The sequence below is a fragment of the Manis pentadactyla genome, chromosome 10 (assembly GCF_030020395.1).
Source record: "Manis pentadactyla isolate mManPen7 chromosome 10, mManPen7.hap1, whole genome shotgun sequence".
In the NCBI taxonomy this organism is placed as follows: Eukaryota; Metazoa; Chordata; class Mammalia; order Pholidota; family Manidae; genus Manis; species Manis pentadactyla.
Genome location: NC_080028.1, coordinates 4,348,745 through 4,492,923, shown reverse-complemented (window position 1 = coordinate 4,492,923; position 144,179 = coordinate 4,348,745). Strand labels below are relative to the sequence as shown.

At 47.7% G+C, this 144,179-nt stretch overlaps 2 protein-coding genes across 4 annotated transcripts; one reads left to right on the top strand and one right to left on the bottom strand.

Annotated features, from left to right (window-relative positions):
* The first annotated feature begins 73,811 nt into the window (after positions 1-73,811).
* Positions 73,812-91,807, top strand: NUP50 (nucleoporin 50). 3 transcript variants are annotated; one of them, XM_036931365.2, is made up of 9 exons: positions 73,812-74,180; positions 75,804-75,889; positions 77,288-77,366; positions 79,268-79,351; positions 82,032-82,215; positions 83,224-83,892; positions 85,769-85,847; positions 87,267-87,385; positions 88,337-91,807. In XM_036931365.2, exons 2-9 carry the CDS (start codon positions 75,879-75,881, stop codon positions 88,537-88,539), a joined length of 1,428 nt encoding a protein of 475 aa, XP_036787260.1. In that variant the 5' UTR covers positions 73,812-74,180; positions 75,804-75,878; the 3' UTR covers positions 88,540-91,807. The 3 variants fall into 3 exon arrangements, with proteins under 3 accessions (XP_036787260.1, XP_036787261.1, XP_057342275.1); XM_036931366.2 differs by lacking the exon at positions 75,804-75,889; XM_057486292.1 differs by lacking the exon at positions 75,804-75,889 and having other exon boundaries at positions 73,812-74,208.
* Positions 91,808-95,109: 3,302 nt separating this feature from the next.
* KIAA0930 (KIAA0930 ortholog) lies at positions 95,110-138,759 on the bottom strand. Its single transcript, XM_036931307.2, has 10 exons — positions 138,484-138,759; positions 111,114-111,265; positions 107,022-107,147; positions 106,846-106,923; positions 106,432-106,533; positions 105,502-105,642; positions 104,784-104,978; positions 101,727-101,889; positions 100,201-100,359; positions 95,110-99,650 (listed from the first exon to the last, which is right to left on the bottom strand). The coding sequence occupies exons 1-10, from the start codon at positions 138,695-138,697 to the stop codon at positions 99,610-99,612; spliced, it is 1,371 nt and encodes a 456-aa protein (XP_036787202.2). The 5' UTR covers positions 138,698-138,759; the 3' UTR covers positions 95,110-99,609.
* Positions 138,760-144,179: the final 5,420 nt, after the last annotated feature.

The window sequence follows — 144,179 nt, the reverse complement described above, 5'->3', positions numbered from 1 at the left end:
CCTAGGGAAGACTCTTTCTCCTTGCACGGTCCCTTCCTGTTCCTAGAGCCAGTGAGATAGGATCCCCCATCTTCCAATCTCCCATTCTCTCTCCCTCTCGCCCTCTCTCGTTTATCACGTTTCCTTCTAGGACTCCTGATGTCTGCATCCCTCCTTCCCTAATGAGGACCCCTGGGTTGCCACTAGGCCCACCTGGATCACCCAGGACCATCTCCCCATCTCAAGATATTTAATACATCAACAAAGTCCCTTTTGCCATGTAAGGCAACAAGTCACAGGTTCCAAGGATTGGGGTGTGGATATCCTTGGGAGGGGGCATTATTCTGCTCCCATAGTGGCCTTGGCAAGAAACTGGCCATTCTCTGCCTCAGTGCCACAGCTGGAAAGTGTGCGGGGCATGACAATTATGAAAGTACTATAATAGTAATAGAATTAGTAATACCAATAATACCTCCATTAAAGAGGTGCGAGGATTGAATTGCTATACAAACATATCTCAACATCTGACTGACAAATGTTTGTAAAATGTTGACTATTAAAGATATTTAGTAGTAGTATTAATCCATGCTAAAAGACTTAGGAGCTTTAATAGTCTCTGAAATGTTTTTGAGACTGAAAACAACTCACAGATGCCAAAATACAGAAAGAAAATGACAAAATCAAAATAGTCCATTGAAAAACTGTATAGCTCAACAAGAAAAGAGCAACCCTATAAAAAAGAGCATGAATTTGCAGAAAAGAAAACCCAAAACGTCAACAGGCAGAAGATGCTCAAAAGCGTCGGCCATCTGAAACCAAACCAAACTGACCAAGAGGGCTCACCTTTGACCGCGGGAATCGGATAAGGCCAGCGGTTGGAGGGAATGAACAAAGAGGCCTCGAGCTCTGCTTGGGGCGAGGGCGCTGGGCAGCCTCTGGGACAGGAAGGTCTCCACTTCTGCCTCAAGGCCAGCCCACCTGGCAGCAAGTCCCTTAAGGATTCTGTCCCTGGGGATTCTCACGCAGGCCCCGGAGGGCTTACTGAGGCTGTAAGCGGCTGCTCGAGGGGAGGCTGGTGGACGCACACCTTGGGGGATGACTTGGCATCTAGAAAAAAGTCAGATGAGAGGTATTCATAGGAATGCGGATGGATGTAAAGAAACATCAGAGCTGGTGAAAAAGAGAAAGAGAATGAGATATATAACACGTCATGAGTGTGAATCAAAAACTCGAGCTCCCTGATGGCAAGACCTACCTCCCAGGTTCTAGTCTAAGGCAAGCACTGAGCACGGCTGGTTACTGGGGGGAAGGCACTAGAGGAGGGGGCGAAAGGGCATGACTGAACGAGCAAGCAAATGAAAGAGAAGAACTGCCATCCACTGTGGCATGTGGGCACACTGTCACGGGTTTCACACGACGTGGGAAGGGGCCTCCAGAAGACAGAGTGCCCGGGGAGGGGGGTCTCTCCCCCTGAGCCTGGTGGGGCCCGGTGTGCTGTGGGGAGGAGGCTGTAGGACTGTCAGGATTGTGGGACAGGGGCTCAGGAAGCAGAGGGTTTGGAAGGATTAGAGTTGAGAGGACAGGGTGCAGCAATTTCTGTCTTCGGAGCAAGGTTAGCAAAGGCACAAAGCAAGCCCAGGTTGGGCCCATACCTAAGACGATGCGTCAGGAGCACCCATAGATCCCTGTAGGATCATTGTGAGCGACACAAGATTCGGACTCAGCATGTGTTGCTCACAATAACCCTACCAGGGAACAATGACTAATTTCCCCCTTCACACTGGAGCCAAGGGAGAGAAGAGACACTCCAGGGGGCCCAGCTGGCAGGGGAAGAGCCAGGGTCTAGCTGGCCTGCCTCAGCCTAAAGCCCACACAGGGCTGCTCCTCTCTGTGCCCGGCAGGTAAGCCGGGTGACTGGAGGTGATGGACACCCAGGAAATGAAAATGACTCACGTGGTCTTTGAAGGCTGTCTCTGTATATAAAACAAGCAGCTGATGTGGAATTCTCTGTGGCAACCCCATAATGCGAGAAAATAAACCAGAGTAGGCTCTGCTCTGTGAGCTGGGACCCAGCCAGGCCAGGGTCTTGCCAATGGGTTTCAGCCCCGGGCAGGTTCACTATGGATTCAATGAGACCGAGGAATGACAACGGAACGTTCCTGGGGTGAAAGGGTTTATACCCAACTTTATTCCCACGGTGGCAGGTCAGTCACTAGAATTCCATCCACTCAGAGCGAGTCTGCATGCAGCAGGCCGGTCTCTGCCTCTGGGCCCCTCTGCTCCCACAGCCGTCTCAGTCTGTCCTCGGTGCTGCCATCACTCCAGCCTCTGCTCTCCTGCAGCTTTGTAGCTGTGCCACCGTGTCGCCCAGAGCACTGGGCGGAGCTCTTTATACATAGTCAATAACAATGTATTGCCCACACGTGTGTAGTGAGCGAGCCAACCAGGGCCAGGTGAGAATCCTGGCCACAGGAACCTTCACTTTATCCACACCAGTCACCCCCAGGCTCACAGCTGGAGTGACTGGTCTGCTAGCCAAGTCTTGTGCCAGCACCGCTTTCCCCCTAAAAGGGTGCTCATGTCCCCAACACAGATCTTCCTAACACGACTGCCTGCGTGACGTGCTTTTTCTCTGCACGGCACATAATGTGGGATGGGAGGATGGACACTGATGGGGGAGCATGAGCTCGCCATTGGGAATGGGTCCCAGCAGGTCATCAAAGAGCGTCCTTCCCACTTCTCGTTTCTATGATGTCACAGAAAGTCACCTGGGCTTGGAGCCCAACCATCTGGGTGGACAGACAGAGGTGCCAGAGCTCCCAGACCTGGGGAGCGTCTCAGTCCAGTTGGGTCGAGTCCAGCCGGGAATCCTTGGGGACAGCCCTCCTTACTTCGGCCTCAGCATCCCTCTAGCATTGTCCCTGTTCCTGGACGGGAGGCAGGGAATGGCCCGGGTGCGCCGTCTGCCTCTCCCCCACAGCCAGCTTCAGACCGGCTCGGCTGCTGCTCACCATGCTGCTGTTCACTTGGCTCCAGCCTGCACGCGAGCCCAGGGGCGGCGTTTAATTTGTTTCCCCGCACATGAGTGGGTATTAACAATCACTGCGATGCAATTTCCTGCTGAGGAAAGAGTGTGCTGGGGCTGCCGGGAGCAGCTGCTCTCCTGGCCTCCGTAGCAGGCCCCGCCGGAAGCTGGGGGCAGCCCTGCCTGGCTCTAGGGAGGCGCCCTCTCCTCTCCTCCCACCCCAAGACAACATGCCCACCCTTAGCTCCTGGGGGCCCCTGTCCAGCCCCCGGGGTCTTGCTCATGTCGGTTTGAGGCCACACGGATCAGCTGCTCCAGGTGAATCTGAGATGCAGGAGCTTAAGGGGCAGAGAAAAAGGGACAAATCCTGAGACGCAGCTCAGTGCAAAGGGCTCTGGCTTGGAGGCTCTGGTCCCAGCTCCGCCATGGACAATGGGGAAATTTGGGCAAGTTAAGCTATGCTTCTGAGCCTCAGTTTCCTCTTGTGAAAAGCAGGAACAGCAATCCAAAATGGGACTGGAGGCAGGGGCAGGGCTGGGAGGCGAGACAGATGGTGCAGATAGAAGCTGGGCAGCGTGCAGACGAGGGGGAAGACTGAGGCGGGTGGCCGAGGACCTGGCCAGAGTCCGGCCCACGAACGGTCATCATGCAGGCTACAGACCCCACCGCACACCTGAATCTGGGGACCCCTGGGGGCTTTCACCCAGTCTCCACCTCCCAGCTTCGCATGAGCCCAGAGAGGCAATGCCTGGGGCTGGCGATCCAGTCTAACGGAGTCTGAGTCCTGGGGCTGTGAAGCACGACAGCCTGGGGTGCTGCAGCAAACTCTTCTTCTAGGGCCCCTCCCCAGAGCTACAGAAGCAGAATGCCCCTGGATGACACTGGACATCTGTCATGTCAGGAAGTGGGGTCCTAATGGTAGTGGGAGAAGCATGCACAGGTCGCAGGCATTCTGCAAACATAGACCCCAGTGAGGTGGTGAAGACATCCCCAAGACTGTCCCCACGTGCCTGTCGCTGACCCAGGCCACAATTGCCTCTCTCTACCTCTAAACGGTCCAGAGCTGGTATGCCCCCCGATGAGTTCCCAGGGCCCCAGTTGTCACCCCTGGAACTCACACACATTGCTGGTATGAGTGTAAAGTGGTTCAGCCACTGGGAAGAACCAATAGGAAGGTATGCTAAAGCCAAACATACGCCCCGCCATGACCTACAATGCCACTCTTAGGTTTATACTCAAGAGAAGTGAGCACATGTCCACAGGACGCATCTGCAGGTTTGTTCGTAGCACTTTACACACAGCAGCCACAAAAGGGAACCACGTGAACGCCCCCTAACAGGACAGCGGATTAAGTGTAGTATCTTTGTAGACGGGAACACTACGCGGAAATACAAAAGGACCATATGGATGAATCTGACATTCTTTTGCATGAAGGAAGCCAGTGTGGAAGAGCAGGCACAGACCTCATGATTCATTTATAGAAGGTGCAGAACAGGTCAAACTACCGAACACGTCAGAACAGTAGCTCCTTCGGCGGGCAGGGTGGTGACCAGGAGGGTGGAGAGCCCTCTGGGTGCTGGAAACGCTCTGTATCTTGAGCTGATGGTGATTGGAAGGGTCTGTGCCTATGTAAAATTCATCAGCCTGTAGATTAGGATCGGCGAACTCTGTGCGGTTCCCAGTACGTCTGTTCACCTCAATTAAGGAAACTTGGGTGGTTCCTGCTGCCAACAGGATCAAGTCCAACTCTGCACCTGGCCCTTCACGTCCAGCCTCGTCTTTCCCTCTCAACTCACATTATGCCCCAGCCACACTGGCTCCACGTACACCCGCCACTTGTCACCCAGCCTGCTGCCACCATTGCACATGTTCCCCACTTGGAGCCCTTCCCCTATTTCCACCTGGGATCTCTCTCTCTCTCTCTCTCTCTCTCATCCACACGGACCAGGCGCTACACTAGTCATCTTTGTAGTCACTATCTGACTTTATTCTCACAGCTGCTCTGGGAGCTAAACACCACTATGACCATTTCAGAGATGAAGGAACAGGGCTTCAGAAATCGTAGTGACCTGCGCAGGACCACAAAGCTAAGAAGGGGTCCGGATAGGATTCACGCCCAGGTCAGCCCAACAGGGAGGTATATAGACCACATGTCCAGGCTAGTTGTGCGAATAACGGCATGTGCCCGTCCTTGTCCTTCCACGTGCTTCTGGTGTGGAGGGGAGACAAGCCACCAAATGGAAAATGTTCACACATGCAAAGGCCATGGGCTCTGGCCGGATGCCCATCCTACCACTGGATTAGTTACTTAAACACCCCAAGTCTCTGTTTATCATAAAGTGGTAATGAAGACCTCTCTGCTGCTCACTGCCAGGTGGTGGGTGGGTGACAAGTGATAACAGCATCACTGCCCATCCGTCTGATAATCAATATCCTCTGGATCCATCAAATCATCCCAGGGTCAAGGTCACGTACCACCTCTCTATGAAGACGTCCTCAGCTTTGCTCTCTTTCTAGATCCCAATCCTCCTCCTCATTGTAACAGTGATGATGAAATGATAGCCGCCCTCTCCTACCTCACTAGGGATCAAGGACAATCCAAACTCTTTACACACATCTGCACATTTAACCCCCATGACAGCCCCATAAGGTAACTGCTGTTCCGACTTTGTAGCTGAGGAAACTGAGACATGGAGCAGTGAAGAGGCTGCCCAAGGTCACACCGCCCACGGGGAGCCACGGGGCCACTACCACATCTGGCAGGTTATTTAATCATATCAACTAATGTCTGGATGGCATTTTGCTGCTTACAATACACCCTCCTCATCCTACAGGGGAGAAGACTGAGGCTCATTACTTTCTCTTTTAACGAATAATCGTTGAGGGCCCATAAATGCCAGAAACGTGGCAGAGAGCAGCACCAGCTGGAGCCCCGCTCTCCTGCAGCTGAGTTTACTGGGCAGCCGGGGGCACTGGCGACAGACCAGCAAACATCGGCTGGTGAGGTGCTGGAAGAGAGGCAGTCAGGCAGGCATGTGCACAGCACCCGGGGAGAGCTGCAGCCCTGCAGCAGTGTTCAAGGCAGTTAAGACAAGAGCTGCCTGGGCAGGGGGCGCCTGGAGCTGGGGCCTGCCTTGGGGCCAGCACGGCAAGTGCAAAGGCCCAGGGGTGGGGACTGCACAGCCGTGGGAGGCACAGAAAGAAGACAGAGACTCAAGGAGAACAGTGCATGGGGAGTGCTCCGCGGAGTAGCCGGGGAGCCAGGCCTGAGGCTTCGTGGGCATGGCTAGGAGTTTGGACTGCATTCTAAATTAGGAGATAGGATCGTGTTTATGCTTCAAAGAGGCCCTCAGGAGGGCAGGGCCTGAGCCTGGGATGCCGAGATAGTGGTCATTCGAACAAAGACAGGGACAGAGAGTTGGAAGTAGTGGATGGGGTCAGCAATCAGGGTGAACACCGAACCTATGGGACACAGTAAAGAAAGGGAAAAAGAGGAATCTGGGGTAATCCCCTGGTTTTGGCCTGTGCTCCTGGATGGACGGTGGCCCCACGTACAGTGAGGGGAAAGCAGGAAAGGAGAGCCAGAGGGACCAGAGGGAGAGTGCCCGGCCCTGCTGCGCACACTTTCTTACTGGAACCACCCTTCCTCCACGGACCTGCTACCTCAAGGTCACCACTCCGACCTCTGCTGACGCACCACTCCTCAGGGAGGCCTTCCCAGCCTCGAAGCCACCCTGTCCACCCTGTCCCAAGACCTAGTTTCCTTGCTTTACAGCCTAGGTAAACAGCTGAGTTTCTCTTGTTTGCCCATGTACGTGTTTTCTTTCCCACAAGAAGAACATCAGCTTCTTGAGGGCATGTCCTGTGCTAAGTGCTTGTTCTGTCCCATGCCTAAAATCTGACTGCCACCTGGTAGGTGCCCCACCCTATTAGCTGACTCACTGATTTGATCTATTCTAGTGAAGAGACAAATTTATTCCAGCTCCTGGTGTACAAGAAAAGTGCATTCAGTTAAGGAATCATATGGAAGTCAAAGGATCCAGCTTTAGGGCTGGACATGAGTTCCAATCCAGGCTCACCATGTTCTAGCTGTGTGACTTTGGACAAATCCCATAACCTCTCTGAGCCTCAGAGTGAATAATAAATAATGCCCATCGCACAAGGTTGTGTAAGAGTAAATGAAATAATGTTTATAAAGAGCCTGACTCTGCCTGGCATATAGTTAGAGCTCATAAAGTGAGCTAAGAAAATAGAGATACCCAGAGCAAAGCTTTTAAGAAGTTCTGAAATCATGTCTTGCTCTTTATTCCCTATAATTGTGGCACAGAGAATTTAGAAGTTGTTAGTCATGCCAGTACCCATCTCCCTTTCCAGCCCACTGGCACATCACAGGGCGTGGTGGCACGCAGGGTTGAGGAGGGTTTAGGGGCGAGAGGCAGAAACACATGCCCTGCTCACGGGTAACGTATGCCGTTCACTCCTGCCCCCCATGAAGGCACCAGTGACTCAGCCAGGAATAAGCAGCGGCTGCACTGTTCTTCCCAGAAAGGGCGACCATCTTTTGTTCTGAGTTGACTCACAGGCCGCATGGTATTTGCCTCTTAGTTCTTCATGGTAGCTTTGCAAAGAAGCAGCCAATGGAGAGAAAGTGCAGACCCTTCCCAGCTCTCTCCGTGGGAGCTGGTGGAAACACCTGCTTCCCCGGCCTTCCTGCCCCCACGCCCTCTGCACAGGATGCAGCTGCTCCTCCCCTGAGAGGTGAATCCGGTCAGCACCCCCCCCACCGGGAACCTGGACGGGACAGGGCACGGCTTTGGCCGACTGATGCCCAGGGTGGGAGGGAGCACAGGGCAGTGGGCCCAGCTGTCCAGTCCAGGCCCAGAGGAGGAAGGGAGACCACACAACGTCAGCAAAGCTGCCTGCCCACCCAGGGGCTCCCCACTGCCCTGTGAGAGGACCCCACCAAGAATGGAAGAGCCCCCACGGAGCCCTAGAATCCCCCGGAAAAAGAATGGTTGTTTTGGGCCAGTTTTGGGTCGTTTGTTAGCAATAGCTGATTGACACACAGCTGCCCTGAGAACGGCCTCCTGCCCTGGTCTTCCCTCCCTACGTGTAGGCAGCTGTGGCCATGGCCATGGCAGGTCAGGTAGAGGGACCACGCAGGAGGGCTGAGGCTTGCGTGTGCCTGTGGATGAGCAGGGGTTGTGGTTTTTCCTGCGACAAGAATTTGCAGTTAGAAAGTTCCCTCTAGGACATGGATTGGTTTAGAGGTTGGGGTGGTCAAGAGACCATCCAGAAAGCTGTTGAACTAGTCTAGGCGAGACTTGACAGACCTCAAAGATGGTGAGGCCTCACAGATGATAGGCCCCCACAGAAGTGGGACCTCGGAGATGGTGGGGACTTGACACTTCACTGACGGTGGGAGGGAAGGATGGGAAAGGTGAAGGATGTCACAAGATCTCGGGGACATACTGACCAGGGGGCATTTAAGGGATGGGTGTCAGGCACCAGGGTGGCTGGTGGAGCGGCTCACTGAGACCAGGACCCAGAAGGAGCCCACCCTGGGGAGCAGCGGCTCGTTGCAATGCGGACACGGGAGGGCGGAGACCAGGCCGCGGGGCGCCCGGCTCATAAGGAAAGGAGGCAAGTGGGGCGGAGGGCTGATAACGGGGTGGGGTGCATGTTATGTTTTGCTTCGACAGTGCTCCCTGAAGATTGAGTAAATGAGACAAGAATCTGGGGATATGAGTTCACGGAGGCCTGAGAGGGGCCTGTAGCCCCGCCACTTCCCAGGTGAATGGCCTGGTGAAGAGAAGGAAGGTACCGTTCAACAGGGCCTCCTCTTCACATGCCCCCTTTCCACCTAGTAGCAGCTTGTTACTGGATGTCATCACTTTCTGTCCCTGTCATACTGCAGGACTCAGCAAGTATGACAAGAATGCAAAATACTAATTTCCATGTAGATTACATGTTGAGAGGGTAGTATTTTGGATGTAATAGGTTAAATAAGATAAAGATTAAAATGAACTTCAGCAGATTTTCTCCCTTTGATGTGGCCACTAGACAATTTTAGATGACCTTCAGGGCTCGCGTGACCTTCCCGAGGGACAGTGCAGCTGTAGAGGGTTGATCCCATCCAAACACCTTTCTTACCTGCTTTTGCCTGAAATTTACTTATAGAAGACAAAACCTTTCCACCCACAATTGAGGTTAAAGGCCAAGCTTAGAAGCAGAGAGGACTAATTTGCAAGTCTGATGGTTGGAATTTTGCTTATATTCCTCCTGTGAGCGCCAGTCATTTGTCTGCACTCTCCTCTCCGGGGTCCTAGGAAGCCGTGGCTGCCAGTTCGCTCTGGGAGCTTCTGCAGCTCCCACCGTGGTGCTCCCCGGGCCGAGGGGCTTCTCCGTTGGTGTTTCCACAGGCCTGTCCAGGCAAACGAGGCAGGCAGTCTACTAAGTTAACAGAAGTTTAACGCTCCTAATGAACATGGCAACAAAAGAACAAACACAACAAAAGCGGAACAAGCCCTCTAGTATGTAAGTGACCTCCCGCCTGCTTCCCTCTCCGGACAAAGTCATCTCTTTGGTTCTAATAATGGTCAGCCACACGCACACACACAACCCTCCTGCCTAGAAGAAATATGTGAAATTCATGCTTTCAGTAATGACTGACATACTGATGTTTTTTCAATTTGCATCAGAATGCATTCCCCTGCAAAACTTGGGTCCCAATCAATAAAAACAAAGTCCAGTTCCAGAGAAATCTATGGCTGCTAACTAAAATCTCATAATCAAAACAAAACATAAAGGGTTTACCTCTTGATTCTGCCGGTCATTGCTGATGGGTTATCTCCTTTCAATTTATTCAAAAACCTTAACTTACTGGCTGCCAATGGTTTGGTGGGACCCTTGAGCAATCTGATATCCTCAAGCATGGATACACACACACAGAGGGTTGACTCCCAGAGCTCAGGAAGAGAGGTTTCCCCGTGGATTTGTTTCTGAGTATATCACTTGACACCTTCTGGTGGCACTGGTGCCCTGGGTATGGAGGCTGTGAGGCACCATGGGCCAGGCTAAAGTCCGAGCCAGCAAAAAACAAGCCCATGGCAAGAAAAGCCACACTGACAGTCACACATACAATACTGTGTAGATGGGGCAGCGCTGGCTTCTGTCCTGCCTCTGGCTTTGCCTCTAACTCACGGGGGCCCTTGGACGCGGTTCCTTTCCCAGGCAGCAGGGGAGCGGGCCCAGAGGACCCACTGGATCCCTGCAAGCACTGACACTGCATCTCACCTCCCTCTTATTCAGCCAGCAAGGAGTGCCTTCTGCACACCAGGCACTGTGAAGGCAGTGAGGATTCTCAGACACTGATGCACTAGGAGACATGGGTCCGTAACGGCCAGCACATGGACCTTGGACCGAGGAAAGAGGCAGGAGCTGGGTGAAGAAGGGTGGAAAAGCACCCGGGCAAGGGGAACAGCAGCTTCTTCCAGGATGGCCACCGGGGATCCTGAAAGCCTAGCACAAAGTACGTCCCCATAAATGTGTTAAATCAGTGAACATGAAGCCCCAGAGGCAAGAAACAGCTTGGCAACTTCAGGGAGATGCAAATCGTTTTGCTAGGCTGGGGGAAATGGCGGATACAGGAGGGATGCGGGTGAGATAGAGAAGCAGACAGGAGTCAAACCACAGCTCTGCGTGCCAAGCTAAGGAAGGCGAACTCTATTCTCGTCACCACTGAATGAGTAACACGGGGGTGAGATGCACTCGGAAAGCCATGAGTGAAATGCTGGCATTATTTCTTCTTTTGTGTTTGGTAGATTTCACCAATAATGCTCTGTGGGTATATTTTCTTTATCAAAAGGACTTTAAAGTATCTATAGGATTATTCAGATTTTCTACTTCTTCTGTCAATTTTAGTAAGTTGTAGATTTGTAGGAATTTCAAAATTTCTCCTAAATATTAGTGCCATAATATTCTTTTAGTAATGAATATCATTTTCATTCCTGACATTAGACTTTGGAGCCTTTTCCTTTTCAATCTTAGTCATCAACTTTTTTAGTCTTTTCCAAGACTCACTTGTGGCTTTGTTGATCATTACTAACATATATTCATTCTCTATTTTATTACTTTCTACTCTTACCTTTGTTTTTCCCTCCCTTCAATTTAGGGAGAGCAGATTAATTTGTTCTTTCTTTCTAGTTTCTTGAGATCATAGTTTTGCTCATGCTATCCAGCCTTTCTTCTTTTCTAAGATAAGTGTTTGAGGTTATAAATTTCCCTGTACTTACTGCTTTAGCTGCACCCCACAAGTCTGGATAATACTGCCTTCAGTACCATTCAATCCAAAATATTCAGTTCAAAGTTAGTCAATTCCAGTCCTCTTATATGCTAAGATTTGTGCATTTTTTCATATGCAAAAATTTTTTAAAATCTTCCCTCTCTATGACCCTAATCACATACTTCTAACATACCTCTACTGGGAAGGAACTTGGTTTGGAGTCTCAGGGAAGTCAGATGGAGTAAGACATGAAACTTAAGTCAAGAAAACAAAGTACGTTTTATTGCACTCTGTAACAGAGTAACTGAGTGGCCTGCCTAAGGTTAGACAGGCAGGCTGCTTACTCTGAGGCTCCTTTTGTGGGGTTTTTGGCAGGGCAGAGAAATCTTTGATTGACAATCTTTGGTGTTGGAGGCCTGATCTAATTGGTAAAATGAAGACATGGGCTGTGCTCTGATGCTTGCTGTGCCTGTGCTCTGATGTTTTATCTGGGGAGTGTCCTTGTTGGAAGCTTCTCATCTGGGGAGTTGTTTTTCATCTGGGGAATGTCTGGACATCCCAAGTCACTCCTGGCCCTTGAAACTTCAACTAAAAAATTCTGTGACTCTTTTCTGGCTCTCTGGTTTTATCTGGTTAACTCTTTCTGAGTCCCTTCCATTGGGCTTTACTGTCTTTATTCTCTCTCCACCCCGCTCATGTCTGTCTTTCTGCCTAACATCTGTTAGACTTTCTCACTGTGTCTCTGTATGTATACTCCACTTTTTTGACTCTCCATCTTTTATTCTGAATATTTTATTATGACCTGTTTTTCAGTTTACCAATTCTCTTTATCAACGTACATTGTGTTATGAAACCCTTCCATTTGAGTTATTGTGTTTCTCAGACACAGAATTTCCATTTCATTCTTTTTTATAGTTTCTAGTAATTTGCCATAACATTCTTTTTTTCTTTTAAGTCTCCAAACAGATTAAAAACATGGTTATTTTAAAAGTTCACACCTGTTCATTCCATTAGCTGGAACCCTTGTGAGTCTATCTTGGGCTTTGATCACACAGTCGTATTTCCTTGCATACTTTGTTATTTTTGATGAGTGTCAGGTTCAATCATCTTGCATGAAAAATTACGGAAATAATTTGAGGGCAAAAAAATGATATACATGTAAAATGATACATTTGCTTCTGCCTCTAGCAGATACATAGGAGCTCTAGATATCCCAGTTTGTCTTAGTCCAATATAGGAATTTATCTTAGTTGAAGCTGAGTAATGAGTATGGGAGCAGGAGAAGGACTTGAAAACCCATCTGCTCTCTCTGCTAAATACTGGAGATCAGAGCAAAACCAGCAGTCCAAGGTCCAATGGACCAACCTGCACACCCGCAGTGAAGCAGCATTCTAGAGAAAGTCGGTGCTGTTTACTTGGCTTACCCTCTCAGCCCCATAATCCTGTCCAACCATAATATGTCGGAGGAGTCTTTATCTCCAGGCTTTGTGGGATGACAAAGGATTTTTTCAGAACCACTGAACCCAAACTCCAAAAAGAAAAACACAAGCATTTCTTCACAATGAACCATGAATAACAGTCTCACTGGAGAACCATCTATGACCCTTCATTACTAGATCCAAACCAAATGTTCATCTGCTCTGTCCCAAGTTTGAGGCTCTTTAATGCCTCCCCCACCCCCCCCACACACTCCTGTTGCATATGTTCTCATACTAGAACATTCACTTGTTGTTTTGAAACTAAGATTAGTCAGTTTGGAAAATTGTCTTTGTTTATTCCTTGAAGCAAAGCAGAGTCCTTAAGAATATGAGCTTGGCTTACCTCCCCCGTGGTTCTGGCTTAATGCTGGCTGCTGGCTGCTCCATGCTGAGGGGCAGTGTTCTGTTCTTACCCTGTGGGACCCATTCAAATGCTTAGGATTCAGCTCTGCCTGTCTGGGTCAGTATTCTGTAGGCCACTATGTCCTTTTCACAGCTGTGATTTCCCTCGCACCCAGCGCACTCCAAGAGCTGGGGCCGTGGTGGAAGGGCAGTCATTTGAATGCTGTCAGCAGCAGTAATCTCTTCCTGCTTGTGGGCAAGCTGAAACATGCCCTGAGTTGACTAAATATCATGATTCACCCTCAGTGACCCAGCTAACATCTCTGCAGAATCTTAGATGCCAGTGACCAGCCACCCTGTCCTCTGTACCATGGTGCCTATGGGCAGAGTCAGGAAAGTCAGGAGCCAGGTATTTCATCATTCTCATGGGTTTTGAGGAATGGAGGAAGACAGGCCATAGAAAGGCTGTGACAACAGGGACTCCTGGCCAGGCCCCACATGTCCCTCAAGTCCACTTTAGGCATCTCTTTTCTGTCAAGAGTTTTCTAATCTACCTCCCCGGTGCTCCATCTCCGGCCCCAACTATAACTGTTTAAATCTGTCTCCCCAGCTTGGCTACACCTCTGGGGTAGGGAACGGTCTGATTCAGTTTTGTGTCCCCCAAACCAGAACTGGGCTGGCAGAGCAGATGCACATGAGCTCTGTTGATGGGCAAGAGGGGATGTGCGCACACCCCACGCAGGGACATGCTAATGGAAACAGCTGTGTCTCCCTTCCCTGGGTGGTGGGTGGGGGACCTGGCCTAGGGATTGGCCCCTGTAGGCTCTTCCAAAGTGCCCCAGCAGGTGAGAAGCTCGTAGATGAGCCTTTCAAGAGTGGGCAGCCCTCCAGGGCTCCCCCAGGGAATGGGTGCCCACCCTCCACGTGCGCTTTCATCTGGGATACAGAGCCATGTTGGCACAGATTCCCAGGAGTGTGGCTTCAGGGTCTGAGCTTGGTGGAAGGGCAGGAGAAACAGTGTGCAACCACCCGAGCCCACTCGAGCCTGGCAGCCCATCCCGTTCCCTCTGCTCTTTGACTTTGAAATAAGACATGTGCTTCATTATACTGCAGAATAGTGGCTGAGAGCTGTGGGAGTACGGGTCTGTGGGTGGGGAGTCCCATACTCCCCAACTTCAAGCACCCATGGTGGGGGGCACTCAGGTTATGGAGAAGCAGAGGGGTCTGCCCCAAACTTTGCCTGGCACTCAGCGGGTCAAGGAACCCACCCTCCCCATGTGTGATGAATCATTCACCATTAAGTGGTCACCCAGTCCTTGCTGAGCGCCTCCTGATACAGCCCAGGAGGTGGCTGGTGCTTGACCAGGTGTGTCAGATGCCAAAGCTTTCCATTCCGCCAGCAGGCCCTGGCACACCAACCCGAGACTCAGGAGCAAAGAAGATGGTGTTTCCTGACTAGGTTTTGTTAACAGGGGGTAGGAGAGAAGACAGAAGTGCCTAGAGGGAGGGAACAGGGAGGGAAGAGAAAGGACATCTCAGTGGCGCCTGCCGCGGAACAGACTCTGCCAAATCCCTCTTCTTCTGGGGCTCAGAGCCACCTGGACCTCTGGATGTCCACTGTCTTCTGGAAGGGGGTAACTGCTCTTCTCCAAGGTCAGGAAGAGGGGGCGATGTTTGTGGTGGACAATGGGCCAGAAATATCTTCATGCTCCGTAATAGTTGTTCTTGATTTAATAATCTTATAAAGTATTTTCACATGAATCATCCCACTTGACCCTCACAGAACAGGGAGGAACTTCATAGCCACCGTCCCACCCCCCCACACACATCATTTTAGTGATGAAACTGAGGCTAGAAGTAACTGACTTGTCCGAGGTCGGAGGGCAAATAGGAACTGAGCCCCTGGCTCCTGCAACCCCACAGTGTGGCACTTTTTCTAGCAGGAACGCGTTGTGAGCACCTATACTGACAGCCCCCGACTTAGAATGGTTTGACTTATGATTTTTCGACTTTACGATGGTGTGAAAGCCATGTGCATTCAGTAGGAGCCGTACTTCTAATTTTGAATCCGGGTCTTTTCCTGGGGTAGGGCCACGCGCGGTCCGATCTTCATTTTGGTGCAGAGCAGCGGCAGCCCCCGGTCAGCCGCACGATCACGAGGGTCAGCGATGGAGCCACCGACGGCCCCTGTACCCTGCAGCCACTTGTCCTTCACTTCCAGAACCGTATTCCATACATCTCATGAGACTCAGCACTGCGCCGTCCCTAGGCTTTGGGTGAGGGGGTCCTGCCGGCTGCAGGCCAACGTGCGTGTCTGGGGACGGGTGAGGCGGGTGAGGCTCAGCTCTGATGCGGGTGGGCTTGGACGTGTTACATGCGAGGTCCACTTCCGAGATTTTCAACCTAGGATGGTTTATCGGGAGGTAACCCCATCGTAAGTCGAGGATGATCTGTACCTGCTTCCCGTGGCTGCTGTGATGCTTTGCCACAAACTGTGTGGCCTAAAACAACAGGCCCTTTATTCTCTCTGTATGGAGGCCAGAATCCCACGATCCAGGTGTCGGCAGGGCCGCGCTCCCTGCCTCCTCCAGCTCCGGGCGCACCTTGGGCTGCGTGGGGCGTGGCCACCTCATCCGTTCTCTGCCTTCACACCACCTGCCACTCTGTGGGTGTCAAACCTCCCTCCGCCTCCCCCTCGTAAGGACGCTGCTCTGGGATACGGGGCTGGACCTCCGCGCGTCTCTGCGGTCACGGTGCCAGCTCCCCTTCCGGGAGGAACTCTGCAGGCGGATCCCTGCAACGGACAGGCTCCAGACCAATCACACGACGGAGGGGAGGGGAGAATGGCTTCTCTCCACCCCTTGTCCCAGAGGCTTGGGGAAGAAACATCTACTGATATATAAATGGACCAAAGGCCAGGAGAGAGGTTTTGGAACTATTGCAATTTTACCCGACAAGGGCTCACCCAGAAAATCCAGGGAAGTCGCATCTGCACAGCCCCTTTTTCCAGAAGTCCTGTTCAGGGGTCTAGGACGCAGAGCCTTCCTCAGCCAACCACAGTCCTGCTCTGTTCATACCTCTCTTGGCTGAAAGTCGGAATTCTGACGGCAGTGGGTCCTCCATCTCTTTCATTTGGGCCACACATTTTTATTGAGCACCTACTATGTGCTGGTGGTCTAGGTGCAGAAATACATCCATGAACAGCAACCACACAACCCCTGCCCTCCTGGGCCTTTTGTTCCGGAAGCTGGGCTGCCTCCCCATGGCTGCAGCTCCCACCAGCCGCTGGCCCTGCCGTGAAGCATTGAGACTCAGGGCCAGACTTCACAGCTTGAGTCCTGGCATCACCTGGAGCAAGTCACTTGCCCCCCCATGCCTCAGTTTCCTCTTCCCTAAAGCTGGGGAGGAGCCTTCCAGATGGGCTGTTAGCGCATTCAGTGAGTCAGGATACATGAAGCTCCTAGGCATGTGCAGAGCTCCCCACATGGTACAGACCATTCTTGTCACTGCTGCATGGCCTCAAGAAGCTGCCTGACTGTCCTTCCAGGGGATGGTGCAGTGCCCACGGGCTTGTGTGAGGATGCCGTGAGCTAATGGCAGCAATGCACAGTAAAGCATCCATTCGTCTAGGTTCTTTTATGGTCTAAGTCACTCCTGAGCTACTCTGGTATCCAGCCCCACAGGTATGCTCACCCTTTCTAAACCGCCAGACCTTGCCTACTGTTTCTGCATCTCTCCTTCTACTCGGGCTTCTCTCCCGAGTCCCCCATCCACTTCCCAATACTCCTCCTCCCCCCAGTATGCTTCCTCTTCATGCTCCTCCTCCATGAAGCCCGCTGGCTTCTCCAACTGGAGGGACCTCTCCAGGCTCAGAACCCAGATGGCCAGGGACTGTGCCCTGTTGGGTTGGTGGTGCCTTTAAGTCAACTTCCAGCTCTTTACTGTGTGTCCCCCACCTTTCCCCCTTAGAGCAGGACTGGCTGCACTCCGAGTCCAGAGCATGGCCCAAGGCTGGGCACAGGACTGCCTGAGGGGCAGGGATGAGTTCTCAGGGTGACAGGCATGTGGATGCTGTTCCCAGGTGGCTCAGGGGGCTCTGGCTGTGGGCTGGACACAAGGGTCAAGACGATCCTCCTCTGTGGCATCAACCACACGGTTAGCTATGCTCCCCTGGAGAGTGTGAAATCAGTGTGTAGGTCACAACCAGCAAAGAGGAAGAGGAGACGGGGACAGCGGGAGGTTGAGCTGGAGCAGAAAGGGAGTAGGCCAGACAGAGCAGGCTGGCAAGTCTCAGGGTATCATTCATAATGACAGGACTTACTGCACCACGAAGCGCGTGTGTGTGTGTGTGTGTGTGTGTGTGTGTGTGTGTGTGTGTGTGAATGATGCTCTGTCACCTTGGGAACTGAGTTCATTACCACATGGGGCCGGGCTCCTGGAGCACAGGGAGCAGTCTCTTTTGTCGGAAGGTAAGATGCCATCTGCGGGTCTCTGCCCTGTGGCCACAGCTCCAGGCAGGAGCCGGCCTCATGCCACCCTCCCGACTGGGGACCCTGGGGCCGTGCTGGCCCATCTCCACAGCTGGCCCTCGTCCTGTGGTCACCTTACAGGGATGTCTGTGCCTCTCTTCCAGCCAGAGGAAGGAGCCAGGGCCCCACAGGCACAAACAGCTGCCTCACAGGGGCAGGAGGAAGTGGGGTCATTTTAGGAACCAAGAGAGGCCCCTTCTCAAATCTGCTCCAGGAGCCAGCAGGACTGAGGCAAAGATCCGATTTTTCAGGTACCCCTTAAGGCTGCAGGTTCCTTGTAGCTCACTGCAAAGGGCTTAGGCACCACCCCACGTGCCCTTCCACCCGATGCTACTGAAGAGGGCAGAGTGCCCAAATCATCCGATCCATAGGGAGCCTCGGCCTGCCAACAAGGCTGCCAGTTTCCAAGCAACGTCACAGCCAGGATGCCAACTGGCAAGGGCCGCAAGGGGAGGCCAGCCTACACGCGGGACCCCAGCCCACATGAGAACCCCAGCCCATATGTGGGACCGATGACCGACAACTGGAAGGTCTCAGCTGGGATTTCCTTTTCCCCTCCTTTTCCTCCCTCCCCACCTCTAGTCTTTTTTAAAGTTCAGTCACTATTTACTGAGCCTGCCATATGCTGGACCCAGGCACTGAGATGGACAGTTCTAGTCACAGGAGGCCTTCCGAACAGGGTAGGGCCCCTTGGGGTAGGTTGGAAGGTGTGAACCCACCAGCCCAGGTGAAGTGCTGCCAACCAGGTGCGGGTGGGTGAGGCCCGCAGGCACACGTGATGGGGTCTGGTCAGGTTGAAGCAGGCCGGGGCTCCGGCATCACAGCCAGGAACAAGCCTGGTGTCTACAGTGCCAGCCATGAAGAGCGCTCAGCCCTCCATCCAGGGGTCAGGCAGTGTGGAGTGCGAGAAGCCACTGAAGGCCCTCTGGCCTGGCCCCCTGCCGCCTCCAGCTCTCCTCGTCGGGATGGGAGGCTTGCTCGTGCAGCTGAATGGGACAGTCCGCAGCTCTGACTGCAGCTCCCGGGCTGTGCTGAGGACACGAGGTCAGCGCTCCTCTGTTCTCTCCAGGGCACATCAGCACCCTTCGGCAGCAGAGCGGCGCTCTCCCGGGGAGGGTGGGGGGCAGGGGGCCGACCTGGGGTCCATACCTCAGGCCCTGCGAGACCTGTGGTGGCACATGGCCAGCCCTTCAGCCACCCGCCTCCAGCAGTTACCAGACTGGACCACACCTCGGCTGTCCCTTCCATGGAGGCAGCGGGGACTGGAGGCAGAGAGCTGGATGCAAGAGGTGGATGGAGTTGGACAGAGCTGGGCGCAAACCACCCAGTGGTCTGGGGCTGGTGGCTTCATTCCTAGGGCCTCAGCCTCCACATCTGTGACCATGAGGCTGACAGCATCTGTCCCATGTACCTCACAGGCACCTCATCTAAGCAAGCAGTAAAGGGTTAAAAATCACAGGTAAGTCATTGCCCTGGATTGGAAGGCAAAATACAGGACACCCAGTTAAATTTTTATTTCAAAACTTTATTTTAAAATTTCAAATTTTTTTCAATCTATGTACAAAATAATGTATTGGACATACTTATACTAAAAAGTACTCATTTGAAATTCAAATTTAACTGAGCATCCTGTAGTATGATTTGCTAAATGTGGCAGCCCCACTGCCCCCTGCCAGCCCACTGAAGATTCACGTGCAGAGCCTTGCACACCCATGCCATTCACTCTCTGCAGCAGGACCAGATGGGTGAGCAAATGAATGGCACCACCAAAGGCCTGAGGGTGCCAAGTAGCCACCAAATTGACTACTAGGGCATCTGCAACATTTACTCATTCATCTATGCCTGAATTAAATGGACATGGCATCAGTGAGGCAAGAGGCCTGAAGGGTCCCTGCCCCGCAGAGCTGGCAGGTGCCAGGGCAAGTGAAGAGCCCATGGATTACAGTTATGCAGGAAGACTGGGATGTGGTCTACCGGCTGGCTCCTGAGATGGCGAGATTGCTGATGCCTCGGCCCTCTGGGCCACAGCTGCAACCTCAGAACAGGGAGCAGGCTTCCCGGGGCGCCCGCAGCTGCAAGGCAGACCAGCGCGCCCTCCGCTCCGCCCCCCATGTTCATAGGGCTATATATACATGCAATGGCTATGAGTCAGCCTTAAAAAGTAAGGACATTCTGACAGGCTACAGCAGGGATGCACCTTAAGGACACTATGCTCGGTGAAATTAGCCAGTCACAAAAAGACAAATACTGTGTGATTCCACTTACATGAGGTCCCCAGAGTCATCAAATTCATAGAGACAGAAAGTAGAACGTGGTGGCCAGGGGCTGGGGCAGGAGGGATGGGGAGTGAGCATTGCATGGGGACAGGGTTTCAGTGTGGGAAGATGAATGAGTTCTGGAGACGGATGGTGGTGATGGTTGCACAACACTGTGAAGAGACCAAACTGTACGCCTAAAAATGGTTAAAGTGGTAAATCTGATGTTAGGTATATTTTACCACGACTTAAAAAAAAAATGAAAGAAAGCATGTCTTCAAAGAACAGTTTCCATCTATAAAGTTAAAATGGGAAATGGGTTTTAGTTCATGAAGGAGTATTCTTCAGTTATCTGGAAAATTTATTTGTAGCAAAAGCTGCATTTTCTCATGAGGTTGGATAACAGCATTTACTGTAGCTAGATTAGTTTAATTAAAAATGTTTTTAAAAATTAATCATACAAATCAATTTGCAGCCAGGGCACTGCAGCACCATCATCACAGGACTCGCCTGTGTTAACATGATCAGTGCTCGTTAGAGTCTGGGACACTAAGAACATATCGTTGTATCTCCTCTCACGTCTTTACACCTCATTTGTCTTCCAGCTACTTATTCTCCCCTTCTCATGTTTTTCCAGAGAAGTGGGAGTTCAGGATGATTTTCCTTAATTTACATGCTCATCTCTGTGAAAAGAAAGCTATCTCCTCAATCCGCCCACTCATCCCGGAGGATGAAGTCCGTCCTTCCCAGAGGATGTGTCAGGCCCTCCTCCCGAGACGGGGCCTCGCCGCCGTGTGGATCAGCTCCACGGAGCTCCCTCCGCGGTGCTCATAGGTTAAAGAACCAGGTCCACTGCTAACTGGGGATGGATAAAGCTCACGAGTACACACCAATCAGCCATTCTATTGTGTATGTAGAAGTATCTCATTGTGGTTTCAATTTTCATTTCCCTAATAAAGAATGATATTGAGCATCTTTTCAAGTGTTTATTCACATGTGTTCTCCTGGTGCGTTGTGAGTGCTTCCTTGATCATATTAGCAGGATACACCCTTCTTTAAATCCCCATGACAGGGATACAAACAAAACAGGCTAAAATTTCTACTTAAGTGTAAAGCCCAGCGCCAAGAGTTGGGGAGAATACAGCAGGGCTGAATGACTCACTCACACATTGGAAGTGTGAGTTCCACACTGCTGGGGAGGAGTGTAAAATGGCGCAACCACACAGGAAAACTGGTTGGCAGCTTCTTAGAAAGTTAAACACACACCTACCATGCAACCCAGTAATCTCAAGTCTAGGCACTAACTCAAGAGAAATGAAAGCACATGTCCACGCAGAGACTTGCACACGAGTGTTTACAGCAGCTTTATTCGTGACAGCCCCAAACTAAAAACCCAGATGTCCTCCAACAGGCACGCGGATAATAAAAAGATGGCATGTCACACATTGGAATAATACTCAGAAATTCAAACAAATTAATTCCTGATATACACAGAAACATGAATCCCAAAATCATTATGCTGAGTGAAAAAAAGACTTTATGCTCCCTGAGTACATTTCTGTGGAACTCTGCAAAATGCAAAGGAATGTCCAGGGACAGAGAAGTCTGGGGAAGTGGGGGCAGCAAAGAGAGGAAGGGAGGGACCAGGACACTTGGGGTGATGAAATAGTCTGTACGCTTGCTGCTGTGGCGGCTTCACAAGTGTAAACATGTCAAACTCATCCAATTGTATCATTTAAAGGGGTGCACTTCTTACGTGCACATAAATTATACCTCAGTAAGGTAATTACAAAAACATTCATAAAGCCACAAGGGCAAAAGGGGAGGAAGAAAAGCAAACAGAAGCTGTTGACATGTTTTTTTTTCACAGCTTGACTGAGCTTGGCTTGGGCATAATTGATATCCCCAAAACTGCACGTATTTATACAATATGATGAGTTTGGTGTCAATATAGTTTTTCAAAAGAAAGAGTTCACAGAGGGTGAGTGTCTGGTAAGTGGGCAGGCAAAGTGGGGAAGAGCTCATTCTAGAAGGGGAGAGACAGGAGGGTCTGTGGGTACTCTGTGCTCTGCGAGTGGGGTTCACGTCCTTTAGACTGGAAGGCAGGCGGGGCCTCCAAGGCTGGGGACGTGGGCCGTGTTTAGGTCACAGTTGGAGGCAGCCCCGCCCCTGCCGTGTGAGGTGCTGTTACAAAATGCTTGCGTCTCCCTAAATCCGTATGTTGCAGCCCTAACTCCCAGTGTGGCTGCATTTGGAGATGGGAATCTCTAAGGAAGTCACTCAGGTTGAATGAGGTCTAAGGACGGGACCCTGACCAGCAGGATTAGTGTCTTTATAGGAAGAGACCCCAGAGGACCTGCTCTTCCCCACTCCCCCCACCTGCCTGCCGAGTGAGGACACAGCTGGAAGGCGGCTGGCTGCGAGCCAGGATGAGGGCTGTCACCAGGACCCGACCTGCCGACACCCTGCCCCCTGGCCTCCAGCCTCCAGAGCTGGGAGATAAATGTCTGTTTTTAAGCTTCCTGCTCTGTGGCACTTTGTTACTTCAGCCAAGCTGATATGATGGCCAGCTGACTTTTACCCCCTCTATTCCCTCCTCTTCACCCACTGCCCCCCAGCTCCCACCCAGACCACCCCGCTAAGGCTGCAGGGGTAGGTCGCTGATGCCTCCCACTGCCACAGCCTGAGTGTGTTGATGTCCAGTGACTTTAAATCACACTGCTGACTCTCAGACCTCCCCCGTGCCCCACACCCCAGGTCTGCCTCCTCCTGCCTGTCAGAAAGCTCCTCTTTGATGGTCCAGCAAGCACCACATGCCCCACTCTCTCCCTAACTCAACCCTCTCTAGTACCCCAAGTCCTGAAACGGCCAGCCTCAGCCTTCCCAATGCTCAGGCCTGAAGTCCTGGGGTGCTCACGAGCCCTCATTCCCACACCCAACCCACCAGCGATCCCAGTGGCTCTGCCCTGGACCTGTGTCCTCCACCACCGCCACCACCAGACCCAGAGCCTGCTGGTTTCAACCTTCTCCTGATGACCCCCTACTTCCACCCTCCGCCTCATCTCCGCACTTGGGCCAGAGTGGTCCTTTTAGAACCTAACTCAGAGCAATGCTCTTCCCTGATTCCAAACTGCTCCAAACCCTGTAACAGTTCCCAGAGGCACCCAGTGAGAGCAGACACTTCACAGTGGCCAGTGAGGCCCCATGTCCTGATGCCCTGATCCTCTCTGACCCAGCCTCCGCCAGCCTCTGCCTACTCCTCCTCCCTGAGTGCACTCAGCCTCGGCCCCTTCCCGCCCCTCCTCCGTGGCTCCTGAATTGGCTCTCTCTCTTATCCATCCCTGCCTCAGTGTACCTTGCTTAGATTGGTGCACTGACCCCCCAACCAACCTCCTTCTTCATGCCGCCCCCCAACCATGGCTCCATCTAACACGCACTGGAAAACGTGAGTTTCTGGTAAAGCCACATGATCCTAACATGTCCCTTCTTGAGCCTCTTTTCAGGATTTTTCAGAACACACAGGACAGAGTTCAGACTTCTTGGTTCTGCCTGATGGACCTCAGGGTGTGACTTTGTTCTCATCTCCTGCAGCTGCCCGACCAGGGAACGTGTCCATCTTGCTGCCTGTCCTGCAGTGCCCACTGAAAGTGACTGGGTGACCAACTCCCGTTGTTCCTGACCAGCCCTTGCAGTTCCATGCCCTACACAGCACACACTGTTCCTGCTGCTTGGCCAGAGAGCTCTCCACCCTTCTTTGTCTTGCTGATTCCTGGTTAGCCTTCTGTGGAGAAAATTGAAGTTCTATGGCCAGGATCCTCACCTGAACCTAAACTGCTTGATCTATGGCTCGCCTGGTGCTAGGCTACTGCTTCCACAACAGTAGGCAAGGAGCTGTTTTGACTGAGTCACTATGTAGAGAGCTCTGCCCAGTGCTCTGGGCGGAGGCAGAGATGAAGGGGGGTTGCAGACCTTCAGACTGTTGGATGTAGATGTAAGTCTACTGCCAGACCTACTGCCGGAAGAACAAGCAGGGTAATAAACCCTTTCACCCCAAGAGCTTTCCATTGTCATTCCTCAGTCTCACTGAATCCATAGTGACTTTGCCTGGGGCTGAAATCCGCTGGCAAGACAATAGGCAATATTGGCAGAATTCATCATTGACCAAGGAACAGAACAGGCTGCCCTTATGGGAGGGGTGCTTCAGCAGGCTGCCCCTATGAATGGGGAGACAGTTGAGTGTCCCCAGAGGGTATGCGGTCTGAGGTGGCCTGCCTCCTAGAGGGCTGTGCCCCACCCCAGACTGGAGGCAGGTAGAGGGAACACCTGAGGCAGTAGAGCTGGCCCTTGGTATAATAAGGAGGTCCTTTGAGAAACAGAGTCCCCGTGAGGCAACAGGAACTGTGGGTTGGCTCCTTCTCACAACATAAAAAAGTCTACAGATGAGAAGCATGTGCTACTAAAAGAGACACAAGAAATGGCAGCATGAGAATGTGAGCTGTGAACTGCTGTGGATTCACTGAAGAATGAAATGGCACGGATACGAGAGGAGGTAGCACGAGAACACAACTGCGAGATGCTGGGGAGGAAGTAAAAGATTTGTTATAAAATGAAATGAAGTTGCTGCAAGGTACTTGGTGGAGGAGGTAAAGGCCATGAAGGAGAAGGACAGACCCCTGCAAGAAGTACAAGAAGAGGCAGTGCAAGAACGTGAGCTGCGAGGTACAGTAGAGGAGGTAAAAGATTCTTTGCAGAATGAGACAGCAGCGCTGCCAGGTGCTCTGAAGGAGACAAAGGCCATGGAGGAGAAGGACACACTCCTGAGGGAAGCATGGGAAGGGGCAGCATGGAAACGCCAGCTGCACTATTTACAACAGCCAAGAAATGGAGGCAACCTAAGTGTCCATCCGTAGATGAATGGATAAAGAAGATGTGGTACATATACACAATGGAATATTATTCAGCCATAAGAAAAAAAACAAATCCTACCATTTGCAACAACATGGATGGAGCTAGAGGGTATTATGCTCACTGAAATAAGCCAGGCAGAGAAAGACAAGTACCAAATGATTTCACTCATATGTGGAGTACAAGAACAAGGAAAACTTAAGGAACAAAACAGCAGCACAATCACAGAACCCCAGAATGGACTAACAGTTACCAAAGGGAAAGGGACTGGGGAGGGTGGGTGGGAAGGGAGGGATATGGGGGGGAAAAAGAAAGGGGGCATTACAATTAGCATGTATAATGTGGGGGGGGGCACGGGGAGGGCTGTGCAACACAGAGAAGACAAGTAGTGATTCTACAGCACCTTACTATGCGGATGCTGATGGACAGTGACTGTAATGGGGTTTGTGGGGGGACTTGGTGAAGAGGGGAGCCTAGTAAACATAATGTTCTTCATGTAATTGTAGATTAATGATACCAAAAGAAAAAAATTGAAAAAAAAGAAAAAGAAAACGCCAGCTGCGAGGTATTGAGGTGAAAGTAAGAGAGCCATTGAGGACTGAGCTAGTGTTGCTGTGAGACACTGTAGAAGAGGTAAAGGGTGCAGCAGAGGAGGCTCTCAGGGGAATGGAGAGAAAGGGGCCACCAGCCCCAGAAATGGAGGAGCTGGGGAAGGACGAAGGGGTGGTGCCACAGGCACTGACCCCTCCTCTATTGAAAGCATGCTCAGTGGTTGTAAAGAAAATAAAGACACACAGCAACCGAGGGTTCCCCTGGGAGAGGTGCAGCTCCCCCCTCCCCAGGTCGTGGAGGCCCCTCCCCAGGCTGAGCTGGTGGGTTTGGGCTTCTGGTTTCAGCAGAAGCCCTCAAAGTCAATATCAGCTTGACTCCTGCATCTTTGGGATTTAGGGGTGGATGGAACTGTCTTGTCTGGATTAGAGATGGGAAAGCTGGCTTCCCTGACAGTTCAGCCTGCCTTGAGGCAGCAATTACAAAATGCACATCAGACCCCAGGAAATCACTCACTCCTCTATTGGCTTATTTATGGCTGCACTTGGTGCTGTGTGGCCCAATCAGGGTGATTTACCATCCTCCCCTGCTAGATGGCAGACATATGCTGAGCTCCAACAGGTGTACAGGAGCCAGGCATGAAAAATGTCATCTATAGTCCAGAGAATTATGAACCAGATGAGGAGCCTTTTACTGCAGGGATGAGAAATGTTGTACTTCAAATGGCTCCCACATCCCTTTTTGGGTCTCTAGTGGCCATTCTTGCTCCTCACTTATGGAAGCCCAGGAGTGAGGTTCCATGTAGAGTAGCAGACTTAGGAGAGACTGAAGCAATGAGAGCATGGAAAGAAATAAAGTCTGCTATTCAGAGGAAGAATTTAAGGGGCCCTGTGAAGGTTATGAGGACCCAGATGTGGGTTTATTTAATAGGGGCAGGAGCAGACAGAAGGAAATTAGATGGGAAGTCAAACAGAATCTTACTGGTGCTGTGGCAACAACTGAAACTGGAGAAGTAGTTCCAGGCACTGAGAACAAAGAGGCAGAGGCCAGAGACAGAGCCACAAGTCCAGCCTGTGTGTTTGCAAGACTTCCTGCTGGACAGTGAGCCAACCTTACCTGAACCCACACAGGAAGATGATTGGGGGACATGGTTTGATTGAGGGGAAGGTCGAGGTACCTGCCCCGAGGGACCAGGTTGGACCAGAGGCCACATGTTGAAGTATCTATCCATTGGTCCCCAGGGAACATACAACATGTCCCGGCTCTGGTAGACACAGAGGCTGAATGTTCACTGATTTGTGGAAACCCTGAGCAGTTTCCCAGGACCCCCGCTATTATAGATGGATATGGGGGAAGCCTATCAGAGTGAAACAAGCCCAAATCCCTTTGGGAATAGGGCGTCTACCCCCAAAGGAGTATACTGTGTATATCTCTCCCATCCCTGAACATATTTTGAGGATAGCTATCCTGCAGGGCCCATGGTTACAGACCACTGCAGGTAAGTTCAGACTGAGGATACGTGTCGTGAATGCAGTTCTGAGGAGACATGCTAGGCACCTGCCCATAGCTTTGCCTGTGCCTCGGCAGGTGACTAATACCAAACAATACAAACTGCCTGGAGGGCCTAAAGAGATTGGAGAAACTCTCCAGGAGCTGGAAAAAGTGGGTATTATAAAGCCCACCCATAGTTCTTTCAATTCCCCAGTGTATCCAGTAAAAAAGCCAGATGGCTCCTGGTGTATGACTGTGGATTACAGAGAACTGAATAAAGTTGTGCCCCCTATATTGCTGTCCCCTCTATTGCAGGCCTGATGGATACCCTCAGCCACGAACTAGGAATATACCACTATGTGGTAGATCTTGCTAATGCCTTCTTTTCCATTGACATTGAGCAGGAAAGTCAGGAATAGTTTGCCTTCACATGGGAAGGACAGCAATTGGCTTTCACTATCCTTCCACAGGGATACCTCCACAGCCCCACCATCTGTCATGGCCTTGTAGCCCAGGACTTGGCTACATGGGAGAAACCACCAATGGTGTGGCTGTACCATTATATTGATGATGTCATGCTCACATCTGATTCTCTTTCAGATCTAGAAGGTGCAGCACCTAGACTGCTGCAACATCTACAGGAGAAAGGATGGGCTGTGAACAGCACCAAGGTTCAGGGACCTGGTTTGTCAGTCAAATTGTTGGGGGTCATCTGGTTGGGTAAGACTGAAGTTATAACAGAAGCAGTCATAGAAAAAGACCAGGCCTTTCCTATCCCTACAACTGTGGCATTGTTACAGGAGTTTTGGGGTCTTCTAGGCTTCTAGAGCATTTATCCTGCACTTGGCACAAATTCTGATGCTCTTATACTGTTTGGTATTAAAGGGCATCAGATGGGACTGGGATGGGACATGTGCACCTGCCTTTACTACAACAAAAAGGGCAGTCAAGGCTGTGCAGACCTTGAGTGTGATAGACCCATCAAGGCCCTGTGAGCTGGATGTTCATGTGACTGAAGACAGTTATGGCCGGGGCCTCCGGCAGTGGCTTGAAAAAACTTGCCAACCTATTGGATTCTGGTCACAACTCTGGAAAGGAGCAGAGGTACAGTACACCTTGATAGAAAAACAACTGGCTGCCATGTATCATGCCTTAATGGTACAGAACCCATCACTGGAATGGCCCCGATAAAGGTAATAACCACTTATCCCATCACAGGGTGGGTACGAGACTGGACCTGAAAGCCACGAGGTGGTGTGGTGCAGATGCCTACACTGGTGCATACTTACAGCAGTGTAACCCCCCCTCTAGTAGCCCCTTGAGTGAAGAACTCCAATGCGTATTGGGACAAGTGACATATACTAGTGAAAGGCAGGAAGAATTTACTTTAGAACCATTAGTAGCAGAGTCCTTATCAGGAGGGAAGAGCCCCCGTACCCAAAGATGCATGGAATATAGACAGCTCCAGCCGTGGGCAGCCCCCAAATGGAGGGCCATAGCTTTCCATCCTAAGACTGAGACAATACGGATGTAAGATGGTGAGGGGAAGAGCAGACAATGCGCAGAGCTGTGGGCAGTGTGGCTTGTGATCAGCCAGGAGCTCTCCCTATAGCTGTCTCTTGACAGCTGGGCCAACTATTTTGGGGGCTTGACCCTGTGGCTACTGACATGGTACCATACCAATTGGTTGGTTGGTCACCAACCTCTCTGGGGGCAAGAATTGTGGCAAGACCTATGGGCCTCTGGTCAGACTAAGACTGTTACCGTATATCACATGACTGGCCATTTGCCTTTTTTTCATCCCCAGGGAATGAGGAAGCAGACACATTGGCCCAGGTGCGCTGGCTAGAAGGAAAGCCTACCTCTGATGTGGTCCAATGGCTACATCAGTGTTTGTTGCATGTAGGGAAAAAGACAATGTGGGCTGTAGCCCATTGGTGGGGCTTGCCTTTGACCTTTGAAGAAGTCAGCAGAGCCTGGCAGGAGTGCATCATATGCTCTAAAAGGGACTTACACTGAGTTCCACAGCAACATTGGGCTGATACCTCTTGTCAGGTAGCAAATAGATTATACTGGGCCTCTGCCCATGTCAGAAGGGTACCAATATGCCATGACATGTGTGGACACAGCTACTGGACTTCTGGTTGCTTTTCCTACACATTGTGCAGACGAACAGATGACCAAAAGAGGTCTGGAGAGTCTCTTTGCAGCCGATGGCCAAGCACAGGTAATTGAGAGTGATCAAGGCACCCACTTTACTGGACATGCACTACAAGAATGGGTGCAACAGTTAGGTATCAAATGGAAGTTTCACGTGCCATACAATCCTATGATGGCAGGCATGACAGAGAGGTACAATGGTTTGTTAAAATATGGACTGGTCAGACACCAACAGTCTGCAGGGATGGTCAGTGCTACCAGGGATGAGAGACCCTGAAAGGAAGCGCTGAGCCCCGCAGACATGCTAACACATATGGCTGCCTCCCCTATACAACTGCAAGTACAAATGAAGGAAAAATCATTGAAGCCGAGGTTTGGCCACCAGAATAATATCTCACTGCCAGCACCAACTGCACTAAATCCTGGAGACTCCATTGAGCGGATGTGGCCTTGGACATTTCAACACATGGACCAGCAATGGCTGGCCCTCCTGGCACCTTGGGAACAAGGCCTGGAAGCTGGCCTCCTGCGTGTTCCTGGAGTAACAGCAGAATGGCCCCCAAAGATCACAGTAGTATATCCTGAACAGCCAGAAGGTAGGAGCATCTTACCAAGGAGTTTTGTTTTATCATTATGGCCAGTGCATGTACCTCCAGTAGCACTATATATAGACCCTTCAGTAAACCCCCAGGGAGAGGGGTAAAGGTATGGCATACTAGACCTGGACAGGACACTCTTCCTGCCACAGTCCTATCACAGGACCCCTCTCTTGCATGCATCCTACCTGATGGACAAGATTTGCCTATGTTGGTGTCATTAAAACATGCATCTTATCGCCCCTAAGGTCTTTGTGGATTGGGCACATACCCTAGCAAAAAAACTAGCAAAAAACTGCTACTCGCTGGGGTGCATGGAGCCCCTATCAGTACCACTACTAAGTGTGAGTCATGAACTCAACTGAGTAGAACTGGTTGTGCATATAGCTGAAATAACCTCCTCAGGATTAAAGATTATTATAATTTTTGTTACATGTATCAACATTTTGTTGTATCTTAATTTTTGCTATTATCAGTATGTTGTTGTCCTCTGTTGCTGTTGTGGAATCTGGTTACAGGGCTCCAGCTTTCTCCCATAGGGACCATTGCAGAAGAGCATGTAGATTGTGAGGCAGGAATCCTGGGGGGGTGGAGTATGGAGAAAATGGAAGTTCCAATGGCCAAGATCCTCATCTGAACCTAAACTACTTCATGATGTAACTGGCCTACTGCTAGGCTACTGTTCGGTCATAAGCTATTACTGACTTAGTCACTATATAAAGAGCTCTGTCCAGTGGTCTGGGCTGAGGCAGAGAAGACAGAGGATTACAGACCTGAAGACTGTTGGATGCAGATATAATTCTAGTGCTCGACCTATTGCTGGGAGAACAAGCCAGGTAATAAACCCTTTTACCCCAAGAGCTGTTCCACTGTCATTCTTCCGTTTCACTGAATCCACAGAGAACTTGCCTGAGGCTGAAACCCGTTGACAAGACGCCTTCAAAACTCAGCTCTGAGATCACTTTCTTTGCTAAGGTCTGTGTAGTTAAATGAGCAATTTAATCAAACATTTGTTGAGTATCTAGTGAGCTCCAGGCAGTGTACTGCACTTCTGGGGGCTGTTTCTAAAGACTTAGAGCTGGACCTACCCAGCCCCACTACTTGGGAGACTCAGGCAAGATGTGGTTCCCTAGGCAGCAGGTGTCTTCTGAAAGAAGCACCCCGGGTGATTTTGAGGTACCCCTACCTCCTACGCTTTGACACTAGTCTAGAAATAATAAGACTGTTCACATCTGAGCACTGGCTATGGGCTCAGGTGCTGTGCTAGGTGCTAAATTCATATTGCCTCCTCTAATCTGATAATGTTACTATTATATATTATACTATATAAGATAAAAAAAACTTTTTATAAGGCAAAAAACTGGGGTGTCAAAAGGTTTCCTTGCTCCGGGTCATTCAGCTGGCAGAGCCTCTTACAGCCAGAAGCGAAATCAGGGTCCATTCACCCAGGGGCCGTCTGCCACAAAGCACCAGAATTAGCTGGGGGAGCCTTAAAAATCACCTAGAGGTTCTCATCCTACCAGTTTGGATGCTCTGCCCAGGGCATCCTCACGTACCGGCAGATGGAGAACCACTGACTTACCCAACCCTCTGGATTTACTGACAGAGAAACTGAGGCCGGGAGAGCCCAGATGACATGCTCAGGTTACACAGAGTTCTTGATGGAACTCAGATTATATGTAGGAGGTTCTTTCCAGGGTGCCGGTGTTTTCCCCATAGCATTGCCCCTTTAAAGGAAGACAGTGTGGGCTTCCCCAGCTGAAGATATTAGGAACTCAGAAATGTTGCCAAGTTCCAAAGCCATGTCACCGCAGGTAGGGAACCCTGAAAAGCAATCCCCCCACCCCTGTATGAGGAACAAAAGGGGGCTTTCTTGGGAGGAAACAAAACCAAACTACTCTCCAGCGCCATCTAGTGACAGGGAGAGGTGCAAGTCGAGCTTTTCAAAGCGGGGAGGGAACTGACCAGCACCCCTGGGGCGGGGCGATGGACACCGGCCAGGAGACGCAGACGCAGAGGCAAGTCCTCAGACCAGAGGCTCTGCAGGTGGACGTGGCCGCAGAACTGTCACCAAGGAGATGAGACTTGCGGACAGGTAGGAGTTTACTTTAAAACAAAGCATTTTGCTGAGAAAGAAGAAAGAGAATCAGGTATGGTGGTTACTCAAAAAATTAAACATAGAATTACTGTGTGACCCAGAAATCCCACTTCTGGGTATACACACAAAATAACTGAAAACAGGGACTTAAACAGATATTTGCACAACTCATGTTCACTTCAGCTCCATTCACAGTAGCCAAAAGGTGGAAACAACTCGTGTCCATTGATGGATGGATAAGCAAAATGCAGTCTGTACAGACAATGGAATAGTATTCAGCCTTAAAGAGGGAAATCTGAGACAGGCTGCAGCACAGATGAACCCCAAGGGCATGCTCAGTGAAAAGAAGCCAGTCGCTCATTTCAAATACTTCGAAAAAGGACAAATCCTGTATGATTCCACTTATATGAGGTCCCTAGAGACAGAAAGAATGGTGGTCCCCAGGGGCTGGGGATGGGGAGAATTATGGGGCATTAGTGTTGAATAGGGACAGAGTTTTGGTTTGCAAGATGAAAGAGTTCTGGAGATGGATGGCAGTGGTGGCTGCACAACAAGGTGAAGGCACTGAGTGTCACTGACCTGTGCACTTAGAAAAGGGCTGAGATAGTATTTTATGTTAGGTATATTTTACCACAATAAAAGAGAGACTTAGGTGTAAGGCCCGAAGTGCTGAGTCAGACTGAACTGAGCAGTGCCTCCCCAGAACGGATAGTCATTCATTCTTCACCCATTCGTCTATTCACTCACCAGCAAATACTGACACCACCACATGCCAAGGATGGCTCCAGGCACTGGAGATCTGGGATCAAAAACAAACACACAAAACTCCCTGCCATGGCGGAGCCTACAGTCCAACCACCACCACCAAATAAGCAAGTGAATACCTAACATGACAGATTTCAATACTGCTATAAAAAATAAGTAGGTGGGGGCAGGGCTGGTATATTAGGGAGGGAGAGAGGGGCTTTCTGATGGTGACATTTGAAAAAGGGCCCTGAAAACAGTGAGGAGCAGGGTGCTGGTGTTAGGGCAAGGGCATCTCGGCAAAGGGACCTCAGGTGCACAGGCCTGGGAGGGGAGCTCATCCCAGTGCTGGAGCTGGAGTGGGGAAAGGCGGGCAGGGGGGCAGTGAGGCGGCCCGGGCTCAGATCACGCAGGCCCTTGGTCACCACTGTGCGGACGGTGGCTTTCCCCAAAAGGGAGATGGGAGCCAGGCAGTGGGAGAGTTTGGGAGAGGAGGGTCTTGGGATGTAGCAGGATCACTGTGTTACTGTGAGAACAGACAGGAGGGGCAGGTGGAGTTATCACAGAAATCCAGGCAGGAGACAGAGAGCTTGACGAGGGAGGCCAGCTAAGGGCCCAGTGAGGAGGGGGGTCCAGTTCTGGGTCTGTGTCAGAAGAGCCATGGGATTCCTGAGGGCTGGATGTGGGGGAGAGGGAAAGATGTGTCAAGGATGACTCCGAAGTGTTTGGCTCTCGTCCTGAGGGCCTGGAAGCCTGGGGCTGTCCATTTACTGAGATGGGAAGACTGAGAGGTGTGGGCTTGGGGAGAAGGGAATCAAAAATACACTTTGGTCATACTGAGTCTGAGACAGCTCCGCGGTATCCACAGGGAGGTGAGGAGGAGACACCTGAGTGGGGTGCTGGAGACAAGTCCACCCTGTGTAGGGGGGGATGTGCAGCCACAAGGAGAATCACACGGGGAGTGCATGTGGATGGAGAGGCATGGATCCCGAGAGTGCTGGCTTTCAGAGGCTGGAGAGGTGCGAGAAATCCAGGGAACGGGAGGCCAACAGGACAGTGGGGTGCTGGGGTGTCCCAGAAGCCAAGAGAAGAAAGCGATTCAAGGAGGGGAGAATGGTCACCTTGAGAGTGGTCAGCTGAGTCAGATGCTAATGGGCCAGTTGATGAGGGCTGAGAACTGACCACTAGATTTGGCAACATGGAGGTCACTGACCTTGACAGGAGCGGTAAGACCCTGACAAATGGGGGTGAGTAGGATGCTCTCATTTTATCACCCCCATGTCCTTGAGAACCGAGGTTCTTGGTGGGGAAGAAAAGAGATGAGCTTAGAGAGCTTAAGGAAAAACCCTGTGGTTCTGCACGGCCCTGAGGGGACTGCACAGCCCAGCTGGGTCCATCGGGAAGGCTTAGGCCTTATAAACATTGGCCAACCAGGCAGCCCAGGGGCACTGAAGAGCCTCGTGCCCAGACTGTGATCTTGAAATAGCATTTCTCACTTAATAATTTTTCAGGGCTTCTTGGATAAATGGCTGATTCCAGATCTGGGGCAAAAAAAATGTACCAGATGAGCCCAGAACATTCTGTCATACTAGACGTTAAGGGAACTATCCAGTGACTGTTAGAGTTATGTTCAAGAGACTCAGAACCACACCCGAAGTGGGACACTGGGGCCTCACCAGAAGATAATAATTACAATGGACTGCAACCCCATGAGTTCACAGTGATTTTTAAAAATTACTCGGTCACCTTTGGAGGATAAAAGAGAACCAATTCATTATGATGAAAACTGGTAAATAGGAGGAAGGAACCAAGAATTTCCAACATGCACAGAACCACCAGGCAACCAAACAGTAAGTGAAGGTTATCGTCTCTTTAAAGATATTTCAACCAATAAAAGAAAATCAGCCGCCCTGGCAGCTGCCCACCCAGTCACCCTGCGCTCATTCAGTGAGTCTCCAGTGCCTCAGCTGCCTCCTGCAGCCATGAGAGGGCCAGGGCCCCACCTCTGCTCTGAGGTCCCAGTGGGATCCAGAATTAGTTGCCTGTGATCCCCCCAAACAGGAGTTTCAAAGCACTTCTGTGCCCTACGGGTGTGACATACTCCTAACAACCTTGTAGGTGGCCTAGCCGCCTCCTCAAACCACCTACCTAGAGGTCTCCTGTCCCCAGGGTTGCTCTGCCCTCGAGACCAATAGCCCCAGCCAGCTACTCTGTTAACTGGCCCTGCTGTGGACCCGCCAGCCCCTCAAGTTTCTACACTGGGCCCTGGGAAGCTGGGTTTTGCTGTTTTCCAACCCCGAGCGCCCTCTCCCAAGGCCACCATCTGAAAGTGTGCCTCTGCTCCATTCCTCACAACCAGGTATCTCTGGATCTCTGACACTCAAGTCAGGACCCGGGATGTAGCCACATGTTCCATGCCAAACAAGGGCCTGTTTACATGAAATGAAAGCACTCATGAGCTGCCTGATGGGACTCTGACCAGCTGAGCAATGTTAATTGAGCACTTATTCCATATTTGGGAATGCAAAGACTAGGATGACTCAGCTTTGAGAGGAAAGAAGACATACCCACGGAGGCAGCTAACAACTGTCGGGTGACACAAGGACCAAACCAGTGGCTTTCACCTCAGAGAGGCAGCCTGACTGGTGGGTTCTGGGCTAGACTCTTGGGGTGTGTGGCCTGAGCCCAGATACTTACTTTGCCTCTGACTAGCAGAGTGATTGCAGTGGGCCACTTAGCCTGTCCCGTTTCAGTTTCCTGATCTAAATAACAGGAATGACGCTAACTGGCTTGGCACGTTGCTGTATTAAGTCGATTAACACAGCTGAAGGATTTAGAGCAGGGCAGTGCTTAGACCCAGAAACTGTCGGCTGCCATCATCATCGTCGTCATTACTGTCCTCACTGCCACCATCACCAGGGTTTAGAGGAAAGGGGAGTATGGGGCACGTGGGTGTATGTCATCAAACCTGGGTCTTGAGTTAGATCTCAAAGTAGAGTAGGACCTGGCTGTGTGTTCAGATGCCATTAACATTTAGACCACCCTTCCTCTTTACACACACTATGAAGGGTTTATTGAGAAAGAATGGGAGCTGGGTGTCAGTCAAACAGAAAGTTGTATGTGGATTTCTGTATTTACAGAAAAGGATTCAGTGACATTCATGAGCCCATGAAGTACAGATGTAGTTAAGAATTGGAGTTCCAGTAAAAGTGCAGGCCAATTTTTATCCTGCTGGCTTTCTGGAAGGAATGACATGAGGAGATTCCCCTTCTCAACCCCACCTTCCCTCTCTAGCTGCACCCCCCACCCCTCTACTTCCACAAGCTCTCAATGGGCTGTTTAGGCCTTAACAACTCTGGAGAGTTATTATGATCTATCAGGTGAAAAAATCATGTACTTTACAAAGTAGTGTATGTGATTTCCACCACTGACTGTAACAGCAACAGAGAATCCTTTCAGTTGGCTGAGTGCATAATCTGTGTGCGCTAAACTTCTCTAAGCAAGAATTTACACAATGGAGGAAAATAGGCCCCTGGGACCCACCCGGCGCTGTGGAGTAAATAGCGTGTGTTTCATAAATGGGCTGAGTATTGTTACAGAACTACTGCTCAGGACTCAATGTGGTTGGTCTGAGAGACCACCCAACACTCGGAAAGCATCTTCACAAATCCTTACATAAGGCAGAGGGCTCCAGGGGCCACGCACCCAGCTGGCAAAGAGACTTGATATTCTGCTCAGGTGCCACCAGTCAGTGAAAGGGAAAAGGCGGGAGCCCACCCAGGGATGGATGTGCCCCTTGCTTCTCCTTCCTCAATCATATTGACAGACTGCGCCCACAAGTCCCAAGCAGTAAAGTCAGGCAGCAGATGGGAAGCAACCAGAGCCCACTGCCTGCTGGTGTGCACAGGGCTGTGGTCTTGAAGAAGAGTTCTGGGCTGGCAATGACTGGGTTTCAGGACCTGCTTCCCTCCTTGCCTGTCTCTCCATTTCCCATGAAGGAGTCCCCTGGGTCCTTGAAAAGCTCAACCCAGTCCCAGGGGCTGGTCTTCCTGTCCTGCGGCAGGACAGTGCAAGGAGCCCAGACTGGAGGCTCCCCTGGGGATCATGAGACAGCCACTTGAGGAACTTATGATGGTTAGGGGAAAAGTTAGGAACAAAACTGTACATATAGCATAAGCTTACCCAGGTTTAAAGAAAGACATACACCAACCTGTCAGCCATGGCTACCTTTCAGAGTGAGTTTTTCCCTGACTCTGTATTTTCTAAAATTTTCTACAATGAACATGGTAATAGTAATAGTACTAATAATAGAACAAGATTTTTTAAAATGTCAAGGTCCCACTCTGATCTGTGTCCAAGTTCTAGTAACAAAACTTACGTTCAGAAACACCACGACTAACTCACATACTGGGACATCACTACTCTAAGAATTTTCATTAAGTGTAGAGAAAAGAACACAAGGTTAAGGGTCAGGGACTTACCTGAGGTCTTGTCCTACAGGTGGGAGCTAAAGTCAGTCACTTGGTGATCTGGAATCTCAACACAGGCCCTAACTACAGGCAGCAGCTGGCCTCCCCCTGCCGCTGACACCTGTCCTTTCTTCTGCTCTTTGGTCACTACCCCTCACCCATTCTGTGCCATTCTGCTTGGACATGCCCACTTCTCCCAAGCCAGGGTGAGCTCCTGCGCCGGCCTGGCCAGAGCATGCATGAGGTGTCTGCTGGGGCGGGAGAGGGGTGCATCAGCAGGATTGAGCGGGATGCTTGGAGCAAGAACATTTTTCTTCTTTTAGGGATTTAAGCACCAAGGATTGTGGAAGCTGGGAGCTGCCACTTTGGTGCTGCATAGGGAAAGCCTGTCTCAGAATGAAGCCAACAAATTTGAAAGCAGACCTGAGTCCAGGGACGTCACCCAAAGCCCTAAGTTCAGCGTGACCCAGGCCAGCCCAACCCCCAACAGGTGCTGGTTCCTGAACCACTAACTTGAGCAAGTTTGGGTGGGACTTCTTCCACTTGACATGGAAAGACTCCTGACCCAACTAGCTTACAGGTCTCCTGTGTGGTGACATCTCCAAACACAGGGGATACCAAGAAGGGGTAACCAACAGGTGGCCTGCGTGCCAAAGGCCACTCATATGGGATTAAAAATTCCAATACTTTGAAATCTGGATTTCGTCTAAAACTCTAGATTTTCTGTTTCTCTGAAAAAAAATCTGAAGATCTGGCAACACTGGGCCTATGTCCTATACAGTAACAATTAGCTAGAGCTGCCAAGGAGCTCCCCGCTTTTGTTGGGGTGCTCGCTCTCATAGATCTCACAACTCCTATTTTCCCTCCAAAACGGAGGCTCTGGGTCAGCTGGCATTTGTAACTGGGCCTGTGCTGCTTTGTTTTTTCTTACAGGATACAAATATTTCTCTATCTATGCTTCTGTCAAAGATGGTGTGGTGGTAGGACTGACCACCCCCACGAACCCCACCGCCTGGGCAACGTGCCGCGCTAGCCCTGCCCACACTGACACCGGCCAGACACGTGACCTCCTCTGGCCAGTGAGGCACCAGCACATAACAAAAGCCGAGGCTCGCTAAGCACCGGGCACTGGGGTTTGCCCTCCTTGAGGAAGAGGCTGGGATCAGAGGCCACCGCGAGGGGCCAGAGAGTGGGAAAGTGCCCACAGAGACCCCTCAGAGCACACAGAATCTGCCTTTGAAAGGGCTGCCGCTGGCCAAGCCTAAGCTGACTTGAGAGTTGCGGTCCATAAATGAAAAGGAAGTTCCCAACTCACTCTGTGAAGCCAGTATCACCGTGGTATCAAAACCAGGCAAAGACGTCACAAAAATAGGGGATTATAGACCAACGTCTCTTCCAACTGTAATGCAAAAATCCTTCACAAAAATACTGGCAAACTGAAACCAGCAACATAGAAAAAGGATTATGTACCATGACTAAATGGGATTGTATCCCAGGAATGCAAGTTTAGTTTAAGATCCAAAAATAGATTAATGTAACACACCGTATCAGCAGAATAAAGGACAAAACCCACCCTTCTGTAAAAATGTTCAGCAAACTAGGAATAGAAGGGAACGTCCTCAACTTGGTAAACAACATCTATGAAACACCCCCAGTTCCCACCGTAGTGATGAAAGGCTGAGGGCGTTCCCCCCAGGATCAGGAGGAAGGCTAGGTTGGGTGCTCTTGCTACTTCCATTCAACCTTTTATTGAGGGTCTAGGCCCAGAAATCAAACAATGAAAGGCATCCAGATTGGAAAGGAAAGGCTAAAACTGTCTCTAGTCACAGGTGATATGACCTTGAATATAGAAAATCCTGAGGAATCCATGGAAACTACTGGAATTCATAAACAAGTTCAGCAAAGTTATAGGATATAAGTGTGCAAAATTCTACTCTGTATCTATACATTACCAATGAAAAATCTGAAAATGAAGACAATTCCATTTACAACAGCATTAATGAGAATAAAATGCTCAGAAATAAATTAAATGATAGAAGTATAGGACTTGCACAGTGCAAACTATATCAGCACTGGAGAAATCAGAGAAGACACCAATGAATGGAAAGACCTCATGTTCATGGATTAAAGACTTCATACTGTCAGAATAGCAATAATCGCTGTCGAGATCAAGGTGATTCATATCAGAATCCCAGCTGGTAGAGAGGAGACAGCCAGCCAGGTGCTGAAGTCGTCAAAGAATGCGTGTAGGGAAATGGTTGGAATATTGCGGGATGATAGCAACACGAAGAGTGATGGAGCAGAGTAGATGATTAGGAAAGATGAATAAATGAGTGAATGAATGAGTGAAATCTTTCGTAGCTGTTCTGTGTATCTCTTGTTGCTTAACAACTACCCTGAAACTTAGGTGCTTAAAACAATTTAACTATTTCATTGTATCTCAGGATTGGGCCTGACTGGAGTGCACCGAGCAGTTCTGCCAGTCTCCCTTGGGGTCTCTGATGCAGCTGCAGTCACATGGCAGCAGGGGTTGAAACATCCAAGATGGCTTCACCCACGTGTCCAGTGCCTTCCTTAGCTGGGACAACAGGAATGCTGGGTGGGCTGAGCTCTCTCTTTCTCTCTCCATGTAGCCTCAGGGCTTCTCCCTCTCAGCGTGGCCTCTTCATGTGGTCTCTCCTTCAGGGTGACTGGACTATTTACATAGCGGCTCAAGGCTCCCGAAAGTACAAAAACGTCTTTAAGGCTTAGACCCAGAATTGGTGCAGCATCCCTTGGGCCCCATTGTCTTGGTCACTTTAAAAAAGTGAGTCTCAGTGCCAGTGTGGGAGGGGACCCTACAGGGGCATGAACTCCAAGAGATGGGTCCCCTGGAGCTGCTGTCGAGACCAGCTACCACCTCAGCTTCGGTGCCAATGCTCCAGCCCCAATCACACCAGGCTCCACTCTTTGCTACGTCTATCACCAGCTTCACACACATACCTATAACTGAGTACACTTTGCCCACAAAAATAAATCGCCGTGAGCCTTATGGCTGGCAAGATGAACGCCAGGTCAGGAATCTGGACCCTGAATTCTCGGGGAGGCCTTGCTCCCCCTTGGCCACACCATTCTTTAGAACCGTGGTGGCCCCACCTGCAGACGAGAGACGAGCGTTAACAGACAGTTGCCACTTCACCTCACAGTGTCGTTAATGAGAATTTGAATAAAGCAACACATATGAAGGATGTTTGGAAAAGCTTTGAGCACTGAGCAGGTAGATATTACTTTATAAGAAAGTATATGAGTATTTGAGCTCTGCATCTTCCCTCTTTAAAAGCCCATTTCTTTGGAGAGTCCTGCCTCTAGGAGGATGCAGATTTATACCACTGTGGTACTACAAATATAAGAAGCTTTCAGCTCGTATCAGATGGTTTCATGAGGTTTTTCTGTGATACGATGGCTGCTTATTTTTCTCAGTGTTCTTTGCTGCCATCAGATCATCCGGCATAAGTGCTGAGTAAGAATTCAACCTCACCCTTGGGTCTGGGCTTCACAACTCAATGGGAAGCATGGACAGACTGTCTCCAAAGGGCGATTATTTTTTTTGGATAAATCACAACTTGCCTATTACTGAGATAATTACCGGAGGAACATCCTATTTACAGGCAACTAGAACTATACTTTGAGGCAAAGGAAAACTTACCTTGCTCAGGACACAGTCACTACAGGGCTTAAGAGGGAAAAATATCATGTTACATGAAATAGACTTTTGATGTATGTTAATGAGAATAGTTGTATGAGATGCCTGTGTATAAATAGATATGGTAAAACCATAAACTCTTCTTGACAGTTCAGTTGTCACTCCATGACCACACATTTCCTGTCCTCTGGATGGTTGATACCACTTAGTTTTGGAATAGCAAACCTAAGGGTCTGTTTCTGGAAGTACCAAGCTCTTGGGATTCAAGGTCCCTGGAAACATGGACTAATTAGAAGACAGGTGTAGAGAGAGGAGTCAGGATTGATACACAGCGGTGTTCAGAGAAGCCCCGAGATTCTGCCGTCCTGAGAGAATGTTTAGCTATTGCTCTCACAAATAATAGCAATCCAGGTGGTAGATTATGCCAAATTCAGGCCTCTGTGGTATCTCGGCGAGGTAGTACCTCCAGCTGCCTAATTCATCTTCTGCTGACACCCTTCTTAGACTGCTGTTCAAGGCTTGTCGGTCCAGCCTTTTCACTGGTTCATGGGCGAAAGTGAAATGTCCCCCCAGGAACCCAGAGATACGAGAAATGAGGTTGCTTTCTGAGATTTACTCTAGAGCTCTAGAACAATGGTGACAGTAATGATTAGTGGGAGTAATTGGGGAATTTCTATAAATGTGAGATCTAAGAATTTGAAATACCCCCCAAACTCCAAAGAAGAAGGCTGGGCAATGGTGTGCTGACAAATGTTTAAGAATGGGCTCTCCGGAGAAGTCCTGATTTATAGTGGTTGCCAATTTCCATGGTGTAAATACTCCCACCTTGGCCAATTCAAGCTACCAACTTGACATAATTGGATGCAGAGTTGGGGAGAGATGTCTTCCATGCTGGAATGAGCTGGCTCCAGTACACCCGTGAGCCAGAGACAGGACTGGGATGTGAGTGCAAATTAGCAGAAACCAAATCGATCATATTTTACCATGTCTGAAGGAATTCTGTGCACACTAAATATCTGGTGATCATAGAAAAGACAGAACAGGGAGGAAGACCAAAGAGCAAGTCCACAGTGCCTGTATGAGCACAGGGCTCCCTGCTCCGGAGCCCGAGCCACCCCCTAGTGTCAGGCTGGCTGCATCAGGCTAGAAACCCGCAACCCTACCCCACAGTCTGACTCCATGTTCCTCAAGAACTTGCTGCTTAGAACTCAGTTTCCCATGAAGGGCTAGTCTGTCTGTTCAGAGAGAAGGCATGGTCTGCCAAGCATTTTACTCTCCTGGACAGTTTAAGTTTTCATTGTTAATTAAGTGATAAACTGGAATTTGAAGTGGGTATGCATCCACAATCTTTTCTTGTGTCTTGACTGCTCTGGTAGCAGTGAACTCCAATGTTTATCTACACAGCACCTTGGGGTGGCCAAGAGCTCTGGGCTCCATGCCACGAATCAGCAATGCCTAAAGGGAAAAGCTATAGCCATATCCTGGCTGCCCTGGTTGTTCACTTGTCTTCCAACAGGTGTTCTGGGTGTCTTATCTCTCTTATGATTGCTCGTGGAAGGAAGGTTAGTCTGTTACAAGGTACTCTCCACAGCCAGAAGTGGAACCCCCTGAAAATACCCTTTTCCATATTTGATGGTCACTCCTATTTCAAGATCTGGTTCAGATGAAGCCTCCTCTTCTTTCTTTCTGCCTAGAAATAATGGCTTCCTCACAAGCTGCCTCTAATACCTACTTTCTTCCATTGTCCAAGGAGATGAAGGAGAGCTGTTGTGGTATGGTAAGGCTCCTTCCAGCTGTGGGGACATTTCTCTTAGGCTATGTGGCAGGAGGTAGAAGAGATGAGGGACCTAGTGATGATATCTGCCTTCAAAGTCAAGGTCCAAAAATGGGGTGGCCTCTGCTCTCTTGACATCTGTTTGAACTTAAGACTGCAGCCTATATCAGTGTGGTCACCTGCGTGGATGGTGTGATTCCCAACAGACGTGGAACTCATTAATCAAGACAGCAAGTGCTGTGCATGGAAAAGGCAGCTCCAGAGAGCCTTGACTTGGAGGGAGCAGAAGGAATGACAGCCAGGAAGCAGAGGCACACTGAGGAGTGGCTTCATTAAAGACCACCGCGTGGATTAGTGGAAGGGAACAATCACCGGATCCGCCTGCTGGACCATGGGTTCCACTGATGAGCATGTTGCTGTGAGAACTGCTGTGCCTGCAAGGAGGTTTAAATGGTCTCAGATCTTCAGAAATAGCATAAAGGTGGCCAAATTCATAATGCTGCTTGGCATTTTTAAAAACTCAAAGCAGGAACCATTTTTTAAAAATCTTAACACAGTTGGCAATGGGGCACTTTTTTCATCGACTCCTTGGTACTACAAAGATGATGAGCAGCTTTAAAGGGTCCCACAAGTGAAGTGGCCACTTGCTGCTGTGATCGTACCCATCCACTCTGATCTGGGTCTTTACATTTTATACTTTTCCATTTTGAAGCTCTTCACTGTCCTTTGTAGTTTTGCAAAAATGATTTGCAGAGCCTTAGAAACATTTACATTTTCAAATAATCCTGAGACCTGTTGTTCACGGGGTTCCCCATGGCCCCATTGTGTGGGATGCTCTATGCACTGCGTGAGGAAGGCAGGCATGAGAAACACTCTCTTGCTCCCTTGAAATGAGCATCTATGCTTTGTAGGAAGAATACATGAAACACTGCTTGTGCTTCCTAGAAGGATGACGCAGCAAAATGCCCGAAGCTGCGGGGCCCCCTTCTACCCTGGGCGCCTCCCCTTACTGCTTGAAGAAACAGGGGAAGGTAATTATTCCTGGAAACAACCAGGAGTGATGAGTAGCCGTTCTCTTAGGATAATGAAGCACGTCCACTGCTCTGTCATCCTCCTGCTGCCCTGGACTTCAGCGAAAATGTCCTCCTGCCTGGCCAGTGAGCCAGTGTGGTCATCAGCCCATTCTGGCTGAAAGGCAATAGGCAAAACACAACTTCTCAGGGGCCAAGGGACATGGCTTTATCCATCCTTTTGTTTGGGTGATGGGTTTTATAGGTAACTGTTAAATATACAAATTCTGAGAGATGCACTAAATCTTTTGGTTTTGACTAAAAAGATAATGTCAGAGGCTTCCCTAAATTACCTTGTGCTGATGGAATCCACATACAGCTGTGCAGTTCCAAGAACATCCCACTTTAAGCCAAATTTCTTATAATATGTGAAACTTTCATATCCTTTAATACAAAAAAAAGAGTCAGTAAAGGAAGCCTTTAATAGCCAGCTCAGCTCCATAATCCATCAAAAGCACAATCAAGTAGTAAACATCCATTTCATCACACAGATCTGTGCAAACAAATGGAAGTCCATGATCAAGAGCAGCTGTTAACCATACAAAACATTCCTAAGAAAGTTCTCACTCCTGAAGAGCTTACATTCTAAGTTGACACTGGCAAGACAGAGTATCCGGACAACAGTTGTTGGAGTGAGGAGTATGGTTGCAGAAGGAGGCTCAGTCATAAGAGAAGAGTGTGCCCCCTTGCAGCAAAGAGCATAGGGGAGCCCTATGGGGGGTTTCTGGTCCAGCAAAAAGGTGATGAAGTTGTTCTCATACTCTCCCACTAAAAATCCCTATAGTTCTAGATTAAATATAAAAGTACTCTCTTAAATGAATGACTAAACTGTGATAAAGAAAAGGGAATGCTGAAAAGCCTCCTACACTGCTGGTGGGAATGTAAATTGGTGCAGCCACTATGGAAAGCAGTATGGAGGTTCCTCAAAAAACTTAAAATAGAAATACCATACAATTCTACTTCTGGGAATTTACTTCAAGAAAACAAAATCACTCACTGGAAAAGATACATGCACGCCTATGGTTATTACAGCATTATTTACCATAGCCAAGATGTGGAACCAAAGGGTCCATCAATAGATGAATGGATTAAGAAGTGGTACATGTACACGATGGAATATCATTCAGCCATTAACAAGAAAAAAATCTTGCAATTTGCAACAACATGGATGGACCTAGAGGGTATTACGCTAAGTGAAATAACCCAGGTGGAAAAGACCAATACCATATGATTTCACTTACATGTGGAATCTAAAAAAAACAAAACAAAACAAACAGCAGAAACAGATTCATAGACACTGAGAAGTGACTGGTGGTTACCAAGGGGGAGTGGTTGGAGTGGGCAGGTGAAATAGGTGAAGGGGATAAAGAGGCACAAATCTCAGTCATTATATAAATTAGGCACAGGGATCAAAGTACAGCATGGAGAATAGAGTCAGTCATTCTGTAACATCTATGTTGGGGTGAGCACTTAATAATGTAGGTAACTGTGAAATCACTAGGTTGTACACTTGAAACCAATGTAATACTGTATATCAACTATGCTTCAATAAAAAAAAAAAAGACTTTCTCAAAAAAAAGAGGAAAGAACAGGAAATTCTTAGATGCCAAAAACAGGTGGAGCAGGAATGACAGGAGGAAAACCAGAGGCCCAACCAAGGACAGCAACTGCCTGGAATCTTCTGTCAGTGCTGGGAGAAAAGAGCTTCGGTATTAGAGGGCAAGGCTTGAGTGCACACAAGGTAGGCACTTCCGTCAGAAACCTGTAAAAGGGTGAACTAGAAAAGTTCCCCTTGCAAAGGATTCAGTAGAGAAATGAGTCTGTCTCAGCTTCAACCCTGGCTGGATGAGAGAAGGCTCCCCTGGAAATTCTTATGCACAACTTGTCCTCACATAGGTTTGTGGCCTCAATTAACAACCTTATCCACCTGGTCAGAAAAACCTCAAACTGAGAATTTGATCCAAAGTTGTCCCAAGTTGATGGTGTGCCCAGGAGCCTAACAGAAGCAAACTAAGACCTTCAACTCCCAGACAGGTCCTCAAAGAATTTTCAGTGACAAAGTTTCAAGGATCTTGAACTTTCAATCAAAAACCACACACATGTGAAGAAATAAGTGAGTGAGAGTGAGCCGATACAACACACAGCAAACTATCAAAGACTCCAAATTTTGAAAATTACCAGATACAGAACAGAGAATAAGTATATCTAACATATTTAAATTAAAAAGATAATTGAAATGAATAAAAAACAAGAAAGTATAAAGGAAAAGATCAAGTAGATTTGTAATCAGTTAAAATTTATATAAATAAAAAGCATAAAATTTTAAATTAAAAACTCTATCAATAGGTCAAACAGTTGGTTAGACATAGGTGAAGAAAGAATTAGTGAGCTGGAAGACAGACCCAAGGAAACTACTCAGAATACAGTTTACAGAGTGAAATAATGATAGAAAACATAAGAAGCGGAGAAGTAAGGAAGGGGATCCAGAAGATGACAGTAAGAGATAACATTTGAAAACTTTCCTAACTTAATTAAAGAAACAAATTCTCAGTTTCAGGATTCCCAGGGAATTCTAATCTGGATTAAGATATATATATATATATATACCTACACTTTGAAATATCATTGTGAAACTGAAGAATATAAATGACAAAAAGGTCTTAAAAGCAGCCAGTATAAAAACAGATCACTTATAAAGAGACAGTAATTAGACTGACAGCTGAATTCTGAGCCACAATACTAAAAGCCAGAAGCCAGTGGAATGTTATCTTCTAAGAAAACAAACAAGATTGTATATACTATGAAACTTTCAAAAACAGGGACAAAATTAAGAAAGTTTACGAGAAATTTATCCTGTTGAAAGGAACAAATAAAAGACAATTTCAAGGACAGTTATCCCAGAAGGAAAGTCTAAGATGCAAGAAGAAAGGTTGAGCAAAGAAAATGGCAAACATTAAGGAAATCTTTTCAAACTAATTACCTTATAAAACAATAACAGAGATTTGTTAGGGTTTTAGAGATCCAAATAAAAAACATTCCTTTTTGCTTCCTCTCATCACGCTGCCATGTTATCCTCTCACGTCGTCACAAGAAGGAAGAAAGACTGGAAATGAGATAAGCATTCAATTTAAGAAATGGGGAAGAGAAAAACAGAACAAATCAAAAGAAAAGTAGAAGGAAGAAATTGTAAAGATGAGAGCAGAAGTTAGATGAAGTAAAAAGAAAGATACAGTGAATGGATCAACAAATCAAAAGTTACTTCTTTAAAAATACTAATAAAATCAACAAACTCCTAATTATCTAAGAAAAAATGGTGTAAAAATTGAACAATGATTCAAATAACTGAATTTCTTATCAGAAAACCATAAAGGCTAGAAGACAGTGGAGCAACATAATTAAAAATAGTAAAAGAAGAGAATTTTCAACCCTGAATGACATCCTGAGAAAAGAAATTGCTTTCAGAAACACAGGTAAAATGAAGATGTTCTCAGGTGAAGGAAAAGTAAGGGAGTTTGTCACCATCAGACCTATTCTAGAAGACATGCTGAAATTCTAAGTTCTTCAGATTTGAGGGAAATGATACCAGGAGAGCCTTGCAACTTCAAGAATAAAGGACATACAACAGCATTGGCAAATACTGGTGTAAATAGGGTATTTTTCTTTCCCTAAGTCCTTTAAAACACATGTGACAGTTGAAAGTAAAAAGTATGTTATCTGATGGGGTTTTCAACTACTCAGACTTCAACCCAAATGATGGCTATAAAATAAAGAAGGAAGAATGAGAGAACCAAAAAAAAAAAAAAACACATTCCTTTTCCATATAAATATGGAATATAGGTAACAGTAATGTACCAACGTCAGTTTCTTAGACTTGACAAATGGTTATGTAAGATGTAAGATTGGGGGAAACAAGGTGAAGGGCATTAAAGGAACTCTCTAGTATCTTTTTAACTTCTGCATAATTTAAAAATTATTGGAAAAATTAAAGTTTATTTTTTTTAATGTTATAATCTACTCACTAATATTGTAGTATCAACTGGTAATGTGGTCTATGTCTTAAATAGATGCATTGTATAGAAGAAAAATTTCCAAAACCCCACTTGGCCAATTTCATGTAAATTAATACAAAGGAAGAAGTTGATGGGGAAAGTGACTAAGAGACAACATCGAGTTTCATAAACTGCTTTTATCTAAATAAAACCTATTCAGGTAAACATTTCTAAATTACTGGTAAAGCTGAATTCTTATATATAAGAAAACTTCCAAGAGACTTCACCATAGGCCCCAACCTCCTCTTCCTTGCCCTCTCTGTCCAGTTAGTTCACTGATCTATAGAACTGGACATAACTTGACATTTCAGAACTCTCCATGCCTTTGTTTTTGCGATTTCCTCTGTCTAGAATGCCATTCTTCCAGACATTAACCCAAACATATATGGTCAATTAATATTTGATAAAGGAGCCATGGACATACAATGGCGAAATGACAGTCTCTTCAACAGATGGTGCTGGCAAAACTGGACAGCTACATGTAGGAGAATGAAACTGGATCACTGTCTAACCCCATACACAAAAGTAAATTTGAAATGGATCAAAGACCTGAATGTAAGTCATGAAACCATTAAACTCTTGGAAGAAAACATAGGAAAAAACCTCTTAGACATAAACATGAGTGACCTCTTCTTGAACATATCTCCCCGGGCAAGGAAAACAACAGCAAAAATGAATAAGTGGGACTATATTAAGCTGAAAAGCTTCTGTACAGCAAAAGACACCATCAATAGAACAAAAAGGAACCCTACAGTATGGGAGAATATATTTGTAAATGACACATCCGATAAAGGCTTGACGTCCAAAATATATAAAGAGCTCACACGCCTCAACAAAGAAAAATCAAATAATCCAATTAAAAAATGGGCAGAGGAACTGAACAGACAGTTCTCCAAAAAAGAAATACAGATGACCAACAGACACATGAAAAGATGCTCCACATCACTAATTATCAGAGAAATGCAAATTAAAACTACAATGGGGTATCACCTCACACCAGTAAGGATGGCTGCCATCCAAAAGACAAACAACAACAAATGTTGGCCAGGCTGTGGAGAAAGGGGAACCCTCCTACACTGCTGGTGGGAATGTAAGTTAGTTCAACCATTGTGGAAAGCAGTATGGAGGTACATCAAAATGCTCAAAACAGACTTACCATTTGACCCAGGAATTGCACTCCTAGGAATTTACCCTAAGAACACAGCAATCAAGTTTGAGAAAGACAGATGCACTCCTATGTTTATCGCAGCACTATTTACAATAGCCAAGAATTGGAAACAACCTAAATGTCCATCGGTAGATGAATGGATAAAGAAGATGTGGTACATATACACAATGGAATACTACTCAGCCATAAGAAGAGGGCAAATCCTACCATTTGGAGCAACATGGATGGAGCTGGAGGGTATTATGCTCAGTGAAACAAGCCAAGCGGAGAAAGAGAAATACCAAATGATTTCACTCATCTGTGGAGTATAAGAACAAAGGAAAAACTGAAGGAACAAAACAGCAGCGGAATCACAGAACCCAAGAATGGACTAACAGGTACCAAAGGGAAAGGGACTGGGGAGGATGGGTGGGTAGGGAGGGATAAGGGGGGGGGAGAAGTAGGGGGGTATTAAGATTAGCATGCATGGGGGGGTGGGAGAAAGGGGAGGGCTGTACAACACAGAGAAGACAAGTAGTGATTCTACAACATTTTGCTATGCTGATGGACAGTGACTGTAAAGGGGTTTATAGGGGGGACCTGGTATAGGGGGGAGAGCCTAGTAAACATAATATTCTTCATGTAAGTGTAGATTAATGATAACAAAAAAAAAAAGAAAGAAAGAAAAGGGGGATTACTCCCTGATAGGATAAAACTAACTGTAAATCAACAATTAATGCATGCTTTAAATATCCTTAATTTTGATCACTTAAAGGGTGTCAGATGATCGGCTATGGAGGTATATTTTTCTGATAATATTCCTTTCTCTTAAAAAAAAAGCAGTTCCTGAGTGGTGACCTCCAATGAGTTCTACACAATGGTATAAAGGGCATATCAAAGTGTGGGCAAAGGGTCTGCTTGTGTTTATACAGAGGATCAAAGCCTAATCTGGCTACCCAGAAAGTGAACTAAGATACGATATGAAGAAGAACTTCCAACATCAGCACTCTCTGGAAGACTCATGACAGAAGATGATCATCAAAAAACCTTAACAAAGATCCAGGCGATGCTGCAGTTGTAGCTGCATTCATCCCACCAGCTCCTGGACTTGCCATGGGAATGAAGAAGGAGATATCTAAGCTGGCCTGTGCATACAGTAAAACAACAAATTTGACTGGATCTATACTGTTGGAACTCAACCAAGAATTAGGAGAAGTGCAAGTTGTAGCGCTCCAAAATCTTATGACTACAGACTATGTTAAAAGAACATATGGGATGTGAACAGTCCCCAGGAATGGGTTGTTTTAATTTGTCTGATTTCTCTCAGACTGTTCAAGTTCAGTTGGACAATATCCACCATATCATAGATAAGTTTTCACAAATGCCTAGGGTGCCTAACTGGTTTTCTTGGTTTCACTGGAGATGGCTGGTAATTATAGGTCTGCTTTGGTTATGTAACTGTATTCCTATTATGTTAATGTGTGTGTGCAATTTAAGTAGTAGCTTAAAACCTATACATGCTGAAGTTACTCTACAAGAAGATATGTCAAAGAAATAATCAATCTTCCCATGTTTTCTTCCGCCTGCTACTTCTATAGCTTTTCTTCTTCCTTCCTAATTACAACCCTTAAATAGAATTTGTGCCTCAAATTGAATTTACCGAGTATCATAGTTTTTCCAAGTGGTAAAGATACCTCTAGACAAATACTGGGCATAAAAGCCACAGGGCATAAATCTGCAAAGAAGTAAAAAGCTAACTTTTTCAAACAATATTGCCTCTCTCTCACTTACCAACTTTACATTTCCCTGTATGGCCCCGGAAGATGACTGGTTAGCCAGAGACAGGTAAGATTCCTCAAGGGAGGAACAACCTAAGACAGGCACAGTCGCAGGGGGGCCATCAGGTGAGAAATTGGGGGTAAACAGAGGTGAGGCTTAGAACCTCACCCCCCGTTTTGAGAGAAATCTTCTGCATTCGTGGATGTTTTATTGCCCTTGTCTAGCTTGGATTAACACTTATTCTACAGGCACACACCTGATCATCTACATTTGCTCTCTTACAACACTAAACTATGTTTTCTATGTGGGATTCACATATAAATCAAGTATAAAAATCAAATGAATATTCATATTTGACTTGATTGTTTATAGTTCATAATGCGTGATCAAAACCGAAAGTTTCTGTGATATGACTGCCCTTGCACTGTTCACCATGTAAGAACTTATTCATTATGTAAGAATTTGTTCACCATGTAAGAACTTGTTCGTTATGCTTCAGAAGACTGGAGACTGACGAGAATTAGGTTTGGGGTGGATTAATGATTGTGCATTGAGCATTGAGCATTGAGTCCCCTATACAGAATTTTATTGTTGTTAACAACCATTTGATCAATAAATATGAGAGATGCCCTCTCAAAAAAAAAAAAGGAAAAACTGAAAATTATTAAGCTACTTTTAAACTTCAAAAAAAAAAAAAGAATGCCATTCTGCCTCCACTTCTCCATGTAGCAAGCTCTTAGGAACCCTTCAAGGTCCAGCTTATACCTTTACTCATTGATTGAGTCATGACTTAGGAGACCTCTGCAACAATCCAGGCAGATGATGGTGACTTGGGCCAAGGTAATAGCAAAGGTATTGGCCTGTATTCACCAGCACTCTCCAAGGAAGCAACCAAGAGGATGTCTAAGCATTTCTCTGGTGATCTGGTAGCTGGGGTTCACAAGTCCAGGAATCAAGAGGAAATGGAAATTGGCACCAATCACTATATCTCCTTGTGTCCCACCAGCAAAATTTTTGTTTCCTATACACAATCTATGCTCTTAGTTCCAGAGGGAGGAATGCTTCCACCAGTAGACACAGCAATGATTCCACTGACCTGGAAATTAAGACTGCCATTTAACCACTTTGGATTCTCCTGCCTCTGAATGAACAGGTGAAGACGGGGGTTCCTCTGTTAGCTGGAGTGACTGATCCTGACTACCAAGGGGAAATGAAATCGACTCCAATATGGAGATACAGAAGAGGATGTCTGGAAGACAGACTGAGCATCTCTTAGTATCACTATGCCCTGGGAATAAAATCAGGAAAATTACAACAACCCAAGTCAGGCAAGACTACCAATGGCTGAGACCCTTCAGGTTCTTTACCCACCAGGTAAAGAACCACGACAAGCTAAGGTGCTTGCTGAGGACAAAGGGAATATAGAATGGGTAGTGGAAGAATGGCCAGCTGCGACCATATGAGCAGTTACAGAAATCAGTATTTGTCATGAGGACTTCTTTTATCTCCAGAGAGAGATTTATTTTAAGGAACTGGCTCACAAATTAAGGAGACCAAGCAACCCCAAAATCTGCAATGTGGGCCAGCAAGCTGAAGACTCAGGGAAGAGGTGGTGTTGCAAAGGCAGGTTGCAAGCAGAATTCCCTGTTCTTTGGGGAAGGTCAATCTTTTCTATCAAGGCCTTCAACTGATTGGATTAGACCCACCCACATTATGAAGGGTAATCTGCTTCACTAAAAAGTCTACTGATTTAAATGCTAATCTCATCTAAAACATGCCTTCACAGCAACATCTGGACTAGTGTTTGGCCAAATATCTGAGTACCATTAGCCAAGGTGACACATAAAATTATTCATCACATGGTCAGATTATGGACATGCATCATTTGAAGAGAGAGCCGATGGGATGCATCAGTCCATTATATGTGGGGTCTGAGAGAAGAAGTTTTGTCCCAAGCACCTGGAATTACGGTGATGCCATTAACTGAAATGGGGAGGCTGCAGAGAGCAGCAGACAAGGGGGGTAGAGTCAAAGGTGGAGATCTGACTCTGAAGTCTCTGATGTCTGTTAGACATCCAAATACAATTGCTTTGCAGGCAGCTAGATACAGGAACTGGAGTTCAGGGAAGAGGTTCAGGCTGGAGATTAAAATCTCCTATCTTCCCTATGAGCTTTTTGTAGGATTTCCCACAGATTCCTAAATTTAAACACATCTTTTCTGCCCCAGTTTGAGATGCAAAAAATAACTATGATTTAAAAACCAAGGTATGGATAAAACTGCAATATTTCCAGAATCGCTTGCCTGGCCTTAGTGCAATCTCCTTATCAATAGGTGTTTCCAAGGGGTGGAGAGAAGTAGGCCATCTCCATATTGGTAGGTGATAACATGGGGGAGCAGGGCCTCTCTGGACTGGAGAGGTTGGGCGGGGCCCTTTTTTTGCAGCTGGGTCATGAGAGACACAGGCGAGCAGAAGTGGACAACTGCTTATAAACAATGAACAGGTATCTCCCACTTTATTTCTCCCTTTGACTGACTTCAGCTTCAAAGGTTATTTGCCCTGGGCTGGAATATATCCGCCCCCACCCCTCCACCCCGCCCTGGAACTCAAACATAGGGAGACCAGCTTTGCAGAAGAGGTTAACAGGCTGGATTATAAAGACTGAGCAGGAAGAGATGTCAGAAGGAAACTTTCAACAAAATTGCCTCCATTGAAAAGATGAGAATGACACTCAACCACGACTGACCTGGAAAATCAGTGAGAGTCCAGTGCAAAGTATTTTGGCCAGTCATTTTTCTGACAAACTGTGACACGGTTTATGACCAGAAGCCAGCACATGATGTCATGAAAAGCATAGCCGCTCCAGAGTGATTTTTCTGGGTTTGTGCTCAAGACCCAGTTTCTCTAACCCTAGAACAAGTAATTTAATTTCCCTGAGCCTCTGTCCCTTAATCTGTTAAAAGAGAAGCATGTTGCTGCCCACTCCTTGGGGTTGTTGTGAAGACTAAATGCTAAGAACACTTGGCCCAGCGTCCTGCCCCATGTTAGCTCTGATCATGGTCATCTGTCTCTCCCTAACTCCATGAGGGACTTAAGATTCATTCTGGCTTGAATCACCAGCTCATAGCACCGTATCTGGCACACGTCAGTAACCGGCGAATATTTGCTGCATAAAACTGAACAGAAATGTGGCAGTCACGTGGCATTAAGGAAGGAAATGCTACCACTGAAACTCTGCAGCTCTCCCAGGCGAAGACCCCCTTGCGTCCTGGGTCTCAGCCCCTCCACCCTCAGGAAGGGGGTCTACTATGCCTTCCTTCATCTTCAGCCTCACCTTGGATCCTTCCCTGATGCACTGTGACAGGCTCAGGGCTCTCCCACTTGTAAAAGCAGTAACGAAAAGGCATCCCTCCACCCAGCTGCCCCACCCCACAGTCATCTCCCTCTCTCTAAACTTCTGTTCTCAGCCAAACCTCAGTGAAGTCTACGCTTGCTTTCTACATTTCTCTGCTTCTCCTATCTCAATCCATTATAAAGGGCCTCAACTCAACTCTCCCTTCTCCATGATGGCTTTCTTCAGGGTCACCAATGACCAATTACTTTGCTCGATCCAACAGATATTGTATAATCCTTCATTTTACTCAACCTTCATATTCAAGACGCCTAACCACTCCCTTTCAGGAGACACTAGCTGTCTTCTAGTTTTCTTCCTCCATCTCAAGCTGTCTGTCCTCAGTGTCCTTGGCTGGCTTATAGGGATTTTTAAATGCCACTGGAATTCCTGAAGAACATGCCTTCTCATGCTAAATTCCACCCCTTGGCAATTCACCCCCTCCCATGGCTTCAGTTACTCCTTTCACACTTGTGACTCCCAGCTCTTTGAACTTCAGACCCACCTCCTCAGATTAAATCTCTCTCAGGTCCCCCCACTTGCCTCCACCCTCGTTGCTGGGAGAGGGCAGCTAGAGCCCCGGCCGGTCGCTCCTGGGTTCTGCCCTCTGGGCTTACTACCTTTGCCGATTTTCCTCTGTAGCCTTTTATGGTAACAAACTGTAACCAGAGTAGAATGGTTTCCCTGAGTTATGTGAGTCAAGCAAATCATTTTTTTGTTTGGTTTTCTGTCTTTTAAAAATTATTTTATTGGAATATTCTTGATATACAAAATATTATGTAGGTTTGGGATGTACAGGGTGAATGGACATTTACATACATTACTAAATGCTCAACACAGTAAGTGTAGTTACCATCTGTCACCATACAAAGATATTACAATATTATTGGCTATATTCCCTAGGATGTACTTCCATCCTGTGACTAATTTATTTTATAATTTGAAGTTTGTACCTGTTTATTCTCTTCATCTATTTCAGCCATCTCCTTCCTCTCCGATGGTAGCAAACAGTCTGTTGTCTGTATTTGAGTCTTTCTGTTTTGTCTTTTAGTTCCACCTATAAGTGAAATCATATGGTGTTTCTTTCTCAGTCTGACTTATTTCACTTAGCATAATACCCTCTAGGTCCATCCATGTTGTTGCAAATGGTGCCAGTTATTTCTTTTCGCAGCTGAGTTAATATTTCTTTGTATATATGTACCATATCTTCTGTATTCATTCATCTATCGGTAGGCAGCTTCTGTAGTTCGGCTATTGTAAATAATTTTCAAGTGAATATTGAACTTGAGAGTAGTCTTGGGGATCTCCAGCACATCAACAAATAGTCAAATGCTAAGAATCATGATTATAATCTTGGATGTGAATGAAATATGAGAAATCTTCTGTTTCTTGTAAGGTTTGATGAGTATTCCCAAACCCTTGGCTATGCTGATAGTTTGGACTGGGGATGGGGATGAAAGGCGTAGCTGGTGATGAGAAGCCATTAAAAAGTGACATTAACATGTTAAACAAGAAAACTTGAGCTGAAAGGCATCTTGGAAAGAGCATCAAGTTCAAAGTCCCTCACTTGGCAGAGAAGGGACGGAAGGAAGCCCAGGCACATAAAATGAGTTGTCCCAGGTCACAAGGCTGGTTCAAATAAATTGAATGCTTATTGAACATTAGGTGCCAAGCACTGGGCCAGATTTGGGGGAAATAATTCCCTGGGTTCAAGGATCACATAATAAGAGGCTTGGTGGGTCAAGGAGTGGAGGACACCTAAGTCAACCTTTGGCCCCTTGGTAGGTGCCGAACGAGTGAATGTTCCTGTAAGTGGCTCTCAGGGTTCCCCGGCCTGCCACATCCAGGCACTGTGCAAAGCCCAAGAGGAAGGAGCTGGACTCTCCACTCCTGTTCAGTGGAAGCTGGGGGCATAAGGGGACGATGAGGAAGGGTAGAGAGGAGACCTCACAGGAGAGACATCTGCAGAGACTCTGTGCTGCCCCTGGGGCCCAGGCCTCCCTTCTCTAGCCTTGTCCTCCTAAATTTGTTTATTTTGGAAAGGCTCATTTGGGTATTATGAAGTACAAAGAACAGAACAAGGTGAGTGGCACTGAAGGGCCTTGTCCCCTGAATGAACAGGACAGTGCCTTTCAAAGAGATGAAAGAACCATTGAGGCCATGAGCCAGGCAAAAACTCACCGTATTTAAAACCCAGGTGTGTGTGGAGCTCCACCAAGCAAGGCTCACATTCCTGGGCTTTCCACTTGTGGCAGGGCAGGTGTGCATTTCTCACAGACAGTCCCCATCAAAGGTAAGCCTGGGCGAGAAATGCAGGCCAGGCCAGCCTTACACACACCACCCCAAGGTGCTGTGCAAGCCAGCTGTCGGCTCACTTGCCTTCGCCTCTGCATCAAATGGCAATTAGCTGAGCCCAAAACCAGAGTCGCCCACAGACAGTGTCCCACTCCCCCTTCAGCATGGACCCCAGGGCAGAGGATGAGATCTGGGAAGTGGCAGGAGGCAGCGCTGGGAGGAAGGGCAGGAGTGCCCCTGCGTGGGCCCACCCGCTCCTGGTGCACAGCTCCCCAGGCCTCCTCCCTGGCTGTGTCCCTTCTCCCGTCTCTGGTTTGTCTCCTAGGGCTGCTGTAAGAAAAGGGCTGGAGGGCTTGCACAGCAGAAGCACAGTCTCACAGCCCTGGAGGCCAGGATCAAGGTGCTGCAGGGCTGGTTCCCCTGACAGCTGTGAGGGAGTATGTGTCCCAGGCCTCTCCCCTAGTTTCTGGTAGTTTGCCAGTGATCTGGGCACCCACCGCCTTGTAGACGCATCAGTCTGATCTCTCGCTCCATCTTCGCATGGCCTTCTCCCCAGGTGTGTGTCTGTGCCCTCACTTCCTCTCTATACCTGGACACCAGTCTCGTTGGATTAGGGGCCACCCTGCTCCAGTAGGACCTCATCGTAACTAATCACAACGGCAACAACTCTACTTCCTTAAAATAAGGTCACATCCTGAGCTACAGGGGGTTAGGACTGAAATAGATGAACTTTGAGAGACAATTCAACCCATAAGTCTCCCTCCCAGTGTCCTTAGAGCAGTCTTTATGTCCCCCACCCACCCACTGGACCTCCTCCTCACAGGGGCAGAGGAGCAGGTTCCTGCTCTACCCCAAGGCAGCAGCACCGAACACTGCCGCCCCAACCCCAATCTCCCTGCCCCCTCCTCCGACTCGCAGCATCATTCCCAGGTGACCCTAATTCCTTGTTCCCTCAGTCCACTGCTTCCCTAACCCCCCACATCCAACCAATCAGGACAGCCTGTTCTGTCCGCTTCTGCCTGCTATGGGGGTGACAGGAAGGGGAGTTATGGGGGGGGGCCTGCAATATAGTGTTTTAAGAAACACCTACTTGGTTATTCAGATGACCAAATATATATTTTCTAGGTGTATTTGGTCTTAATCCATAGTTCCTGAAAATAGTTCAGATCATTAAAGGTGAAATGGGTGTCTTGAAAGGAGACTTTTGGACCCCACCCTCTAAGGTCGGGGCTGGAGACAGAATCAGCCAACGGCCAATGATTCAGTCAATTATGACCAGGCAGTGAAGCCCTCACAAAATCTCCTGGGAAAAGCAGATGACTCTCTTGCGCCCTGCTTCTCTGTAGAGAGAGCTTCCATGCTTGGGGAACCAGACGTTTCCGGGTGCCACGGAGCCAGGCCCCACGCTCCCCGAGGACAGAATCTGTTTATCTGGGACCTTGCCCTAAGTATATCTCCATCTGCCTGTTAAGTTGTATCCTTCACTAAACTGGTAAACAAAGAGTTTTCCCAAGTTCTGTGAGCCCCTCTAGCAAGTTAATCAAACCTAAGCAGAAGGTTGTAGGTACCTCCAAATCTATAGCCGGTTGGTCAGAAGCACAGGCTAACTAACTGCCTGGGGCTTGCTACTGGCATTTCAAGCAGCGGGTGGGGGGCAGTCCTGCAGGACGGAGCCCTTAACCTTGGAAGCCTGAGGCTGTCTCCAGGCAGACAGCATCAGAACTGAGTTGAGCTCTCAGACACCCTGCTAGTGTTCGAGAATTGCTTGGTGCTGTGTGTGGGAAGACACCCTTTCCCTCTCCCACCCACCCCCACACATTGAAATTGGGCCCAGGAACCCGAAAGGAGTCATACTTCTACTATATAGGAAAAAATACACAGCCCATTCAGTTTCTCAGTGAGGTGGCGCCTGGTGGCCCTGCTCTCTGAGGTTGCTGGGCACTTGCTGGCCTGTTAATGACAATGATACTCTGGTCTTCAGTTGCTCCTCGTGAATCTATCTCAGTCAGTCAGAACCTGATGCACTTACTATTTAATACGTACTTAGTGATTGAACCTTGCTTTGAATACAAATGAGTGTGTGTGTGGTGCAGGGGAGGTGTTGAGGGAAGCCAGCAGAGGAAAAGGGAGAAAGGAGACAGGAAGGAAGGGAGTGGAGATGAGAGGGAAGCACTAAGTGTTCACCCCACACCTTGGGCCCCTGGGAAGCTGCCTGGTCCTAGAAATTACCCGCCTTACAGCTTTAGACACAGACTTTTAAAATGTGACCCTAACACCCTCATCTTGGCGGACCTCCTGGGCCTTGCGAGCTCCTCTGGCCTCACTCAAGATCAACTGTGGCTTTTCCAAGCCAGCAATTGTTTGCTGGGCCTGAGATGTCAGAAGGGCCCCTGACTTCCTCCCTACCTCCCCTCCTGTTGGTTTCAGGTGTACTTTCACATGCTAAGGAGCACTGCCTTCTAGCACCTTCTCTTTCAAAATGAATAAAATCTACCTACACACACACACACTCTCTCTCTCTCTCTCTCAGGATCAGATAAAAACAAATGTGTCCCAAAGGATTGTGAAAGCATTTGGTAGCCTTTATTTGTAAATTACATACATTTTGAAGGGAGTCTCAAATACTCCTGAGAAAGCAGGATATAAAATAATTCAAGCAAGTATTTTAAATGAAGCAGCCCCCCCCATTCTTCTTGAGCAAGGACGAGTAAAGATAAATCAGTATTTGTGAAGAATGTATGAAAAGCTCAGGAATATGCTAGGCCCTTTTGTCTCCATGATAGGTGATCTTCCCAGGAATCCTGGGAATCAGATAGCTGCATTCTCATTTAACAGATGGAAAAAATTGTTGGACTCAGGAAGATTAAGCTACTTCACTAAGTAGTAATGCAGAATGTAAGCTGACCTCTAAGTGCATTAGGCTCTTCTCACTCTAGGAAAACCTCGGCTCCAACTTCCAGGTACCTCTGGGCGATAAATGCTGGCTCACGAAAAAGCCTAGCCAAGGCTACAATACGCAAAGCAAGGATTTCATTACATCAGCCCCACCTTCTCTGCCCAAGGCTTCACAATGCAGATGGTTTGGTATGAAATTAATGTTTCCATCTGGAATTATTCTTCGTGATTCCAGGAAAAGCGAGGTCAGTCCTTCACCCATGTGGTACAGTGAAGTCCTCAATCTCTTCTGTCCCTTCCAATGTAATTGAGAGAAGAAATAAGGCCACAAGATTCTAGCTCAACATGAGTTTAGTGTCAAAGGTAGAGAAAGTATGAATCAGATGAGGTCCATATTGACACTGTACTCATAACAGGACAAAGGCCAAGCTCCTGAACAGAGAGACTCTAAAATACAGTGGCTTAGAGGAAAGCTTATTTCCCTGTCACCTGACAGTTCCAAGGTTCAGGCTGGTGACCCAGGCTCCTTTCACCTCCGTGCTGTGCTGGCCCCCCAGGCACTGTCTTCCTCCCGGGGTAAATGTGGGAGGAGAGAACATTCATATTCCGGATTACAAGAGGAAAGGGAGCCCAACTCCAGGCCAGGCTCATCCTCCAGGTCATGAAGGACCTAGAAGTTGTACCATCACCTCTGCACACATCCCTGCCCTTGGCCCCAAGGCCACACCAGCAACAGAGGAGATGAGCTGTTGTCTCCTGCTGAGCCCAAAGGCAAGTCCAATCCTGTGGAAGATGGCGAGAGCATGTTTTGGTGGCCAACCAGCAGTCTCTGCCACAATAACCATCATAGCTGCATCTGTACTTCACTCTACAGGCAGCAAGTACATTCACAGCCACTACTTCCTTTAAGCCAGCAGTAAACCTCTGAGTGGGTAAAAGTTCTCTCGTGTTATGCATGAGAAAATGGGGCCAGTGGTTGAGGGACTGGGGTAAGACATAATCACAGAGTTTTGAATGTGCAGTGAGAATGAACCCTTGTGGTGATGAAGTACTGGTAGAGTCAGAAAGAAAATTCTGTTCATTTGTTCCAGCCACATTTACTAAGTACTATTAAGGACTAAGGAACTGAAAAAACAGGAATGAGGGGGCAGGGCCTAGCCCACAAAGGCTTCATGACTGTCAGGGAGGGCGAAACTGTCTGCAGCATGTGTGGTTGTAAGGGCCTGATGACTCTGGGAGAGTAACAAAAGAGTAAATTATTTTTCCTGCCATGAGTGGAAAAAACACTAAGTCTAAAATTCTCCATCAGAAAATGGAGAAGTAGTGTGTTCAGTGAGGAGAAACTAGGGTCACTTACGCTCTGCCTTCTACCCTCTCATCCCAGCTTTGACCCCAGCCGCTGTGGCCACCTGGCTGTAGCCTGCTGCACCTGGCCTCGCTGTGGCCCAGGGCTGCCGTGACACTGCAGGGTGGGACACCTGCAATCTGCCCAGCATTCATGCACCCACAACTGAGAAATGAACGTTAGCATCCCACAGGACAAGTCTTTGGCCATGGGCCAAGGCACTGTGGACAATCGCTCCCTCTTTGTCCCGGGTGGCTCCATCTGAGGCACATTCCGCACACTACTAGAAGGTACGAGGGGATTGGGCCTGTGATGGTTTATTTTATGTGTCAACTTGGAGAGTGTTTTTGGATGAGGTTAACATTAAAGTGGTGAACTGTGGGTAAAGCAGAGTGCCCTCCGTAACATAGGTGGGCCTCATCCAAGCAGTTAAAAGTCCTGCAGAGAACAAGGACTGACCTCCCCAAACAAGAAGGAATTCTCAGGAAGATGACCTTCAGACTTCATCTATACCTTCAGCTCTCCTGGGTCTTGAGCCCACTGGCCCACAATGCAGATACTGGACTTTCTAGCCTCTGTAATTGCAAGAGCCAATTCCTTGTAAGTCTCTTGGTTCTGCTTCTCTGGAGAACTGAGTGCAGACCTCCACTGAACAACCTGAGGATACACTCTTCTCCTGGCTTTCCTCCTTATGTGTTAACACTCTCGATCTCTGGAAACACTTCCCAAAATAACTAGGTATGTGCACACCCTTGTCTCAGGCTGGCTTTCCAGGGCCTCCCCAGCCAGGATAGAATGTTTGCCTATGTACCCCTGTGGGCGATCAATACACAAGCACATTCACAGCTCAGAGATAGCCTTAAGGGTTTTCTATTTCGAAGCATTCTAAGACCTCGAACACTGGCATGGATGCTAACGTGTAATGGACAAATGCTGCGGGATATCCCCACTTCCCTGGCGGGACTGAACTTCCCTCCATCAAAGAATGACATCCTTGTGTACCCCCCAGGTTGCTCAGCATATGGGAAATTTGCAAAAAATGCTTGCTGAACTGGAATATTGTGTTTTAAAAATTTCCCAGGTGTCATCCTGATGTAGATACACTGTGGACTCTCCTACTGTGCAAACATGGTGCTATCTGGTGACTCCAAATACAAAGGATTTGGCTAAGTTCTTCAGCTCTGGCGTCACATGGGCATGGCCTCAAGCCTCAGTTCCTCCATACCAGGCTGTGCCACACCCTGATTGCTCACAGAAGGAATATAATTAGATTTTTCTGCTGAGAGAAAGAATGTCCACCTAGAATTCCCTTCCCAGCTAAATGTCAGTACAAGGGAGAAGTTTTTTTCTGTAACTAAAGGATTAGCACTATAAATATTTTCACAGAAACACTACAAGATTTATTTCAGAAAGAAAACATTTGAAGGGAAGAAATGTGAACAAATTGGCAATCATGTGGCAAACAATCAACATTATTAATGTGAATATAAAAATGAGGTGGAATAAAATAACTGACAATAATGACATATCAAATTGGGGGGGTTGGATTAAAGCATTTTAGGTCTTGGTGTTACTCAAGACGAGAGGAGAGGAGAGATACTGATTAACTTCAGGCAAGTCAAAAATGAATGTTAAATATGGAAATAGAACAAAACCCCAAACTTGTGGAGTGGGTGGAAGTGGAGGAATGGATATAATGAAAATGCAATCAATACAAAAGAAGACAAGAGTTTAAAAAAAAAATCAAATAGAAAACATGTAAAGGGAAATGGACTGGGGAGGATGGGTGGGAAGGGAGGGATAAGGGGAAAAAGGGGAATTATGATTAGCACACATAACATGGTGGGGTGGCACGGGGAAGGCAGTACAGCACAGAGAAGACAAGTAGTGACTCCATAGCATCTTCCTACGCTGATGGACAGTGACTGTAATGGGGTATGTGGTGGGGACTTGATAATGGGGGAAATCTAGTAACCACAATGTTGCTCATGTAATTGTATATTAATGATACCAAAATTAAAAAGATAATAAATAAATAATTAAGAAAACATGCACAGTAGAAAGTATAAAAGTTGATGGTAGAAATGAATGCATATGTATGTCTATAGCCCCCGTGTAACTGTAAATAGACTAAGGTTACCACTGCAAAACTGAGTCAGAGACGGGACAGAGGTAAGAAGAATGCACTTACATGAACCCACCTAAAACCAAAGTACCTAGAAAGACTGAGACTAAAAGGGTGGTAGGGGGGAAGGTTTACAAGGCAAAGATTAACCAAAAAAAAGCTGGTGCAGTTACCTTGGTATCAGAAAAAACTAGAAGACAGAAAATATCTTAGGGATAATTTTTTCATGAAGGTACAAAAATTTGTAATCTCTTTTGACCTACCAACATATTCATCAAATATATAAACCAAAATTTTCCAGAATTACAAGGAGAAATGGACAGATCCACAAAGTTGGAGAATATACCATATTTCCAAGAACGTATCTGTAAAAACTGACCATATGCTAAGTTCTAATATAAGACTCAACAAATACCAAAAAGAGATACAGTAAAACCAATTCCTGAACTCAATTTCACAAAAATAGAAATCAGTAACAAAAATTAACAAAAAATGGCCATATCATTAGAATTTTTTAAAACAAACTTCAAAATGACTATGACTCAAACTTCAAAAAAGAACTCAGAAACTATAATAATTTAGGATTGAGCAGTATTTTGAACATCCCCTTACTGTGCCATTCCACCCCACCCTGACCAATGCTGTTTAGACAAAATACACACACAGTGTACTGGAACTGAAGAAACAAAACTGTCATTATTTGCAGAAGACTCCAATACTGAAAACTAAAGAGAATCAAAGACAAACCTCTGGTAGAGGAGAGATCAGTAAGGTTGCAGGATTTAAGGTGAATATCCAAAAATCAATTATGTGTCTACATGTCTATAACAAATAGCTGGAAAGTGTAATTTTTAAAGAGGTACAATTTACCATAGTTACAAAGTATTTAAGGTATCTAGGAATAAATCAAAAAGGTGTGTAAAATCATAAAACTTTTTGAAAAACATAAATGGATGAGAAAGCATGATATTTTAAAGACGAGAATTCTCCTCAACTAATATAAAATGTTAATATTAAATGCAATTTCACACAAAATCTCAATAGGGTTTTTTGAAGAACTAATTCCAAATGTGTGGAAAGCAAAGAGCCAAAAGAACCAAGAATGCTTTGAATAATGTGGGAGACTTGCTTTGTTAGCCATCAAGACTTATTACAAAGCTACTATAATCAAGCTATTGGTGCTGAAATAAATGTGAATCAGAACAGAGAGTGACAAAACATATTCATGTGAATATGAAAACATGATACATGATAAGCTGGCATTACAAAAGTAAAAGGATTTAATAAATGGGGTTTGACACACACCGTTTTCTCTACAAAAAAATTAAAAGTCGAACTGCTTCCTATTAGTCACAAAAATAAATCTAGACTTAAAAGGGAACAGCCAAACTTGAAATAAAAGAAAATAGAAGAATCAAAAGAAAGTAGGAAAGAAAAACAGCAAAATCTGAATTGAAGAAAAAAATAGAAGTAGATTACTCTTAGAATCTTGAGGTAAGAAAGAGCTTAAAATGCAAAAACTCAAACCATAATGGAAAAGGTTGTTAAGTTTGACTACATAAAAAAAAATTTTAACTTTGTTACAACAAAAGTCACCACAGCAGACGGAAGAGCTGGGCTACAAAGTAGAAGACATTTGCAATACATCCAAATGTATCAAGAATTTCTATGATGAATAAGAAAAAAACCAAGGATTCCATCAGAAAAATGGGGGAAAATATGAATAGGCCCTCGACAGAAGAGGAAACCAAAGGCTAAAAAAAGATGCTCAATCTCATTAGTAATCAGGGAAATGCAAATCAAACTAATGAGGTTCTCTTCCACACCCACCTGATTGGAAAAATATTTCAACTGAACAAATCCAAGTTTGGGTGAAAATGTGGAAGAACAGAACCTCTGACACATTACTTAAGGGGTGGGACAAAGACCTGGTGAAGCTGCTGACATCATCAAGCAGAGCTGAAGGAATAACCCACGAATTCTACAACTACATATACAGTTAAATTGTTCCACAAGGCTGTATCATAGGACACTGATTACAATCGTCAGTAATGGTGAAAATCTGACAATGGATAAACTGAGGTATACTTACTCACTGGACTGCAGCTATGATGAACAAATTACAGAACAATATCTGGAATATTCCAAGGTGTCTGATGGCATCATCAGTGTTCTCATGATCGTTTTCAGCACCTTAAAAGCATAAAGTTCAGTGCAAAACAATCAAGTGACTAAAGTTATGTAGATTGCTATAATTTATATAAAGTTTCAAGTTATGTTGTCAATGTTGTAAGACATATTTATGGATAATGTGTAATAGTATTATAAAATTATGAAAACCTACATGGTAATTATAAACAGAATTCAGGATGTTATCAGGGAGGAGGAAGGAGAATCATATCAGGAAGGAGAACAGGGAGAGATTCATTTGTATATGCAGTTTAATTTCTTAATCTGGATACAGAGTCCATGGAATCTCTTTATCTTGTCCTCCCTATGTCATTATAAACTGAATATTTCATGTTTTAAAAAGAAGTGTAATGAGGATCTGCAAAAAAGGGACTTCCTCACACTGCTGGTTGGAATATAATTTGGAAAAGAGACTTTGGGGAGTAAGTAACTTAGCAACACCTACTAAAGTTTACATGTCTGGGACCCAGTAATTCCACTTCCAGGAGCCTATCCTAGAAAATCTCTCCTGCATGTGAACACAAAGGCTTTGATAAGGATGTTTGGTGAACCGCTATTTATAATAACTGACAGAAACTCTTGTTTCTAAATGTCCATCAGTAACAACTCTTGACATTTAATGAGTGCAGGCCACACACTAGTCACTGTGCAGGGGAATTAATGAATAAATAGGAATAGAATAGATAACTAAAAAATATACTGTTAAAATGACAACTAGGACCTAAATATAACAATATGATACACCTCAAAAAGTACACTTAAAAAGGTTAAGCACCAAAGGGTACACACAGTATGAATTTTTAATTCATAAAATGATATCAGGAAAAATTCTGTGAAGGTGGTAGAGCAGGAAGCACCAGGATTTGTCTCCCCATCTACACAGTGACTGAACTGGCCAAATCTAGCTAAGGAAACTATTTTGGAACTTTGGAGTCCATTGAAGGCTTGCAACTTCTAGGAGAAGGCTTGGACAGTAAATTGTGGTTAATTTTGGCCAATTTCAGCTCTTTATCCAGTAGTAGCTACCCACCCCCAACTCACAGGGCTGTGTTCCTGGAGCAGTTGCACAAAGCTGGTGGGCAAAAAGGACCAAAAAGGACCCTGTCTCCCAAATACCAGTGGTCCGAGTTCTGGTCACTGCTGATTCTGATCACAGAGGTGGAGAAAGAGGCAGGAAGCCATGGTTGCTGCCCCTTGCCCTCGGACTAATGACCTCCAGAGGTTTTAAAGGGCCAGTGCCCTTTTTCCCTGCTCCAGTTTTCTTTTTTCCCTTTTGAGAACTAGACATTAAAGACAAGGACATTAAAAAATAACTGCATATGAGGAGAAAACTAGAAAGTGACCATGCATGCCTAGAGAAAGGCTCAGAAAAGACCCGAGAAGACCTTAAGTTTATATCTCAGGCTGATCTTCAACACAAAGACAGCCTCTTAACACACAAACCAACCAGTAAACTCTGGGGAAGGGGGAGAATCTGATTTTCTGAGTTACCACATTGTTAGATTCAAATGTCTGGTTTTCAACAAAAAACCCACAAGGCATAAAAGCAGGCAAGAAAAGCCCCTTTGAAGAAGAAAAAAATTATCAGAAACTATCCCTGAAAAGACCTTAAAAAGTCTACCAAAGACTTTAAAACAACTGTTTTCAAGATGCTCAGAGAACTAAAGGGAAGTGTGAGGTAAGTCAAGATGATGTATAAACAAAATGGAAAACAATAAAGGAATGGAAAACCTAAAAAGAAACCAAAGAGAAATTCTGGAGCTGAAAAGTATAAATAACTGAGATGAAAAATTCACTGCAAGGATTCAAATACAGATTTGAGCAGGCAGAAGAAAGAATCTGTGAACTTGAATATAGGACACTAGAAATGGTCATGTTTGAGGAACAAGAAGATTGAAAAACGAACAGAGCCTAACGGACATGTAGGACACCACCAAGCAGGTCAACACACACACTGTGGGATTCCCAGAATACAGAGAGAAAGGGACAGAGAGAGATCTGAAGAAATAATGATTGACTAAATTTGATGGAAGACATGAATAGAAACATTCAAGAAGCTCAATGAACTCCAAGGAAGACGGACTCCAAGGAAGATGAACTCAGAGAGACCCACCAAACACAATCTAATCCAATTTTTTTAAAGACAATGACTAAGAGTGAATCTTGAAAGCAGCAAGAGAGAAGCAAATTGTTACATACATGGGATTTTCAATAGAATTATCCAATTTCTTATCAGAAAACTTGGAGGCTATAAGGCAGGAGACAATATATTCAAAGGGCTAAGAGAAAAAAAAGTCTGTCAACCAAGAATCCTGTTGTCTGGCAAAACTGTCCTCCAAAAGTAGGGGAGAAATTAAGACATTCCCAGATAAACAAAAGTTGAGGGAGCTTCTTATGAGTAGACCTGCCCTCCGAGAAAAGCTCAAGGGTAGCCTTGCTGGTGAAATGAAAGCACTTGTGATAGTAAGCAGAGAAAAGGAGGGAAACAGCCAGAAGAGGAAACAAGAAAACTCAGGATGTAAAGATGTTTTATGGTTTTCACTAATTAAGCTTTTTAATTTTATTTTAATTATTTTTTAGTTTTATTATTTTTATTTTGATATCGTTAATGTGCAATTACTTGAACATTATGATTACTAGACTCCCCCTATTATTAAGTCCCCCCACATACCCCATTACAGTCACTGCACTAATTAAGTTTTTTAACTCGAAGTTTAATATAGAGAAAAGTTTACAAATCACAAGGGTAGTGCTTAACTAATTATCATCAGAAAGGAAAAATATCCACATGACACCCTTCCAGATCAAGAAATACATCATTCTCTTCATCTTCTTTTGTATTTTAAAATACTGACTGATAGCATGTATTATCCGCTAGAAAATATAAACACCAACAAATGAGAAAGCAAAAACATAATGGGGGGAAGAATATTCTGTTTCCTGGGCCCACTGTAATAGGATGAATAAAGGCCATCCAAAGATATCAAGACTTAATCCCAGGAAATTGTAAATGTTACTTTCTTTGGAAAGTCTTTGCACATACAAGTAAATTAAGGATCTGGAGATGAGGATAATCCAGGTGAGTCCTAAATGCCATCACAGCATCCCTACAAGAGCATGGAAAAGGACATCCAGAGGAGGTGATGTGAGGGAGGCAGTGACCAGAGTGACGCAGCCACGAGCTCAGGAACGCTGGGGCAGCAATCACAAGCTGGAAGAGGCTCAGGGTGCGTTCTCCCCTAAAGCCTAGACGTAATTTGTTATTGTAACCCTAAGAAACTATTACATGACTAAAGTATAAAAGGATTACCAATTTATTTTATAATTGTTTTGGATTTCTTATTAATTTGACTTGAATTTGTTAACTAGGACCCTCTTTTTCCCAGTATCGAGGTACCTGGGGAGTGTAATTGTTGTTTCCAATGTGGTATCATCTCGTATAAAGGTTCTGTGTACAAATAAACTCACGCAAATCTTGGTTACTTTAAATGACTTATGCTTTCCAGTAGATACTTCTCAGGAAGTGTAAGTAATACTAAGTATCATAACTTCACAGCTCCCTTAATATAATAAGGTGCTTCTCAAGGTCCAAAACCAGGCAGAGAGCATATCCCAAATCTATTTCACCATGTATACCTTGTACTTTAGAGCATTTCTCAGCACTGATACTCTTCTTGGTGTTTGCTGGTAAATGCTAAAGGGCAGCAAAGACAGGATAGTCTTGAGAGAGACTTCACTGGGGCCAGGAAGTGGCTATGATGAAGTACCCCTGCCCCACCGAACCAGTCATTTCTGTCGTAACCAGAGCGATGGCGTCCTCCAGGCCCCTCAGTTCTTTCATCTGGGTAGGAATGAATTCACATGGCACAATATTCTCCAAACCCAGCCTATCTGGTTTTTGCTAACACCTTATTCTGATGAACTATTCTCTTAGATTTTTATCGTCAATGAAGCCAGATAGCTTTCTCTTACCAAGTAAACTCTTTCAAGTGATTATGTTAGTTTCCTGCTATAATTACCTCAAACTTGGTGGCTTAAAACAAAATAAATTTTCTTTCACAATTCTAGTAAGGACACACTCCCTCCAAAGGCCGTGAGGGAGCATTCTCGGCCAGCATCTGGTAGCACCAACCGTTCCTTGGCTTGTAGCTACAAACCCCATTTTCTTCTTCCATCTACACAAGGTCCTCTTCTCCTTTTCCTTCTGATAAAGCCATCTTGTTATTGCACTTAGGGGCCACCCAGAAATATCTCATCTCAAAGTCTTTCATTATATTTGCAAAGACCCTTTTTTCAAATAGTCACATTCACAGGTTCCAGGGGTTAGGACATGGACGTATCTTTTGAGAGCCACTATTCAACCCACTACAACCCTTGAAGAGATATATTGGGGTCAGTCTGTCACCAAAATCATCTCTGGCTAATAATAGAAGTTTAGATCTGCAAAGTTGAGGGCTTGATCTTGGACAATAAATTCATTTGGTGGTACCCTTCTGCTCCAATATGAACCATCCTCTTTCAATTGAAACATCAGTAGAAGTCATTATTATTTCCATTTCACAGCTAGGTTTCAAAAAAAAATTGAGTAAACTTCCAAGGTCATACAGCTAACAAGGAGAGACCTATAATTCAAACTGTAGTCTTTCTGATTATGAAATTATACTCTCAATTCTATCCCACTTTCTTCCAGGAGTATTACAAAGCCCTTTTTACTTCTGAGCCATACAGAATGTAATAGATGATAAACATGAGATGAGATGTCTCCAAATATGTGAAAAAAAGTTGGTCCTCTTGAGTTTTCCCTTTTCTAGTCTTACGTCTTGATTCCTACAGCCATCACTTAGATGGCAAGGCCTGTCCCCTTGTTAGATCCTCAAAGTCTGTTGCATTTTGTCTGTATTCTCTAAAGAATGCCTCCCAGAGCTGAGTAATCACAAAAACTAATTTTTATCAAGCACTTATGTGCCAAGCCACATTCTAAGCATTTCAGTTTTACTCCTTCAATTTAATCTCAACAACCCCATCAGATACGTAACTATTATAATTCCCCATTTTGGAACTATGTAAACAGCCACGAAAGCTCTTACTCAAGGTCACAAAACTATAGAATGATAGCCAACGGTAAAATGCAGGCAGCCCATCTCCAGAACCCTGCATTTTTACCCTCCTTGTGCCTGCTCTAAGTGTGGTCTCAACTGTTCACAGCAGGCAAATACCACCTTCCTGTTTTAAATATTACACTCCAAGCAATGCAATCCAAGGTCACACACGGCAGTCACATCGTGTGTGGGCATTTGTACATTGCTAAATGCATTCGCATTTATTCCCCTCCTCTTCCTTACCAAAAGGGTCCACTGAAGTCACAAACCTGATGAAAATGTATGTGGCAGTGGGGGAGGTGGGGTAAGGTGGGTACAGGGTGGCAGGGAAGGGGAAGACAGGCAGAAAGAAAGAGGGGGCCAGGCACAAACAGAAGCAGATGAGGAATCAAAGGGGTAAAGCAACAAGCAGGTCAAGACAAAGAAGTAATGACAAAACCAAGTGCAGAGGACTGTAGGCTGGCTTATGACAAACCTCACTAGTAACTGCGCTCCCATCACGTTACTACTGAGTCCTTACAGGTCAGACACCACACTCAACAGCACCTACAGAAGTGTTCAGAAACAGCAGTCCTCGAAAACTGTTAATCACTTGTAGGTATAAGCAACCAGGAAGGAGAAAAGGGTCATGTTCCAAATGTTTGGACATGGAGGGGAGCAGAACAACAAGCTGGATCTCCTCTAAGACATGGGAAATCTGCTCCTGTTAAGTTTCCATACTTTCTTCTCCAAAACCTGTACACCTTTAATACTTGATGCCTCTATGTCCTGTTCCCAAGGGTCCATTGCCACTCCCCACTTCCTCCCATTTACTTAAAACCCATTCATCCTTGGAGGTCGATGCTGTGAATACTTTCCTGATCACTTCCGTTTGCTGTCATTTCTCTGTCCTTGGAACTTGGAACAACTCTTGCTTCTGCCTTCATTGCCCATGATATCTCTTGGTGGTTTTCCTTTATTATTTAATTCTTGTCAGCTAATTTTATTCCCAGAAAAGTGATACAATATGCTACTTTATACAATTCACGTTATCTTGAACAGGTTTTTTAAACATACTATATACTGTCTTTTTAGTGACTAATGCCTCAAGAGAAAATAACAACTCTAGAAAATTTAGCCAGCAGTTTTAATACTTCTGCACTGAAGCCTGAAATATGAAAAAAAAGTTATAAAATGTTTTGAGTGCCCAGTGTATTGGAATCTGCAGGACAAAATAAGTCATGCACTGCTCAAAGTCTCAAGAAAATCCAGCTGAATCCCAGTTTGACAGTTAGCTTTTTGTTATGAAGTCAAATGTACTGAGATTGGATGGACCTGCTTCAGAATTTATGAAGGGGCAAAGGTAGTCCATGATCTCTGGGCAATGTTTCGAAAGCTTACCGAAAATCATAAATTTTATCCATAAAACTGCTTCAGCTAAAGCATCCCAGCTCTCTTTTAGCTGGAATTACAAGAACTCAGTGCAATTATATTATTTATGGTAGGGAGGCTGTCTTGCCAGTGGGTTTCAGCCCCGGGCAAGTTCACTATGGACTCAATGTGACCAAAGAAGTGACAGTAGAATGTTCTTGGGGTGAAAGGGTTATACCCAACTTTATTTACACGGTGGCAGGTCAGTCACTAGAATCCCATTCACTCAGAGCGAGTCTGCACGCAGCAATCTGGTCTCTGCCTCTGGGCGTCTCTCCCTGCACAGCCGTCCCAGTCTATGTCCTCAGCGCTGCCACCACTCCAGCCTCTGCTCTGCTCTCCTGCAGCCATGCCACCGTGTCGCCCAGAGCACTGGGCGGAGCTCTTTATATAGAGTCAATAACAGTGTATTGCCCACATGTGTGTAGTGAGCTAGCCAACCAGGGCCAGATGAGGAACCTGGGCCAGCTGAAACTGGAACCTTCATTTTATCCACAGAGGCCAAAACCTCTGAATCTCAGTTACATTTTGGTTAGTAAAGGGAACCTGAACTATCATTTTGCTTAGCCATAGCAAGATAAATATCGTATTATTGCAAGAATAAAAGTTATTTTAACTTGCCACATTTCCATGCTGAATATATGAAAGTCTATCACTATCTAAACTGTCCCTTATATGGTAACAACCTAGATGTTATATATTATATAGCATGTTGACTAGTGTTCACACTCTGATGTCAAAATCAAAAATTAACATTCAACTTCTAAAAAGGCACTAGAAAGTTTGGAAAGAATTAACTTAATACAGACACAACCAAATATAAAGATTCACAAGCTATTGGTCAGAAGGGAGCTCAGAAATGTTTCTCTCAATTAAGAAAAAGGAGAAGGGCTCGTTCCTCTGGTAACTAGTTGCCTGCCTATTTTGTATTGTAAGGATGGTGAAGCAAGAGGTGAAACTGAGGGTTGGGGGGTGGAATAGGGAGCCCATGGCTAGAAACGTTTAAGTGATGAAAGTTTAGAACAGCTCCTGTTTAGGTATGGAAAAGCCGACCTGGCCCAGCTGAAAGAGATGAGGGGCCACCTGGGGTTTGGCACCCAAAATCTGTGGAGTCACCAACAGTAGGCGTTAAATGTTTGTTTAAAGGGCCTGTGCAAAGGGATGCCTGCCTGGAAGTGAGGCCTGGGCTCTGGCACTAAACTGGATGGCTTTGGCGAGTCATGTTATCACTCTGAAGGGTCTGTACCATACTTTCTCTTTTCGTTGGTAAAAGCAAAAACACTGAAGAGTGCGCCACTGATGACCTCTCTTTTTACAACACACTAGGTCTAACGTTCTCTGACTAGTTACCCATACAGTTCACGTTACTCCAACGAGTACACAGGGCCAGTGCGAAAGATAGACATCTAACAGTTCCCTAGCCGGCTGTTTCACATCCATCCTCAGAAAAAGAACAAACACCTGGCAACATCGATGTTTTGTATTTTTGTCTCAAGGGAAACAAACATAAATCTGATTTTATCTTAAATGTTCAACGCCAGGGCCACCTTTTTTTTTTAAACCCTTACGTGTGCAACCTAGTCTCTCGATGAGAAGACCTTAACGTTACGGTCCATGGAGGGGCTTTTAGGAAGCAGTCGTTAACACCCTGAAATTATATGCAAACTGGTTTTCTACATGCATGGACGCATGAAGAAACTTTCCTTAGCCTTTCAAGTATAACCCTTCCCCCACCAAAATGGTTTAAGAACCATTGCTCTAGGAATGTTCCTTTACTGATGTGAGTTTCCTAATTTGTTAATAATGGGTGTAACTGCCAGTTCTTATGGCTAATATTCTCACTAACCGCTAGCTAAGGAGTGTTGGGCAGAATGGAATTGCTTTGCACAGCGTAACCCACTACTGTCCCGTGAGGGGTACTACACCGCAGTATTTGGAATATATCCTGTAGTATTCAAACAAAAGCACAGGAACACAGATCCTCACACTGAACACACGTGTTGTTTCTTTCAGAAACGCGTTTGCAGACCGTCGTTGACCCTAACTAGGTGCGTGATTTGGGGTGGGTCACTTCGCCTCTTGGCCACTCTCCGCGGAAACGCGAGCTGGCTGTCGCCTGGTCCGCCTTTCCTCATCCACACAGAGGCTGCCCCACCTCGCTCCGCAAACCCGGGCCTTCCTGACCTCGCCGCAGCCGGGCACGCCGCGGGCGCTCGGGCAGGGGTAGCCGTCGGGACGCGGTGGCGGCGCCGAGCTCCCGACGATACGCTCTCCCAAATTCACTCACGTTTCCCGGACGCCTGTCTCGTCTCATCCCGCAGGGAACCACCCGCAGCCCAGGGCACTCTCGCGGCCTGATGCGCGAGGCAAAGAACCCGCAAGTCTTAACCCCTCGGCCCAACAACTGCGCCGGCGCACAGACGCCTCAAACGCGGACCGCAACACGTGACCCACGCGCGTAAGCTCCGGCCTCCGGTGCCGGCTCCCCGGCAGAGGCCGGCGAACGCAACAATGCGCGCATGCTTGAGACGGACGCGCGCCTCCGCGACGGTTGCCTCAACCGCTGGGGGGCATGCGCGGTGTGATGCCCGCGAGCTCGCGAAGGAGGAGCTACTGATCGAGGAGCTAGCGCGCTTGCGCAGTAGCTGGACGCGGCCGTTTCTTTCCTCCTTTCCGAGTCGGTTTTGACGGTTAGAGTCGAGTAATAAAATGGCGGCCTGGGGCGTGTTATTTACTGTTCTTTCAGCGGTGTCTGTCTGAGCGGTCGGCTCTCCCCCTCACCGAACAGAGAGCCGAGGCCCTGGGGGACATGGTGTTGGGGACCCAGGGCTTGCTGACCACGAAGTCCTTCGAGAATCTACACCCCGGAAGCGACCGGGCGCGCTCAGCCGGGCCACCAGCAGTCGCTTCCCACCGAGCGCTGCGGCCGCGACCTCGCACCAGCTTGCTGTCGCGCAACCGGGCCTTGCCGCATCCACGACCCAACTAGTGCCGCTGCGGCCGCCGGGAAAGGGAGAAGCCGGCGGGTACGGAAGAGGCCGAGCGCGGGAGCCGGTGTGCGGGGCCTCCCTGGGGGGGGCCCAGGAGTCGGGGTGGGCGGTCTGGGGAGGGGGCGCCGACGTCAGGCCCGGGCGTCTGGCCGGGAAGGGGAGCCGGGGTGGGGGCCGCAGGCCTGGGGAGCAGGAAGCTGAGTCGGAGTGCAGGACCAGGATCTGAACGGGGGACCCTAGGTGAGGGGTCCCAGCCCGGACGGGACATCCTCGGGAGGAGGTGGGGTGAGCGACCCTGGCTTGGGGCGCCGAGCTGGGCGTGCTGGGCGTTGGGGAAGCCGGGAAGGGTGGGGCGGCACGAACGCCGCGACGCAGCCGCGTCTCCGTGAAGCGGGGCTCGGGGCGGAGGCAGGGGGCTGAGCGGGCAGGGCGTCCTGGCGTGGCCTTCCAGGTTTACTTCCCAGCGGTGCTTCTTTCCCCTTGGCCACCTCACCTCTCTCTTCTCTCGCCCCTTCTTTAGCCTGGCTCCACCTCTCACTGCCAGCCCGGGCCATTGATCTGTCTCACACCCTGTTCCATTTAGAAACAGTTTAGAGATCGCGCTTTCCCCTGGTGGTTCAGGCCCCAGGGTCCGCCCTTTGTCTCTCTGGACACAGCACTGTCAAGTATGGCCAGATCTGTTTTCCCCCAGGGTAAACTGATGTCGGCTGAGGTTCAGCCCAAAGAGCAGGGCCGCACGGGCAGCACCGGCCGGCAGAGACCGCATTACTGCATCAGGCACAAATAACAAAGCTTTCTCTAGTTTCTGAAACTTTTAATTTCCTATCATTATGCTTCATACCTAGGAATTATTTCTTAATTTGGTGCCTTTTTAACCACAAGCCTAAACGTCTTTTTAAATTCTTAATGGTAGTAGCACATAAGACTCTAGGTGTCAGGCCTTGTTCTCAGTACTTCATGTGGATTTTTTTTCCCTTTTCTTATGTAAAAAGTTTTATTGTTTGAAATAAAATATATTTTGAAGCTGGATTTGCTAAAATAGATTTTGAAGCCTGGCTGATAATTCAAGTTAACTCTCTTTTTCCACGCCACACCTCTAAAGTTTTGGAGGAAAAACAGTATTATATAGCCTTTGCTTCTAACAAAGCTGGTTTCTTCAATAATATTTGTTAATTAGCCCTTCCTCTGTAGTAGGCACTGTTCTAAACTAAGATTTTTGCACTTGATTTTCACACCTGTTCTACAGATGAAGAAACTGACTCACAATTAAATAACTTGCCCAAGGTCTCCAGCAAGAAAATGTCAAAACTGGGATGCCAGCATCTTGTATTTTCTCAGTTATGTAGTACACGAGATCACCAGTCCAACACCTACAAGATGGGCAGGTTTGGGGCATTTGGAGTACATCAGTAAGCAAAGATCTCTGCAGTCTGGTTGGGTCACTGTTCAGTCAATATGGTAGACTACAGAAGCAGCAACGTTAATTTAGGTTGTTTTACTGTGCCAGTCCTCTCTTCACTTGCAGGTATGAGTTAGCTGTTGAAGATTTACTCCTGTTAACAGTTTTTACACTTTTAGCTCCACCCCTTTTTCCCAGTTAATAAGTTAATAATAGGAAAATGACTTTCAAGTTCTCACCTCTTCTGCCCTCTCGTGGAGATGTTAGCCACTAAATAGGAAAAGAATCCTTGCAGGGACCTGGCCTCTAGAACAGTTGAAGTTCAGTAAGGAATTATGTCAGAAAGGTACCTTGTTTTTGTTTGGATCGCAAAGATTAGTAGCAAAACTTGACTGTTTGGGGGAAGACATTAAAGGAGTTGCAGGTAAAGCCTGAAAAGCATTGTTTATTAAATCACATATTTGACATTTTAGAATCTTGGACTTTATAAAGTCATTTATCCTGTAGTCAGAAAAAAAGCAGCTGTTTATAAAGAAAGTTCATGCATTGTTAGGCTATTGTTAGAAGCTGAAAAGCCTGTAAGCAATTATAGGGAGTCAGATTTTGGAAGACTTTGGGATCTCAGTATTTGAATTTTATTTTATAGATAGCAAAAAACAGTAGGTGATGTGTGACTTTGTGTCTTAATGACCATGAAGGTCCAGGAACTTACTCTGGTGGGTTTGATGTCGAGGACAAATCAGACTGGGAAAAGACTATTAGAAAGGAGTCTAGCCAGGTTTCAGGAACCGTGAACAAATCAATAAATTCCTGGGCAAAGTGGGTAGTAGCACAAGTGGAGTGTTCTGGTCCATTTACCTGGTGAGTTAGGGAGGAAGACAGCATGCACTCAAAGTGGAACTCTCCACTGATTGATTTTTTTTTTTTATAGCAAAGGACATGATGAGGATTAGAAAGCAAATTGCTGATTTTAATGGACAGATGCGAGCACCCTCTTTGGAGAGGTGCCTGTATCCGCGTCAGAAAGAGTACTGTGGGTCCCCCTACTCCTACCCTCCCTTTCACACAGTGGTTTCTGAAGAGGTACACGGGTGGCTTATTTGTGAAGGGTTATAAATTCTCAGAATGTTAACACATTCATATTAATTACATTTTGAACTTTTAAGAGATGTCCTAGCTTAGCACTATACAATTTGGTGTAATTAAATGTTCAATCTTGGGAAATGTATTTCAACTGTCTGGGGCCTAAGAGGACTCGTGTTGTGAAGGTATTTCCATGCTCTTTTAAAATTCTTATTTAAGGAGGAACTTCTTGGGATCATCTAAGAGAATTTTAAATATTAAAAATTGCTTGTCTGTAGCAAGACTGTAAGTGTAATTCACGTAAAATAAGCTAGTTGAGCACTTGTTGATAATATATGCAGTACTTAAGATTATAGATTAAAAATAAATCAATCGGTGTTTCATTTTTTTTTCAAATGACGTTGGTTCAGTGTTGTTCAAAGAGAGGGCCAGTGTTCCTTAGGGAGACTATACTGCCTTCTTCCTGAATCCTTACTGGGTTTGTAACGCTGGGAGCCTAACAACACCTTGGTAAAGTTCTCATTAAGGCAGTTCTCACTAGTATCAGGAATGTTTTTTATCTCATTTCATACTAGAGTGAATTTTAAAAATTCTTTGTGAAAGTTATGTGTTGTCTAGAAGAAGAAACTTTCAAATTCTGACCTTTTTACTTTTAACTTAGGTTCAAAGAAATGGCCAAAAGAACTGCCGAGAAGGAATTAACAGATAGAAATTGGGATCAAGAAGATGAAGCAGAAGAGGTAAAAAGTAACTTCCCTAAGAATGATTTCCTGCTGCTTCTAAAATTAAGTTTATTTTAGAGTTCCTCATGAAGATTCATGGGTAAACTAAAAGTCCTATTTAAGAAGATACTGAATAGGAAATAGTATGGTTTCCTATGACCTTGGTTTAGAAGTTATTAATTACATTTGGGTGCGTTTTTCCACTAGCACCTATTCCCTAAACATTCTACTTCCTTATGGAGACATGTTCCTCCTGAATTTCATACACTTGAAGCATTTTAAACCCATGTTTTAGCCAAGACTGAATGGTAAGTAAATGATAAAGTTGTAAACTTAGCATAGTGACGGTACTCAGACATGAAAAGTGGCCCACCACCACCACCAGCTTGGTCTGCCATACCTATACTTTTAGATTTAAGAAGATGGAGGTTGCCTCCCTCAACTCTAATGCTTCTTGGAGGCCTGCTTTATTTCATATTCTTAAAGATCTGAGACACACACACACACACCCCACTGCCCCCAACCAATTGTGTTAATAGTAATAGAATTTAGATTGGCCTAGGTCCTTTCCTAACAAAATAAAATGGTCTTCCCTGAGGAAATCTTTTAATTTGTCTCTAACAGAGAAGAACACAGTTGCATTTCTAGTGCCTTGCCTCATCAGCAGTTTGATGTTCCGAGGCCAAGTCACTAAGGAAATTTATAACCAAGTTAGCTTTGCAAATTAAAATAGTGCCAAGTTAAAAAAAAACAAAGAATCTGCAGAAGTGTTTCCAAGCTTATTCTTAGACTGCTATCTTCCTTCTGAATCTATTTTCTAATATTTATATTTTTTCCTTTACAAATGTATCTACTAAAATGTTTAGGAAAACCCATATCACAAGTATGTTAATATTTTGGCACAGCTTTTAACATTTCTAACTGACTTGGTGCTTTTAAACCAATCTTTGGCAACTATTTTCCAGGTCTTATACTGTTGTGTTCTGGGCCTGGTAAGATTTAGACTACCATATGATGATTTACTTTGCCATTAAAATATTTCAGGAATGAAAGAATTTACATTTGGATAGATTCTAATGAAATGAGGATGGAAGGACATGACATTTAATTTGGGGCAAGTGTAGCCAAATGGTCCCTTCTATGGGTGTAGCATTCTCTTTAAGTTGAACATTATCTGAAGTAGCTATAGATGAGAATTATTTACAGAAAATACTTTATGCCAGTCCTACAAGGTGAAAGTAGGGTTGAAGTAAAGCCAAAGATCTCCAGCAGGTTTCTGAGTAGACATAGCACTTTCCGCATTCTGGTGGGGAGCAGTGGCTTTCCGCAGGCCCACTGAGTCTCAGGCACCTCAGTGGTCTTTTTGATGATCGGCAAATGGGCAAGGCTCAAAAATTGTGTGTAAAAATAAAATTTTTTTTTGAAAATTGTAATAGTAAGATGTGGACATCTGGGTTTCAGAACTGGCTCCAATACCAACTATTGCTGATTTGTAAGGTACCTTCTGGCCCTTAAGGAACAGATTATGTTTCTTAAAACTCTTTATATTCTAAGTTTGATTAATATTATTTGGAATATTTAAATAATTGGTCCTAAGTAGTTTTGCACCAAAGTTCTGAAAGTCTTAGTCTTGTCAAAACTTTCATACATGTGCTCTTCTGTCTGGATTGTGATTCAAAGCTTGGATTTGTAGATTGTAGCAGATTTCTGATTCACCAAGCTAGTTTTAAAATTCACCAGGTAAATAGAGATGCAACTTTATTTTAATGTGCTCTCTCCATGATTTATGTTACCAGGATTAACAGTACTTTAAAAGCAGCAGATATTAGATGAGTTTGTCTAGTCTAGCTTTTTTGTTCAGCATCTTTATCTCCTTTTTGGCTTTATCTTACTGCTATTTAATTTGTGCACTTCTGCAGGTGGGAACATTCTCTGTGGCCAGTGAGGAAATCTTGAAGAATAGAGCCATAAAGAAAGCCAAGCGTAGGAATGTTGGATTTGAAGTGAGTGTTTTCTTACAGCTTTTGGTATTAAACAATAATTTGATTTTTGAATTGCAAAGTATTCAACCTATGGGAACTGTCAGATCAATAAATGCTCTTTAAAATTCTTACTCCTTTTGTTAAACTCCTTTGGTGTAGACCATGGGAGATAGAGAATAATAATATGAGATCTGTACTCTAAAGGGAGCTTATTCAGTTGCAGAAATAAGATACAACTTTGAGTTGAGTGACAATATGAAGAGGAAAAATGAGTATAGCAATGCAAAGGCAAGAGAATAGGCATCAGATAGGAGTAAGAAAGGAAAAGGTCAGGGGCTCAGTCTCACGTGCTTCCTGGGATTGAGGTGTGGTAGGTAGAGTCCTTAGTGATGTTGAAATGCTTCATTCCTGTGTTCAGGATAAAAGAGGAGTTGTAACTCCAGAGTTGAAATCATGTGTCAGTATTAAGCAGGGGCCCCACTTTTAACAGCTCTTCCCCAGTACACTTCTCAGCTTCACGCACGTTGTAGTTGCGGGAGTGCTGTTTGGTGGCCTGTCTGCTGTCAGGCAGGAGAAGCTGGTTTGAACATCCCAGGTGGCAGTTTGGAATAAAACATGTTCTGTGGTGGCTCTGTTCAATTTTTTTTATTCCAACTTCTTTTCTGGTCTAATTTTATTCTTAAGTATGGTGACTAGTTGGAATGTAGGTATTGAGCTTAGTGATATTTGATGGCTCTCTGGTGGACAGAGGGGGTTAGCCATCTTAGGGAGGAAGTGATCGGTTGAGTTCTGGAAGTGCATTTTAAGGTGTGCTGAGACGTTCTCTGGAAGACCACCGGGATGCTGGTTGGCTGCCCAGAACAGCAGCAGGGCTGCGAGGTGGGTATAGCTCTGAGAATTTTCACCACTCAGAGGTTGGAGGAGAGAGGGAGCCCACAACGAAGGAGAAGTTGAGGTCAGTCTCAGGAAGGGATGGCCCTGCTGTTGGATGAAGGAAGGCGGACAGATGGAAACCATGTAGACCACAATCTAACGCTGGCCCAAAAAAGGAAGGGGTAGGCAGAGGCCTCCACTAAGAGAGAGAGGAAGTACGCGTGGGTGATTGAAATCTACTTCTAACATCAAGTTGCCATCAGAACTTGAATACTAGAGAAATTATTTGTTGTATCATCCACTTTATGTTGAAATGTGGCTTTTCCCATATAGTTGATTTGTTTGTTCATTCATTCAGCATATCAGCTGGGTACTGGAGAGACAGTGGGTGAAATAGACCAAAGTATCCCTGCCTTGTGGAGCTTACATCCCAATGGGGCCCGAATGGCTGTCTTCTCATTCAGCTCTTACTCTCATTTTTCTGAATGTCTCTCATTCTTTTTTTTTTTTAACCCAGTGGTTCTTGAATTTTTATGATGATTATGATTCTAGAGACAATTTACTGTCAGCAGTTTCCAAAATAGCTGTGATTACCATATGGCTTGTAAGTCATTCAGACTAAAAGGTTCTGAAGGGCCCCATGTAGCTTTACAGTTTGTCTGTGAATCATTGTTATAGGGTGATAATAATTTAACAAAAATAAGGTGGCGCATTTGTATTTTGAATCACTAAAAATCAAAATTTAGAGTATTAGAACCTAAGGTATTTTTATTACATGCATTAAAATTCATGTAAGTTAATATTTTGCAATCTTTAATAATTTTATTGCCATAAGTGTATCAGTGGTCAGTATGCATCTGAAATTCTATAAATGTGATTGGAACGTCTGTGTTTTTTGAAAACTGCAATAATATTAGGCTAACTGGCCTGTTTAGAAAATGAAGAGTTTGCAGTTTAATATTTTATGATACTATGATTGTAATTCATTTGTGTAAGAACATAAGGTTTGTATGTGCTCTTGAATGTTCTGAAGCGTGTATTCCATGGTGTATTTTTGAGGATATTTCCTAGAGCCTCTCTTGAATGTTTGGTCTAAGAAGCAGATCACCCCCCTATAGTGTAACCACTACTTTGAATTACAGAAAGATCTTATTAAAGAAATTGTAATGACTTTAGCACGGCACTGTAAACTGAGGAACTGTTCCCTGAAAGTTCCAGGGGCAGGGAGCAGTTTTAGAAGGAATACGAAATGTTTCCAAGCATCTTGGGTTAGAGGTGTGAGGAAGCAGGGAGAAAATGGAAGTAAAAAGTGACCTCTGGAACGAAAAATCTAGATTTGAGACTGAGTCAACTTCTCAAGTTTCTTTAGGCTGAAAGCAGATTGAGAGCTGCTGAACTTCCTAGGAAATTACAAGTAGGTGGGTAAAATGCTTTCAGGCAACCTAACTTGATGTTTCTACAACTTCCTTAGGCAAATGGTCTGTCCGAGTAAGTACATGAAAAATCTTTCATTTGGGGTTTAGCTGTGTTCTGAGGCTGTCATGTGTACATAAATGTATTGCATTAGTCTTTTTTACCTCTATCTTTAAAAATTATATTTCACTATAAATTATGATTATCTTTCTTGGCTGTTCAGGGAGGCAGCTTTGAAGTGCAAGGCTCTCATGAATAAAGTATCTCATTTCCTATTTCTGTTTGTGCTGGCAGTCTTCTTTAATGGTGGTTGCATAAGAATTCTAGGTGCTGTTTAGCTAAGATAATATTGTCACTTGCTTATTCGGTGATAAAAGTAGAGTTATCTAATGTGTGCTCTTTCTTTATATTTCAGTCTGATAGTGGAGGGGCCTTCAAAGGTTTTAAAGGTCTGGCTGTACCTTCTGGAGGAAGAGGGTTTTCTGGATTTGGTAATGGCGCTGGAGGGAAGTCTTTGGAAGGCCTGTCGAATGGGAACAATGTAACTGGTTCCCCTTCCTTCACTGAAAGGGCAGTGATTGAGGCCAAGGCAGCCTTTGGTAAGTAGGTTCCCCTTCCTGCAAGAACATCTGTGTAAAGATAAGCTATAAGAAAGGACTTTGCTCACCTGTTCTTCTTATACTTACCCCGGGCCCTGGGACTCTATGAGCAAAAACAGGATAATAAAGACAGGGATGGAAATTAGTGAGATGTAGAGTAAGTGAGTAGAGCACAGGCTTTTGAGCCAGCAGAGACCTAGGCTCTGTTCTCTGCCCTGCCAGTTACCAGCTGTGACCTTGGTAAAGTTCTTTAACATCTGAGCCTCCAAATCTTCAACTGTGAAATGAAAGTGATCCTCAGAATTGACCTAAGGGTCAAAGGAGAAGAGGAGGCTCTTAGTGGACCCTCTGGAAAGGCCTGCCTCTCCATCCCCTCATTCACTATATGTGTACCGAGGATTTTGCTGTGTGGCACACACCTATCAGGAATTGAGGGGTCCAGTTTAGATTTATTTTGCCCGGGATGTGTTGTGGCCTGATCCTGTTTTGAGGGATTTAGTCAAGAACCCTCGTGATAACAGAGAATCAGATCGTGGGTTAAAGTCTTCCGTTCTGGGAAATGACCGTGACTGGGATTACACCCAGCTCGTTATTCTGAGTGTATGCTGTTTCATTTTAGTTTGGCAGAATGTTTGGTATGTTAGGATAAGCACTTTCTGTTAAGATTTTAACTCCACTAATATACGTTTATCCCTACAACCTTGGGGTTTAAATTTTATACCAACAATATTTAGACAATTCTGGGTGAAATGGGCATCCCTTTGAAGGAAAAGATTATTTGTAAAATGTAGAGGTTTAATGCAAACATGTAGCAGGTAATGGTCTTGTATTAAGTTTGATTTGATTTTTGGATAACCAGTTCCTAATACTAGATGTGCATATTTCTTGAACTGTCACCAAAATGGGATACAATAAAAGCAGGAAATAAGGCAGAGTGACATAAAAATCTAGGTGATTTAATTAAGTCAACTTCTAAACAAAGTCTTAAAACTTTGTAATTTCTTATAGGATCTTTTGCTGCAAATGGCCCTATCTCCTTGTTAGATAAAAAGATTTCAAATCCCAAAACCAATGGCGACAGTCAGCAGCCCTCTTCCTCTGGCCTTAGCACAAGTGCAGCCCGCCACGCGAACGCCTATCACAAGCAGTTGGCTGCCTTAAACTGTTCTGTCCGAGATTGGATAGTGAAGCACGTGAACATGAACCCACTCTGCGACCTGACACCTATCTTTAAGGACTATGAGAAACACTTGGCAAGTATTGAACAGCAGCATGGGAGCGGTGGTGGCAGCAGCAATTCTGAAAGTGAAACTAACAGAATGTCCATTGAAACACAGTCTCCTTCCCTATTGGTTTCAACAAAATTACAGCAAGCATCAACGTTTCTGTTTCATGGCACCAGAACTGAGGATGTGTCTGAGAAGAGGGTGGAGGCTGCATCTGAAAAGAAAACGGACCCATCGCTTGGAGCAACAAGTGCCTCATTTAACTTTGGCAAGAAAATAGATAGTTCTGTTTTGGGTTCATTGAACTCTGGCCCCCTGTTTGGATTTTCATTTTCTTCTGGAAACTCCAGTTTATTTGGCAAAGATACTGCCCAGAGTAAACCTGTGTCTGCACCATTTCCCACTAAAGCACTGGAGAGCCAAGCAGAAGGAGGCAGTAATGAATGCAAAGGTAAATGTGTTTATGCACCTAGGTCTGTTGCGATTTGTGTAAGTTTAGTGGTTAGTAGGAAAAGCACGCATTTGTCATCTAGGTGGATCTGGATTCATAGTGTGACCTCGTCATTTCCTAGATGTGATCCTGGGCAGTGGATTTGTCTCTAAGTCTCAGTTTCCTTATTTGTGAAAGAAAATAAAACTTACTTTGTAGGTCATTCTAAGGATTAAGAATATAAAAATAAAAAACAACAGAAATATTCAGCACAGTGACTTGTAAAATTATCAAACGTGGCTTTCCATGTTGAAAATACTGAGTGAATTAACTGCTCTGAAAATTGTGTTTTACTGGGAAAGTTTGTAATGAATATTCACTGAATTGTTTGTATTTAAGTGATTTGATTATAAGTAGAGTCGCATGGGGACTTACACATAAAGCCATGGGGAATAGATTGACAGTGTTCTCCTGAAAACATATCTGGGTTACAGCCACCTTTCCAGAAGTTTGTCCCTTATGTACTGATACACTATCAGTACCCCAAGCCAGGCATTGTCCCAACTCCTCACTCTCCTTTTTATCACCAAATAAGCAAGTGAGTAACAATATTATCTTAGCTAAATAGCACCTAGAAACCTTACGCATTAAAGGAAACTGCCAGCACAAACCAATAGGAAATAGTTTGTAGCTCTCTCAGAGGGCCGAGTGACATCTTCTCTCTTCATCACTTGGTGGCTGTGAACAAATGGCCGAAGATACTCGTCAGCAGTTAAAAGTACATCTCTCAGGAGGTGTTAACACATCTGACCCTTGAGAAAGAAAAAGATCTGAAAATTCTGTCTACCTGGAGCTAACCTTTCATTACTATTCTTCTTTGCCTTCAAGTGTATTGTCAGGCAAGGGCCGTTTAGGCAAAGCATCACTAAGTCTCCTCTTACCTCTCTGTCCTAAAGAAGACAAGCACGGCACCTGTCCTGGTCCCGGGCAGTCCCAGGGGCGCGGCAGCTGAGTGTTCCTGGAAGGGATGTTGGATAAGAATTGAGCCTCCATCGTCCCTCTGCGTGGGTGCCACTCAGTAAGGCATTACTGCTCGTCTTGTGGGTATCCCATCGGAGGCATCAGGGAGCCTCGGAGAGCTTCTTAAAATGACGGATGCCCTGGAGAGCTTGTCTCAGGAGAGACCTTCCCAAAATTTAACTCTTGTGACTTAAACTGTTTGAGCACCAGAATTGTTTTTCTTAGAGTTGCTTTTTAATTGTGAGTTTCATATGACTGCCTTTTTCTTTGAGACCGTGGTGCCCAGCTCTCGTGTGAGACACTGGAGTGGATGGAAGGGCCTTCAGGCTCGGTCGGGGGTGCACCAGCTCGGGCTTGAGAGGGGTGGCATTAGGACTCAGCTTAAGTCACCCTGGCTTTGCAGGGATTCCTCTGACACTGTGCCTGTCAGCAGGTGCATCTGTTTTCCCTGTCTGGCCACTGCTGACATGGATCACGCCTTGGCATGATGCTGATACGGTCATGGGAATGTTTGGGGGTGAAGGTGTTAGAGGCCTAGCTGAGAAGTTCATTTTCCAGTGGTAATCTGAGTGTAAAAGTGTGGACTGATTATTTTTCTGCGAAAGTTTGCCTATACACCAAGTCATAAGCATGGACATTTATTCATTGCAAGGCTTTTTACAGATTAACATTTTTAAATGTTCTCATTAAAAATACTATTTTTCACCAAATGAAGTCCAGTGAGTGTACCCACCCCCTCTCCATTGAGAAGTGTGCTTTCAGTCTTTCTCTCAGCTTTCATGGGGTTTTTAGGTTGCGGTAAGGGGGCAGTCAAACTTTCAAGTTTTCAAGTCCATGATTTGAATCTTACTGAGCTAGTGTTTTGTTGTTTTTTAAGGTGGAGATGAAGAGAGTGACGAGCCTCCCAAAGTTGTAGTTACCGAAGTAAAAGAAGAAGATGCTTTTTACTCCAAAAAGTGAGTGAGAGTCGCTGGAACCTCCTTGGTAAAGAGGCTTTCAGAGACACGGAAGAAGGCTTCTGGCCAGAGAGTGCGGAGGAATCACCGACCACCCCACCCTGGGGCTGGGCTGGGCCTGCTCTTTGAACTAGAATGAGGAAGAATTCTTGGCCTGTTTACTTGAAAACAAACCAATTCTAGAAATGTCCTGCTGAGCATCTCTGCACTTTCTTGTTATTTGCACTTTAGAGACAGGCTTTTCTTTGATCCACAGTCCCCGTCTAGTCTCCGATTTCTCTCCCTTTCTCTCCTTTCCCTTCCCCTCCTCCCCCCACAAAGAAAGTTACCTGGTCACTGATTTCAGGTTGGGTTTTACTTCTGCTCTTACCCAGGAGGCGTCTCTGATCCGCCCCTGAAGACCCTCTTGCCCTTTGTGGGTTTTCTCTCAACCAGAACGTTCTGCACAGTAACCATCCCTCTCCATGAAGGCTGTATCTTTCCCCCAGGATGGGCGCCGTTTTATATTTTTTATTTTAAGTGAGAACTGCTACTCTCAAAGAAAGCTGAATAGAAAATCTGAATGATCTCACCTCTCAATGAAATTAGAACTTTCTAACAAAGATATTTACAGAACATTTGTGCCATTTTAGAAGCTTCCTTAGATGTGTTTTTTAATTCAAAGATTTCAGACTGAGTCAGCAGTTTTCGTAACATAAATCTCCATGTCCTAGGGCGTCCAAGCATTACTTATTTTTGAGAACTTTTAAAAGAGGCTGCAGTTCCTTTTAAATTTATGCAGATGACATGAAGGAGTGACACTAACTTAAGAATTTTTTCCTAATCAGAATAAATCAGGAGCAGACAGTGGTTTTGATTGGCTTATTAATAACCTGAGACGTGGGACCTGGAAGGCTGGGAAGATGTTTAATGACATTGCCATTAGTTAGGCCTTAAGAATGTTTTCCAGATTTATTTCAGCATCTTGGGAGGTTACAAATTGAAGGTGCCCTGAAGAGAATTCAGAAATAAGAAGTAGAGAAAGAGGAGGAGAGATGGGAGCGGAGTGTCCTGTATCTTGTTCGTGTCCTTAGAGGACCGGGTCGTCTCCCTGGAGCTCAGGGCCGGGGCAGCATATCGGAGAGGTGTGGGGAGTTGAGCTCTAGTTTGGACTGACTTGAGAAAAGATAGTTTTCAGAAAATGCTATTTAAAAAGTGTTGGGCCCACTATTTAATAATTTGAAAACATAGGGGTTCTATAACCAGATTTTCTTACTCTGGTTCATGCTGGACCCAGTCTGGATCAAAGGTTTATCCTGAAGCTTCCTCTCCTCTCATTTAGTACAGATTTTTCCACACAAGTGTGAACAGTGGTTGTTGGGAAACCGTGTGACTTGATTTGTCATTGAGTGTCTGAATGTACCTATTTTTTTTCCATAGGTGTAAACTATTTTACAAGAAAGATAAAGAATTTAAAGAGAAAGGTGTAGGTACTCTGCATTTAAAACCTACAGCAAATGAGAGGACACAACTTTTAGTGCGGGCAGACACCAATTTAGGTGGGTATCTTTTTTTTTTTTTTTTTGCTAGTGGCACAAAATTATCATAACCACATGGTATGTAAAAGCCCTTTGGCCTTGCTGATTTCAGTCCTTGAGATTTTCAAGATACTGATGTGTTTTTTGAAACAGCATAGAGTTCATTCAGGCGAGGTCATCCTGTACTTCCTGGTTATACATGCAGTTGAGTACAGGGGCAATAGTGTGTGAGAAAACAGGTGGTTAAGGGCTGCAGCCTAGAGTAACAGAGGCTTAGAAGCTGCAGGTAAGTTGGATGGTTTAATAAACATGGAATGGAACTTAACCATGGAATCCTTCCTATGTAACAATCCTTCACCCGACGCCCCTCAGCTTTTCCCTTGCAACAAGCCGCTGGAAGGAGCAGGGGCGGTGCCTGGTGCGGTGGCCTGTCTGAGAGGACGTGGTTGCTGGTAGTGGCAGCTTCTGGGAGGCTGTCCTCTTCCTTTGGGCCTGACGGGCCCATGGCAGGAGCACGGGGAGAGCAAGCGAGCTCACCCACGGAGCCACACGGGCCTCATGGCACATTCTGTGGCACGGCCATTCTTCCTCTGCCTGGACGACATGGTGAAGGCTTCAGGTTGTGCCAGCGTGTTCTTCCTTCAGTGCACGGGCGTATGGTATTCAGAAAGGGCAACCGTCCTGCCAGAGGCTGCGCCCGGGGACAGGCAGAGGGCAGGGCAGAGAGCAGTTCCTTCACCTGGAGGCTGAGCGCAAGCCTGCTGGAGGCCTCACAGTCCTCCCAGGGCCACCGTGCTGGCGGCGTCTGTATCAGGGACCCAGTGCCCTTTTTTATGACATTTCTGGTAGCTTTCAATTTTAGATCCATTAAGTATAAGTTGCTCCAATAGTTAATGTTTAGCATATTAAAGCTATAGTTTCGTGAAGCTATAGTGCATGATTTTGATGTATTTTTTCCTTTGTTAAATGCAGGCAACATATTGCTGAATATTCTGGTTCCACCCAATATGCCATGTACCCGAACAGGGAAAAACAACGTGCTTATTGTCTGTGTTCCAAACCCACCCGTGGATGAGAAGAACGCCGGCACGCCAGTCACTATGTTAATTCGTGTAAAAGCAAGTGAGGATGCGGACGAGCTGCACAGAATCTTACTGGAGAAAAGGGGTGCCTGAGCACACTTTGAGGAATTGCTGTCAAGCTGCTGCTCCCCCACCGCCCCTTAAACTAGGCAGTTTTTCTTCTCTAACTTTGACATTCTGAGAACTTAAGATAACTTAAAACTTTTGTGAGGATGATTAATGTGGCCAATAAAAATTTTAAGTGTTAAGTGTTAAGAAACTGTATTCTCCTTTCTTAAGAACTATCTAATGTGTGAAATACATTTGAATGAAATTTTTTGGAAGCTTTTTAATATTCATTTATTAAACTGACCATAAGTGATTTCTTAATGGACTGAGATCAGGGTACTAATGAGATTTCCCAAAGGCTTTTCCCATCCACAGTTTCGAGGTTCTCTGCGTTCCAACAGTGTGTGTCCAGAAGGAAACTTACCTGTAGCGTTCTCTCTAGTGGACTTGGCTGATTTATATGCTGCCATGCTGGGACAAATGTTCTTTGCTTCATTTTTTTAAGTGGTATTTTAAAGCTGAGATGTGATTAAATGTTCACCTTCAGCTTTAGAGTTGTTAGCTGTTTATTTGCGGGTGTTGGCCTTTAACCTTGTAGACTGCTCTACTATGATTCAGGAACTGCTTTTTCATTTTAAAAGGAAACAAGTAGCTTGTTCTTTGGTTTTGTCAATTTGGTTTTATAGTTTTATCCATGAGGTGCTGTTACTTCTGTATCCCCCTGGAGACAAATGGGCTAGAGGGGGATTGCCAGAAATGAGGTTTAAAAGCACAAATTTGGTAGTTTACAGTTTATAGACCGTGGACAGTAAACTCATACAAAGAAAGTTAGGTCAGGGTTGAGCCATGCTACAGAAGGAAGAGAACATGCTCTCAGTGACCTGCACCCTGGTGAACTCTGGGTCTAAAAACTACCACTACTAAAAGTCATAGGAGCTGTTACACACACGAGCCATGTGAATTAACCAGGAATCATGCAATAAGGTAATGGAAGAGAAAATTATGTGTATAAATGTTGCCTTTAACATTAGACAGTAGTGTCTTCTACATTTGATACCTGAAATTTCCATTTACTTTTTTAAGAGTAAAATAGTTTGTTTGGATGGGAGCCATGTCTGTACACGAGGATATCCGTGTCACTCCTCCGTAGCTGTTAGGTAACTGACATTCTTTCTTTGAAGACTCTGGGCACATGAACTAAATGCAGATTTTAACGTTTCAGTGTCCACTTCATCATTCCTCATGAATCATCTTCAATGCTGGTATCAGATGATCTTTAAAGGCTCAGGATCCATGCCTGAGGGCTCACACTTGCATATTGTGATCTTTAGGACATAATGTCTTCTGACTTGGAAAAGAGTAGTCAAAATGTAGATAGTACAGTTGCTTTTTTTAATAGAAGCTACAATTTTTAGATGTAAAGGGGGTGGGGAAACCATTTTATGATCAAATATTTTAGGTTTCAGGCACTTGTGGTAAGATAGTTGGGTCCATGTTTACCATGGGATCCTTGTACTACTATGCTGTCTGCTTCCAGAGGGCGAATGTGGGTGCCGTGCAGAGGCGTGCTGACGCCATAATGGATGTGGTTAAACTTAGCTGTACTGTAGATCCAGGGAGGAAGTGACCATTGTGTCTGCATTTACTTTTCAGAATTGAGGCCATTCGTGAATTTTGTTGTAATTTATAGTAATCAGGTGGTTGCTGCTGTTCTAGTAGTACAGATCTTGCCCTCCTCACTGTCGTTTTATCCAGCTGTTAGAGGAAGAGGAAGCCCAGGGACAGACTTGAGTGCAGTGTGGTACAATTTAGCCACACACGCCCATGTTCCCAACAAAGTGGTGGGCGTCCCTGGGCATACATCTTGTGAGTGGGCATTGTGTTGTTAGCCTTTGCATGTGGAGTGGAATGTTCACCAGAAAATGGCATGAGAAGATCATGATTGGATTACCTTTTAACACTTACTGTAAAAAGTTTATTTTTAAATTAGTGGATCTGTGTGGCTTTCTTTTTTCCTAACATTCCCAGCAAATTCTTGCTGCTAAGACTCACTGTTAGTGAAAATTACAGGGGAAAATGTGTGTACCATAACTCCAAATGTGACATTGTCTTAAAACTGCTCTTATGCTTTAGGAACTTGTTGGTCTCCACTTCAATTATGTATTAGTATAAAAAAGTCCATTATGTATGAATTGTACTGTAAAATCTAAGTGCTTGTATGTTATTTGGGGGAGGGGGCCACCTTGCCCTCTGTAGGGCTTGCCTTTCCTTTCCCACTGTATGGATAGCTAAATTCTTCCCCCCCGGATTAATTTATTCCTAACAAAATATTAGCAATTAAGCTTTAAAATGTTTAATGTGGACTGAAAGTTTCATCTTTAATTTGAGAGTCTATAAAGTATGTCATATATGGCCTAAATGAGGCATGTATATCTGTAAATCAGACTGTATTGCATCTTGACATTGAGTGTCCCAGTGGCCTTTTTAAAAAATTGGTATGTGTCCATCTCATCCTTTTGTGCATTCCCAGTAAGCAAAAAATTGAGTGTTCTGCTGTCTTACTAGAATTAGACTGAAAATGTGTGTCCAGTTTTTAAAGTAGTTTAGATTGTTTTTCATGGAAGGACAGGTTGACCATTTATGGACTGGTTTTCTTTAAAAGGATTATAGTTTTACAATTCTAAATCATATTTTTTTATATGCTGCATGCCAAAAATATCTACCTCCTTTGAGGTAGTGAAGAAAACACTTAATACTCCACCTTACCATTAGGAGTTCAAGTTTTCACTGAGAAAGCATTTTTTGGTTTACAGGTAAACAAGTTGTTTGTTTTTGAGCATTTGGCAGTTATTCCTACATTTCAGAAGTCAAAATGCAAGCACAAAGTATTTGAAGGCTTTGCGAACTAATAGCCTGCTCCCAAACCCCTGAGTATTCTTTCTCATGTTGGAAGTAAGGATTTTAAGTAGAAATTGATTTATCCTGTAGTACTGGTAGGTGATGGTAGGAGCCCAACAAAACTGGTCTTCCAATCCTGTGTTCGGAGCACAAGGCCACTTGTATGTTCTTGGCTAGTGGCAATCATGGTAGGGACTTGGGACTCTGCATCTGATGCAGACACAAGGGTAACAGAGATGTAAAACTTCTTAGTAATCAAATGGACAGATTGTTTGCTATCTTAAATACAAAAATGTTTTCTAAAATGAAGATACTTGAATTGTCAATGTAATCTTGATTTGTGTTAGTGTTGGAATGGTCCCACTGAGGAAGTGTAACAATCCATGAAATGTGAATAAATGGAAAGTAAACAGAATCAATGTTTGCTGCTTTGATGTTCCCATGATGCACCTGGGATGAAGACAAGTCAGGCTGACTCAGGGGAGAGGGGTCCTGCAGAAGCAGTGCCAGAGCCCTGTGCTGAAGCAGGAAGGACTGCCTGGAGGAGGCCGACCTGGGTATGATCAGACTGTGTGCAGGATGAGGCTGCTTTCAAACCAAGTTTCTGTTGGCTTCGTGTTTCTGCAGATTAGAATGGGTAGATGCTTCATCGGCTACTGTGTGCAGTGATGTGCTGGGCACTGTGTGTCTTGTCTCGTGGGGACAGCAAACCTCCCAGGCGGGCTCCGTGGCAGGTTTTCCATGACAGATAAGTAATGGAGTTGGGATCTGTGCCCAGCTCTGTCTCAGACAAAAAGCTGAACCCTTTTTATATATACGTATTGTCTTGCCAATGGGTTTCAGCACTGGGCAAGTTGACCAAGGATTCAATGAAACTGAAAAATGACAATGGACGCTCTTGGGGTGAAAGGTATAGCCAACTTTATTCCCATGGTGGCAGGTCAGTCACTAGAAGACCGTCCACTCAGAGCGTGCACGCAGCAGGCTGGTCTCTGCCTCTGGGCCCCTCTGTCCCCAGTGCTGCCACCACTCCAGCCTCTGCCCTCCTGCAGCAGCCGTGCGGCCATGCCACTGTGCCATGCGGAGCACTGGGCAGAGCTCGTTGTATCATACAGTCAATAACAACATCCTGCCCACACGTGTGAGCAAGCTGACCAGGGCCAGGTGAGAATCCTGGCCACAGGAACCTTCACTTTTCTCCACACACATATATATGGGGCTTTATTTTGGTTTATGTACTGAATTTTTTGTGATTTAAATGACTGTTAGGGCATAGTAATGTAATTGTAATAGTATTTTGGAGTCAGATTCATATCTTCAGTTTCCTGAGTCATTCAGTACTTAGTTTATAAGCAGTGTCTCCTGGTGAGGTAGATACTGCAAAGACTGACCAACCCATGAAAGCACTTTCCCTGAACCAGCAACGTCTAAAGGAAACCACCGACCTGACACTAGCTTAGAGAGGAAGCCTGCCCGCATGGCACCAGCCCCCATTTCAGGCACTTGGAGGGGCAGCTGGGCCAAACAGCGCCTCTCCAGTGTGGTCCTGGGGGCAGCAGTTCCCTGGGGGGAACCTGTCAGAAATATGAGCTCCGGGGCCCCACCCCAAACACTGAACCAGAACCCTGGGTGGGGCCCGTGTTTGTCGTTTTGTTTTTATTGAGCTATAATTCATATGCCATAAATTCACCCTTTTCAAGTACAATTCAGGCATTTTTAGTACATTCACAGAGTTGTGCAACCATCACAATCCAGAGTAGTTTCATGACCAGCCACCTGAGTTTTACAGGTGACTCTGATACATGCTCAAATTAAAGAACTGGGCTACAGCTGTGCTCCCTGATGACTTGTTTAAAGATAACCCCTGAAATACCCCTTTGGCACATTTCTGGGGGAAATGATATCACAGTACCAGGAACTATGCCAGCCTTTGTACATACATGTCTCCCTTCAGCCTCTGCACCTGGGAAGGTGGTGGTGATTCCACCTTACGGTTGAGAAAACCCAGGCCTGGATTCCATGGTGCGTCTGAGGAGACGCAGTCAGGGCAGAGGTCACGGGCCGCTCCAGGGCCACCTGAGGTCTGCGTGTGCCACTGATGGACTAAGCCTCACTGCTCTCTGGAATGGGATAAAATCTTTTGAACAAAATTGTTTATTCAAAATATAATCATTAAAGTTCTCTAGAAAACATGTTTTTTTTTAAATCGAGCAATCTAATTTTTCATTAAAGGCAGATTCCAAGATGAAAGTCCCTTAATCCACATACAGAAAAAGAAATATCTTGGGAAACTCATTGGTTTATGTAGAGGCCAAGGCAGGACGGAGTTCGGTGAAGCTGTGAGCGAGAGAAGACACCTTTTGTTTTATCATTGCCCAAAACATTTCCCCTTCTCATATAAATTTTGTGACTATTCTGCCATTTTAACAGGCAAGCACAAAGCACAGCATGTTTATACATTCAACGTGTATCTATACAACGAGCCTTGTCACTGTGGAGTGAGCTATTTTACATCCCCCTCCTCCCGGCATGAAATCCCAAAGGCTTTACCTTCCAGTCAACATCTCCTTCTAAGCTAGGGTGTAACAGTAGCTCCTAAATTTTCATCTAGGTCAGAACAAAGGAACTAAAACAGAAATGTTAGCCTTCAACAGGGAACAATTAAGAAAATGTTATTGCAGGAAGCTTCCAGGATACTTCCAACCCCAGTATCTCCTATCTTCCAGGTGACTGTCTTAGGAGGACCTCCTCCTTAACAAGAAGGGGTTTGATCTGGATGGAAGGAATTTGTCTTTTTGGCCTAATAAACTGCTTCCTTCATAACCACCACTTGTACAGTCTGCCCTCAACGAGGCTGGGCCAGAAAACTCTGGCTCAGATATTTCTAATGCCATGACTGTTTCCAAGTCATGCTGTGATAACCCTACCCTATTTCCAGATTTGTGTATGTGTTCCCCTTAGACCCCTCTTTTTACTTGTTCACTCATTTTTGGTTCCATGACACTCCGCAGTCTTAGGCCTTACTTAATGCCCATTACCTGTGACAGAACTTAGAATTCATATATCGTGGAAAGAACGGTTCAGTGCTTGAGGACCCCGGGGCTACGTCCACCTGAGAGGATCCCACAGCTGCACCCACCTATGGTGAACCTGCAATAGCTCCCATAGTCAGCCTGCAAATGTGCAAACGTGCTCAACATCAGCTTGTTTAACTGCAGGGCCGCATGGCAGCTGAGAGCCACAGTCTAAAACCATCTTCCAGAAGAACAGCTTGCTTGGGAGCCTGCCCAAACCTGAACTCAGGACTCCTGACTTTTATTCTAGTTTTTCCATTTCTGAGGGCTTTTAAGGGGTTCTCTAGAAAAAGTTTGGGAAATTTTACAGTACAACAGAGAAGGCATATACTACTTTATGGGGCTAAGCACTAACCCTGAAGCCACCCCTCTTGGGATTCAATTTTGCAAATACAGCATCTGGCCAAACCATGCCACTGGTCCCCTGACCCCGCTGATTCCCAGGACTGCCACAGCCAGGCCAGTGGGTCATTTCTGCCAGTCTCCGTTTCAAAAAAATAACTTGTGCAAAAGCTGCAACTGTGGAGTTTAAGGTACTGCTGGGGGCATATTAAGGTTCAATCACTAAGTACTGCATTACTGTAATACCTGTAGAGTATTTAATCTGAAATACCCATTAGAGAAAAAAATAAGTACAGATTCATTAGAGGAAAACAATAAAAACAAATTTAATATCCAACATGCAAATCAACTTTTGAAAGGCAAAATCAAAGCTGAGCTAACAGCCAAACACAAATACTGCTGAGAAATGAATTCTGCTGCCTGTGGAAGACGGTTCATCCAGAAGCTGCTAATATTCATGGAAACATCACTGACGTCTGGACCCTAATATATTCAATGTATGCCATCATGGTGTTTTTGCTAGATTGTATTTTGCAGAAATTTCTTCAGTTGAGCCTCTAAGTACTGAAACCTCTAAACAGGTTTTCTTTGCAGATTTATTCTCATACATAGAATTCGTTTGGAACCATAAAAGATTGCTGTTCACATCTAAGACTGGCAGACCTTCTCCAGAGTGGGGCACAGAAGGTAAAGGGGAGAAGGAAGAGGGGGCAAGGGCCGCTCAGCAGGCCTGGAGCGCCGTGTCACTTCTGACCCACTCAGCACGAGCTGGCACTGCGCAATGAAAATGCCATCGTGCCTTGGGAATAGTAGAAAACTGTAAACACGAACTCCTTCCGCACGTCTGGGGGATTCCTCCCTTTCTGAGGTCCACCCGCGTGAACTCTGAACCCAACCCCCAGGCCACCCGGTGTTCAAGTGGTCCGGCTCCCGGGTGTGTGGTGCCCCAAGGAGCTCTCCAGGCTGTGTGGCCCAGGGGCCCAGAGGAAGGGCCAGAGGGTTCCTTTTCCACTGAGGGTCATGTCAGGGCCATGGCCATCAGTGAAATGGAACAAAGGTTAGAACCCCTCACAGACCGCGGGGTCACCAGCTGAGGTGGCGGGCGACACCTGCATGGGCTACTTCTGTTCAAGTTTCACCCGTGGGCCGGCACTTGTATTTCCATCCCTTAGAGTCTTTAAGGGACATTATTTTTTAAATAGGACTCCGCTTTCTGAAACCAAGATAAGGAAGCCTGGACAGGAAGGACCAATGTAATGTCAAAAGATACTTGGTTTTTAAAATGATACGAAAGTAAATTGCAACTAAACTGAACAGAATATATACCAACCGCACAAAAAATATACAGAAAAACTGAACAGATTATATACCGAAGTGAAACCTCTTAGGGCTCATAAGAAAGTTGGCAGATTTTTAATATGTTAAGTCTTCCAAGAATTTTGGCCAATGATTTAAAACCACTAGATTATGACACTGTCAAATGAATGTTCCAAGTCAGTCAGAACATACCAACTGCAGAAGGCCTTCCCCCTGGAATGTCTTTTAATGGGAAAAAAAGTTTTTACTTCATTCTTCCACTAGTCTACTAATTAGTCTATTTGTGATTAAACATCAAAAAAAGATCCCTTTTTGAGTCTAGCTAGATTCTTTTGAAAAAAATCTTGTTAGGAGCATCCCTTTATGCCATTACTGTCATTATTTCATGTATCTAGAAACCTGACTTCCCGTTTGTTCAGAGTTGCTGAAGAGTCCAAAGTCAGCCAGCATGTGACTCACGGAAATCCCGCCCCATCTCCAAGCTGACTGGACCATAGAGAAGCTTGCTTCTCTTTGTTCTTTTGACCACTCCTCTATTACCTATGTTTTAAATAATATTCTCCTTCAAGATAACTTGCTTTGCCTGTTTTTACAGGTGACTGGGTATTCCCAGAAGGCATCAGAACACGGGAGGGACACTACTGGAACTTCCAGGGGCTGAAAAGAGATGGGAATGGACACGATGCGCCACTCATCAGCCTCTAGGACCATGACATTTCTTAAAAAAAGAAAAAGAAAAAGAAAAAAGATAACTTTCTTATTAATGTCCAAAAATGTGACACCTCAGTTTCTTCAAAGGAAAACTACTTAATTCAAGTTCCCACATAAGAAACATATGCATGCTTTGGCCATCCCTGCATTATATGAGACAGGCATGCTCCCAGAAAAATTACAGAAAGTAAAACTGCAGCAACACCAGGACGCAGCAGGACCCTGGTCCCGGCTGTCATGTGTTACTGATGTCATCTGTCACTTTGAAAAAACCAACCTCAACGTCAGGGTAACAGCTGTCTAGTTACCAAGTGCCTCTAGGCATGGCTTAAAATCAGTATCAGAAGTACCCTTGCGAGGACTTAAAGACTGAGAAAGGTCGACTCCACTCGACACTTGCCCAGGGGAACAGCACATCGCCATGGCTCCGGGGGCTGGGGCCTGGGGCCAGGGGCTGGGCCAGATGCCTGCTGTCACTGCCTGCCATCCAGTCTCCTCACCTGTAAGATGGAGAGGACGACAGGACCCAAACATTTAGCACAGGGCCTGCACGTCCTAGGTGCTGCCAAGGTGCTGAATACCCACCACCAGGCCACCATGTGCAGCGGTTACGTGCGTCACAAGGCTGCGGTGGTCTCTGAAGTACCACTGGAGCACACAGATCTACACCTTCACACGCTACTGCTATTGGCCCTCAGTGACCCCGCGAGATTGGCAGAACGTAGGCATGTCTTCTCAGAGAAGGAGCCTGACTCACGCAGCACCCTGGCAGGAGCGGTGGCTGGGCCCCAGCGCGTGGCCGGGCTCTGGCTCCAGTGAGGAGGCCCTCGTGCCCCCACCACACAGCAGAGGAAGGCCCGCGAAGCTCCCATCCTTCCTTGGAAGACATGTCGCGCTCCATGCCTCCCACCCTGCGTTCCAGAGTCTGCAGACCCCAGACGACCAGAGGAAAAAAGTTCTGGAGAAAAAGCTGTGTGCTTTAGCCACCTTCAGACAGACCTGGGGGCAGCGTCCGGCTCCCGGGAGAACACGCAAATGCACACAGCTCCCTGAGGCTCTGCTCCAACGCTCTGGGGTAAGATCTGACTCTGTGCTGCCCTAAGACACTGCTCTGGCAGGTGACATCATGCAGAGGGCTGAGATACAGCTGAGCACAAGCTGCTGGGCGCTGCTGGAGAATCTGAGAACGTTCAAACTAACCCTGGCACACGTCTTTTTGGACTGGGTGACTGGGGTCGGTAAACACCCCAACAGTCTAACTCCCGACCCAAGCTCTGGAGAATGGCTGGAGAGCGTACCCTGACCCGGCCGTGCACGGGAACCCTGGAGACTTCAGTGAGGTAGGTGGTATCAGCCCCATTTTAGAGGTGGGCAAACTGAGGCAGAATGAAATGCAATAGCTCGCTTTTAATAATAGCATACAAAATCTAGAGAAAGCCCCAAAGTAGTCCCCTGTCCCCAGAGCCCAGCACAGACCCTTGGAGCACACAGAATAAAACCAGATGGGGAACAAGCCCTCCAATTCCTTCTCTCCCCTCAAAGAGGATCTCTAAATGCACAACAGAAACACTTCAAATATTCCTGGGGACTTCAAACAGAACATAGCAATAGTGACCCAGCTTCCTGTTTGTTCCCAGTGGGTAGGGGAAACACTTCTGCTCTTGAGAAGAGCACGTGTCCTCACAGATGGAAATCCCAGTGGGGACAAAGCCGCCGCAGGCATGTGGCTGGACAGGCCTCCACAGACCGACTAGGCCACAGTGTGGAAGCCAGTCCTTCTTCGCCTCAGTGAGTTGGTCTGAGAAACGGGACCAGCACACTCAGCCAAAGGCAGTAAGCTCCAGGAAGCCAGGGGAGATGGAACACCCAATCCCCTCCCCAAGCCCAAGCGGATAGGGGTCCTACCGAGAACCTTCCTGGGAGGACGCTAACCCCACCCCACATTGTCTATCTGCCTCTGGCAGAGGTTTTGTCTTCTACGTGGCTGCCGAGCCTTCCCACCTGCCCTCACAGTCCGATCCTACGGGTCGTGCCAGCCGAGGTGCGGAGCGGGATGTCTCCAAGCTGGAGGTGCATGGGTGGGTGGTGCTCTTTGGCGGGAAGCAAAGGCCATTCTGGCAGGATTAGGCCTGTCTGCTCAGCTTGAGGCCCTTCTGGAACCGGGCATGGGGTGAGGTAGTCCCAGCCCAGGACAAAACCATCAAAGAGCCATGCTCCCACCTCCCCGTGGTGACCCATTCATCCCCTGGGGGTAAAGGGATGAACGAGTCAGGACTAACTTGGATGCTGAAGATCCCTGGTACAGCAGCACAAAACCTTACACCAGGTTTCCTTAAGGAAGGGCTGACAGGTGGGCACACTGAGTGCCGCCCACCAGGTGGCTTCCCCCTGCTGCCTGCCGGGATGTGAACCTCAGGTCAGTAGGTCTGGACACACTCTGGACTCGGCTGCTCCTGTGCTCTCTCTTACGGCCTCTTGGTGTCTCTGGTCCTCCCTGGGTGCAGAGGGCTCTCCAGAGGGGGGCTGGGGGGTGATGGGTGGGGGGTGGGTGCAGGGGCAGGAGCAGAGCCAGCAGGGGAGGAGAAAGAGGCACTTCAGTTTGGGCTGGTGTTCGTGGCGTGGGCCCTGGCCCCGGGAGTCGAGTGGCCCCGCCTGGCTCCAGCTCCGGCGCTGGGTTGTCACAGAAGACCCCGGTGGCGGTGGACAGGTAGGCACTTGGCAGCACTCCCAGGGCCAGGCAGGGCTGGGGGCTCGGCGTGGGCTCTGCACACGGCTAGGTCATCAGGATGGGCTTCTGCCGTACTTCCAGGATGTCTAGGGCAGCAGGAAGGGGTGGACAGGAAGAGGAAGTCAACACCCCCTGGGCTAAGGCAACAACATGTCCCCTTGAGGCAGCATGTGCTAAGTGACTCCCATGATTGCCTCTCCGGCCCTCACAGAATTGCAGTGCCATTACCATCCCCAGATCAGACCAGGAGCGGGCTTGCAGAAGCTGCACAGTCTAGCCAAGGCCAAGGGGCAGTGGAGCTCGAACACAGACTGGCCTGACTCTGGACCCACTGCCCAGCACTGCCAGCAAGAGGCTGAGCCTCGCCTCACCCCCAGAGCAGCAAGCACACACCCAGGGGTCTGCAGCCACTCAAAAAACAGGAGGGGTCAGGAGGGGCCTGGAAAGGGTTATCTACGGAGGACAGTGTTCCCAGAGGCCCCACCTGAAGTCTGAACAGGGAGACCAAGCACCCTGCACGGAAACCCTATGATGGCATCCAGACTTGAAACAGGATGGAGTCAGGCACCCCAAATGGGCTCGGGAGCTGGCTGGCTACAGAGAAGTGACACTGTTTTCTACATCAACAAGGGCTACCTGTTAGAATCCGATGCAGCGGCAAAGTGACGTAGGTTAAGTGTGCATAGAGAAGGAAATTTCCATCCGCTCTGTTCAGCTTCAGCCAGGACCCCACCAGGGATCGCCCCGTGCCAGACAGGGACCGAGACCGCAGGTTGGTGGCATTGTGCAGATGGGCTAGGGAGGAAAAAGCCAGGTCAGGGCCCAGGCAGCAGGCCTCCTGGGAGGAGCAGCACATCTCCATGCCAGGGGATTCCCTGCCTGCCCAGCTCTACCCCCTGCCCAGGTGCTCTGGCAACAGCTCCCTTATGCCCCCTCCCCACCCTGCTCCTGCCTGTCCAGCTCCCCCTGAGCCCTCAGGGCCCGTGGCCATCCCGCCAAGGCATCAGGAACAGTCCTGGAGAGGCCCATCTGCGGGGTCTGGCAGACTGCAAGTGTGACTTCTCTGCTTCCCTGGGGCCCTGTCACTACAACAAAGCACTGTCAGTCCCCAGGACTTCGGGTGAAGCTGGAATGACCTGGCACCATGATCCAGTCTCAGGGCCCCCAGGGAGGCAGTGCTCGCCCACTAACCTAGAAAGGAGCGGAGGTGGGGAGGGCATGGCCCAGCTCACAAGAACACATCAAGGCCAGTGCTGGGGTCTCCCAGCTCTAGCCAGGGCCTCACCCAGCAGGCGCTCTACGACTGGGTCCCGGCAACCAGGGACAGGGACTATCATCTCCTTTGCCCAAGACCACAGCCCCAGCTCCCCGCCTGGGGCCGCTGTGCTGTCAGCAACCATATGACTCATCCAGCAAACACATGGAGGTCCTGCTGCGCAGGCGCCCAGCTGGCTGCACTCGGCTGGCACGGGGCTGGCTAGAACTCCCACCTTGTCTCCAACAGCCGCCCCTGTCCTCCCAGTCCAGGCTCTGCATGGACTACTGAACGGGATTTTGAATGTCCAAATCTGACTCTGTCAATCCCTTGCCTAAAACCTCCCACTGGCTCGCCGCTGCGCTCAGGTCGTGCCTCGGCTCCCTGGCTGACGGCTGACGGCGGGCTGAGAGTGCGGGGAGAGCGGTGGGAAGGTGCGGCTTGGCTGGGAGACCGCAGACCCTGAGCAGGGCAGACCCAGGGCCTGCGCGGCCTCCAGGGAGACAGGCCTGGTGAGGGGAAGCACGCGGGTCATGGGGGAGCAGGGGAGCCCTGAGGGACACCCTAGCTGGAGGCACCAGAGCATGGTGAGCTGGCCAGGGGTGGCCCTGAGGAGTGACACCAGCGGCTGGAAGTCACCAAGGGCCGGAGAGCTGGCTGTGCCCTTGGCACCACCACATGCAACAGGCAGACAGCTCCACTGGGGGGTCTGAGCCCTAAAGCCGAGCCTCGCATTCTGAACCCTGAGACTTCTCACTGGGGCTCCTCAAGGCAGGGACTGGTGTCTGGTCACAGCTCCGTCCCACCGCAGCACATGGCACCCACTCTGAATGTGAATGAATGAATGAATGAATGAATGAATGAATGAATGAACCAAGAGATGAAGGGCATGGTGGGCTGGGGTCACCTCCACTGCTGTCCTCCCGGAAGAACTCCTCGCTGTCGTTGGCAGAGTGGGACTTCTTCATCTCGGTGATCCTGTTCCGGGGCACCTTCCTTTTGAGGGACGGGGAGAAGAAGGCAGGCCGGTTGTTCCGCTCCGGAGTTGGGGGGGTGCTGAAGGAGGTCACCTGGGAACAAAGAACTGAAGTTACCAGAGCAGTGCGCCAACCACCAGGGGTCCCAAGGCCCACACTCCTCCTGCCCTTAAGCTAAACCCGACGCAGAGCCCCGGGGAAAACACTTGGCCTGGACAGCGACGTCAGGCTGTGGCCATTGACCCTGCCTGCCTGGGGTTAAGTGGCACTGGGAAATGGTTTCAGCTGAGAGACAGGCAGAGTGGCCTGCCCACCAGCTCTGCCCAGGTAAAAACAGGCTGCCCTCTTGCAGGCAGGCCTCAAACACTGGCTAGGGGATCGTTCAGGTACAAAGTAAGACAGGCTGCTGACGTTGCTCTAGCACCTGCCATGGCACACAAATCCACAGGACCTTCCTGACCAGTCCACAAGAGGGGAACCGGTACCGTCCCATCTGACAAGTGAGGAGACAAGGGTGGGACAGTGACCCCGACTTGCCCAAGGTTGCCCAGCAGGAAGGTGGCAAAACTGGGACTGCACCCCAGGTCTTCTGCCTCCTAATGCCACGCTCTTCACACTAAGTTCCCCTCTTGGTTAGACTGTCCCATTGCACCCATCCCAGCACAGAAGTGCAATGGCTAACTAGTCCAAGCTTCTGTCTTCTAATCATGCTGCTTCATCAGCAAACATTCTCCACACCCACTTGGGGATGGGTGGGCACAGTACTATACAGACAGACAGACAGACACATGACGCTGGCCCCTGCCCGCAAGGGGCTCACAGTCTGCTCAAAGAGTGACAGCCACAGACTGCATGTTGGTTGCTGAGACAGAAAAAGGGAACCACAGTATTCAGGGGAGCATAGAGCAAAAGGGATCAACAGCCTGGGAAGTCAGGAAAGGCTTCCTGGAGGAGACGCCGCTTGAGCTGGGTCTTGAAGGACGAGTAGGAGTTCGCCAGGTGAAGAAGGGGGGGAAGGGCGTTCCAGGCAGAGGGAACGTGGCCCATCTCCTCCCTCCTCCCCATGCAAACAAGAATCTGAGGAACAAGGTGATCTGGGACTGAGACTTCGGGAGCCCCATCAGCCTCCTCATCACGGCTCCGACATCCACCAAAGTCCGGCGGCTGCTGGGCTCCAGACGGTCCTCCCACAAGCCAGTGAAGGTTTTTAAAAGATAAAAAACAAACACCAGAAACCACAATACACACAGAGTCTGCATTTGTCATAGCTGGTTACAAATGAGCCCTCTGGGAAAGGGGGACAAGCAACAGTGAGCACAGAGGTGGCAAGGTCTGAGCAGTCCCCAGGAGGTCAGGCCCTGCCACTGACAGCTGCGTGACCTGTCAAGTCCTTTCCCTTGACCCTGGGCCTCCCCGCTGCTCTGAGCCAGGCACCACCTCCTTCACCCACCATGGCCACCCTGGGAGGGAGAGGTCATCACTCCCACTTGACAGGTGGGACATCGAGGCTTGGGCAGGTCTAGTAACATGTCATCATTCAGCAAACAAGTGGTTAAAACTGCCACTTTTTCAGATTTGTCCAGCCCAGGGCACAGGCCACATCTTCACAAGGACTTTCAACACATGTTTTGTCAGCTCTCCCAGGGCAGTGTTGGACCAGGGAGAAAAATTAGGCTCTTTATCCCAGAAATGAGCTTAGAAATATATAAACCTCTATTTCAAAGTTAAGAAAGGTCCCAGCTTGGAACTGTCACCCATGTTCAGAGAAATAATCATTTTTTTAATCTGCTTATAAAATACATTAATTGTAGAAGATACAAAACAAGAAGAGGTTATACAGAAGAGAAAGAAAACTGCCATCTAACTACCTGGAGAGACATATGGCTAACATATTATTACTGAATTAAGAGCAGAGCAAATACACTCTCGTCACTCGGCACATGGGGCAATGACTCTGAGAATGTAAACAGCGCATTACTGTCCAAGCAGGTCAGCACCAAACAGTAACTACAGCAGCTGTGACTTGGGGAGCATGCCAGGGCCACACCCGAGCCAGGTGCTTGATGTGCAGTGGCTCATCAGGGCCTCCCCACACCGCAGGAAGCAGGTATCCTCCCCACTCCCTGTTTCTGGATGAGAAAACAGAGACTCAAAGAGAAGAGACTTGTTCCAAGGTCACACAGGCAGCAATGCCCAGATGTCTCTGCACAAGCCATCTCCTGGAGACGGGCAGGCCAAGGCTGCCTCCCTGCCCTGGTGCGCTAACCCACGGGCCCTCTTCCAGGGTCTGCAGCTCTGAGCAGCACCCTCGTTAAGACCCAGGCAGGGAAAAGCTGCCAGTGGGCAGGAGACTTCATCCTGCCTGGGCCCTAGCCCCCCGGAAGGCTCTGGGAATAAAGGTACCACTGGCCTCAGCTTCCCACCCCAGGGGAAGGACGATACCTAGTGAAGAGCAGGACTCAAGGCTTGGTGACGTCACGTGAGGGCCGCATGACCAGGGCAAGCCTGGGTGCCAGGTCTGCAGTCAGGATGTCCATGCCTACCCACGGGGCTGCTGCTGGACCACCAAAAGTTCACAGACACTCTCTGAACAGCGGGCCAGGCAGAGAGAAGAGCTGGGCAGCTCTGGGCCTTGGGTAGGAAGGCAGGCTAGACCATCACCACCTGCATGTCACTCACCAGGGAGGCCAATCACAGTCATGTGTCCACGGTCAGCCATCAGGTCCACTGAGGCAGGCACTAGGACCACCTGTGTTCCCAGTCTGTCCCTGCCCACTGCCCTGGCTCGGCCTAGCTGTGGCAGCAGCTCAGGGAAGCAGAAAGAGCTCTGGCCCAGACCCTAACTTGCTGTGTGACCTCAGGCAAGTTACTTGCCCTCTCTGGACCTTGGCTTCCTTGCTAGAGAGGTGGGGATGATGATACCTACCTCCCCGGGAGATAAGAGACAGGGAGAGGGGAGGCCCTGCCCCAAGCTGCACAGCCCTTACCCGCTCATGCATGGGTGAAGCTGGGCTGGAATCCTCTTCAGTCCCGCAGGGGGACGTGTCACCTGTGGACACACGGCTGACTGCCATCTCAGCATGGCCCTTTCCCTGTGGCCCCTTCATGCGCACAAACTCCATGTTGTTGTACTTGTAGAAGCCAAATGACATCTTCTGTGCCATACGGGCAGCTACACTCACCTGCGGACAGGTGAGAGATGGCCTGAGTCAACTGGTAAGGGTGGTCTCCCCCAGAGCATGAGCAGCCAGGAAGATCATCCTTAAAGATCAGTCCCCAGGGGCTGCCCACCTACCTCCAGGGACACCAAACACCCCTCCACCCCGACCCGGCCATGCCTGGGAGGCAGGGCAGTGCTGGACTGCTGGGGTCCCTGGCTGACATTCCTCACATGCCCACTGACCACCCCCCCACCCTGCCACAGCAGGCCCAGCACCAGGCTGGGAATGGGAAGAGCCCCTGCCCTGTGGGACCCAAGACCACCTTGCTCACTTCTCTCCTCTCCTCCCCAAGTCCACGAGGCCAGCGCGAGGATGGCCCAAGGGCTGAGACATGCCACGAAGAACACACCATAAAGTGGGTCCTGCATGGCCTAAGGGGACTCTGGGGGCTACGGGGGCCTGAGGATTGGCAGTCCCAGCTCAGAGCAGGGACAAGAGGCAGGCCAGGGGGCGTCCCCTAGGTCCTAGTCACCACTGCACTCACTCGGTTGTCATACACCTTCTTAAGCGCTTCATAGCGGATGGAGCCCTGAAAGATGACCCCCTGGAATGTGTTGGTCTTGTCACTGGCCACCAGCTCCACACAGACCATCTCTCCTTCTCCCACTGTCATGTCGCTAAACACCTGGGGCGGGGCACAAGGAAGAGATGAGGACATCAACTACCAGCTGCCCACCAGCCCACCCCAGAGCCGCATGGCTGCCAGGCCACCACCCTCTCACTGGCCCAGGCTCCATTCCGAGGTGAGAACACTGACACACAGATGTCAAGACATCTGCCCCAGGCACCGGCTCTCCCACCACCCTGCCGAGACCAGCACAGGAAGAGGAGCTGCCTGAGCACTGGTGGAGCACTGTCTGGGGGGAGCGACAGTGACTCTGAGCCTGGAAGAGGACACACCCGCACGGCCACCGGGAGGACGATGTCCCTCATCACACGCACGCGGCTAAGGTGCTGACTGGTGGACAAAGGCTGCCTGGCCCCCTTTCTAGGATCTCCTTTACACTAGCTGCAGGCATCCAGCCCCGCCGGCCCACCCCTGCCCTGAGCTCTGGGGCCTGCGTACAGGGAGAGGCTCAGGGGTGCTCACGGGTGACCGCCCACCTGCCCACCCAGGAGAATGGCCTGCAGGGGGCTTGACATCCTGCCGCCAACCCGCATCACTGGGGCCGTCTGATCTTCAGCCCTGATGGGTTAGCAGGACAGATGCCATGATGCTCATTTCACAGATGAGCAAAAGGAGGCTCAGAGCAGGTGAGCTCACCTGCCCCAAGGCCAACATCAGGAAGCCCAGGAGCCTCACCTATGGGAATATGACCCACCCTCTCCCAGCCACGCTGAAGGGGGCGAGGCCAGGAGGGAGGCTCCCACATCCCCGAAGGGGAAGCAGGAACCTACTGGCACCAGCGCTCACCTCCTCGAAGCTGTCAATCATGAAGAAGATGTCAGGGTAGCTGATCTCGGACTCCTCCCCCTTGCTGTCCATGGGGTGTTTGCTGGGGGATGCGAATACTTGCTGAAAGCAAGGAGATTGAGGGCTGGGTGAGGCTGCCCTGCGCCAGGCCCAGGGCCGCTCAGTGAGGGCAGCGTGTCCAAAGCACAGGTCGCCATGGTCACACTGTGCGGGGCCAGGCCAGACGGAGCCGTTTGGGATGACCGGTTAGCCCTTGGTTGCTGAATGGATTTCTGGAGTCAGAGCCTCCCCTCGGGGCAGGGAAGTGAGGAAGAGGACTGTTTCCCCAGAATAAACACTGGACAGCCAGAGGGCTGCCATTTCTGGGCTGAGCTGGCAGTCCGGGCCCTTGGGGGCTCCTGGCCCCACGCGTACCTGGGATTTCTTCCTGTGGATGTGGATGTCCCCCACATCAGTGCGCGTGCACACAGCGCAGGTCACCATGTAGTCCAGCTGGAGGAGGGAAGCATGGTGTGGGAGGGGGGTCGCTGTCTCTCAGGGCCACCAACAGCCCCCCTCCAGGAGCCCTGCCTCCCACCACAGCCCTGTACCTTCTGCAGGATGAGATTCAGGCAGACACTCTCCTCCCAGTCAATGTCAGGGTCCCCGAGGCCCGGCAGCTTCTTGGAGTCCCGCCGGTACACCTCCACCTCCGCCGCAGATTCAGGCTCAGCTGGCTGTGCGGCACAGGACAGAGGTGAGTCCCAGCCCGCTGCCACCCCTGGCGCTCTGCTGGCAGCTGGACCACCGCACCTCGCAGGGGTTAACAGGGACACGGACTCCAGCCTTGACCTTCAATCTCTAGCTGTAAGATCCAGACTTAATTAAGAAGCAAGCATCCAAGGGTGTCCCTTGCACCCTGCAGCAGGGTGTGGGAGTCCCAGTATCCTGTCACACCCACACTGCTGCTCTCACCCGACCTGTGGGAGGCGGGCCCACGCCCCACCCCACCCCGCACTGCTGGCCTAGCGCAAGAAGCCCGGCAGGTTGCTATGGCGACCAGTACCCGCTCGGATGAGATGAGGGATCGGGAGGGGGTTGTGGGTTGGAGAGGGGGTGGGAAGCAGCTGGCTTGCCGCAGAGGATGTGCAGTGCGCAGGCGCCACAGCAGGGCTCACACAACGCCTGTCCAGGACCTTCCTTTCTGTTCTTTTGAGAAGTGGGGGCAGAGAGGCTGCCTGGGAACAGCTGTCTGTCTCCCCACCTGCCCCTCCCACCCCACAACACCCCTTAGGCCCAAGAAGTCTCCCTATAACACTGCTTCCCACCCACCACCCACCCTCCAGACACAACAGCCAGACACCACCCAGTCCACTATGGCAGGTGCTCTGACATATGTGTGCCTGGAACCCCTTTCCCCTGCACGTGCTGGTCTCTCCACTCGGGATATCCTCTGTCCTACAACACTGGGCCAGATGCCACCTCCTCTTTGTGGGCTTCCAGGTGCCCTCAGTTCTCCCCACTGTGTCACTGCTTATGCTGTCTGTCCCGGGGGTTCCCTGAGGACAGGCCAGGTGGGAGTCATTTCTGTGCTCCCCGTGGAGGGGAGGGCACCTACACAGAGCTTATGAGGGTGTTTCAGGGGAACATTGTAGCACAGCTGGACTGCCCCATGCTCCCCTCACTGACCTCAACACCCCCAACCTTCAGGAACGTCATGCCCCTGCTCTAAATTCCTCAGTCCTGGGTCCAGGAATTTCTTCCTGGCAGTGAAGGAGCCATTATCCACCAGCTCCTTTCTTCTCCCGACCTGGCCTCTCTGGGAACATGCAGACCTCACCTCTCCCTCTACTGCCTGCTCTCTTGGAGAATTCAAGGCTGAGAAAGGCTAGGAAAACCCTCCCTGACCAGAACTGGGGGCCTCTCCTGGCACTGAAATTCAAGGGCCAGCCGAGAGTGCCTCAGATGCACCTGTCCTCATTAGAGCCTCTGGTCATAACAGTTCTTCTGGGGAAAGAACAAGATTCCACAAAACACCACTGTCTGCAATCTGACAGGCCAGAACAGGAGAGACCGGGTCCCCAGCCCTGCGCCTCCTGGCTGCCTGCCCTTGGGCAGAGAGCCCCTCAGCTGGTCCTTGCTGGTGAACTGTGGTGGGAGGAGCGTCTTCACCGCAGAGCAGGGCTGGGGATAGAGGAGCACACACCTGTACTGAGGGTCACTGGCAGTGAGGTCCCTAGCATACACCAGCTGCTGGGGGACTCCTGTGGTACATCACCCCGAACCTCTCAGGGTGCGTGAGGGAGGGCTTAACCTTAGCAAGCTGCCTCCCCGGGCCCCCTTTCCAGGAAGGGCTGAGCCCCAGAAAGGAGCTGACTTGACAAAGTCACACAGCAAGTTGGGGAGACAAAGCTGTTCTACCAGCTGCACCCCAGACATGGTGAGCATGGTGAAAGGGACTGCGAAGCCCCGGGCCAGGCTCTGCAGGTGCTCAGCTCATGATCTCTCCACCACTACCTGCCCTCCAAATGCCACCAATAACGGGAGCCTTCTCTTCCCACCTCCCAGAGGGCAGCCCCTGTCCAGACTGAGAGCGGCCAGTCCCCGCCCACCATGACAACCACTGTGCCAAGGCCTCCACAGCCTCCGGTCACAGATCTAACGGCCCATCCCCCTTCTCATGCTGCCAAACTGGTTCCTCAGAGACATGGAAGGAGGCTTCCAGCTGGGGAGTATGGGAGTCACCCTATCCCCGCACAATTTTCTGGGCACCCCATTCTGCACTCGGGCCGGGCCTGCTCTTTAAACGGGCCATGCCCACTGCTCCAGTCCCCTTCCCCTGGCCAGTCACTGAGGGTCTCCTGTTGGTACCCCCACCATCAGGCCAGCTCAGAGCCCTGTCCTAGTCCTTTCTGACTGTCACACCTCCAGTTCTCCCTCCACTCCCCACGTACCCTTCAGGACCCAGGTACCATCTTGGTGCCAATGGCCTTGAATCTCTGCCTCCATCCCCAAGCTCTCTGCTGGGTTTCAGACAGGAGATCCACTGTCTGGAAGACGCCATCATCTGGTGACAATGCATCCGACACCTAACGCCACACATCCTGTGTCCCCTCCTATGATGGCACCATTTTATCCGGGGCCCAAACCAGAGCCCTGGCTGTCAGGACAAATCTTCCCTCTGCCTCCCACTGGATCCCTTGAAGCTCTGCTAGTCCAGCCCACCTCTGTGGCACCATCCAACTCCTCTGAAGCAGGTCCCTCCCCCGGCTCACACACACCCCAGCAGCCTCCCCGGCTTCAGCTGGGGCCTCTCCAGTCCCTCCTCCACCCACTGCTGGCACACTGGCCACGCCCCCTTCCTCACTGTACAGAGTTTGGTGGTTTCCCAGGGCTCTGGGGATAAAACCCAAACTCCTGTGTGTGTGACCTTCAGCCTCCACAGGATCCAGCGCCTGCCTACCCCCCGTGCTCCTCACCTGTCTACACCCAAGCTGTACAGAAGCGCCAGCAACCACCTGAGTGCATGGGGATTTTACACTGTCAGGCCTATCATTTGTAGAGGGGGCCTTGTCCCCTCTGCTGGAGAGCACCTCTTCCCCTTCCCTCACCCAAGTGGTCTCTGCTGACCACCCTCACCTGCTCTGGTCACTGCACTCGACCACACTGTACTGTCCCTGTGATGCACTTCTGGGTCCTGTGCCCGCTGGCCCCAGTGACAACACACAGGCACACAGCCAGCTGCTGCAGACACCAGATGACTGCCAGAGGGCCCAGGCCAAGTCCTGGGTCTTCCTGCAGGTTGCGCAGCCCAGCCAGACCACCTCTGTGGCTGCCAGTGTCCAAGTCACTGTGTCTCCTTTGCAGCAGGCACCAAGCCTGTCCATTTGCAGAAAATCTATCCCACATGTGTCAGGCTCAAAGACCAGACATCCAGCAGGGGAAGGGCTCCACATGCTCCACGTGCAAGCCACAACTAACAGGCCACAGCCCAGGGGCTGGAGGCCAGGTGCAGGGCACTGAGAGCCTGGCAGGCTGCCTGTTCCAGACCTGCCTCCTGCTTCCAATGCCCTCCCATTTTTTGTGTTTAAAGGAAAACAAGGCATTTCCACGTTTGGTATACAGATTGCTTAACATTTTACAAACTAGTAAAGCTTCTCAAAAACAGAAGGAAACACGCATGGTTTGTTTTATTAACTCCTTCACACACTTAAAGTTGGTGACTTAAACACCTTAGGGGAGTCATGTCACTTCTGAGCCCTTGGTGTCCCCATCTGCCCTATCTGGTTTTCTCAGGGGGACACAGAGAGACCAAGAGACAACAAGCTTAGCACTGTGTGACACAGGGTACAGCTCTGGAAACAGGAGGTGTCACCACCACTGCCAAGCAGGTCACTTGCACATGGCCAGGGAGGACCCTGCATGCTGGGCCCACATCCCTGCCCCACCTCTTGTCTACTAATTAGGAGACGCTGCCCAAATCACCTGACTCTGCGCCTGTTTCCTCAGATACCACAGTGATTATGAGCACAGCCGGCCATCAGCTAGCATGTGTGACCATGTCCACAAGGTTCCTGGCACCTAGGTGCTCAAGGAACATGGTTTGTCCCTTTTTACATGCATGAGGACTGCAGGGAAGCCCACCATGCATGCCAAGAGCAGGCCCTGCAGGGGTGCTCAGCTGGGGCTGGGGGGCCGCTCACCTTCCGCCCGTCAGAGCTGCTCTCACTGCCCGCACGTGCCAGCTTCCGGCGCACGTAGAACAGCATGTCATCCTGCCGCAGTGCCCATTTCTCCATGAAGTAGGTGGAGAACATCCAAGTCCAGAAGACAATGCGGTCATCTTTGAAGCACCCTGTAGAGCGAGGCCAGAGAGGAGTGAGCTGGGACCGGTCAGCCTGGCCCTTGCTCTGTGACGGTGGCCAAGCCTTACAACCCCACCCCCATCTGCATTTCTGGTCAAAAATCTGCAGAGGCTTTACAGAGGCCTCTTCTCCCTCACTGGCCCCCTTGGGGCACCCAGCGAGGCCCAATTCCTCCACCCAGGGGTGGCCTGAGCACTGGCTCCCAGTCCCACGCTGAGCCGACTCCACTGGTGGATGAATCAGCAGCTTCAGTGGGAAAGGAAGGACCTAATGAGGGGTGCGTCACTGGCAAGCTGTCAGGGAGGGAGCGGGAAGGGCTATGAAGGGGAGATCCGCCAGGCAGGCACCACCCTCAGCCAGCCTCACCACCCCAGGCTGCGGGCAATTCCCAAGGAGAACCCGACTTAAAGGGACAGCTGCCCCTTTGCCAACCGGTGTCAGCTGTAGGCAGGAGGCAGGGAAGCCACGCACTCCACCTCATCTGCACGGTGGAGCCTTATAGCACAGCAGACCTATTTTCACAGGGCTCTTCTTTTTATTACAAATCGTATTTCTTTATAATAAATCTTTATGATAATCTTGCTCACACGTGGAGAAAAAGCCCTCAGGCTCAAGTAGGAAAGACCCGGTTTCCACTCCAGCTCTGCTCTTGCTATGTGACAGTGGGCAAGCAGCTTGGCCTCTCTGATTCCCAGGATTGGCTGAGACTAAAGGCATGAAGAGCCCCTGCCTGACACAGACCAGGATCAACAAAGGTAGGTTCCCTCCCCTTCGAAACGGATCTGACAAAATCTCAAGATACACCACAGAGCTATTTCTTATAACCTCAAAATATTAAGTTGTTGCTGGTTTCTTTCTCCTCCACTGTGTCCTAGTCTTCGTACTTCTGTGCTGGAAGGCCCTGACCTAATGCGCACCCACCCTAAGAGACAGAGACGATGATGGCCGGCTGGTGCTCAACCCTCCCTACCCGCAAGGGCAGTTCAGCAGCCCACCCAGGACTGCCAAGCCCCTTGGCTCACAGCCATGGCCCCCTCCTCCTGGGATCAGCCATCAGGCTCTGGAAGGCTGAGTCCCACGCAGAACCCTAGGCTGTGTTTATTTCAGCCACACTACTACCAGGGACAGGGGCTCCAAACCAGCCCTGCCCACTCCCATGTTCCCAGAGGAAGGAAAACAGAAGGGGTCTTATCAGTTAGGCATCAGGAGCCTGTATGTCAGCCTCAGGGAGCAAAAGCCAGGAGCCTGTGGGACTGATAGTTGCCAACCCAGGCTCACAGGCACCAGGTGAACCCAAACACCTGTCTGCCTCCTTCTGCGCCATCACTTGCAAATTCCTGATAGACTCTTACAAGAGGCAATGCCCAATCACTGCAGATCCCCTGCTAATCAAGCAAGGTGCTGTGTTAGTACTGGATAAAATCCAAACTCTCATGTAACTCTGTTTCACTTTTAGCTTCCTGAGCTCAGAGCCCAGCAGAAGGCCTTTTAGACTAAACACACAAATGCTGCCCAACCCTCTGCTTCATGGTCCTGCAGGGAACACAGAAGCAGCTCTGGCCATGACAATCAGGGGGTCACGCTCAAACTCCCACCACCTGCCAAAGGGAGGCAGAAGTTCACCATCAGCGTCACTGCTCTGGGTGAAGCACTGTCCTTTCTTAGGTGGCCTCTTTGCACCCTGCTAATAGAAGTAACCTGGGGGTGACACCCTGGGTGCCCAGACAATCCCGGTGATGATGACAAGAGCGATCTGTTAGGCAGCTGCCCCATGTGAAGCTCTGTGTAGATTGTCTCAGGAAACTCCCTGGCTCTCTGTTACCACTGCCCCATTTCACAGAAGGAGAAACTGCCTCTCAAGAGGTGAATGAACATGCCCAAGTTCACAGAGCTGCAAACTGAGAAAGCCCTCAGTTCTGTCAGACCCCCACATTCAGGCTACTGAATATGTGAGGCATGAGAGAGGAAGGAACCACGTCATCAGTATGCCCGGCTCAGCAGGCAGCTGGAGTACACTCGCCCAGAGGGGCTCCTTCCTAGGAGCGGAGTGCTGGGAGGTGGCACAAAGCACGTGCCAATTTGTTCTCTCTTGCTCCATGTGCCCAGTCAGGACCTGGCCCAGTGGGGTCCACACCAGGGGTCTCATTTCCCTGCTTTACAATAATAAAAAGCACTTTCTTCACACTCATCCACGCTGGTTGATGAGAAATGTCTGCAGGCCCTCAGAGCCTGAACCAGGGCCCTGCAGTATTCACTCCTGATGCGAACGCTCGGGTTGCACAGCCCAGAGGTCACCTTTCCAGTGGTCCCCCTACCCTTTAGGGGCCATACCTACCACCACCTCAGGGGGACGTCCAGGCCAGCGTTGTTCCCACCACACATATGCTTCCAGCTGAGACTCTCAGCAGCCACACAGTCACCAGCAAGTCCTCTGGGGGCCAGTCCCCTTCTCCCCACCTCACTGGCACCTGACCCAACATAGTGCCGCCCCCGCTGATACACCAGCCACACCAGTGGCAGCTTCCGCTCCCACCCAGACCCCGAATCCCCCGACCCTGCACAGCTACAGGATCTTCAGGATCTTTATTCAAAGATCTTTCCTATCCCCTTAGAATCTTACCATCAGTGCAAAGTTCTTACAGAGCACTGCAAAGCAGCCCCTCTGCCCTCTCCGGCCATGCTGGCCCCTGCCCCAGGCTGCGAGCACTTGCCCCTCTCGGGCGCTCTCACACCTGCCCCCGCCAGCCTCCGGTTCGCTGCCTAGGGCCTCTGCACAGGTGGCTCCTTACTGTCACTCCACCTTCAGTTTGAAGGTCCCCTCCTCAGAAAGCCTCTCCTGACCCCAAGCCAAGGTGCTCCTGGGGCTCTCCCCATCACATCACCTTGCTTTCTGCCATCATGACTCATGACCCTCATCACCTCCTTTCAGGTGGCTGCCGTCTGTCTCCCACCGCAGGCAAGTGTCCCAGGAGTAGGAACTTTGTCTTGATCACCATCAGATCTTAGCACCCAGATAGCACCAGGCACACAGCAGGCACTCAATAAATGGGCAGCTGAATAAATCCGTTATCCCAACTTAACAGGAAACAGGCTCAGTGAGGTGGTGATTTGCCCAGGTGCCCCCAGCAGGGAAGTGGCCCAGCAAGGACCATCACCCTGAGCCTGGACGCACCCACACAGAGCATGGGACGTAGATTTGCCACCTTCTTTCAGCTACCAGACCCCCGACTTAAGAAAGGTCTTCCAAAGAAGCCCCAAACACCACGCAACAAAGGGCTGAAGCCCCACCTTTCCTGCTCTCCAGAGCTCCCAGTAATGACTCCGCAGCGGAAATCACCGCAGAGATGCAAGGGGAAGGTGGGCCTGGGGAGGTGCAGCAGGGTGAGAAAAGGAGAGGGCGTCCAGACAGGACCCTCACCCAGCCTTCCAGAGCACCTGCTGCCACTGGGCACCTGGCATGTGTGAGTCAGGAGACCCGGCACCAGGCAGCTCTGAAAGGAACAAGGGGCTAAAAAATTCACCACAGGCTGTGGAAGTTCACACAGATACTATAATTACTACCATTTTAGCACCAATATGACAAAGCCAGCAGGAAGAAACTCCTACTCTGTCAAGGAAGCCCTCACACACCTCACTCTAACAGGAGGCAAAAGCCCTTTCTTGAGATGGGGAGAGGTCTTCAGGACCAAGAACTGCCGAAACAACTCCAGGAGGGGGCCATGGGTGCCGCACGGAGACGCGGATAGGACAGATGGCATAGATCATCTCCACACCCAGGACACTCCAAGTTTAACAGCAAGAAGAGAAATCACGAAGGCTAAGAGCTGCCCTGGACATTAAAGACTCTCCTCATGTTCAAGAGGAGCATGGCTGAAATCAGAGGAGCAAGGAGAGGGAAGTCCACAATAAATGACGACATCTATAATACACAAAGAGCACAGCAAGTTATGAAAGAAAATCCATAAGACCCCAACAGATGGAGTAAAATACTGAATAGATAATACCAAAAAGCAAACATAACTGGTTAATAAAAATACACAAAAATACTAATTTCACTAGTTATCAAAAATTCACATTAAAAGAACAAGCTATCATTTTTAAAAGGGGAAATGTGGTATTTTAAAAATACCAGTTAGGAAAACTGATAAATTCTTATAAAGTTAAATATATATTTTCCATTGATTCACCCACTCCTTGGTACTTACCCAAGAGAAATGAAGCACATGTCCACACGAACACTGGTATGCAAATATCCACAGCAGCTTTATTCATAAGAGCTCCAGTCAGAAACCAGGAGAATGGACACATGGGACGTGATATAGCCAAAGAACTATTACCAGCAAGAGAAACCAACCACTGATCCGGACAGTACTATGGATAAATCTCAAAATCATCATGCTGAGCAAAAGAGGTCAGGCATGAAAGGCTACATACTGTATGATCACACTAACATGATACTTCAGAAAAGGCAACAAGCAAATGGGTGGATGCCCCAAATATTCTGTTTCTTAATGGTGGTGGTGGTTTCACAGGCACGTACAGCCATCAAAACTCATCAAACTATTCACTTTACATGGATGCGGTTTATTTTACATAAATTGTATTCCAATGAAGTTGACAAAGTAGATACTTGGAAATGTGTGTAATATAATGTTTGGTGAAAGAGCAGAATGTTAAGCTGTAGACACATTGACTCCAACTATATAAATCACATAGAAACACTAGAAACAAATATACAAGAATGATGAGCTGCTGAACTATAGGGAATTTTGTCCTTTTTTTTAACCTTCAGTATTTTCTAAATATTGTTTTATTCATATTTTGTCCTTTTTATCACTTTAAATATTTTTAATAGTAAGATCATACAACTTTTTCTGGGAATGTACAATTTTTGATGGATGTCATAAGAGAGTGAAGGGGGTGATGGAGAAGGGAGTCCTCTCTTTAGGAGGAGGGAAAGAGAGGAAGACAGAGACTCATACTCCAAGTCCAAATGCTGGAAAGGTCAAGGTTGAGTTAGATTTCTGACTCCTGCAGGCACAGTGCAATGGTAGTGTTTGTAGTCAAACATATCTGAGTTAAGGTCCTGACTGCTCCTCCCTAGCCAGATGCCCAATTCACTCAATCTGTCTGAATCCCAGGGACTCCATCTGTCACATGGGTCTAACCTGCCACCCTCCTGGAATAAGTAGTGAGGACTGGGGGAGAGGCTGATAGGAAAGTCCTTTGTAAGCAACTAAAGAAAAGCTGACCAACAAAAAATTCCTAAGACCTAAGTAAGTATTGAAGGTTTTATTAACTCTGGGAGTCTCAAAATGGCCACCCTTGAAAACTTAAATTTTCTTTCCATAATAACATGTTAACTAAAACCAAGTTAAAAGCTAAGTACATACCATCACACTGTTCTCCTTTGTTGTCCCAATTTCTTCTCAAGGACAGAAGATAAGCAAGAACATTTGCCCTTCTCCTTATTGACCTTTGTGCCAAGATGTGTATCAACCTCAATCTTGTTTTTTTAAGCACTGCATGTTTCATATAAATGGAAAGTACCCCTTAGAAAATTTTTCTTGCCTCTCTGAGGATATAAAAATTTTTGTATGACCTGAGCTCTTTGAAACATTCTCCTATCCATGTGAGTCAATGTTTCCAGGGGCTTGTAAGCCCTCAGCCAGGCTCAAATAAAAGTCTCTATTTCAAGGTTGCTTTAATTAATTGTTTGACAGCTGTGGGTTCATGGGGGCTGTCTACAATTCTGCTTTGCATGTTGATGCTGGTAGTGTGGCCAGCTCAGATAAGGTCACTGGATCCCAGACCTTTCAGTGTCCCTGGACCACGTGGGGCAGTCACTCCATGAATAAACACATGAGAGGTAACTGGACCCTTGTGAAGCCTGGAGATCAGTGCTGCCTCTTTCTCCCTGTATCTTTTCCCAAAGTCTGCCCAGCAAGAATCCCCTGGGTCATAAGTCCTGGGAGCTGCCACCCCAGCAGAGAGTTCCCTGGCCTCCAGAACTCTTTCAGTCCCTGTCCGCTTGCCATCTGCCTTTTCCAGGCCCCTGAAGCCAGTGAATAGACTTATGGGAGAAATGCATCCTGTCTCGTAGCCACCCACTCGGGCATCACCACGGACAGCTCCATGCCCACAAGCCCACTTTCTCTGCTGGGGTAGGGTCTCAAGGCAGCAGCGTTACATTCCACAAACACTGAATTAGCAAACACTGAACCACTGCTACTATGGGAAATACAGGGTTAGGTTCCTACAAGCCTCTGGTCACAACATTTTCATCAGTCAATGCATAACCTTGTTTTACATGTGTTTATTTAATATATGGTTGACTTATTAACACTGAACCCAAGGCCAAGAGCACTGCAACTCAGGCTAGGCTCTTCTAACACACACCTTCTCCATGAGGACCATCCCCGCCTTGTGCTTGGGACTGAACAGCACTTCAGCATGATGCCTGGGGTCATTTTAAACAGCAAAATCATCAACACGCAGAATACATGGCACTAAATAGGCCACAAGAAGGACACTTGTTTACAGTAAAAGCTGAAACAAGGCAGAGCATTGCCTCATTCACCCTCAGCCAGGAATGTGCACACATTGAGCAACTCACAGTTTCCGCTACTGTGGGTGTTTGCAGTTAACCACAAAAAGTGCTCTAAATACTGATTTGGGGTTACAAAGAAGTTTTACCAAGCAAACAGAATCCACAAATAATGAAGATGGAAAATACAAGGAACCTGGTATCTATCAGCTCCAATGGGCCTACAGGCATCCAGTAGCCTCCCCTGCCGCACGTGAATCATTTTCCATTACCCAGATCTTTGAAATAATCATGGGTTAGATTTTAAAAGGCATTCTTTGAAAGCCAATCCTCTTCTAGACCATTAAACCACTTATGTTAAACAGGCTATGTAAACACCCTAAAGTAGTTTACAGCCATTAAAAAGGAGGATCATGTATTAAAATAGAGAAAATTTTCCAAGAGCTACTGTTAAAAAACAAGCTTTAGAATAGTAGAAAAGATGTTTCTATGAAGATAATTCTACCTGATCTTCAAGAAATGGATAGCTCCAATGCCACTCACATGTTTTTAGAGCCTACAAAATTTATGAATTCTTTTAAACAAGGAAGCATACCATTGATTCCAAAAACAGCATGCATGTGCACGTGCACACGCGCGCACACACACACACACACACAAAAAAAAAAAACATGAGAAATTTTTGGCTAATCTAACATGGGTATCAAGATAAAAATCTTATTAGATTTTATTTACATTTTAGTTTTATACAATATTAAAAAGAATCCAGTAATCCATTAAAAGTATACACCATGACCAAGCAGGATTTAATTCAGGAATATAAGAATGGTCCAATATTAGGAAATCTATTCATATACTCACTATATTATTACAGATCAAAAGAGAAATAACAGACAATCATCTCCACAGATGTGGGGAGAACACTGATAAAATTTAATACCCATTCTTAAAAAATAAAATTCTTTATAAAAGAGGAATAAAGGGATACTTCCTTAAACATGAAATACATCTTGACTAGAAAAAGTTACAATTATCAAAATCCACTATTATTAACATTGTTCTAAAGGTACTAGACACTGCAATTAGACAATGAAAATATCAAGAATAATAGAAATTATAAAATTCAAATTAACATTACTAGGGGATATTACACGTGACCTGGAAAAATGCAAATAAATCAACTGAAAAAGTATTCAAACAACAGAAGTCATACGGCATCTGGTAACAAAACCACCAATACATTCAGAAACCAACAGCTTTAATGTAAACCAATATTCCCAGTTAGAAGATAAAATGGGAAGAAATACTCTGTTTAGCATTAAAAAAAAAAAAAAGATGAACAATTGAAAAGGTTACTGAGTTCTTGAGTTCTTGGCTAGGAATATTCAAATCATAGAGGGGGCAAACCTAATTTGAGCTATTAATTTAACATGACCCAATAGAAAATGCCAAGAGAATGTTTTAAAATAAGCCAAAAAAACTCACAAAGATGATATAGGGACATAGTTCCTGTGAGATATTAAAGCATACTAGGAAGCTAAATCTTCATGTCACTGTCAACCCAAACTGTCCATAACCCTTCAGTACTGCAGACACAAAAGTCAGGGGCTGTGGGCACCTCTGTCCTGCCATGGGGAGGAGGTCGACCTGTGGGAGAGAAACAGCCCGAGAGAAGTCCAGAACAGAGCGGGGCCAGAGTGGGACCACTCAGCCCCTAGCACTGGGCCTTGGGGTCTCAGTCTTCACCCCACAGCCAGCCAGCCAATTTCTCTTTTTGTCTAAGTAAGCTACTATGGATTGGTTTCTGCACTTGTAACCTAACAAAGAATCCTAACAAACAGAACACTCAAGACTCACCCAACTTTAAAAAACAAACCAAAAATCCTCCCTGGACCCCACACTGCCCTCTAGCTGTCATCTCATCAGAGTCTGACTCCAACATGAACTTCTCAGTCCCCAATTTCTTGGTCATATTTGCTAATTTACAATTTGTTCATTTCTGTCAAAACAGCAAGCCCCAAACGACATTCCCATCCCACTTCTGCATTTATTTTTCTCCAAAGCACCTGTCAGTCAGTATGTAACATCATATATATTTTACCTATTTATTTTGTTTGTTTTCAGTCTTTTCCTAGCACAAGAGCCAGAAAACTTTTTCCATAAAGGTCCAGACAGAAAATATTTTAGGCTCCGCAGACCATACAGTCCTGGCCCAATTACAAAATAACCCATAGCAGTACGTAAGGAAATGAGCATGGCTGTGTTCCAATAAAAATTATTTACAAAAACAGGCAGCAGGCCAGAATTGGCCTGGGGCCATAGTTTGCCAACATCTGTCCTACAAGAACTAATCTGTTTTAACCAAGATGCCCCATGAGAATATAAGCTCTGTGAAAGTATGACTGTTTTTCCTCTTTGATCATTTTGTTCACTGCTGTATATGTAGTTCCTAGAATAGTATTTGGCCTACAGGAAACAATAAATATTGGCTAACTGAATGGATAAAATAACTAAGTGATTACTGAAAGCAAGATGGTAATGGTGTAGAATTAGACAGATCAATGGAACAGAATAGGAAGTATAGAAATAGAACTAAAACACATGGTGATTTAGTTTATATCAAGGTGGCCCTTCAGATCGGTAGGATGAAGATGATTCCTTTATGGCTGGGCTTGGAACAACTGGCTAGCTGAGAAAAGAAATAAGGTTGGGTCCCTGCTCATACCAAAATAAATTCCAAAAGATCAAAACTTTAAAGTTAAATCATTTTTTAAAAAATGAAATAAACCGAAGAGGGGGCGGAAGATGGCGGCGTGAGTAGAGCAGCGGAAATCTCCTCCCAAAACAACATATATCTATGAAAATATAACAAAGACAACCCTTCCTAGAATAAAGACCAGAGGACACAGGACAATATCCAGAACACATCCACACCTGAGAGAACCCAGCGCCTCGCGAAGGGGGTAAGATACAAGCCCCGGCCCCGCGGGAGCCGAGCGCCCCTCCCCCCAGCTCCCGGCGGGAGAAGAGCAGGCAGAGCGGGAGGGAGACGGAGCCCAGGGCTGCCGAACACCCAGCCCCAGCCATCCGGGCCAGAGTGCAGGGCCCTTGATACTGGGAAAACAGGGCAGCAAGAACAGTGAGCAGGCACTGGAGGCTGGGCGACAGAGGACATAAGAAAAGCGCGCGACCATTTTTTTTTTTTTTGCTTTTTTGCTGCTTTGTTTTGGCGAGCGCTTTTTGGAAGTCTTAAAGGGACAGGGACCCCAATATTACGGAGACAGGGCAGAAAGACCGGTGAGCAGAGGCCTGAAGCTGGCACCGGAGAATAAAGAAAAACGAACGACCACCTTTTTTTTTTTTTTAATTAAAAAAATTTTTTTTCTTGTTTTTCTTTGTGGTCGTTGTTTTGTTTTGGCGGGTGCTTTTTGGAAGTCTTAAAGGGGCAGGGCGGGCCACTTAATCCAGAGGTAGGGAATCCGGGATCTCTGGGCACCCTAACCCCTGGGCTGCAGGGAGCAGGGAGGCCCCTTACGGAGATAAATAGCCTCCCAGCAGCTCCTGCTCCAACGCGACTCCACCATTTTGGAGCAGCTGCCCGAGCCAGGCCACGCCCACAGCAACAGCGGAGATTAACTCCATAGCAGCCGGGCAGGAAGCAGAAACCCTGTCTGCGCGCAGCTGCGCAGCACAAGCCACTAGAGGCCGCTGTTCTCCCAGGAGAGGAGGGCCACAAACCAACAAGAAAGGAAGTCCTTCCAGCCGTCACTCGTCCCAGTTCTGCAGACTATTCCTATCACCATGAAAAGGCAAAGCTACAGGCAGACAAAGATCACAGAGACAACACCAGAGAAGGAGACAGACCTAACCAGTCTTCCTGACAAAGAATTCAAAATAAGAATCATAAACATGCTGACAGAGATGCAGAGAAATACGCAAGAAAAATGGGATGAAGTCCGGAAAGAGATCACAGATGCCAGAAAGGAGATCGCAGAAATGAAACAAACTCTGGAAGGGTTTATAAGCAGAATGGATAGAATGCAAGAGGCCATTGATGGAATTGAAATCAGAGAACAGGAACGCATGGAAGCTGACATAGAGAGAGACAAAAGGATCTCCAGGAATGAAACAATATTAAGAGAACTGTGTGACCAATCTAAAAGGAGCAATATCCGTATTATAGGGGTCCCAGAAGAAGAAGAGAGAGGCAAAGAGATGGAAAGTATCTTAGAAGAAATAATTGCTGAAAACTTCCCCACACTGGGGGAGGAAGTAATCAAACAGACCACGGAAATACACAGAACCCCCAACAGAAAGGATCCAAGAAGGGCAACACCAAGACACATAATAATTAAAATGGCAAAGATCAAGGACAAGGAAAGAGTGTTAAAGGCAGCTAGAGAGAAAAAGGTCACCTATAAAGGGAAACCCATCAGGCTAACGTCAGATTTCTCAACAGAAACCCTACAGGCCAGAAGAGAATGGCATGATATATTTAATACAATGAAACAGAAGGGCCTTGAACCAAGGATACTGTATCCAGCACGACTATCATTCAAATATGACGGTGGGATTAAACAATTCCCAGACAAACAAAAGCTGAGGGAATTTGCTTTCCACAAACCACCTCTACAGAACATCTTACAGGGACTGCTCTAGATGGGAGCACTCCTAGAAAGAGCACAGCACAAAACACCCAACATATGAAGAATCGAGGAGGAGGAACAAGAAGGGAGAGAAGAAAAGAATCTCCAGACAGTGTATATAACAGCTCAATAAGCGAGCTAAGTTAGGCAGTAAGATACTAAAGAGGCTAACCTTGAACCTTTGGTAACCACGAATTTAAAGCCTGCAATGGCAATAAGTACATATCTTTCAATAGTCACCCTAAATGTTAATGGGTTGAATGCACCAATCAAAAGACACAGAGTAACAGAATGGATAAAAAAGCAAGACCCATCTATATGCTGCTTACAAGAAACTCACCTCAAACCCAAAGACATGTACAGACTAAAAGTCAAGGGATGGAAAAACATATTTCAAGCAAACAACAGTGAGAAGAAAGCAGGGGTTGCAGTACTAATATCAGACAAAATAGACTTCAAAACAAAGAAAGTAACAAGAGATAAAGAAGGACACTACATAATGATAAAGGGCTCAGTCAAACAAGAGGATATAACCATTCTAAATATATATGCACCCAACACAGGAGCACCAGCATATGTGAAACAAATACTAACAGAACTAAAGGGGGATATAGACTGCAATGCATTCATTCTAGGAGACTTCAACACACCACTCACCCCAAAGGATAGATCCACTGGGCAGAAAATAAGTAAGGACACGGAAGCACTGAACAACACAGTAGAGCAGATGGACCTAATAGACATCTATAGAACTCTACATCCAAAAGCAGCGGGATATACATTCTTCTCAAGTGCACATGGAACATTCTCCAGAATAGACCACATACTAGGCCACAAAAAGAGCCTCAGAAAATTCCAAAAGATTGAAATCCTACCAACCAACTTTTCAGACCACAAAGGCATAAAACTAGAAATAAACTGTACAAAGAAAGCAAAGAGGCTCACGAACACATGGAGGCTTAACAACACGCTCCTAAATAATCAATGGATCAATGACCAAATCAAAATGGAGATCCAGCAATATATGGAAACAAATGACAACAACAACACTAAGCCCCAACTTCTGTGGGACACAGCAAAAGCAGTCTTAAGAGGAAAGTATATAGCAATCCAAGCATATTTAAAAAAGGAAGAGCAATCCCAAATGAATGGTCTAATGTCACAATTATCGAAATTGGAAAAAGAAGAACAGATGAGGCCTAAGGTCAGCAGAAGGAGGGACATAATAAAGATCAGAGAAGAAATAAATAAAATTGAGAAGAATAAAACAATAGCAAAAATCAATGAAACCAAGAGCTGGTTCTTCGAGAAAATAAACAAAATAGATAAGCCTCTAGCCAGACTTATTAAGAAGAAAAGAGAGTCAACACAAATCAACAGTATCAGAAACGAGAAAGGAAAAATCACGACGGACCCCACGGAAATGCAAAGAATTATTGGAGAATACTATGAAAACCTATATGCTAACAAGCTGGGAAACCTAGGAGAAATGGACAACTTCCTAGAAAAATATAACCTTCCAAGATTGACCCAGGAAGAAACAGAAAATCTAAACAGACCAATTACCAGCAACGAAATTGAAGAGGTAATCAAAAAACTACCAAAGAACAAAACCCCCGGGCCAGATGGATTTACCTCGGAATTTTATCAGACATACAGGGAAGACATAATACCCATTCTCCTTAAAGTTTTCCAAAAAATAGAGGAGGAGGGGATACTCCCAAACTCATTCTATGAAGCTAACATCACCCTAATACCAAAACCAGGCAAAGACCCCACCAAAAAAGAAAACTACAGACCAATATCCCTGATGAACGTAGATGCAAAAATACTCAACAAAATATTAGCAAACCGAATTCAAAAATACATCAAAAGGATCATACACCATGACCAAGTGGGATTCATTCCAGGGATGCAAGGATGGTACAACATTCGAAAGTCCATCAACATCATCCACCACATCAACAAAAAGAAAGACAAAAACCACATGATCATCTCCATAGATGCTGAAAAAGCATTTGACAAAGTTCAACATCCATTCATGTTAAAAACTCTCAGCAAAATGGGAATAGAGGGCAAGTACCTCAACATAATAAAGGCCATCTATGATAAACCCACAGCCAACATTATATTGAACAGCGAGAAGCTGAAAGCATTTCCTCTGAGATCGGGAACTAGACAGGGATGCCCACTCTCTCCACTGTTATTTAACATAGTACTGGAGGTCCTAGCCACGGCAATCAGACAAAATAAAGAAATACAAGGAATCCAGATTGGTAAAGAAGAAGTTAAACTGTCACTATTTGCAGATGACATGATACTGTACATAAAAAACCCTAAAGACTCCACCCCAAAACTACTACAACTGATATCGGAATACAGCAAAGTTGCAGGATACAAAATCAACACACAGAAATCTGTGGCTTTCCTATATACTAACAATGAACCAACAGAAAGAGAAATCAGGAAAACAACTCCATTCACAATTGCATCAAAAAAAATAAAATACCTAGGAATAAACCTAACCAAAGAAGTGAAAGACTTATACTCTGAAAACTACAAGTCACTCTTAAGAGAAATTAAAGGGGACACTAACAGATGGAAACTCATCCCATGCACGTGGCTAGGAAGAATTAATATCGTTAAAATGGCCATCCTGCCCAAAGCAATATACAGATTTGATGCAATCCCTATGAAACTACCAGCAACATTCTTCAATGAACTGGAACAAATAATTCAAAAATTCATATGGAAACACCAAAGACCCCGAATAGCCAAAGCAATCCTGAGAAAGAAGAATAAAGTAGGGGGGATCTCACTCCCCAACTTCAAGCTCTACTATAAAGCCATAGTAATCAAGACAATTTGGTACTGGCACAAGAGCAGAGCCACAGACCAATGGAACAGACTAGAGAATCCAGACATTAGCCCAGACATATATGGTCAATTAATATTTGATAAAGGAGCCATGGACATACAATGGCGAAATGACAGTCTCTTCAACAGGTGGTGCTGGCAAAACTGGACAGCTACATGTAGGAGAATGAAACTGGACCATTGTCTAACCCCATATACAAAAGTAAACTCAAAATGGATCAAAGACCTGAATGTAAGCCATGAAACCATTAAACTCCTGGAAGAAAACATAGGCGAAAACCTCTTAGACATAAACATGAGTGACCTCTTCTTGAACATATCTCCCCGGGCAAGGAAAACAACAGCAAAAATGAGTAAGTGGGACTATATTAAGCTGAAAAGCTTCTGTACAGCAAAAGACACCATCAATAGAACAAGAAGGATCCCTACAGTATGGGAGAATATATTTGAAAATGACACATCCGATAAAGGCTTGACGTCCAGAATATATAAGGAGCTCACACGCCTCAACAAACAAAAAACAAATAACCCAATTAAAAAATGGGCAGAGGAACTGAACAGACAGTTCTCCAAAAAAGAAATACAGATGGCCAACAGACACATGAAAAGATGCTCCACATCGCTAATTATCAGAGAAATGCAAATTAAAACTACAATGAGGTATCACCTCACACCAGTAAGGATGGCTGCCATCCAAAAGACAAACAACAACAAATGTTGGCGAGGCTGTGGAGAAAGGGGAACCCTCCTACACTGCTGGTGGGAATGTAAGTTAGTTCAACCATTGTGGAAAGCAGTATGGAGGTACATCAAAATGCTCAAAACAGACTTACCATTTGACCCAGGAATTCCACTCCTAGGAATTTACCCTAAGAACGCAGCAATCAAGTTTGAGAAAGACAGATGCACCCCTATGTTTATTGCAGCACTATTTACAATAGCCAAGAATTGGAAGCAACCTAAATGTCCATCAATAGATGAATGGATAAAGAAGATGTGGTACATATACACAATGGAATACTACTCAGCTATAAGAAAAGGGCAAATCCAATCATTTGCAGCAACATGGATGGAGCTGGAGGGTATTATGCTCAGTGAAACAAGCCAAGCGGAGAAAGAGAAATACCAAATGATTTCACTTATCTGTGGAATATAAGAACAAAGGAAAAACTGAAGGAACAAAACAGCAGCAGAATCACAGAACTCAAGAATGGACTAACAGGTACCAAAGGGAAAGGGACTGGGGAGGATGGGTGGGTAGGGAGGGATAAGGGGGGGAGAAGTAAGGGGGTATTAAGATTAACATGCATGGGGGGGTAGGAGAAAAGGGAGGGCTGTACAACACAGAGAAGGCAAGTAGTGATTCTACAACATTTTGCTATGCTGATGGACAGTGACTGTAAAGGGGTTTATAGGGGAGACCTGGTATAGGGGAGAGCCTAGTAAACATAATATTCGTCATGTAAGTGTAGATTAGTGATACCAAAAACAAAGCAAAAAAAAAAAAAAAAGGGCAGTTCCTGTGTGGTAACCTCCAACGAGTTCTACACAAGGGTATAAAGGGCATATAAAAGTGTAGGCAAAGGGTCTGTTTGTGTTTATACAGAGGATCAAAGCCTAATTGGGCTACCCCGAAAATGAACTAAGATACGATATGAAAAAGAACTTCCAACATCTGCACCCTCTGGAAGACTCATGCCAGAAGATGATCATCAAAAAACCCCAACAAAGATCCATGCACTGCTACAGCTGTAGATGCACTCATCCCACCAGTTCCTGGACCTGCCATGGGAATGAGGAAGGAGATATCTAAGCTGGCCTGTGCATACAGTAAAACAACAAAATTGGACTGGATCTATACTGTTGGAACTCAACCAAGAATTTGGAGAAGTGCAAATTGTAGCGCTCCAAAGTCTTACAACTACAAACTATTTATTGTTAAAAGAACATATGGCATGTGAACAGTCCCCAGGAATGGGTTGTTTTAATTTGTCTGATTTCTCTCAGACTGTTCAAGTTCATTTGGACAATATCCACCATATCATAGATAAGTTTTCACAAATGCCTAAGGTGCCTAACTGGTTTTCTTGGTTTCACTGCAGATGGCTGGTAATTACAGATATGCTTTGGTTATGTAACTATACTCCTATTATGTTAATGTGTGTGTGCAATTTAAGTAGTAGCTTAAAACCTATACATGCTGAAGTTACTCTACAAGAAGATATATCAAAGAAATACTCAATCTTCCCATGTTTTCTTCCGCCTGCTACTTCTATAGCTTTTCTTCTTCCTTCCTAATTACAACCCTTAAATAGAATTCGTGCCTCATATCAAATCTACCGAGTATCATAATTCTTCCAAGTGGTAAAGATACCTCAAGACAAATGCTGGGCATAGAAGCCACAGGGCATAAATATGCAAAGAAGTAAAAAGCTAACTTTTTCAAACAATAAGGCTTCTCTCTCACTTACCAACTTCACATTTCCCTGTATGGCCCCGGAAGATGACTGGTTAGCCAGAGACGGGTAAGATTCCTCAAGGGAGGAACAACCTAAGACAGGCACAGTCGCAGGGGGGTCATCAGGTGAGAAATTGGGGATCAACAGAGGTGAGGCTTAGAACCTCACCCCCCCGTTCTGAGAGAAATCTTCTGCATACGTGGATGTTTTATTGCCCTGGTCTAGCTTGGATTAACACATAGTCTACAGGCACACACCTGATCATCTACATGTGCTCTCTTACAACACTAAACTATGTTTTCTACCTTTATCTTGTATCTACCTACCACTTCAGCATTTTATTAAAAATAATAATAATAAAGAGAGAAATGTGGTATCCACATATAAATCAAGTATAAAAACCAAAGGAGTATTCATATTTGAACTGACTGTTTAGAGTTCATAATGCATGAGCAAAACCGAAAGTTTCTGTGATGACTGCCCTTGTACTGTTCACTATGTAACTTATTCATTATGTAAGAATTTGTTCTACATGTAAAAACTTGTTTGTTGTGCCTCAGAAGATTGGAGACTGACAAAAATTAGGCTTGGGGTGGATTAATGATTGTGCATTGAGCATTGACTCCCCTATACAGAATTTTATTGTCGTTAACAACCATTTGATCAATAAATATGAGAGATGCCCTCACAAAAAAAAAAAAAAAAAAAAGGACAGACTTCCAATGGTAAAATAAATTAGTAACCGGGATGTAATGTATAGCATAAGGAATATAGTCAAGATATTGTAACAGCCTGGTAGGGTGATAGCTGGAACCTAGAATTATGTATATAAATGTTCTACCACTGTGTTGTACACTTGAAACTCATGTAATGTAATACTGTGTGTCAACTACCCTTCAATAAAAAATAATTATTAAAAAAAAAAAAAAAAAAGAAATAACACCCTAAATAAAAAACTTTATATTAAAAAAAAAAAAAAAAAAAAATGAAATAAACCATGAGAAATTTTTTTTTATTGTCTCAGAGAGGAAAAAGTCTTTCTAATTAGAACAAAAAAGCTACCAAAGAAAAGAATGATATATGAAAGTACATAAAAATTAAAAATTTCTCTAGGGGGAAAAAACCCATGATGTACCATAAACAAAGGAAAACAAACAACATCCTGGAAACATTGTTGGAACTCTTAAATGAGGGTCAATTCCCTTCATAAATAATAAGTCAATAGGACAGAAGCAAAGGGAGATGCAAACGGCTTTTAAAACAGGAAAATATACTCAACCTCACACAATTAAGAGAAATATACATGAAAACCACAAAATTTTACTTTCCACCTATCAGATCTGCAAAAATCAAAACACCTGATGACACACCAACCAGGCTGAAAAGGCTGTGGAGAAACAGAGACTCAGATCTGGCAGCAGGAAGGTAAACTGATGAAATCTCCCTGCAGACAAAAATCACAGATGCGTAGGCCTTTGACCCAGCAGTTCCATTCCTGAGGGTTTTTTCCTAAAGTCTTACTCCCACATGTATAAAATTACATAATTATTATAGCACTGTTCGCAAAGCACTGGATGACTCCAACCATAGGGAAGCAATACAGAAATGAGACTACATTCACTGAACGGGTCACTGCATAGAAAGAGGAACAGCTCCAGCTGGGCCCATCAGGAGAGCACTTTAGAAGAAAGTACGTGAAAAAAGTCAGCAGAACAGTATTTGACGCTTTTACTGGTAACAAGAATAGTTCAAATGACCCGCATGCGTGTGGCATGGGAGGCTGGGGGAGGACAGAAGCAGGACGGGCCCATCCCAAACGCTTCAGTGCCATTTCCCGACTTAGGAAATGGTGGTAAGAATGGAACCCACTCTCGGGGTTTGGGGGTTTCAGTTAATTGATACCCGTGAAGACCGAACCACGCTGGTGCTGAGCAGGCGCCCAGGCTTTCTCTCTAGGGATCTCCTCATACCCTTTCATTTTGGTGCCCTGAACATGTTTACCTATTCAAAAAGTAACAAAAATATTTTAAATAACAGTACAGTGACTTGAAAAATGTTTATGACAGTAAGTTAAAAAAAAAAAGCAACAAAAAGCAGGCCACAAAGTTATACATAAATAAATACTTGAAAGAAAAAGAGGGCTTAAAAAAAAGCCTAAGAAAGACTGGAAGGAAGTGCACAATATGTTCACAGTGGTTTTGTTAAGGGTAGTGGAATTACAGTTTTTTGCCATTTTTCAAATATCTGTAGTGTATTTATAAATAAATTTATTCATTTAATAACACTAAGGGTTTACTGTGTGCCAAGCACTGTGCTAAACACCGACACCCCCAATCTTGCCATTCTATGAAGCAGGTTTTATTTACCAATGAGGACACTGGTTGCCCAAGGTTACAGCTGGATGGAGCTGGTACCTGAACCCGTTCATCCCCAGCCTGTTCACTCTGGAGCGAACATTCGCTAAGCACCACTCTCAGAGGAGGGGGCTCAGTGCTGAGTGTGGGATGGCGGGCAAAATCTAGCATGGCCCCCGACCCACCGGAGCTTCAGAGGGTGGCAGGATTTATCAACAACTACCAAGGACATGCAGGGCTGGGAGGGCCGGTGGGCTAGACACTGGCCTCATCTGTGGTGTCAGTGAGGCTTCCCTGAGGAGGGAGTTTCACCTAAGTGGTCAACCCTATGAGTTATGTGGGCAAAGTGGGGGAGCAGCATTCCAGGTCCCAAAGAGGGGGGACGCCTGGTGAGGCTAGAATAGGCCCCAGGAGCGAGGACGCTGAGTGAGAGCCAGAGCTGAAAGCACCCGTCCTCAAGAGGCCTCCTTGCTGGGTTGGGGGTTTTGTGCATCCTCAGAGGACTGGGAACCTGGGTGGTTTGGCAGGAGGGGCTGGAGATGGAGACTCTCTGCTATGGGAAGAATGGACAGGCGGAGGTGTGACCTACAGCCTGTACATGTCTGACACCCATCCCGTCTGCGGGCTGTCTGGGCCCAGGGCCTCCACAGGGTCACCTGGCTCGGCAGCAGTCTCTGCCCGGCCTGGCTCCTCCCAAAGCGGGGGTCACTGGGCCCTTTGGGGAGAGTCTGAGGCTGCCGTTGGCTGCTTCCCCGTGGGGCACCCAAGGCAGTGAATAGGCTTCTGTGGCCCTCAATAGGCCTTTCACCACCTCGGGCCTCTCAGAGCCCCTCCTTGGCTGAGGAGCCTCCCTGGGGACACAAAAGACAAAGACTCTGCTCAAGGAGGCCTGGGCTGCCTTATGAGACACTTGGATGAGAAGTACCAGTTGGACGGTCCGGTGAGCCACCCCAGGGCCTGGCCCGCCTTTGCTGCGGCCTGAGGTGTGCGGGGGGATTCCAGCGGAGCAAGGAGATGGTGTCCGCTTCCCTGCCTTCTTCAGAAAAAAGTCCAGGCTCCCTCGCCAGATGAGCTGGCCTCCCAGACAGCCCCCTGAAGTCTGGGGTGTGGTCCCCACCCCTCTCCCCTGGCCAAACACCCTGGGCATCCTCAGCCTGCCACCCCACTCAGTCAGCCGCACGCACCACAGGGCCTAGGGCCCATTCTGACCTGGGCTCATGTGAGCCAGCTCAGCTGTCACCTCCCAGGGGTCCGTCCCCCCACCCCACCTTTCCTAACCCATATGCCACCTGTACCCAAGAACCTTCCACCTCCGAGCACCCACCTGCTACTTCACCTCATCTGATATTCATAAATATCAAGTGAAGTCAAACTACTATGTTCATTTAACTGATGAGGAACTTGGGGCCCACAGTTTGAGTCACCTGTAAGCACACAGCAGAGCCAAACTAAAGCCCAGATCTGCCTTTCAAGCCTGCTCTTAGCTCTGTGCTCTGGGCCTGTCACACTGGTTCCTAACTACCTGAGTGTCCCTCCCCACAGGCAGGGTGACTTGCTACCCAGCACTGGACAGAGGCCACAACAGAGAGTCGGCAAATGCTGAACAAATAAATTTGTGGCTATGACAAACCCTCCAGAGAACACCAAACACCACAGCAGCTTTGAGACTCACCCCAAAGCTGCCATCAGCAAGAACTTTATTCATGACCACTTCTTACATATGCACAATGTCGACATCTTTAGAGTGCTTTTACACCCCTCAGATCACATCAGGGATCTAATAACCCATTTCATAGTTGAGGAAACTGAGGCCCTTAGCCTTGGTTACCTGGCAAAATCAAAACTGGACTGGAATCCAGGTGGGGTTCAGTCAGCTCCAACTCTGAGAGCCCGCTCTGCCAGGCACTGCGTGAGGCCCCCTGACCCCTGATCTCAAGGTCACTTTCATGGGGTGGGGTTCCTGCCAGAGTGGTCTGCAGCCAGCAGTTCCCAGAAGCGATCCCCTAGACTCTCCAAACCGCACACCCGCAAACCCCCCTGGCCCTGCGGCCGTCATCCCAGGTCACATGTGCCTCCCCACAGTGGTTCCCCGATGGCTTCAATCTGGCCTGAGCTCACAGAGCAGGCCAAATGGTAGCTCCGCCTTCGAACTCCCACCACCCATGAGCTCACCATCGCTGTGGCCTTATTCAAACTCCTGACTCACTGCTTTGCTCTGACACAGAGAAGGGCCTCCAAGAGGAGCAGCCATCCTCCTGAGTAATCTTTCAGGCTTCTGCAGACACCCACACAAGGTTCCCCATCCCAGACGAGAGCCGTGACCCTCCACCCAGCTTCCACCTGCCCCCTATCCTCCCCAACTGCCTGGGCTTGAGATCACACAGTCACCACCCTGGTCACTGAGTCAACATTCCACCTCCGCCCACTTCCACCCCAGAGCACTACATGGCACGAGGCACGACGCTGAAGCCTAGAAGCCCAGACCAGCACTGCAAGAGGTGCGCACAGCCCGTTGGCTCTAACTGCCGTATTGGTGCAGATACTCAGACTCAGAGGGTAGAACTCAAGGCCACGTGAGGGCGCCCATTCGCCCACTCCATGTCTCTCTCACTGAGGCAGGCTCAGAGCTGGGAATGAGGCACACAGCTGGACCAGCACCCCTGACTGAGCCCAGGGCACAGGGGACTACCTGACTTGCTCACTGTTGAGCCCCAGCACCCAGCTCCCCACAGGCCCTCTGAGTTCAGGCCAACGTTTATTAAGTGCTTCTGATGTGCCAAGGTGCAAAGCTGATGACACGCTGCATGAAACAAGGATCAAGGGCACCCTGGGCCCTGGGCAAACACCAGTGGACAACTGGCCCTTCACCTGCTCTACCATCAGTGTCATCTACGGCGCTCCCTCTGGAAACCCGACAAAACTAGACATGCCCCTGCCCACCCCCAGGGGGCCCCTTCTCTTACTGTTCCCCCGCAATGCAGCTTCCTCAGAGTGCCCATCTCCTCCTTGACTCCCACTTCCTCTAAGACCTCCTTGCCGGTGAAAACCAGGGGCAAGGTCTTCCCCATACACTAGACCTAGCGAAGCCACACAGAAAACAGACACCAAATGCCTCTCCTCAGAGAGAGGGGGGGGTGCCAGGGTGAGAAAGGAGGACGGGTCCAAAACCCACACTGACTGTGCTGGGACCCTGAACCAAGGCCCTAACTTTACTGCACCTCGTCTTCCTCTGCCAACAGGGATGACACACCTCATCAAAGGGCTGCTACAGAAGGGCACATACCTGACACACAATGATGGCTGGTGGTTGCTCGGAACCCAACCCTCCTTGGGACAGAACCGGCCTCGCTGGACCTCCAGGGAGGGCTTCCGGGCCCAGCACCTCTGGTGGAGGTGACTTCATGCCTGCGGCCCCAGCAGTGCAACAGGCAGAGCGGGCTTGGGTCGCTTCCCCAGGGTTTGCTTGCAGGGGGCAGGAGCAAGGACTCCCAGGGGCAGAGCAGGAGCTGAGGGGCCCCAAAGTGAAGGCAGCTCCCCTCCCCAGGTCAGGAGGAATCTGGAAGCCTAGACCCCCACCCTCCTGGAGTGGCACGGTCTCAGGATCACCCGAGGCACAACCACCAGAGACAATAGGACAGACCTGCCAACAGAGGTGGGGTGCTCTGGGGGTGTGAGACATGCAGCCCAAATGTGGAGCCACAGCTCTGGGTAGAATGACAGGGTTCTCAGCTCCACCTTTGGGAAAGGGGCAGGACGCATAATGGTTCCTGTTTCTGCTTCCTCCTGTTTCATTTCTGTTGGTCCTGGAGCAAAGCACACAAGGCCCTCTCTGAGGCTGGTGTGACAGGCCCTGCTCTGCACAAGGGGCTAGGCTGTAAACAGTAGAGTGTGGACTGGGGGACATGTATCCCAGAGCCACAGGTTGCGAGCAGTGGTCCCAGTTCACCTTTCTCTCCCGTTTCACCTGAGAGGACACTGAGAGCTGGAGTGGGAATGTGGCCTACGGCCACTCCCACAGGCTCCCTGGATTTGACCCAGGGCTTTGGCACCTATTACGGGCCGCCTCCATGACACTTTCTGATGCTCTAGGTCTGGAGGCCGACCTCTGCCCCAGATGGAGGCAGAGCAATAATCAGTCCTACTCCACCAACAGAATGGAGGCCCAAAGAGCTGCAGTGATTTCTCCAAAGCAGTACAGCATTCAGTGAAAAACAAATTATGAACCCTCTCTGCTCTCTTCCCCACTCTGTCTCTGCCTAGGCCCAGCCCTCCGTGAGGTATGCACCACTCAAGGGCGACTTCCCCAAGAAATGACCACCCTTTCCATATAACAGACACTTATCTATTGATCAACCACCCACACTACCACCACGCCTCTTCCCTGGGCCACTCTCATGCAACAGCCCACCCTGAGCTGGCACAGGGGATGCAGAGCCACTGCCCAGAGCCCTGAAGGGGAGCCCGGGAGGTGAGGGAGAGGAAGTCACACACAGAGGAAGCGAGGCCATGTCAGAGGAGCGGTGGTGGCTCAGTGAAGGAAGCAAGCATAAATAAGGATAGCAAACTCAATAGGGAGACTGACTTGTCTGAGGCCACGTGTTTGCACCAGAGGGTGCCGACACAGCTATTACCCTCTCACCTTGCAGAGACATCCCTGCAGCTGTCTCTTCATGATGTGAGGTCCAAAGTGCTCAGGTTTCTCTAGGCTACTCTAGGTTTCCTCCCAGGCTACTCTAGCCCCAGAAACAGAGGCCGGAACCCACAGGCCTTAAAAATAGGCCCAGGAACCGAAAGAGGCACTGCTACCACTCCAACGGTCACACTGCTTCCCGGCAGCACTGGCCAGATCCAGCCTGCCTGCTGTAGGTGGGGCTGGAGGGCCTGGGGCCCCAGGGAACTCAGGAAAACTGTGCCCCATGACTGCAAAGCAGTCGGAACTCCAGACAGTGATACAACCCCTATTCCATGTGCAGGCGCCAGGCCAGGTACTTTGTATTGTTCATAATAAATACAGCAACAGTAGGGGTTGGGTCTGACTCTGGGCCAGGGCTGGTGCTGCACCCAGACCTGTGCATCTCATTTACCCCTCACAATGCCAGGGAGCTTGTGCCTGTTGCTTCTCATACAATTCCCATAGCCTCACAGATCTGTCATCTCCGCTTTACAAATGAGGACACCAAGGCCCAAAGGGTGGCACTCTCAGGCCCCACAATCTTCCCTTCCAGCCACACCTCCTACTAAAATCTCCCACCCCAGTAGGAAGTGTCAGGCTATATCCACCTCTGGGCCAGATGTCTGCATCACCCGATATCTGGCACTGGACCACCTGGTTCTTCCCAGCTCAGAGATTCTGGAACCCCACAGAAGCTACTGCAGCCAGCCAGCGTGGTTCATCTGTTACCTGGAATCACAAGCAGATTCCTACAGATAAAACACTAAAATCCTGCTCAGGGCGACCATAGCCCTGGCTGCTTCCAGCAGGGTTTCTTTACCTGTGCATCTGGCTTCTCTCCCCAGCTCAACCGTGCTGATCAGGGCCGATCTCCCCCTGCCTGACTCAGAGCAAATGCTCAGAAAATATTTCTACTGTAGAGACCACAGTAGACAGACTCTGAAACAACAACTTGTCCAGGGCCAAGTGTCTCCACCAGGGGCTCCCTCAACACCTTCAACACAACCTCAGAGGACAAACAACAGTTCTGAATAACCCAAGCTTTAACTAAACAACAAAAATCTGGGAAGGGTAAATTAATTCTTAAGTGTTAACAGGTTGTCACAGCTGTAAAGTAGGGATGTTGAAGTTCTTTGGGCTGGCATCCTGGGTTCATGTCTGGATGCTCGGGCCAACCGCGGGGTCCTTACTCTACTTTGGACGTTAAGTCACCATTGAGCTTGCCTTTCTCTGAACATCCTAAGTATTATCTGAAAAACGAAGAGATGGGCAACGAGAGCCCTTCGAGGAAGCTAAGATTCCACTTTGCTCGGCCATCCACGCCCTTCATTTCCTAGGACACAAACTAAATTCTCTAATTCATTTGCTTAGTGTTCGGACACCTGCACTGTATGTGCCCCATGCTGGGCACCGAGGAGACTCAGACTTAGCCATGTCCTTGAGGGCCTCACTTGCTAACTGGGAGACAGACACACAGACCACACTACAAAGCCACAAATCACCCTGCTCCTCCAGCACACACATACCCAGTACAAAGAGGGCACAGGCAGTGGGACAGGGAACAGAGGAAGGTTCCCAGGGGGGCAACATGGAAGCTGATGCTTGAATGGAGACCTGCAGGACAAGTGAGAAGGGGGTAGTTTTCCAGGCAGAGAAAACAGGTGGCATCAAAGCACAGACTATCAGAGCACTTCAGGGCCTGAGTTCAGGGAGGCTCAGGGGCAGGGGAGACAGGGAGACCTTGTGTGTAAGGGAGGATGGGAGGCAGGAGAGGAGATGCGGTAAAAATGAGACCACCAGGCTCTGCTCTCTCAGCCTAGTACACGGCAGCCCTCCTCCCCAGATGCAGCACAGCAGGCACAAGAAGGCCTGGCTGGGGACATTTGGCAGGGGAGGGGGAGGTGGGGCAGGGGAAGGAGTCAGACTGACCAAGGGTCAGTCCCAGCTGTGCCACTTCTTTGCTGGTTGTCTGGGCAAGCGTCTTGCCTCTGTGAACCTCGGGCTCCTCACAGGTGAAATGGAATGACAGTCCTCTCTGACAAAGTCAGTATCAAGTTGACAGCACGCATAAAGCACCTGGCACATAGTAAGTGCTCTGTAAATGCCAGGTGCTGGAACAAATCACTGCTGTTCTTAGGGATGGGCCTGCAGCTCCTTGGGGCAGACTGGGAGAGAAGACGCTCAGAGGCAGAAGACAGTAGCAACATGCTGACAGGGGCGCGGGGAGGGCTCCCTGGATCTGCTGAGCAAACAGAGCTGAGGGGCCTAGAGGAGATGGTCCCTCAGACCCCTCACATTTCAGACATCCTGTGCTAGGTGGCAGGTGGCTTGTCAGGCTGGCAGGCAGCCTGGTACACAGTAGGTGCTCAGTCAATGTTTGCTGAATTAGTGAGTATCCTCAATTTCTGTTCATAACTAAGTTGTGGAACCTTTTCAGAAAAGTCCTCGTCCATCCCCACTCACTCTGTGGGCACTCCCACCCCTGCCCAAGAGGAAACTTCATTCCCAGCAGAGCAAGGCTGGAACCTCCTCACTGAGGGGAAGTGTCTTATGTTAAGCTTGCCTCCTACAAAAAGGAGGATTCCAATTTATTGCCTCTCCTCCCCCGGCTCCAGGGCGTGGCCTGCTGAGGGGCCTAAATCCCTGGGGCAGCCACATCCCTGCTGCTGTGGGGATAGGATGGATATGGCTCTCTGGACTCGGTTTCCCCAGGGATGAAGGAGGCTGGTAGACTCTTCAAGCCTGACATTCCCTTCTCCACAATGCTGTCGCCCCCTCCGAAATCCCCAGCCCAGAGTGGGCATGAGGGTAGGGTGGGGTGGGGGGTGGCTGACAACTATATGAAGTCATTCCTACATGAAGAAGGGAGGGGTCCTCTCTGGAGAATATGACAAACCAGACGTGGCAGGGGAGGAGCCCCTCCCGCCTCAGTCCAGGCGCCACCCGTCAGTGCATTACCTCACACCCAGCCAGGCCGGGAGACCCCACCCACACCTGCAGTCCTAGGCTCTTTCCAACGATAAAAAGCACCCCACTCCACCCCACCCCACCAGGTCTGACTTAGGGTCGCACAGGGCACGATCACGCCCAGAGCAGGCTGCTCTCTCTGTCAGGCGGGAGGGTGGGTTCCGGGGGCCGCAGCCCAACAGGTCGCCAGTTAGAGCTGATGGAGGAGAGGAACCGGGCGGGTGGAGGGGTGCGGAAGACAAAGGCATCATTTCAGGCAGCCCGAGACACGGCCCTGGATGGCAAGCTGGGGGCGGGGGCGCACTGGCGGGGAAGGGGGCCTGGCCCTGCCATGATGGGCTAAGGGTCTCCCCGAATACAGCTCCCACACTCTCGGCGGCACTGAGGCCCCAGGGAGGTTTTCCTGAACAAGAGAGGTCCGGGTGGGTCATGGAGAGAGAAGGGGGACGGACGGACACCGGATGGGCGGAGTGAGACACCGAGCGACCCAGGAAACAGGGATACTGGGACACGCGCGTGCGAGGCCACTCAGGACCAAAATCGGAGATGGAGGCAGAGGGACACAGGAAAAGCCCAGACGCGGAGTCCTGGGGGCCCATGTAGAACACGACACGCAGGGGGCCCCCGAGACACACACAGGCACAGACACTGGGAGGCGCGCGCAGGACCCCGGAGGCCCCACTCACCGAGGCCGCAGACCTCGCGACGCAGGCTGAGGAGGCTGCGCTCCTCCGCTATGGCGCGCAGCATTTGCTGCAGCGAGCGCTCCTCGGCCTCGGCGCCGCCCGCAGGCTCCGGGGAGGCGGCGGCGGCGGAGGGGAGGGCGGGCGGCCCGGCCCGGAGCCCCGCGGGCGCGGGCGCAGAGGCGCAGGCCCGGCCCGGCGGCCGCGCGGAGGCCATGCCGGGCCCCGGCTCATCGCCCGCGCCGCGCCCGCGGGGGCCCCTGGCGCGCCCCGCCGCCCTCGCCTCCGCCCCCGCGCCGGCGCCGCCCGCAGCGAGCACCACTGAAGCCACAGTCCGCCTGTGCGCGCGTCGCCGCCGCCGCCACCCGCCGCGCCTGGTGAGGCGAGCGCACCTCTGCGCCGCCGCCCGCGCGCCTCGCACGCCCCGCCCACGCCCACCGGGCTCCACCCCCTGTCCCGGCCTATCGGGCCCCGCCCCGGCCCCGGCCCATCAAGCCCTGCCCACGCCCATCGGGCTCCGCCCCTGCCCTGGCCTATTAGGCCCCGTCCACGGCCACGCCCATAGGCCTCCGACCTCCGCCCCGCCCCGGCCTACCGGACCGCCGCAGCCCGAACCTTCCGACTCACCAGGCCGCCCTGACCCGTCCGTTCTCCAGGCCCCGGCCCCAGCCACCGCCCACTACCCACCAGGCCCCGCCCCCGACCTACCAGGCTCCCGGCTTCCGCCGCCAGGTCCACGCGGCCCGGTCTGGCCCCGCCCACTCTCCGTGGCTGGCCTCCGCCCACCATTCTCTTCCTCCAACTGCCCTCGGGATCCTGCCTCGGCCTCCCGCGCAGTCTTGTTACTCTCCGTGGCACCTGCGCCCCCGAACCACCTCCACCAGGCCCAAACCCCACCTCGGCCCTCCCCGAGACCGCCCCGGGCCCCCACCGGTGAACAACATCCAGCAGTATCGTGTCTCTGGGCCTCTCCCACGGCACCTTCGGCCCATTATCCCCTTCCGCGCAGCTGCCCCGCGCGAGATTGACTGTCAACCGGCCGTCTGGGTTGCCGCCCTCCTCTTCTCCATCAAGTTGCCAAGGCTGGTTTCCCCTGAAACTTACCCCGCAAAACCCAGGAAGAGGTCACCCCGCCCCCCCCACCCCCGGTAAAGAGGTCTCATGGTGGGCATGATAGCAAAGCCCTTCCCGCCCCCCACTGACTCCGGCGCCGGGCACAGTGCAGGGTGTTGCGAAAGGCTCTTGACCTCAGTTTCCCTAGCAGTGCAGTGGGGACCTCCCCAGCTGTTGACTAGGTGTGTATGAGCTCAGCTGGGCAGGGGAAGCAGCTCAGAGGCTCTCTCACCTCCGTCCTCCCTGGTGGCCCACCTCCAGGACAGTGCTGGGAGTCCCACCCAGCTAAACCTCCAACCCATGCCCCCACTTCTCAGACCCACGGAGGAGGGTCCTGCCTTCAGGCCCCACCCCCTCCCTCTGTCTGAAGGGCTCTTCTCCACCCCCACCCCACCCGCCTCGTGAAACCTGCTTCCTCATTTCCTTTGGGTCCCAGTCTCACCTCCTCACAAAGAACCTTCCCTGACTGCTTTACCTGAACACCACAGTCTCTCCCTCTCCCATCCCTCACCCTGCTTTTTTAGTTTTTTTCATAGCATAGCACTGACCTCCTCTGACATCACACTGTAGAGCTGCGTGTTCTGTTTATCGTCTGACTCCCCCACTGAGGAAGGGGCTGTTTTCTGCATGGCTGTATTCTGGGTTCCTAGAATATTGACTGGCAGGTAGCAGATGCCCAGTAAATAATGTGGTATGAATGAATGAGAGGCGTGATAGCAAAGCAGAGAAGTCCTGGAAGAGGCAGTAGGGAGGCCTGTCAGGTGGGGCATGGGAACAGCCCTGGAGGGGGAAACAGGTGGTCTGGGTCCTGCTACAGGCTTCACCCATAGTTTTGTGCCACTAGGCCCTTAGGGTAGGGCCTGTGTCTGACCCCTTGGCATCCCCAGCACGGGCAGAGCTGTATCCAAGTGTGCAGTGAGGGAGTTAATGAAGAAATGGTGGGCCAGAGGTTTCTCTCTCCTCTTGCCTGCATCTGTGTCCCCATTGGTAAAATGAGGACACTGGCTTGAGAGTCGTGGCCTCCAGTTCCAAGTCTGGACCACTGGGATTCTGGCCGCTGGAATTACTGAGCAAGGACTCAGAGCTTGGCAAGGCCAATAGTCACTTCCCACTACATTTCCCCAAATTCCATCACATCCCCTGCCTGCTCCCTTTGTTCATGAAATTCTTGCCTGGAATCCTTTCTTCTCCACTATTGTGCTTACTTGGAAGGCCGACTTTCCCCAGGAAGCCTCCCTGTTAGGCTTGGCCAATGCATTTGTGTTCTTACCTGCTTTACCAACTTGCTTCCTGCCCTGCCAAGGTTACCTCCGTAGATTCTGTGCCATAGGACCAGCATCAAATCAACTCCATCCCATTTTCCCTGGCATTGGGCCCTGGACAGGTGCCAGAAAATACATCACTTGGACTCTCTCCTCTTTTATCTTAATACTCCAGGTATTGTCCACATGGGGAGATTTTTAATGTCAACAAATGTCAAGTTATCCTTTGGACTTGAAGTGGGCATGAGCAGGGCTTCTGGGGGCCACACGGCATATTCTGTTTCTTGATCTGGGTGCTGATTACATGGGTGTGGTCAGTTCATAAAAACCAAGCTATAACTTTGTGAGTTAGGCACTTTATGTAAATATTCACAACATTACATAGAATTAAAAATAAAAAGATCTAAAATCCTTGAAAAAATTCTGCTTTAGCCATATTTCCCATGACAGTGAACATTCTTTTCTGCAAAGAAGTGACATGTACTTTTAGAGAGACCACTGAGAAAAAAAAGAGTATGTAGGCAGAATGATAGCCATCAAAGATGTCCAACCTGACCCTGGGAATCTGTGAATATATGTTACCTTACATGGCAAAATGGACTTTGCAGGTGCGATGAAGGGTATGGACTTTGAGATGGAGGATCATCCTGGATCATACATGTGGGACCCACCTATTCACATACATTATAAAAATGGAACTTTCTTAGCCCCAGTCAGAAAGGTCTGTGAAGACAGAATAATTAGATAAATGCAATGTTACTGGCTTTTAAGATGGAGGAAGGGACCACAAGTCAAGGGATGCAGACAGCTTCTAGAAGCTGAAGAAGTCAATGAAACAGATTCTCCCCTCAGCCTTCAGGTAGGAACAGCCCTGCCTTGGCCCAGTGAGACCCCAGTCCTACTTCAAACCTGTACAACTGTAAGATAGTAAAGTTGTGTTGTTTAAAGGCACTTCATGATGGCAGCAATAGAAAACCAATACAAGAAGCAACCCTGAGATGAGGAGAGTCACATAAGCTCTCAACTCATGCACTTCCTCCTGGAGGTTTATTTTGCAAACAATAAAACAAAGTTCAGCAAAAAAAAAAAAAAAATCAACCACAGCCCATTTGCTTTAATAGGTCAGTTGCTTCATTTTCTTGCTGTTCTAAATGCCTCCCTTGTGTAAGAGGTTGTGACAGTGGTGCTGATGGTTCACATTTTTATCTCTAGATGTTTGGAGGTGATTTTATTCAGAGCCAGTTGGTGTTAAGAAAAACTGCACCCAGAAAACTCTTCTCCCCTTGTGTAAGTGGCTGAAAGGCCAGGGACTTGCCAGAGAAGCTGCCAGTTCAGCTGCAGGCCCTGGCTGCCAACCATCACTGTTCCAAGCCTCAGTTTACTGTCGTATAATGGTGTGCAGGACTGCATGATCGCTGAGATCCTCCCGGCCTAAATATCCTGCAAACCTGTAGTTGGACTCCAATTGCTCTTCTTTCCTTTTTGGTCCCCAAAAGGAAAAGACAGTTCCGCAGGGTGGGTCATATGTAAACAGCCCCACCTTGGGTCGTTAAGCATAGGTTACCAAAGGCCACATTCAGAGGCTCTACCACCTACCCGCATAGTCTGTACTTTTCACAGTCATGTGAGTGTGTTAGCAGCTTCCCAGCCTGACTACTTCCTGCTTGTGACTCATGGTTCTCGTTTGCCCAGAATCCCTGTTCCTCAGACTTTTTTTTTCATCTTGAAAATTAAATACAACTCCCCACTCCCCAGATCTAGATTCTAAGAGTTCCTTCAACGCTGGGTTTTTCTCACCCTCTCCCAAGGTGGGGGGACTACCTAAGAAGGCCCCACCACCTCCCCTGCCCAGCCTTCAGCCCCTTCCCTCCATCCACCTTCCGCACACACAGTGTTTTCTCACTCTCAGATGTTGTCAGAAATTCCACCCTTAGGATTCCACCTTTTTTTAAAAATAGATCCCTGCTGAGGAAGGCAGAGAGGAGTATGTCTTGGAGAATGTTGTTAAAGAATGCTAAGGAAAAATTCTTGATGGTTTTTGTCTGCCTTCCTGGGTCTTAGGGAGATAAGACATGGTAAGAGGGACTTTTTAGCCATTGCTGTTGTCCAAGGGATATCTCCAGAGTAATCATAAATGTACAGTATCTTCTATATGTGTCCCAGGTAATAGTATTATTGTCTATTTATAAATATGGAATAATATATGAATATTGATTAAGAGTATATAGTTTTAATCTACAGCTTCATTTCTAATCTTAGTTCTGACACTACAGTGATGTGAATTTGGGTGAATTCCTTAACTCTCAGCTGCCTTAAATCTTTAACTATTAGCTCTCCCCAATTTCTATTTTAATTATTAAATAAAATGACATTTGTAAAAGTTAAAAAAAAAAATAGATGCCTGCTAAAATTCCCCTGGAGTGGGTAACCTCCAAATTAGTATTAGGCACGGATGCCTTGTTGAGAAGAAAAGATTCAGAGATTTTGAAAGAGAAAGCACCCAAAGAGATGGAGAGTTGAGAGATCCACACTAACATTTGTTAAGAAACTGCTTTATGTCAGCAGCCTCACGAATGTGGACAGCGATAATCCTGAGCTCTGGAAGGCATCTAGTATTGTGTTCATGTGTTAGGTAAGACAACAAGACCCAGAGAGGCTGGGTAACGCGCAAATGCAAGTTGGACCTGGAGCTGGGATTCGCACCCTCCTGTAACCAGGAAGAAAGAGACAGCAGCACATACACCATCTGGCATTAACTCACCCCATTTCTGGTCTCAGGAGAAAAGCCCCATTGGAGAATGGATAAGGGTGATAAGTTTTGAAGGGAGATGCCTGCTCCGAGTCATTGGCTCTTCTGCCTGCTATGCTAAATGTGAGCAGGAGCGAAACAGAGAAATTTGATGATCAGGAGGGACACCTGAGACCAGCACAGTGGGAACTTGGGTAAGTCCCTTCTGCTCCAGAGCCCTGGGCCTCCCATCTGTCAATGATGAGGCTGGACTGGATGTCCCTGTGGGCCTTTCCAACTCCAGTATTATGGAGGACAGGTCGGTGAGCCAGGACAGAGGGCCAGATAGCCTGCCGTCCATTTCCAGGTTCTCTCAGGCTCCTGCCCTCAGAGTTCCTGCCTAGAAGCCATTTCCCTTGTCCGTGAACACACAGCCTCGGCCCTGGGGTGATAGAAGTCGTATTAACAACCAATGCTGTGTACTATAGCAAGATGCAGAAATAAACAGGCAGAATTAAAATTGGTAGGTGCTTCATTAAATACCTACATATGTTTATTTTTCATTTGGCATTTTATAACATTTTCTCTACATTTGA

Bases quoted from the DNA above. Each gene is read 5' to 3' on its own strand.
- NUP50 (XM_036931365.2), top strand. The intron at 77,367-79,267 runs GTAAAAAGTAAC...GCACTTCTGCAG, and splicing joins AAGAAGATGAAGCAGAAGAG to GTGGGAACATTCTCTGTGGC. The intron at 83,893-85,768 runs GTAAATGTGTTT...TTGTTTTTTAAG, and splicing joins AGGCAGTAATGAATGCAAAG to GTGGAGATGAAGAGAGTGAC.
- KIAA0930 (XM_036931307.2), bottom strand. From the start codon at position 138,697: ATGGCCTCCGCGCGGCCGCCGGGCCGGGCCTGCGCCTCTGCGCCCGCG. The intron at 111,266-138,483 runs GTGAGTGGGGCC...CTCGCTCTACAG, and splicing joins TCGCGAGGTCTGCGGCCTCG to GGTGCTTCAAAGATGACCGC. The intron at 101,890-104,783 runs GTAAGGGCTGTG...CTTTGTTCCCAG, and splicing joins CTTCACCCATGCATGAGCGG to GTGACCTCCTTCAGCACCCC.